This window comes from Oryzias latipes, chromosome 11 (assembly GCF_053564925.1).
Source record: "Oryzias latipes strain Hd-rR chromosome 11, Olatipes_Hd-rR_3.1".
Lineage (NCBI taxonomy): Eukaryota > Metazoa > Chordata > Actinopteri > Beloniformes > Adrianichthyidae > Oryzias > Oryzias latipes.
The window spans coordinates 26,940,597-27,071,129 of NC_136247.1; the positions used below are offsets into that span (position 1 = coordinate 26,940,597).

The following is a 130,533-nucleotide window of genomic DNA, read 5'->3' on the forward strand; positions in this document are numbered from 1 at the left end:
GTTCAGTGTTTTTTATGCCAATATTCAGCCTCTTCCTGTTTTGTTTTTGATGCTTCTCTTTTTTCTTTTACACTTCTCTAAATGTAGAAGAAGAGTTTCAGCTGCCCTAAAAGGCAGCCAAGAACCACAGTTTTTTCCGTGTGACTCTAGAGTAAAGAAGTAGATTTTATGTCAAAGCACAGAAAGTGAAAAATACATTGTCTTAGCTTTTTTTTTGCAAAATTGTATAATATAATTAAGTTTGGTTTGCCCAAAACAGATCAAAAATATCCATTTCTATGACTGCACACATTTTAAAAGGTTTTTGTTTTCTCTTCACAAGACCTGACTTGATGTTGGAGAAGGGCCTACATTTGATTTTTAATACACATTACATGTGCTGTATTTTTCTCTTTAGTTAAGAAGACACCAGTCCTATTAATAGAAACAGTTCTTATGCACTCATAAAGGTCACGCAATACAAAAGGTTTGGTTTCAAAAACACATTTAGTAAATGAGTTGTTATTTCTTTTAAAAGCATTTTTGCAGTACTTGCCTTTTTTTGCGGCAATTTCTGCTCATTTTGGTCGCACACGTGCACATCCTGCTGAAACAGCAAAATACTTTAAAAGGAATTGCTCTATATGGCAGGAACTCTGTATTAAAATCCAACTCCCTTGTCAAGTAAATACAAAAAATTGAAGTTTAAATTGAATAAGTTTTGCTCTTCAGAAAGGTATTTCTTATGTTTGTGTAATGAGTTATGTGAAAAGGTGTAACCTTTGTTTAGAATAAGGACAAACTAAATTTTCCGAACCGTCATGAACACACCCTCACAGCAAAAAACCAGGAAGAAAACACAGAGAGAGAGAGAGAGAGAGAGAGAGAGAGAGAGAGAGAGAGAGAGAGAGAGAGAGAGAGAGAGAGAGAGAGACGGGACTTTCCTTAGAATCCATTAAAAAAAACAGTGTTGAGAAGACAAACGGACACCTTTTCTTCAAAATGTTCCCCGTCGTTTTTATTCTGTGTTTTGTTACTTTCAGCTCCGTAAACGGCGGTAAGTTACTTGATTAAAACGTTTTTAATGTGATTTAAAAGCCAAAGTGAAAGGGTTAGAATTATTAAGTTATTATTTCAGTTAAAAACAAAAAAAGATAAAGAAATAATTGTTACTATGGATTTGAAGTTCAGGTGCATTGAAACCTTTTACCACAAAGTAGAACTATTGAATTTTACTTGAGTATAAGTTCAGCAAGTCTGAATGTTTCTTCAGACTAAATAATTGGAACTCTTTTACAATTTTAGGCAATAAAAGTAAATATCAATTATACTGCCTCACTTTGAATATAGAGTAATTTTACCTGTAGTTAGCTACATTTAAATAGATTACTTTTTGCTAAGAGAAGTAATGTGAAAGTCTGAACAGAGATATTCCTAACAAAGTGCACTGGTGTGATGGCGGGTTAATGTTTGTACTTTTTGTGTGCTTCTGGGACCTAGTTTTGATTTTTATGAACTAATTAGATCTAGTATTCACTCAAAAATTACAAAAATGCGCTCATCCAATGAATATTTTGTGTAATTAAGTAATGACCATTTTATATTTTATCTAATGAATCTCTTTTAATCTAAAATATTTTTTAGAATTTTTTTAAACTTCAGATCTTTAATTTTACACCACAAAGGGGTCCCCCCCCCCCCAAAAAAAAACATCAGAGTTTTATTTCCTCACATAAAAACAGCAGGATCACTTGTCTGAAAAATACTATAATACATGACAAACAGTAGACTGTTATCTCATCACAACAGCAAGACAGTAAAAATGAGGGATTTTGTAGTTTTCTGTAACCTGTTTGATGAATTTGATCATTTAAAGACTTTACATTAGAAGTAGGAAATGAGACACGAGGAGGTACAGTACCACTGAAGGAATTGAACTGTTTAGACTTTGCTGTTTCAGACCAACTTTTGCTTCATCTGGACTAAGAAAAGCGTTTAAAAGTGAATTTTTCCTCAGAAATGATGCTTTCTTGAGATTTTCATGACGATCACTTTCCTCAGAGGAAAGAAGGAGGTCGGTGTGGGCGCTGGAGCTGTACCATGACAATGCAACAACGCGTTTTATATAGTACACTTCTTGTGAAAAACAATTTAAACTTAAAATTTAACAAGACTGAAGTTTTAATAATTGATTTTATAGTAATTTTTTATCATAAATGACCACGGTGCACGCGGGAAAATGCTCATCAGACCTGAACGGACTTCTCAGAAGCAACTGTCCAACTTGAAAATCAGATAAACGCAATTTAAAAAAAACCAAGAATGTTCTAAAATGTCTATGGTTAATTCATCTTGACTAATGCGATAATTTGACAGTCCTAGTTTTTACTTTGGTGACTTGTTTTTAGATGTTATCTGAGAATAGAACAATGACAAGAGAGAAGCCAAGGTGGTGCATTCATTACTATTAAAAATCTGAGCTTTAGACCAAAATACATAAGAAATACAGGCTGCTGGACAGAAAATGGCAAGGCAAGATGAGTTTGCGTCAGTGTTTAGGGGATGTCCTTAGTAATCTTGATAAAAGCAGTTTCTGTGTTATGATGAGTCTTAAACCTGACTGGAAAACATCAAATGATTTTTTTTATTTAACCCTTTTGCTATCCTAGGCACTTTAACATTGGGAGTTGGGTCATCTAGACCCACTAGACAGTGCTCTGACCCTTTTTTCTCCAATGATTTGTGATCTTCACTGGTGTCCATGGATCACATGAAATCTTTCCACCTTTATCCACCTTTGTCATGGTAGGGAGAACACGTCAATGTAAGGGTGGGGTCATCTAAGATAGAACAAGGGTTAAAGAAAGTCAGTGAACAACTTGGTAAACAACTTTTTCAAGGACTTTTCCTAAAAATGGCACATTGGTTCTGTAATTGTTCAATACTGTGACGTCAATACTGGACCAATACTGTGACGTCAATACTGGACCAACCGTGGGCCGGGTGGGTGGCCGCCTGGAGTGCGGGGCGGGTCTCCCTTGGGGGGTCCTGGCTCGTAACTGGGGTTGGGGCAGGGGGATGCCCAGAACTCCTGGGTGGTGATGGGGTGCTCATCTGGGGCTGTGGGTGCCCTTCTCGGGTGGGGCCCTGCGTTGGGTTCTTCCGGCGCGGCGGGGGGGCTCCTGGTTGGGCTGGGGCGCCGCTCTCTTTCCCCCGTGCTTCCCTGCTATCTGGATCTGGTGGCCTCGTGGCGGTCTTGCTGGTCCTGGCCTGGGTGGCGGATTTGGTCGCCCGGGGGGGGGGGGTCGTCCCATACCTGCTGCCGTGTGGCGTTGGGGGGTTCCGGCTGCCGCTGCTGCTGCGGCGGGGGTCTTGGTGTGGGGGTGGCTGGGCACTCCCCCTCCTTCTTTTCACATTCCACCATCCATTTTAGAAGAATATAAACACTCACCTGAGCACTGGTGTTAGCTCACCTTTTCACTAATAGTTTGCATGATTAAATGAATGAAATATTTCACACTAGTTGGTTTGAAGGCATAGGTATGCGTGTGTGAACACTATCTGTTTTGTGTACATGTGGACATGTGTGTGTGTGTGGACAGGCCCCGCCCTTTTTGTACTACATTTGAACCTTACCGTAATGATAAACAACCAGTAAACTTGCTGCTCTATGCTGCTTCATGGTCTTATCCCCCCCCCCCTAACATCCCTCTCTCTTCTTCCCTCCTTTTCTTTTCCGTTCGGTCCAACACCAAAGATTTTCAAACATGATTGAAATGAATAAGGTTTGGCCTCAATTACAAAAGGGGTTTATTCAGACATCCCTCTGGTTTGTCTGAAGATTAAGAACCCCTATTGTTAAAGTAAAATATGTCCAACACAAGAGGCCCTCAGTTCTCATCTGTCTGCCCAGCTGTTGGACAGGACAAGTCCCGATTGAAGCGACATGTTAACTATTTGAGTAATTGGTGCTGAAAAAATGTTCAGTACAGACTTTAGAAATCTAGTGGAAAACACATCAAGGCTGCATGTTGACGAACTCAGGCAGGTGATGATCTCTTGAACATTGTCAGTTACAGGTGCAAAGTGAGTCAGCTTAGAGTGAATAGGTGTACAACATTGTACATTTCATGATATATCTGCAGTTTTGACTAACGCCACTTCCACTTAGCTCTGCTACACTGCCTTTTCTGTGCCCTTTCTGCTTTTTATCTACTTTTTCTGATTTAAATCTTCTTAGGGGAAATGGCATCCAAAACATCCAAAATGCTAGAAGTAACAGAGTTCACCAATTCATCAACATTAGCACCAGAGGCGTTTTCAAAGTTTAGCATTTCTGCAAACTGTGCCTTTTTTGTTTGTCATTTAATCTTTGAACTTCTTCCATTGGATTCAATGAAAATTAAGTCTTAGGAAAGGAAGGGCAAGGGAACCAGAGTTTGATTTTCCCAATGCAACAAAACCTGAAAAGCAAATATTTAACAGAATAAAGTAAAGACTAAAACTCCAATGTCATAAAAGGACTCCCAATAGTCATAGAAAAGGTAATTAAAACCACAAAAATATTTATATTTGGGGTAAAATCAAACTTTTTAAATTGGGGAGGTAATTGTTTCCTTCTGCAACCTACCTCTAGTTGTCTTTGGAGGAACTGCAACAGTTATTGTGTTTTTTTCCCATTAGGATAAAATATTTAAGTGACTACTAGGAATTTATAAAGGACAACTTGAGGCTCCTGACAGCTGAGCATAAAATGTGTCAAATCAAATGGTTGTTTTTTTCAACAACAACATTTTTAGAGATCTGCTTATGTTCAACTCATTAAATTAAAGCTTTATGTTTTTTGCTCATAAAATTGTAATAACCAGTTAAGTATGTGGCAAAGGATGTGGTTTGAAGTGACAGAATTATTAATATAAGAATAATTTTGCTACTTTCTTGTTTTATTGATATTTGCGATCTTTTGCATTCTTAGACTATAACAACTGTTGTTGATCCTAGCTCTAGAAAAAAAAAGAGAAATTCTGACAGGTGATTTCATTTACATCTAAAGCAGTGCTTCTCAATTATTTTTTGTCAGCCCCCCCCTAGTAAAAAGAAAATGTTTCGCGCCCCCCTCTAAATGATGGATTGTTTATTCATGATCTCATAAAGTGCAGCTGTTTTCCTGCATTACCTGCTGTTTTTATGTCAAATTCTGAAACCAACTAAACCACAGGCAGACAAAGAAAACATTTATGGAAAATAAAGACGTCATCAAAATGTCTACAGTATTTCATAAAGAATGACATTATTAGCATGAGCTGAGTCATCTAAAGGCACACAACAATTTTGGTGTTGCGCTATCCAGGCAGCGCTTGCAGGTCTCCGCATGCCCCGTTTCACCTGGCAGCCTGAGCCCACTAACCCTCCCCTTTCCTTCTCACACACGTGTGACAGGAGACAGGAGCAGCTACAGGGACGGGAATTCAAGGGTTTCAGGCTGTTACAAACTCTATGATTTAACAGACAACAGGAACCGAATAGTAACGCAGATTTTTTTCCAAGCACTGAGCTGCTGTCACCACCACCCCCCGTGTTAAAATTTGCGCCTCGGACAATTGCCCGTATTACCCCCCTGGCACCCCCACTATTTGAGAAGCACTGATGTACAGGGAGGAGTCTTGTTGGAAATATGCTCATGATTTATCTGAGCTCCACAGTTTTGCCAAGAAGGAAGCAGCTAAAAGTTTGTTTTACCAGAATTTAGTGGGAAACCTAATATGGTAAGAAATGTGGTTTGATAATCTCTTGAGTGAAAATTAAATTGCAGAATCTGTAAAAAACTTAAATGTAGCTGGGCCACACACACAAACACACCTTTGGGCAGTTTAGAAAAGGGTGAAGTATATTTTTAGACTGTGAGGAAGTCAGGCACTCCAATTGAAGGAAGTTGGAGTGGATAAACCCCACACATACACGGGGAGAACATGTAAACTTGGTCCAGAAAGGAGCCAGCTGGAATTTGATCACCATGAGGCGAGAGCACAAACCTCTATGCCACTGTGCAGCCTTCCTTTGCTTAATTCTGCACCAAATTATAAAGAAGTCATGTAAGTGGTGTTTTTATCAGTTTATATTAATTGCAGTCTTTCCTGTAGAAAAACATTTGAATGTATTTGCATGATTTGCATGGAACCAAAAAACAAATGTAGATTTGCCTAGTAAAAAAAAGACGGACAGAGAAGCTCAAACAGTTGGACACTTTCTTCAAAATGTTTTCCGTCACTGTTTTTCTCTGCATATTCACTTTTGACACTGCAAAAAGCAGTAAGTTGTCTTATGTAATAATTTTACATTTACAAGTAAAAGTTAAAGGTAACAATTATTACAAAGTTATAAAGCAAAATTCGAATTTTCCTGCTATAAAAATTCAGTGTAACTTGGGTAAGAGATTGTGATACCTTAAGTGTCTTGAAAGGAGCCATATAAAACGTATTGTTATTGCTATTATTGTAATTTTTGTCCAGATCCAAGACCCTGGCTTAAGGTTTCAATCAGGGCTTCACCGTCACTTTGTGTGCTCGGTGACATGAGTGTCATTGATGTAGAAGGAGGATTAGTTGTTATAATTTTTACAACTCTTTGTATTGTAAAAAAAATGTTTTTACTAAATTGGAAAAACAATTTATATTCATTTTGGCCATGTGGTCTTCCGGGCTTGGGTGTGTGTGTGTGTGGGGGGGGGGGGGGGGGGGGGGTTGGGTTGGGTTATTGGGTAGGGGTCTGGCCTGCTGCCTGGCTTCAGGGGGTGGTTTTTTGCCTGCGCGAGGGGGCTGGCGAGGGGCCAAGCTCTGGCTGGGGGTCCGCCTGCGCCGGATTGGCTGCTTATCTACACCTGGGGCTGGGATCACTCCTTCTCTGGTCCTGGGGCGGGGTGGGGAAACCCTCTTGGGGCCTGCGGTTGCTCCGGGTGTCCCCCACCGGGCCGCGGGGTCTGGGGTAGGCGGGTGGGTGGGTGGGTCGGCCCCGTCCTAGAGGTGGCTGCTTGGGGGGAGCGAGTTGGTCCTCTATCAATATGGGGCGCTGGAGGTTTGACGGGTCTGGGTCTCCACTGAGGCAATCAGTGGCTACCCGGCTGGTCGGCTTCCTCGGTCTCATCGACCGGGGCAGTGATTGGGGGCGTGGGCCTGGGCTTGTTACTGGGGTCACCGCTTTCTTCGCTTCTCTCTCCTTATGTGGGGTTGGGGGTTTGGGCGCTTCAGGCGATGGGGCCCCTGGGCTGAGGAGGCCCGCTTGATTCACCACCGGGTCAGTCCTTCAGCCATCCCCGACCCTCTTCCTCATAGAACCATTTATTAGGGTGAGGGTGGTGGGTGTTAGCCTGCGATGCACCTTTGGGGGAGGAGCGACTTGGCAGTGGCCCCCCTCCCTTGGTTGCTGTATGGAACGTGCCCCCCCTCTCGGTTTTAACTGCACTTTAGACAACTAGGACCCTTGGGGGGGGGGGGGGGGGTGCTTGGACATCACTGCCAGCAAGCAGTAGATGTCCTAAGTGCCCTACCCGCCAATTTTAACTGCACTTTGAGGTTCAACTACTGGCTGGACTCTCTTCTCCAATACCGTGGCATAGACCTTCCCAAGAAGGCTGAGGAGTTTGATTCCCTGGTAGTTGGAACACACCCTCTGATCCTCGTCTTAAAAAGGTTTCCTGGTGCCATTGATGGACGGACGGGGTATGACGGTGTCTGTTATGGACAAAATGCCAGTTTGTCTGTCAGTCTGCCCCAGGACAGCTGTGGCTACATTAGTAGCTTACCATCACGTATGAATGAGGAGTGATTGACTAATGGACACATTGTAAGCGCTTTGAGCGTCTGGGCAATTGCAGATATATCCAATCTATTAAAATATGACCACAGAAGTCCAAAAACAAAACGCCAATCAGATTCACATCAGGGACAGCAATCCTTCCAATCACATACTTCCAGGTGCCAATTATGAGGTGCCGTGTAGGACATTATTCAGAATTAGCATTCACATACACATGTGAAATCTCTCACACACACTAGTGAAATGCTTGTATACATACAACTGAAAATGTATTCATTCACATACACATGTGAAATCTCTCACATACACATGTGAAATGCTCTCACACACACTACTGAAAATGCTCTCACATACACATGTGAAATGCTCTCACACACACTACTGAAAATGCTCTCACACACACTACTGAAAATGCTCTCACACACACTACTGAAAATGCTCTCACACACACTACTGAAAATGCTCTCACATACACTACTGAAAATGCTCTCACATACACATGTGAAATGCTCTCACACACACTACTGAAAATGCTCTCACATACACATGTGAAATGCTCTCACACACACTACTGAAAATGCTCTCACACACACTACTGAAAATGCTCTCACACACACTACTGAAAATGCTCTCACATACACATGTGAAATGCTCTCACACACACTACTGAAAATGCTCTCACACACACTACTGAAAATGCTCTCACACACACTACTGAAAATGCTCTCACATACACTACTGAAAATGCTCTCACACACACTACTGAAAATGCTCTCACACACACTACTGAAAATGCTCTCACACACACTACTGAAAATGCTCTCACACACACTACTGAAAATGCTCTCACATACACATGTGAAATGCTCTCACACACACTACTGAAAATGCTCTCACACACACTACTGAAAATGCTCTCACACACACTACTGAAAATGCTCTCACACACACTACTGAAAATGCTCTCACATACACTACTGAAAATGCTCTCACACACACTACTGAAAATGCTCTCACATACACTACTGAAAATGCTCTCACACACACTACTGAAAATGCTCTCACATACACATGTGAAAATCCTCTCACATACACTACTGAAATTTTCGACAGAAACGGAAGGCATTTCAGTAGAAACGGAAGTTGGCTGATTATCGCGAGATAATCATTCGTCTGAATCATTCGAAAATGGCAGCCGGTTGCGCAAGGAAAACCACCGAAACGTGTAAGTATATTAAAAAATATCCAGTATCTGTTGTAAAATATATTTGTAAATACTTAAGATGATGTGTTTAATATGTTATATTCCTCAATCAACAACCTAGATTGTTTTGAAGCTCATCAATTTCAGTAATGCTAACGCGAATTAGCGCCGAAGGCTAAAAACAAACGCTAGATATTACATCAAAAAGCAGTGACTTCTAACCGTAGTCACAAGTTATAAACACATGTTTTAAATGTGTTCATATATGTAGGGACAGACGAGGATGAGGAAAATCCGATCCATTTGCGGATGGAGAAAGATAGCCTGTTTGTTTTCAAGCTAGCTCGTGCCAGATGGGTAGAGACACATGATCAGATTTGACTTCATTTTAATAAACGGTTAATCGTTGTTGTACTGGGTTAAAGGTTTATGTTAAAGACCCAGAAGAGAGAGGAGGAAAGGGCTAGAAGGGAGGAACAGCGACAGGAGAGTCTGTTAAGTTTACTTGAGTTGAAATTATTGTTCTAAAATGTAATGCAGCCATTGTTTTTCCAATTTGTTTAATAAATGTATGAACAAAAATGAATAATTTACATGTATTATTTAAATCTGAGCTATTTTTAACAATCTCAAAAGGATTTTCATATAAATATCAGATGTACATATTTAGAATTTCGTTTTATATGTTAATATTTATTTTTATACATGTTAACAATAATCCTGGTCTTCTAGAGTCATGTGTGTCACAGTTGGAGCTGAAAGGAAAGTAAAGATTTGTCCTTGCAGACGGACGTGACTCTGCTCGTCCTGCATGTTCCTGGTGTTGTCCTGCTGTGGCTCAACATCTGTGGCTAAGCAGTCGCCTTTGCTGATGCACAGAATGTGCAGAATTGAACTGCAGGCAATGATTTTCATTGCAAAGGTTGGTTTTACTTCCAGTGCCCCCAGAAATATTGCTCTCCTCCTCATCTTTATCATGCCAAATGCTCTCTTCACAACAGAGCGTGTTCTGGAGTGGTTCTGGTTGTAACTGCCTCAGTGGCATTCCTCATGGGTTCCCTGTAGGGTGTCAGCAGCATGATGGGATGTGCAATGCAGGGATACCCACCATCACCCAAAAGGATCCTTCAGGTGGGTTTGTTTGATTTACATAAATTGGGCTTTTACGTAGAACCCGTGAATCATGGATTGATCCTGGATTCTCAACAAAAATATTTATAAATTTGGCATTAGAGTCACATACAGCCTGCATTTGAATGGAATAAAAAAGCTTCCTGTTAAAATAACAAGCTGCATTATCTTTTAGGGCCTTTATTCTTATGTGGCAGCCATCAATGCTCCTTGTGACCCTTTGGAAGGAGAAAGACCAAGCGAGCTGCTAAAATCCAGAGGCGACTTATGGTAGTTCATTCCCACTGGGAAGCTGGGTGACCCTGCTCATCAGCTGGAGGATGCGGTCTGCCGTCCTGTGGACAACATCGCTCACGGTGGGCCGTGTCATGTCAAAGACTCTGGCTACCACACTGTAAGATGTGCCACACGCCAGCCAGAAAAGAAAAACCAGGACGTCAGTCTCCTGTGACCCCCCAGAGTGTGAGGAACCCGAAGCTGATGCTTCAGGACCATCGACCCAGATGCCCGATGGTCCTGCGGGTCAACCGAAAATCCAGTCTTGTGTCGGACTGACAGTCAGCGTAAAGGGCCAGGACAGACACCTTTGTGTTGGTAAAGCAGTAGAGACGTGGAAGACCCTGGAAAATGCAACATTAATTATTTCATTGAGGAAATTAAATCACATTTTTTTAATGTTTCTATTTATTTTGATGTCTTACATTTTAGATTATGAAGTATTTATTAATTCTGGAAAATCTCGTGGTTTTTATTTGGCTGGGTTTTTTGATTTTCATTTAAACTTTTAAAAATGAAAGTTTTTGTTTTGTTTTTGTTTAAAACAAGTGATATGGTTTGACTCTGAATAAAAAATTCTAAACTTTGAACTCACAAGTGTTTCATGTAATTGGACTACACAACTCACTTGAAAAAGAATGTTAAACTCTTACCCAGCAGACTGTGTAACCTTGAGCATGATTAGTAACAAAGTTTATGTTAAAGTTTAGGTTTAACTAAAAAAAAAGCTTTAAGTTTAACTCACAAGTTATTCTGTCTGGTCAGGGCATCCAGAGGAAATCTTCTGAGATGTCTGCTTGTCCTTGCCGTCCTGTGATGCTGCATATCTGCTCGTTTTCAGTTTGATCTCACGAAAAACGGTTGAATTATTGCCAGGAACACGGACAGATTCATTTTCAAAGCCATTTTCAGTAAGGTGTAAGAAAACTACAGAAAAAAATGCCTCCTTGCAAGAGCCCGTTAATCGTTCAGCGGCACAAAAACAAAATAAATATTGGCATGAAAAAATAACTTGGGGGTTTATTTATGAACAAATACATTAAATCAACACCAAAGTGTTTGTAATTTAATTATTTATAAATCAGTCACGTTTTCCATGATCAGAACACAGCAGATTCATAAATAGTCTTTGTAAAATGTTCATATTTATTATGTTTTTACTCTGACAAATAAGTGTCATTCTCCGCGTTAAATAGGAGTAGTTCGCCTCCAGACCAGGTGGTGGCGGTAATGCGCCACTTTGTTTCCGTGTCAAGCGCGTTATGAACAACACCCAAAAGAAAAAAGTACTGAGCACGGGTGTCTGAATTGCTTTTAAATTCAGAGAACTATATAGAACTATATAGTTCTGCACTATATAGGGTTTTAGTAGTTAGGGATCAGGGCAGGAATTCGGACACAGGTTCATTTCCACTGAAATGCCTTCAGTCGAGCAACTTCGTTTCTAACAATAAAGTAAAAAAAAAACGTTGTTTCTACTGAAATACCTTCCGTTTCTATTGAAATTTTCACATGTGTATGTGAGAGCATTTTCACATGTGTATGTGAGAGCATTTTCAGTAGTGTGTGTGAGAGCATTTTCAGTAGTGTGTGTGAGAGCATTTTCAGTAGTGTGTGTGAGAGCATTTTCACATGTGTATGTGAGAGCATTTTCAGTAGTGTGTGTGAGAGCATTTTCAGTAGTGTGTGTGAGAGCATTTTCAGTAGTGTGTGTGAGAGCATTTTCAGTAGTGTGTGTGAGAGCATTTTCAGTAGTGTGTGTGAGAGCATTTTCAGTAGTGTGTGTGAGAGCATTTTCAGTAGTGTGTGTGAGAGCATTTTCAGTAGTGTGTGTGAGAGCATTTTCACATGTGTATGTGAGAGCATTTTCAGTAGTGTGTGTGAGAGCATTTTCAGTAGTGTGTGTGAGAGCATTTTCAGTAGTGTGTGTGAGAGCATTTTCAGTAGTGTGTGTGAGAGCATTTTCAGTAGTGTGTGTGAGAGCATTTTCACATGTGTATGTGAGAGCATTTTCAGTAGTGTGTGTGAGAGCATTTTCAGTAGTGTGTGTGAGAGCATTTTCACATGTGTATGTGAGAGCATTTTCAGTAGTGTGTGTGAGAGCATTTTCAGTAGTGTGTGTGAGAGCATTTCACATGTGTATGTGAGAGATTTCACATGTGTATGTGAATGAATACATTTTCAGTTGTATGTATACAAGCATTTCACTAGTGTGTGTGAGAGATTTCACATGTGTATGTGAATGCTAATTCTGAATAATGTCCTACACGGCACCTCATAGCCAATGTCATTGAAGTCCCCTAAAAGGACAGCAGAGTCCACCATTGAGGCGCTTTCCAGGACCCCTCCGAGAGACAACAGGAAGACCGGGTACTCTGAACTATTGGTTGGCCTGTAGGCTGAATCACAGTCATACAATTTAAACAACAATTTATAATTGATGCAGATTGTTTTTCTGTTGGGTTAAGCTGCAAAAAATCTATTTAGAAATGTGTTAAATATTTTATGTTTATTTTTGTAGTAGGGTCACACTATATGAGGAAAACTTGCAATATGGGAAATTAGTGATCAATATTGCGATGACGATATAACTTGCGATGCATGAACAAATGGCAAAAACAACAAAAGCATTTCCATTTCACTGCAAAAGTTTAATTTAAATAAGAGTCAAAATACCTTAAATTATTCTCCAAATGATCCTCGTCCAATTAGGAGGGCAACATCTAACATAAAAGCTCCATCCGATTGGTCAACAACGTAAAGGGCTCCATCTGATTGGTCAAATGGATAACGGGACTTATTCAATTCATTAAATAGTTCAAGATGCCATAAGATTGGTTTAGCAAATTTAAGGTTTAACATTTATTGCGATTTTCGCAGATTTTTGCGATATGGATTTTGCACAGCTTGAAATTGCGATAACGATAAATTTGCGATTTATTGTGCAGTCCTAGTTTGCAGGAGACATAAAATCCTTACAAACTTTTTTTTTGTAATATAAATTAATATGATATTTTCCTATTGTTTGCATCTACAGGTAATGATACTGTAACTCCTCCTTAATGTTTTAAGCAAATGCACACAAAAGTCCAAAAAAGCTTTTCAGTTAAACAACTGACTAAAATAAACATCTATTAAAAGTAGGACAACAGGTGTACACATTTATTTTAAAACTTTGATCTGTAAAAACATTTTGGACACAGAAAATATGTTTCTTTTTAATTAATTTAACTTTAATTTTCCTTATCTTAATTGTAGTTCTACTTGGGATTTAATAAGTGAATTCACTTTATAGAGAAATATATTCACAACCAAATCCCTAAATATGTGATAAAGTGTGATTTTTTTTTTTTGTCCAGCTTTTCTGCTCACATCTCTTCACATTTTCTCTTTCCAGGCTCTCCTGACGTTTCCCTGTTTGCATCAGAAGCTAAAGAAAAGGCAAACGTTGTTCTGACGTGCCTCGCCACTGGCTTTTACCCCAAAGACATCACTATGAACATCAGAAGGGATGGCCGCATTCTCACTAAAGATGACGGCGTGGTGACCTCTGGAGTTCAACCAAATGAAAACAACACCCATCAGAGGAGAGACCATGTGGAGATTCCCAGGGCTGACGTCGCCACATACACCTGTGAAATCATCCATCCTGGTTCCAACATGCATGTTGAGAAGCCATGGGGTGAGAAACCTCTTAAAGATTACCTTATTTTTCAGAGCACAAGCCATGGTTTCTTTTGCACAGTTTAACCAGGGGTGAATCTTATCTTCAGGTGTGACTTCTCTGATTTTTTGTAACCCTTGTGCTATCGTAGGCACTTTTTTTCTTCAATGATTTGTGATCTTCACTGGTGTCCATGGATTACATGAAATCTTTCCACCTTTATCCACCTTTGTCATGGTAGGGAGAACACGTCAATGGAAGGGTTGGGTCATCTAGACCCACTAGACAGTGCCCTAAACTTTTTTTCTTCAATGATTTGTGATCTTCACTGGTGTCCATGGATAACATGAAATCCCCTTCACCTTTATCCACCTTTGTCATGGTAGGGAGAACACGTCAATGTAAGGATCGGGTCTTTTGGACCCCATCGGATAGCAGAGATTAGGACATAAGAACCTGTAGGCTCATAGGTTTGTTATTTTCCCAACAACAACCCCTAGAGCAGTGTTTTTCAACCAGTTTTTCAACTAGCGTGCGGTGGGAAATTGCCCTATTTAATGATCTAACAACATTTTCCATCTCCATGATTTCAGCTCTGTGTTCATCCAAACAGACCCTGATAAAACACAGAGAAGTTAGGAAAATGAAAGATCGTAAAATAATTTTTGGATGCTGGGTTGCCCCGGGACTTTTGTCAAGTTTAGAGTGTGCCGTGGCTCAAAAAATGTTGAAAAACACTGCCCTAGAGCAGTGGTCCCCAACCCTTTTAACGCCAGAAACCCCAATTCATGCAAAGATATCCCAATAAATACTTGAAATTTATTAAACAATGGGCCCTGAATCTATTTTCTATGAAATTATTTCTACCAGCACATGCTAAAGCTCTTTAAAAAGTATTGTCAAGTCCCCTTTGAATTCCCAGTTTAAGTCTGGAAAAGTGAATGAAAAAATAGATTAAGAATTCTACAACCTCAAACTACTGAAAGTTATTCAAAATATTGGGAAATATTGAATTTTGATTTTTTTGTAACCCTTGTGCTATCCTAGGAACTTTTACATTGGGAGTTGGGTCATCTAGACCCACTAGACAGAGCTCTGAACCTTTTTTCTTCAATGATTTGTGATCCTCACTGGTGTCCATGGATTACATGAAATCTTTCCACCTTTATCCACCTTTGTCATGGTAGGGAGAACACGTCAATGTAAGGTTGGGGTCATCTAAGATAGCACAAGGGTTAATGATGATGGTCATCGTTAACAATTAAATGATGGTCACTTTGTTCCGTTCATGAGCCAATAGCTTACAAGATATCCTTTGCTGATTCAGCATGGCTCTATGCATGACATTAAAAAACTGTTTTAGTTTTTGTTTCTCTACTTATTTTAGTTGAACTTCTTACAGAGAGCAAGAATAAAAGTGTGAATATGTTTTTGAATGTGGACCCTTGAACTTGTGTATTCCTCGGGTTCCTGGGTTCTTGTTTCTGTCATAAAGGGGGTAGATTGGATTCTTAATAAAGATCACTTTTCACCACGTATTGATGTTTTTGTGTACAGCTAAAACTAAAGCCTATACAAGAACCAATAGTGAACTGTTAAGTAATAATACAGCAAAGTGAAGATATTTTAATAAAAAAATCCCCCAAGAGTCATTTTAATTATAAAAAAAATGAAGGTCTTTATGTCAGACGAGTGTATTTTAAAGAATTCTGTCATTATTTTTACGCAAATAATTTGTTGTGTTTTTAGTTTTAGTTTAGTTTATACTATCTTTTGATAGGACTTTCTTTTAGCCCCCAAAGCAGCTCTGAGAAGATAAAATGGATAAAAAAGTGATCTTGATGGTTGTCACATTATATGTTGAGGCAACAGAGTTCAGTGTTTTTTATATCAACATTTCAGCCTCTTCCTGTTTTGTTTGTGATGCTTCTCTTTTTTCTTTTACACTTCTCTAAATGTAGAAGAAGAGTTTCAGCTGCCCTCTAAGGCAGCTAAGAACCACAGTTCTTTCCGTGTGACTCTAGAGCAGGGGTCTCAAACTCACGGCCCGCGGGCTATTTGCGGCCCCCAAGATATTATTTTGGGGCCCCCGCCTTAATTTGAAACTTTAAAGTTAATGCGTCCCGCTAATTTGTATGAATTACACTTTTTCAGTGTTGCACGCACTGACCACATTAAGGAGTTCCTGACTTTCCTTTTTAGAACGTATTTATTCGCTCATAACTTTCTAAATACATGCAGTTTTCTCTGGGCCGCACAAAGCCAGAGGAGGGTTAAGGTTATGGTTAGGCGCGTGGCGGCGTATCAACCCTGACCAAACAGTAGCCTTTTTTTAAATCAATTGGTATTTTATTACATTTCCAGATGCGTTTGCTCAGGTTGGGGCCTTGCTTCCGCCCCTTTCTGGTGATACTTTTGTGATGATTGACAGGAGACGCTGGAGCAAAAGCAAAAACATACGTCACACACCAGGTGATCTGCGCAGCGTTGCGTCCACTGGGTGATCTCAAACACCCTTATTGTGCTTTTTGGCTGCACCTAGTATTTGGTGTCGCCAACATGAATTTCCATGCGTTTTTTTATAAAAATATAGGAGTGGCTGACCGGCTGCTCTACAATAACTTGTGACCGGGGTTTAAACGTGCAAAAAGTCATAAGAAAGAAAATCCAAAAATGATTAATGAATTTTGTTTCTCCTTTAGTGATTTGTGGTTTAAAGAGTAAACTTTAAAAAAAAAACATTCAACACAGACTCAAAATTGGGAGCACATCCTCTGACTTCTCCACCTTAAATTTCAATAAGTCCAAGTACAGTTCAGATTTACTGACAATCATCTTCAAGCCATACTGAGGTTCTCAGCTGTTTGGGAGGAAGTGCTGCCAAGTGTCCAGCAGTAAGAAGAAGACAAGAGAAGCCGTGTTCAGAAAAACCATTGATGGAGGTTACAGAACTGTAGAATTGGAGTCTTCTTTAGTGTTTAATAGTTATAATTCAACAGTGTTAACCAAACTGTGTTAATAAGGACATTTAAATTAGAAAACAGTAGATATAGAAGACTAAATAAACAGAAATGTGTTACTGATTTATTTACTTATTGATTTTTTTATTTACGTATTTTATTTGAATGAAGGTTTCATGAGTACATTTTGTACAGAAAACAGTTAATAATAGAGAATAGTAATAGTATAGTATATGTTCCATACAAATTTATTGGCTCTCAAACACTCACAAGTTGCGTGTGCATTGAAGTTGCGGCCCTGCCTCGGCTAGACCCTGCCTTCAGTGGCCCCCAGGTATGACTGCACACATTTTAAAATGATTTTCACAAAGTATTTTCCAACTCTGTTACCAGCCTTTAAAGAATTACTGCTTAAAATGGCCAATCTTCCTTCTTTTTTTTTAACAATTCAAAATCCACCGTTTTGAATGAGCTGACTATAACTGTAAAGTTCTTTAACATCTAATGTGTTACCAGAGATCTACTTTTATTTGACTAAAGTTGTTTATTTACTTATTTGGTTGGAAAAATGCAAGTTCAACTTTTACGTACTTACTTGTAGATGTAATGGATGCAAACATTTCTTTTAGCATTTTTTCTTTTCTTTCTTGTCGTTGTTAGTGGGTTCGAGGTTGTGTAACTTGTGTTTTTGTGCAGATGCTTTCATGTTTACAGACCAGCACATGTTTAATCTCACATGGCATCGGAAAGCTCCAAACCTGTTGGTCAGGTTTTTGTTCACAAGACCTGACTTGATGGTGAAAGAAGGGCCTACATTTGATTTTTAATACGCATTACATTTGCTATGTTTTTCTCTTTAGTTTAGAAGACACCAGTCCTATTAATAGAGACAGTTCTTATGCACCCAATAAAGGTCACCCAATACAAAATGGTTGGTTTCAAAGACATATTTACTGCAGGAGTTGGTTATTTCTTTTAAAAGCATTTTTGCAGTACTTGCCTTTCTCTTACAGCACTTTCTGCACATTTTGGTCGCACACGTGCACATCCTGCTGAAACATCAAAATACTTTAAAAGGAATATATATATAAATTGCTCCATAGGGCAGGAACACTGTATTAAAATCCAACTCTCTTGTCAAGTAAATAAAATTGATAAAGTTTTGCTCTTCAGAAAGGTATTTTTTATGTTTAAGTAAAGAGTTATGTTAAAAGGTGTAACATTTGTAGAAAACAAGAAAAAACTCAATTTTCCGAACTGTCATGAACACACCCTCGCAGTAAAGAACCAGGAAGAAAAACACAGACAGAGACGGGACTTTCCTTTGAAGCCATAACAAAACAGAGAGAAGACTAACGGACACCTTTTCTTCAAAATGTTGCCCATCGCTTTTATTAGGGTTAGAATTATTAAATAATAATTTCAGTTAAAAACAAAATAAGATATAAAGAAATAAGTGTTACTATGAATTTGAAGTTTCGGTCTATTGAAACCTTTTACCGCAAAGTAGAACTATTGAATTTTACCTAAGTTTACTTGAGTATAAGTTTAGCAAGTGTGAATGTTTCTTCAGACTAAATAATTGGAACTCTTTTACAATTTAGACAATAAAAGTAAATATAAATTATACTGCCTCACTTTGAGTATAGAGTAAGTATACCTGTAGTTAGATACATTTAAATAGATTACTTTTTTCTAAGGGAACTAATGAGAAAGTCTGAACAGAGATATTCCTAACAAAGGGCACTGGTGTGATGGCGGGTTAATGAGCGTACTTTTTGTGTGCTTGTAGGTCCTAGTTTTAATATTTTGAACTTATTAGAAATAATATTCACTTAAACATTACAAATCATATTTACTGTTTTCACTAATGCTCTCATTCAATGAATATTTTTGTGTAATTAAGTAATGACCTTTTCATATTTAATCTAATGAATCTATTTTAATATAAAATATTTTTAGCCCAACAGCTGCTGTGAAAAGCCTAATTTTGAGCTATTTTAATGGAAATTTGTGATATTATGGTTCAGTGAAAGATCAAAATACAATTTTAAAAAAGTGACTTTATGAAGTTTTTTTAGTATAACAAACTTCCAACCTTTACTTTTACACCACCAAAGGGTATTTTTTTCCCATCTGAAACCATTAAGAAAAAGAAAACATCAGAGTTCTATTTTTCTCACATAAAAACAGTAGGATCACTTTTCTAAACAATCCAAACAAATATTGAAAACAAACTTCTTATTAATACTATAATACATGACAGGCAGTAGACTGTTATTTTATCACAACAGCAAGACAGTAGAAATGAGTGATTTTATAGTTTTCTGTAACCTGTTTGATGAATTTGATCCTTTTAAAGACTGTAGAGAACATTAGAAGTAGGAAATGAGACACGAGGAGGTACCACTGAAGGAATTGAACTATTTAGACTTTGCTGTTTTCAGACAAACTTTTGCTTCATCTGGACTAAGACAAGCGTTTAGAGGTGAATTTTTCCTCAGAAATGATGCGATGATGCATCAACAATAGAGATCTGCTAATGTTCAACTCATTAAATCAAAGCTTTATGTTTTTTGCCTATACCGTAATTTCCGGGTTGTAGAGCGCACCCGATTACAAGCCGCACCCACCCATTTCCATGTGTTTAACTTCTTCTGTACATACACAAGTCGCGTCAAAGTACAAGCAGCACGTATTAGTCAACGTGGTCAGCCTGACATCAAGTCCTCAGTCCCAGATTGTGCACAAGTCATTAGCACACTGTGGGAGGAGTCAGCCTTGCATTACGCTCAAGTATTTGGAGTGTTTGAATATACCCACATCTGCCAAACAGCATGGACCTCTATTCTGTTCACAAGTTCCTCAGTTATGGTTTATTTTTTTATATTTTTTTTATTTTTTTTTAATTATTGACAATCTAAGTATCATATATATAATTACAAACAGTAACCATATAATCAACATTACATCCCTCAGTTATGATGAGAAAATTTACATCCGCGATTCCCCATTTCCCATGAGTCTTAGGGGCTAAAGGCGGGTCTAACCACCGGCTCGCCACACTGTTGTACGTGTTTAAGAATGAGCAGCAGTGGATGGAGGGGCTAACGGAAGAGCATCTCTCCTTCCGCTTGTGTCGCGGCAGCGTTATGGGAGTAACAGGGCTGGTTAAAAAAACACACCAGTAAAATAAAGCAGCGGCGACCGAAAAGCGCGCGCCTCAGCGCCATACGCGCGCCTCAGCGCGGCGCGTGCGTCAGAAGTTTCCTTCCAGAACAAACACTGTTGCTCCGTGGACGCCTCTGAACTCCACGCTCTCCCCTTCCTTTCTTCTCCGACACCTCTGGCCAGGGCGGCTCCAGGGAAGAGCACTTCGTCCCCATTGCGCCGGTGGACCGAGCGAATCGTGTCTGTGCAGAGCAATCGGACTTAATACTGAACGTTTTGTGGATGAGGGGCGGATGCGTTGTTACGTGTGGGAGCCTTCAGACTGCCATCGGCCCCGCAGCTCTATGTGATCGAGCAGCAGGAGAACATGTCTCCAGCTCACACGGAGGCTGTGAGCTTTTCAATGCAAAATTACGTTCAGTCCTTAGAAACCGTTAAAACGACCACGTCAATTTGTGTTTCCAGTCGTGTCCCGACAAAATAAAGGCTGATGTTATTCCCACATATTTACGTGCAGCCAAGTTGCAGATTGCAGCTTTTCCCGCATCGACTCATGTTCATCCAGGCTAAATGTTGTTAGTGCATGTTAGCCTTCACCTAACCGTACGTTCTGCTACAAAAAGCACTGACCACACAGATTAAAAATAAAATGATGAGCAAACAGGCGCTTCATGATAACCATAACATGACAATAATAAACGTATGTTTAAAAGATCATCTCTTATATTACGGAGCTGCTAATAGATGGACTAGTGTCACTGTGACTCAGAGGTAAATTCACTCCGGAGCATGCGCTGTTCTCTCCGTCACGCAGCTGACCGGCTTTTCCAAACCCGTTGGTGATGGTGGATTTTTTCACGCTGCTTTTAACGATTGCTTTTAACTTGAAAGCTTCATCATATTGTAGCGGCGATCACGTGCACGTTGGGTCTAATGGCACCAAATGATTCTGGGATGCGGCCGGGCATGCATGTTTCTTTTTGTTGAACCATGACTGAAGTGTCTAAGACCTGAAGTCAAGTCCATGCTGTTTGGCTGCCAAGAGGTGTGTTTTAAAAAAATGACTTGTTGCGTGGAGTTGGATAGCGTATTCAACTCATGCGCTGAGTCTGAACGTACGTAGATGGCGGCCGCCAATTAAATCTATAAATTAGCCGCGTCACTGAATAAGCCGCAGGGCTGTAAGCGCAGGAAAAAAGTAGCGGCTTGTAGTCCGGAAATTACGGTAATTGGTCAATAATTGGTTGAATTGTTGGTAGTTTTTCACGTGTTTTACAGCTTTTTGAAATCCAGTTGTGTTTCTCACCTGTTTCATTTCCAGAGAAGCATTCTCTGACGTACATCTACACGGCCTTCTCCCATCCTGTGAAGCTCCCAGGCATCCATGAATTTACTGCTATGGGTCTGCTGGACAACAGAATGATCGACTACTATGACAGCTCTGTGCAAAAGAAAATTCCCAAACAGGACTGGATGAAGGAGCGACTCCAACAGGAATACTGGGAAAAAGGCACGCAGTCCCGGCAGAGCAAGCAGCAGTGGTTCAAGGTTAACATTGACATCCTGATCAACCGAATGAGACAAACGTCTAATGGTGAGATTTGAAGAGATGGGTCATGTATGTTCTGTCCTCTTGATGCTTTTTGTGTTTTAGTCAGTATAGTTTGATTTAATTCACATTTTTTTTCCTCAGACACTCATGTTCTTCAGTGGATGCATGGATGTGAAGGTGTAGAAGATGGACATGGCAACCTCCAGTTTATGAGTGGTGTGGACATGTACAACTATGATGGAGATGACTTCCTGGCTTTTGATGATGAACATCAAATTTGGGTGGCTACATTGGATGCAGCAGTCCCTACCAAGAGGAAGTGGGATGAAGTCACAGCTCTGAAAGACTACACCAAGGGATACCTGGAGAAGGAGTGCATGGAATGGATGAATACCTTTCTGAGTTATTCAAAGCAGCAGCTCAAAAGTGCCTGTATGTATGATCTAAAACCTTTAGCTGCCTTAAGGCCCGTACACACCGGGACGAATATTCGCCAGGCGTTATTCGCCAGCGTTTTTCGCCACGTTTTTTGTGTTCACACCCAGGCGATTTTCGCTGACGATGAGCCGAGCGAACATGCAATTTCATTCCCTGACATTAGATGGCGCTTAATGTAAAACAGAAATACTCCTGTACACAAGGTGGCGCTGCGCAACTTTACGCTTCTTAAAGTCGCTTTTCCCTCAGAAGAAGAGAGCAAGTATTTACATGCTTGTCAGAATCAAACAAAGAAAACATGAATATTTCAAGCACCAGTAGCTCCAACTGGCGCTTGGTTCGGGGATATTTTAGAATGTCCGTCATTATTGCTTCGCGGCTGTGTGTAGACGCTACTTGGCGTCTATCTTCTTCGCTGGTATGTGTGCTCAGCAAGGCAGTTTTGTGTTTGAGCGCCCCCAAGTTGTGTTTTACTGTAACTTCAGAAGCTCCAGACACGTGAGCAAAAGCGCCATTCTCATTGGTCGAGTAGATTTCGACGCGACGCGTCGAAAAAAAAAACGAACCCGAGGCGTTTTTTTTTTTGACGCTTTAACGCGTGGCGTTTTTTCGCGTCGGTGTGCACACTCTCGTTGGTGCCCTTTGTTTAGTCACGAGGCGTTAAACGTCGGCGAAAATCGCCGGCGAAATTCGTCCCGGTGTGAACAGGCCTTTACGCTTGCCAATAGATTGCAAACGTTAATTTTTGAATGACTTTATAGAAACCTAATCAACCAAGGGAAGTCTTCTTGGCTTAAATTTACAATTGTACAGATTGTCAAATGACTATCCTGCTAACGAAACTTTGTTTTTAATATTAATATTAAGATTATGTTTGTCTGTGCCAAAACAAAAAATGTAAATGCTAATAGAATGAAGGGAGAGTTGCTGATATTTCAGAGTGGAAACAAAGATTCATAAGAGATTATGACTATCAAAATATGACATAATAATGCACACACGTAACCAATTTAAACATCTATAAAAATGTGGCCAGAAGTTTAGGATTTATTAAAATGTGCACACTTTTTATTGTAATTTATTTTTATTAGGTTTTTAGGAAACTTTAGATTACTGTTAGAAATGACAAAGATAGTTTTGCTGGTGTAGGTACCATAACCATTCGGCCTGCAACAACCATTCGGGGTCCTTTGACTATTACTGTCGTCACATTATGTGATTGACTGTCCGTTGGTCCGATGATGTGTCAGATAGTGATTGGTTTGGACAAATTACAATACTACCATGGAAGAAGATATTATGTGGTCCGTTGTAAACAAACAGAGCTCCGACATAGAGCGAGATTATCTTTTAAACGTGCCTTTATTGTTTCATGATTATTATTAAGTGCATTCCTGCGAACGGACTGCGGTCCGAACCCTTCTCCGGACCGAACACTGCAACATAGCATCTTCCCCTTCCTGCGAACACGAAGCTAAGAGACTCCAGCTGCTCTGATCAGAGACACGGTTCTCTAGCCTGAAGCAGCAGGTTCATTCTAACTGCCACAGATCTTTTTACAAATGGGTTGTGGCAAAATCTCTATAAACACTAAAAAGAATAATTTCAGACAAAACTCAGAGGGAAAAGAACTTTAGGTTACAAAAGGAAACGTGAAATGAAAATAGGTAGAGCCCGAGCAGATCTCCACGCTACGAAGTTTGTCCAAGTAGGGCTACCGTAGTGGGACGTTATCCTCAGTCGAAAAGACTCCAATCGGTTATTACAGGCCGAATTGTTATGGTACCTACAGCGGCCGAGTGTGAAGCGGCTCGGATGAGGGTCAGCACCTCTAAATCTGAGGCCATGGTTCTCAAATCTGGTTCTCAAATCTGAGGCCATGGTTCTCAAGCCACCCTGGGGAGCTTCCTCCCCAGGGTGGCTGGGCACTCCCATAGAGATGGGGTGAGAAGCTCGGTCACCCGCAGAGTGCTTGGAGTAGAACCGCTTCTCCTCCACATCGAAAGGACCCAGTTGAGGTGGCTCGGGCATCTAGTCCGGATGTCTCCTGGACATTCCGGGCATATCCCACTGGGCGGAGGCCCCGGGGAAGACCCAGGACACGCTGGAGAGACTACATCTCTAGGCTGACTATACAAAGTCAGATACCAATAGTCTAATGTATTGTAGACATGCTTTCCAAATAGAATTACATTAATCAGGTTTTCAACTGGAGTGAAGATGTCAGTTTGTCCATATCAAAGATGGCGAGCATCACCTTAACCCTTTTTTCCACTTTAGGACTAACCCGCTTGGTCATCTTCTGGTAATCGCCATTTTACGGTCCAACAACATAATAGTTATCAACCTTTTTTAGATTTAGTTAAAATATAGCATTCACTAGATTCACAACTCATTTTTTCGCAGGTACATATTCTCAAAATGTGTCACTCTTTCTGAATGACAATCTGCAAAAACATTTTGACACAGAAAATGCATTTAAATAATTTTGCTTTTATTTCCTTATCTTAATTGTAGTTCTTCTTAGTATTAAATAAGTGATTCCATTGTATAGAGAAATATATTTAGAACCAAATCCCTAAATATGTGATAAAGTGTGATTTTACATCTAGCTTTTCTGCTCACATCTCTTCACATTTTCTCTTTCCAGCTTCACCTGACGTTTTCCTGTTTGCATCAGAAGCTAAAGAAAAGGCAAACGTTGTTCTGACGTGCCTCGCCACTGGCTTTTACCCCAAAGACATCACTATGAACATCAGAAGGGATGGCCGCATTCTCACTAAAGATGACGGCGTGGTGAGCTCTGGTGTTCGACCAAATCAAGACGACACCCATCAGAGGAGAGACCATGTGGAGATTCTCAGGACTGATGTCGCCTCTTACACCTGTGAAATCATCCATCCTGGTTCCAACATGCATGTTGAGAAGCCATGGGGTGAGAAACCTCTCATAATTTCTTTACACAGTGTTTGTGATGCTCGAAAGACATCATATTTTCATCATTATCAGAGTTATTACCTCACCTTGACTTCTCCTTAGATTGTGTTTTTCCTTTGTAAATATGCCAAATGAGCAGTGATTGCTTTAAATCTGTGTATTTAAGGCCCTCATGAAGTAGATGAAGTAGTAAATTACAAGTTAATCTGTCTTTAGTAGTATGCATAACAGATTGAAGTTCTGTTGAAAAAAATTGGGCAAATCAATATTTAAAAAATAAATCAATGTTGTTTTTGTTTTAGATCATCGTCTTCCAACTGAAGAAAATTTCCCCATTGCTCCCACTGCTGCCATTGCTGTTATTTTGGTCCTGATTGGCATAATTCTGTTTGTGTTGTATAAAAGAGGAATTATAGGTAAGTCGTCTGTATCATATTTCTTTTCATCTGCAGAAAGTTGAAATTGCTCTAAATAAAGTTTAATTTTTAAAGTTTTATAACTTTGACTGTAATCTGAAGGCATGTCAATTTGGCTGTTAGAACTTGTCTTGCATTTATTTTGTACAACATATAAATTTATTTTCTTTTTGTTTTTACTTTCTCTAAACTGTTTTTCCTCTTTTGAACCAAAAAGGGAAAAACAGAGAAAATTGTCTCTATAACTATTTTCCATCCTTTCGTGTAGGTTGGTACGGTCTCTCCAGGCCCGTTAGGAACCTTTTCAAAGAGGTCCTGCCATGATTTGGGGCGATCAAGTGCACAGACATAACAAATTTAAATCAGACCTAACTAAAGAAATGGAAGCCTGTTGAATTAAAACAAAGTTAATTCTATTCTGATGTGTTCACTTTTGCCTTTCTCCCAGGTAGAAGAAGCCAGGCTGATCCTGTCTCTGTCGGTTGGTAACAATTTTACTTTAAAAGCAAAACTAAAAGGAATTCATGCTTCATGCAAAATTTAATCTAAAATTAAATTTTGATTCTTCTTTCTATGTTTGCAGAAACGAATGGGGAGAAGTTGCATTTCATTGGTGGTTGGTATTTTCCATAGATGTGTTATGCAGCATTTCTTAATACCGTACTTCTCTGGGAAGTAAAATCACTGTTTGATTATAAATTAAATTCCTTTGACTGGAGGAATTTTTGCAATTTTTCACAATTTCCAATTCAAAAGTAACACTTGGCTTGAATTAAATCATGTTTTACTTCTATATATAGAAATTACTATCATTTTAACTAAATAACCTGATGTTTAAAAAAATGTCAAACAAAAGTTAAAAGAGTAGAACAATGTTAAATCATGAAAAGATCTGAGGATAAAAATATGTATTCTTCAGAACAGACATCCGTATGAAATCATCTTTACAGATACTTTTATGTTTTTATGTGAAAACTATTTAAACACGAAAAAAATGTATGCAGCAAAGTTCTATAAATGTTTTAAAGAAAGGGATGATTCAAAACTATAAATCAGTTTGAACATAACACAAAGACTCAGCTGTTGGTAAGTCTACTTTTAGTTCTCTGTTAATTTAACACTGGGTGCTGCTTTAACAGGAAATGGAAATTGATTATGTACAGACAATCCTTCAAAATGTTTGAAATATCTTTATAATAATTAGAATCTGTCATTATGAGAATGAATAAATACTACTGTTTACATCTACAGGTGGTGATGCAGGCTCCTCCTCTTCCTCCTCCTCCTCTGGTATCATCTTTACTTTAAGAACTTGTGAAAATAAATATAATTGTTGCAAAGTTGTGATCCTTTTTACTCATTTGGTTTGGTGTTGGGATAAGCTACAGGGAAATTGTAAATGTGTCAGTTTAAATGTAGAAAAGTGTCAAAAGTCTCAATTTTGTTTACTTCAATAAGAAATTGTTAATTTTTAAAAGCCTAAAAAGGGTCTTTAACCCTTGTGCTGTCTTAGATGACTCCACCCTTACATTGAAGTGTTCTCCCTACCATGACAAAGGTGGATAAAGGTGGAAAGATTTCATGTAATCCATGGACACCAGTGAAGATCACAAATCATTGAAGAAAAAAGGTTCAGAGCACTGTCTAGTGGGTCTAGATGACCCAACTCCCAATGTTAAAGTGCCTAGGATAGCACAAGGGTTAAAATAAATACAATGTTTGATACTTTTGAGTTTGAGTGCTGGTGTAAAACTGGTGAAAAAACCCAAATAACTTAAAATACACCAAGACTTAATGCAAATATAAAGCAGATTTTTCTTCCATAGGTTCCAATGAGTCAATCAGCAAAGACTCTGCTGTTGGTAAGTTTACTTTGAATTCTCTGTTCACTTAATACTGGATGCTGCTTTAATAGGAAATGGAAATTATTTTTTTTTTTAAATTCTTCAAAATGTTTGAAATATTTTTGCTGGCCCCTCTTCCTCCTCCTCCTCTGGTATCATGTTTACTTTAAAAACTTGTGAAAAGAAGTATAATAGTTTCAAAGTTGTGATCCCTTTTACTCATTTGGTTTGGTGTTGGGATAAGCTGCAGGGAAACTGTAAATGTAGAAAAGTGTCAAAAGTCTCAATTTTATATTTCTGTTTGCAAGTAAAAACTTCACATGCTGCTAAAGAAATAGTAATATGCATATAAATACTGCATAACAATACTCACACTTATCATACAGCAATTGAGGCACAAAAATAGTTTGATTTTTTGCAAAAAAAATTATTTATTAAAAATGACAGTTCTTCAGTCTGTAACTAATTTTTGGCTTTGGCTCCTCTACACTCGGTTGGTATCTTCCTTATAATAAAGAAATTGGAGCCTGTTGAATTACATTAAAGTAATTCTCTGCTGGTTGGTATCAATTTTACTTTCAGAGCAAAACTAAGGAATTTACGGATTTCGTGCTTCTGATAAAAAAAATCTAAAATTGAGTTTAAATTCTTCTTTCTATGTTTGCAGGAAGGGATGACGAGGGCGAGCCTCTCATTGGTGGTTGGTATTTTCCATATGAGTGTTATGCAGCATTTCTTCATACTTTTCTTGCGAAGGAAAAAAACACTGATTATGAAAAAAAAACTTTGGGCAATTTTACAATTTCCAATTCAAAAGTATCACTTGACTTGAATTAAATCCTGTTTTACTTTTACTTGTTTTTTCGTTCTTGTTTAAAAAATGTCAACAACAAAAAAAGAAGAAAAAAAATAGAAAAGTGTTCAATCGTGACAAGATCTGAGGATAAAAATATGTATTCCTCACTACAGACATCCATATAAATGAAGTCATCTTTACAAATATTTAAACACAAAGCATTTTTATGCAGCAAAGTTCTATCAATGTTTTAAAGAAACTATAAATCAGTTTGAACATAACATGATTCAGATTAAAAATGATAATAGTTTTGAAAGGACATGATGTGATACTAACTTGCAGTGATGGTTGGTATTTTCCATATTATTAATGATATACAATCTTTTCTCATCACTTCTTGGGAAGCTGCAGAAGTGAATTCATTAATTTTTCTGCTAAGCCTGCTGTTTAAATGATGGTGGAATATTATTATTTGTTCAGAGAGATGTCCCTAATAGAGAGACTGTCAATCATGTGTAGCTATAGATTGTTTTTTTTGTTTACCGTACATGTAATACATGAATATGTTTTAACATATTTTACATTTAAACTAAAATATCTCTACTTTTACAGTTCACATTTCTGAAGATGGGAAACAAATGGAAAGAAAAAGTAAGAGTTTTTATCCTTTCAGAGATTTTTTTATTGAATGCAGATGTGGTTGATAAATTTAAATCGTAATAGAAATGAGGAACTCTAAAAGAAGAACTAAAGTTAAGTAAAGAAAACATCTTGCATGATGTTTTTGAATTTAGGTCTTTTGAAAATGATGTTCAGAGAGATCAGCTATAAGCTTCTGCTTATTCATCTTAGTGAAATTGGTTTTAGGTTTGCACAATGACATCACCCATAGGATTTAGAGCATTTATGAAATCCTCCCACCTGTCAATCAAAACTGCTGACCATAAAAATGTTTCAGATCTAAAGAAAATCAACAAACACTATAGATGCATTTATATTTGATGTAGATTTGGTCCATTTAGGGGTCAATGGTAAATTCTTGCTTTTTAAAAGCAATATTATGTCAACATTTTCCTCTGAGAAATGTTTTGTGTAAAACTAGCGGAACCCCCCCCCCCCCCCCCACAACACTTAATGCATATGTGAAAATACACCAAGACTTAATGCAAATATAAAGCAGATTTTTCTTCCATAGGTTCCAATGAGTCAATCAGCAAAGACTCTGCTGTTGGTAAGTCTACTTTGAATTCCCTGTTCACCTAATACTGGAAATGGAAATTAATTTTTTAAAGAAAATCCTTCAAAATGTTTGAAATATTTTCATAATAATCTGGATCTGTCATTATGAGAATGAATAAATACTACAGTACTGTTTACATCTACAGGTGGTGATGCTGGGCCCTCCTCCTCCTCCTCCTCCTCCTCCTCCTCTGGTATCATGTTTACTTTAAAAACTTGTTAAAATAAGTGTAAAGTTGTTATCCTTTGTACTCATTTGGTTTAGTGTTGGAATAAGCTGCAGGGATATTGTAAATGTAGAAACGTGTCAGAAGGCTCAAGTTTTTTACTTCAATGGGAAATTGTTAATTTTAAAAGCCTAAAAAAATGTCTTTAAACTTAAGGAAATACAATGTTTGATACTTTTGAGTTTGAGTGCTGGTGTAAAACTGGTCAAATAACCCAAATAACTTCAAATACACAAATACTTAATGCAAATATAAAGCAGATTTTTCTTCCATAGGTTCCAATGAGTCAATCAGCAAAGACTCTGCTGTTGGTAAGTCTACTTTGAATTCTCTGTTAATGAAATAGTGAAGACTACTTTTATAAGAAAAAAGGAAATGGAAATGAAAAAAGTTAAATGTTTTATATATTTTTGTAAAGGTTTTCATGTCATTTTGAACATGAACAGAAACTACTGTTTACATCTACAGGTGGTGACTCTGGCTCCAATTCTGCTTGAGTCAACTGTGAATACGTTTCCTGAAGCAAATGCACCGAAAAACAGGATAGAAAACCGAAAAAAGATGCAACACTACTTTGAAGCTTTGTGTCCTTTTAGTCTGTTTGTTGATGCAAACATTGGTCTATAGTCAGTCATTTGCAATGTTTTATGTTTTGATAACATTAAAAACAATTTGTTTTATTTTGGTGACATTAACAAAATATATATATTTTAGCACTTTTTTTACTTTTAGATTTCTATCAGAATATTTAAGTCAACCATGTTAGTCTAAAAACTCTTGGATATTAACATTGTAATATTTGAACAAACAAAAAAATGCCCCAAAAACAAATTGAATCTAAAACCTTTTCAAAAGCATCTAGTTACAGCCTTTTGCCAAATTTTGCACAATGGGTATCTACGAGAAAAGGAAAAAAACAGCTTCAGGTCAAACTTTCCTTTTCTGACAGTGACCTGCCCTGTAAAATGGGTTTTAAGCTTTTATTTTTTGTTATTATCAACATTTTACTTTTAAACTGTACTTTTTCTATGAGGTGTAAATATCTGCAGTCTCTCAATCTTTTTATGCTATTGTTTGCTCTTCTGTATATTTTGTTTGTATCAATCAACTTGATCACACATTTGTGTAACTCTGAAAACTGGAATGAATAAAGATTCATGACATTCTATTCATCTCATGGCGTTTTTATGTGATTTTTAAAGTTGATATCACAGATTTCTTTTTTTTTTTTAAATCACAGATTTCCACCATTGGCAGAAGCCAAAATCCCATAGACGTCACAAACATTATCAGAAAATAAACATGTTTTCATAATACGATTTATTTATGTTTTTTTTTATTATAGTACAAGTTATTCAAGTTCTAAACTTGACAATCAGATGTCCAACCATGTCCAACAATCAAAACATCTGATAGATGTCAGATCAGCCACTGTTACTAACATGTTTGTATTACGAGAAAATGGCGGCTGAATTTTCTGTGGGTTGCATCGCACTCACTTCATCCATTTCTCATTTATAGTCAGACACCTGCTGAGTTGTTTTAGTCTGGAACTCTGTTGATGCTGAAAACTCAACATTCTGGTTCAGCAGCTCTGAGTTTCTCTTAGACTTTGCTTTCATACTAGCAGCTGTAAAAACTACGACTTCTTTTAGCAAACGTGAAAATCTGTTTTACCACAAAGTATTAGGCACTCCAGTTTTATTCTGGAAAAAGAAAATGATGGAATAATAAATTAGAAAATACTTTTTAAAACTGATAATTATTAAAAATGTTGGGAAATATTGAACATTGTTTTTTTTTCAGTGAACAAATGTGCTATAAAAGAACCTCTAAATCGCAGAGTGGTGTTGGGGTTAGAGAATTACAAAGAAACAAATTACTGTAATTCTATTACTTCTGTCCGTAGCAGAGTACAGTCATTTAATGAATTACAGTTCACATTTTGTTGATTAAATTACAATAACTAGACTGCAGAAATCCTGATTTCTTATTCTGTTTATAGTTGACTAATAAAACAAATTCACTCATGTAAACGGTTATTGGCTCTGATGTTGTCTCTTGGTTAAATAAAACAAAACAAATACCGATTAAAAAATGCATTGTAATGGTAATGGTCTGGACTGCCTGTGGGGGGGCGGCGCTTTCTGGCTCCTCTCTCTCTCTCTGTGGGGTGGGTGGTGTGGCGCCTGGGGGGGTCTGCGCTTCAGGGGATGGGACCCCTGGGCTGAGGGGACCTGTGCCCTATGCTGGGGGGGCTGGGGGATGGCTGTTTGACCACCTGGGGACAGTCTACCAGCTGTCCCCGACTTACCTCCTTCCTCATATAATGTTATATTAGGGTGAGGGGGAGGGGGGTTTAGCCTGCGATGCACCTTGGGGGGAAGAGCTACTTGGCAGTGGTCCCCCCCCCCATGGTTGCCGTATGGAGTGGGCGCCCCCTCTTTCGGTTTTATTTGCACCTTAAGGCCTGTTCACACCGGGAAGAATTTCGTTTAACGCCTCGTGACTAAACAAAGGGCACCAATGTGAGTGTGCACACCGACGCGGAAAAACGCCACGCGCCAAAGCATCAAAAAAAAAAAACGCCTCAGGTTCGGTTTTTTTTTCGACGCGTCGCGTCGAAATCTATTCGACCAATGAGAATGGCGCTTTTGCACACGTGTCTGGAGCTTCTGAAGTTACAGTAAAACACAACTTGGGGGCGCTCAAACACAAAACTGCCTTGCTGAGCACACATACCAGCGAAGAAGATAGACGCCTAGTAGCGTCTACACTGCCGCGAAGAAATAATGACGGACATTCTAAAACATCCCCGAACCAAGCACCAGTTGGAGCTACTGATGCTTGAAATATTCACGTTTTCTTTGTATGATTCTGAAAAGAGCGTAAATACTTGCTCTCTTCTTCTGAGTGAAAAGCGACTTTAAGAATCGTAAAGCTGCGCAGCGCCACCTTGTGTACAGGAGTATTTCTGTTTACATTAAGCGCCATCTAATGTCAGGGAATGAAATTGCATGTTCGCTCGGCTCATCGTCAGCGAAAATCGCCTGGGTGTGAACACAAAAAACGTGGCGAAAAACGCTGGCGAATAAAGGCCTGTTCACACCGGGACGAATTTCGCCGGCGATTTTCGCCGACGTTTAACGCCTCGTGACTAAACAAAGGGCACCAATGAGAGTGTGCACACCGACGCGAAAAAACGCCACGCGTTAAAGCGTCAAAAAAAAAAAACGCCTCGGGTTCGTTTTTTTTTTTCGACGCGTCGCGTCGAAATATTTTCGACCGATGAGAATGGCGCTTTTGCACACGTGTCTGGAGCTTCTGAAGTTACAGTAAAACACAACTTGGGGGCGCTCAAACACAAAACTGCCTTGCTGAGCACACATACCAGCGAAGAAGATAGACGCCAAGTAGCGTCTACACTGCCGCGAAGAAATAATGACGGACATTCTAAAATATCCCCTTACCAAGTACCAGTTGGAGCTACTGATGCTTGAAATATTCATGTTTTATTTGTATTATTCTGACAAGCGCGTAAATACTTGCTCTCTTCTTCTGAGTGAAAAGCGACTTTAAGAATCGTAAAGTTGCGCAGCGCCACCTTGTGTACAGGAGTATTTCTGTTTACATTAAGCGCCATCTAATGTCAGGGAATGAAATTGCATGTTCGCTCGGCTCATCGTCAGCGAAAATCGCCTGGGTGTGAACACAAAAAACGTGGCGAAAAACGCCTGGCGAATATTCGTCCCGGTGTGTACGGGCCTTTAGACATGTAAGGGCCCTTGGTAGGGGGGGGGGGGGGTGCTTGGGCAGTGATGATTTGGTGGTGATGATTGTGGTGATTTTCATCAGGCATATCGCCCTGATGAAAATCACCTGTGCAGGTCAGAGAGGAGAGGCGTGCCCTCTAATCAGAGTGTCATCAGCTGTGGAAAAAGGGGATATAAAAAGACAAAGGCAGAGGTTCTGGGAGGTGAGGAGTCAGAGAAAGGAGGAAGCTGAAAGATGTTGCAACGCTCAACCCTGCATGCTTCCACAACCTGAAAGACTGACATCTTCCCAGAGGAAAACCTGATCAAATACAGCAGAACTTTTTCCAGACAGTTTGCTGCACCGGGCCTCATCCTGTACTACCATTATCCACAAGACCTCTGCTTAAAACCTGGATTAAAGTTGCAACCGGACCAAGAAACCCTTCAAAGAAAACACGGTATTGCTCATGTAAAACAAAGACGGTGGAAAAACCTGGACCGGATCCCCTCCACAAAGGACTAGATACAGAGAACAACCTCCTAGGAACCCGGAACGGATTTCGAAGGACTACTGGACTAAACAGGAGAACAAAAGGTGTGGTATTATACATGTTGGGGGTAACACCCTAGTGGGGGAGACGTCATGAGAGGCGGGCCCACTAGGTGGCGCAGTATCCAGAGTTGAGGACTGTATGTTTGTTTCCGGTGGTTCTTTTTCGACAGCAGATCCCGCAAAACTTTGTCTTTCTCTGCCAGATTTGGTATGAACCGCCCCAACTGGTTCACCATGCCTAGGAAACTCCTCAGTTCACTGACATTGGTGGGTGCACTCATCTCCTGAACTGCACTTGTCTTTTCTGGGTCTGGCTGGACCCCTGCTGCTGAGATCACATGACCCAAAAATCTGACTGTGTGGCATGTGAACTCACATTTATCGATGTTTAGTGTGATGCCTGCCTTTTGTGCGTTCTCCAGCAACGCATGCAGCCGCACATCGTGCTCTTCCTGGGTCTTGCCCCAAACCAGAATGTCGTCCATGTGACACAGCACACCTGCTAGGCCGCTGGTCACCTCAGTCACCATCATTTTCTGAAAATGTTCTGGGGCTGATGCAATGCCAAATGGTAGCACCCAAAAGGTGTTATGAAAGTGGTGTACTTAGCAGACTCCTCCGTCAATGGCACCTGCCAGAAGCCCATGTTGGCATCCAGTTTGCTAAAAACTGTTGCACCTGCTAGCATCCCTAACGTGTGCTCAACGGAAGGCAGGATACATTTTTCTCTGCAAACTGCTTGGTTCATGTTTGTGAAGTCCACACAGATACGTACTGCACCTGATTTCTTAGGGACCACTACCATCCCTGCACACCATTCAGTGGGATCTTCAACTTTGGTGATGACGCCCATTTTTTCCATGCGGTCTATCTCCTCCTTCACTTTGCCCATGAGAGGTAGTGGGACCCTGCGTGGAGTCTGCAGAGAGACGGGCACAGCATCTGGTTGCAGTTTGATTGAATATGGCCTCTGCACAAGGCCTAGACCGCTACACAGTCGGGGATATAACTGTTTCACCATCTCCATGGTGATGTTGTTAATTCTGGACACAAGCTGAAGCTGTTTTATAGCTGGTAACCCCAGCAGGGCAGTATGAAGAGCCTCCACTACATAAATGTCCTCTGAGGCTGTCATTTTGCCGCTGCGCAGTGTTTCTTTTGCAACCCTCAGGACGTGAAGCACGTTGCCACCTGGTCCAAACAGCAGACGCTTTGGCTTCACCAGATGCTTTGCAGCTTCTCCTGTTATTTCCCGATAGACATCGGCGGGTAGGGCAGTAACATCAGCGCCAGTGTCTATTTTGAAGCACACTTTCTTGTGTCTTACTTGAAGCTGCACCGACCATGGGTCTGCACCAGCATCAACAGTTCCTAGAAAAAAGCCTTCTTCCTCTGCAGTTACTGCATTCACAGACTTAATATTGCTTCTGCAAACTTTGCTGTAATGTCCTTTTTTCCCACACGTGTGACATGCAGCTTCTTTTGCAGGACATTCTGATTTTGCATGTGAGGGCACCTTCCCACATCTTTTGCAGGTTAGCTTTTGTGCATGAGGTGGGCGTGCATTTTGTTTGAACTTGGTCTGCATTTGTGACTGTGCTTGAGCCTTAGCGGGAAATCTGGGCTTTCTGTAGTTCTTAGCTTGAACAGCATCGACATTTGAGCACTTAACACTGCTGCTTTCTCCTCTTAAGTCTGACCACTGTCGCCTAACTTCTTCAGATTGCCTAGCTTTTATGATGGCAGTGTCCAGGGTTAGTCTGTCATCTAGCTGTAGCTTTTCAGACAGGGCTATGTTTCTCAGGCCAACCACTAACCTGTCGCGGATCAGTTCGTCACGTAGCTGTCCATAGTCACAGTGTTCGGCTAGCCCATAAAGCGCCGTTATGAAGGAATCCACAGTTTCTTCCGGCTGCTGCACACGCCGATTAAACTTGGCTCTTTCATAAATGACGTTCTTCTTGGGCACAAAGAACGACGCTAGCCCGGCTTTTACCGCTGTATACTCTTTCCTTTCATCCTCCGTTAGCGTTAGCCCTCTCAGCACGTCTTCTGCTTCGTCCCCCATGCAGTAAACCAACGTGTTTACCTGGTTTTCTTCCGACGTCGCGCTTAGGTTGCTTGCGAGCCGAAAGCGCTCAAAACGTCTTATCCATTGCTCCCATTCTTGTGGTTTTGTGAAGTCAAATGACTCAGGAGGTTGTATGGTAAACGTAGCACACGGGGTAGCTCGCGGCGCTGCCATTTCGTCCTCCGACATGCCTTGAAGTTGCCGTGCTCCGCCGCTCTCTTTTTTTTTTCTTCTTTAACCTTTTTTTTTTTTTCAGTCAGTCCAACAGCATCCCACTTCTGTCACCATGTCGTGTCGAAAAAGAACCACTGGTACTGGGGGCCAGAGCAGCAGACAGCTTTTGAAAGACTAAAAAAAGAACTTTCATCAACACCAGTGCTCACACTGTATGACCCAAACAGTGAGCTGAAAATCTCCGCTGATGCATCCTCTTTAGGACTGGGAGCGGTTCTGCTGCAGAAAAGCAAGGCTGAGTGGGCGCCTGTGGCGTATGCATCCAGAGCGATGACAGTGACTGAGCAGCGATATGCTCAGGTGGAGAAAGAGGCGCTGGCTGCAACATGGGCGTGTGAGAGGTTCAGCTGCTTCGTTCTGGGCCGATCATTTGAGTTGGAAACTGACCATAAGCCTTTGGTGAGTCTGCTGGGTGGCAAAGCGCTAGACGACCTTCCACCTAGGATCCAAAGATTTAGAATGAGGCTCATGCGCTACAAATACAAAATCACACATGTTGCTGGCAAAAATTTATGGACAGCAGACACCCTGTCACGCGCCCCCCTCAGAGCGTCAGGAGCACACGCAGGTGCAAGCCTGCTAGAGGACACTAACATCTATGTGGACTCTGTCATCAGCAACCTTCCTGTCAGTGGAGACTATCTGAGCAACCTTCGTGATCATCTGAAAGCAGACAGTGCATGTGCTGCACTGATGGAGTTCTGCAGAGATGGGTGGCCCGATAAAAACAGACTGCAGGGGGTGTTGAAACAGTACTGGGCTGAAAGAGCGGAACTTACAGTGCACGATGGACTGCTGCTGCGGGGCACAAGGCTGGTCATCCCATCGGCTTTGCGTAATGATGTGTTAGAGAAATTGCACGAAGGACACATGGGCGTGACAAAGTGCAGGGAAAGGGCCAAACAAACAGTATGGTGGCCGGGGCTCAGTAATCAGTTAAGTGACATGGTGTTAAGATGCAGAACTTGCATCCAAGAGAGAACCAATGTTAAAGAGCCACTGATGCCAAGTCAGATGCCGGACAGGCCTTGGCAAAGACTCGGAGCTGACCTGTTCACACTGGACAGCAAAGAATATCTGCTCGTTGTGGATTATTTTTCCCGTTTTGTGGAAATTGCACAGCTCTCATATACACGGTCCATGGATGTAGTGGTGCACCTGAAGTCAATTTTTGCACGTCATGGCATTCCTCAGGTTCTTGTGACAGATAACGGGCCGCAGTTCTCAGGTAGCCATTTTCAGGCTTTTGCAGCATGTTACGGCTTTGAACATGTGACAAGCAGCCCCAACAAAGTAATGGAGAGGCCGAACGCGCTGTACAGACTGTTAAGAGACTGCTGAAAAAGTCATCTGATCCGTACCGTGCTTTGCTTGCGTACAGGGCAACACCTCTACAAAACGGCTACAGTCCAGCTGAGCTGTTAATCGGGCGTCGACTTCGCACTACTGTTCCTGCTCTTCCGTCCCTGTTAGATCCAGCTCTGCCTGACTACAACGCGTTGGGAGCCAAAGAAAGGGAGAAGAGGTGGACAGATGCAAGAACCTTTGACAAGCGACACAAAGCAACAAACCTTGAACCACTGGTTCCTGGGCAAGAGGTCTGGATCACAGATGCAAGAACTCAAGGTACAGTGATTTCTGCACATGAGGCTCCTCGCTCGTATCGCATCAAAGTGCCCCAGGGCACACTGAGAAGAAACCGACACCACCTAGTGTCAATGCAGACCGACGGTGAGGGAATCGAACCTGTTGATGATCCTGTGGGAGAAGATACACCTACTCCAGTTCCAACAGACCAGACACCACACAGCGGAGAAAACATCACAGAGACTGTCCGTACAAGGTCGGGAAGAGTGGTCAGAAAACCAGATAGACTTAACTTGTAAATTTAAAAAAAACAAAAAAAACAAAGAGAGTAAATAAGGATGTTTGAGTTTATTAGAATGGGATGGTTTGGAAAGAAAAGAATGTCATTGATTTTGTTTATATAAGTAAAGATGTATAAATGCCCTTTGTTTTGTTTTAAGAAAGGGAGATGTGGTATTATACATGTTGGGGGTAACACCCTAGTGGGGGAGACGTCATGAGAGGCGGGCCCACTAAGTGGCGCAGTAGCGAGAGTTGAAGACTGTATGTTTGTTTCCGGTGGTTGAATAAACAGTCTACAGCACGTCCCGTCCCGGAGCCTTCTTGAAAAGCAACATCACGACAAAAGGTACTCAGAAGAACTAAACTGTGTGGCCTGCTTTCTAACTTCATTTCACCAATACCCTCCTAAAGTAACAGAGACGATAAAAGACTTTAAACGAACTTTGGGCTTTTGTGTGTGTGAAGAGCAGAGGGTGTGGTTAGCATCCTTTGTGACAGTGGATTTTCTTTTGTATCTTATTTGTCAGGAGAGAGACCTGACTGGCACTTCAGAGAAAAATCATCCACAAACTGTCACAGCATGAATATGCATCCCTGTCACTTTCCTTTTTTTGAATTGTAATTTGACAGATAAACGAGTAGCTACTCCTCCTTACAGTCATTCAGAAACCTCTAAGCTTTTGCAGTAAAAAAAAAAAAATCCTGGAGCTGCCCCAGACTCATCTCTGTATAAAAAAAAAGGAATTTATTTTCTTACCGACTATAATACTTGTTTGAAAGTAATTTTTTACTTTAATATAAATACATTTTCATTTCATTAATTTTACATTGGTTTGATTCCCCAATAACTCAAATCACTATCATGTCACCCACATATGATAATGTGAACTATCTTATGCATTAGACTGTTGTGCTGTTGCTCAGTACACTTTTCTGTAATTGCTCGTAGATTTGATGGGAGAAATTGCGGTTTCCTCGTATCTGACCAAACCTTGAACCACATCACCAGCATCATGCAAGTGATAGCAACTCCTGGTGGGGATGAACATGAAACTCTTGGAGAAATACAGCAACGGATCCTTTGCAGTGAGAATCAGCAGAAGAGGACTCTTTAAAATGTTGGCACAGGTATTCGCCTTTGGTAATCTTGATGTTGAGGAAGATGGGAAGTGAAGGCATGGCAGAGGACTGATTCCAGCAGGAGGAACACGTGGCACACCTGCAGCAAACATTAACACCTCCTCCAAGGTCACGGCGCTGTCATCTTCTAAAGTAAAAAAATTCAAATTTAGGATGCTTTTAGAAGGATTTTTACCGTGTTTCACGCTTTTGATACTGTTTCACATTTTCACAAATAAGATGAAGGTTTCACAAATCAGAAACTGTGGTTTAATGCTTTTTTTACAATCTAAATAATAATTTAATCCAGGTTTGAGCAGTCAAGGCCCTGTGGTTTTTTAAATTTATAAAACTTTGCGTAGGATTTGCGTCAGAAGTGGCGTACGGATGAAACATAGGACGTGCGTACGCACAGAAATATTCTGATTTATTCAAGATTCAAAGGGTTTATTGTCATGTGCACAGTAAAGAAACGGGTTTCCCTGCACAATGAAATTATTTCTTTGCTGTCTGCTCCAAATGCCAAAAGTATAGAGGAAACAAAACAATTCACTCGCATCATACACACAAAACACAAGATGTCGAGTGGCAGTTCTAAAAGTGCAAATGTGCAAAAGTGACAATGACAGTAGCAACAATGAGGATGAGCAAAGGTGCAGTTTGTTGTTCCTGCTTCCTGTCAGCTGTTAGAGTCTGATGGCAGAGGGAAAGAAAGAGTTCCTAAATCTGGTGGTCCTGCATTTCACACTCCTGTATCTCCGTCCTGAGGGGAGGAGAGTGAACAGTCCTCGTTGTGGGTGGGTGGGGTCCTTGATGATGGAGGCAGCGCTCCTGCAGACCCTGAGTTTGTAGATGCTCTGCAGCGAGGGAAGAGGAGTCCTGGTGATCTTGGACGCAGTCTTCACTACTCTCTGCAGGCGTTTGCGGTCGTTATAAAACCGTGCGCACGCACATCCTACGCATCTTTCCCTTAATAAATCACAACCGTTTCTAAATGCAGCGCAGCTTTTGCGGCTACATGACACGCCCATAGTTGCCCATAAATAGTCCGTGAAACGCCCACAAATTAATATTCATGGCTTGCTAAATCTTGGCAAACACAGAGAGGAAATCAAAAAAACGTAACTTCACTCAATGTGAAGTAGAAGTTATCGTTGGCGAGGTGGAAAAGAGGAGAAAAATGTTGTTTGGAGGGCACAGTGTGGGCAGTACTAATGCCAAAAAGGCACTTGAGTGGCGAACGGTGGCAGACGCCGTAAATGCTGTAGCCTCACAACCTCGGACCGTGGCCGAAATAAAAAAGAAATGGTCGGACATCAAAGTCGAGGCAAAAAAACGTCTAGCGCTCCATCGCCAGAGTGTGTCTGCCACGGGGGGGACACCGGAGCTGACCCCTCTTTATGAGAGACTGGTGGCTATTATTGTGAAGGACCGCACATTTTCCTGTCAAGTTTGCCTTTTATAAATATCAACTATTGCGTACGCCTTCTTTTGTGCGTACGCAACGTTTATAAATGAGGCCCCTGGTCTGCGGTGGACTCAGTTCATGAAATGCAATAAAATCCTATTTCACATCTTCACAAATAAGAAAAAAGTTTCACAAATCAAAAACTGTGTTTGATGTATTCTTTAGCATCAATATGCATAATTTAATCCAGGTTTGAGCAGACCAGGTCCTGTGGTCTTTATACAGGATCCAGTTTTAGCTGATCTTAGTGCAAAAAATGCAGTGGAATGTTCCTTTAGTGCCCTCGCGAATCGGAAGCCAACTTCAGTGTCATTCCATTATGTAGCCATCAGGCTAAAACCATTAGCTGAAGAAAAAATTTGCCAGCAAATGGCTTTCGGCGTGAACGCAGCTTGATTAACGGTGTTTCTGTACACTGGACTGGGTGACTGCACATTAGCGGAAGCTAACAACAACCAGAATAAAACCTGGGGCTACCTCTGGCCAAACCAAATAACATCACAAGTACACATAGTAACATTAAAAAACAACATTTTCACTTTCTCGTTCGTTTTCCGATTCATACTCCTGTATTCCTCTTTCTTTTTCGCAGCGACGTGTATAACAAAAGCCAATTCAATTCTGGTGTACCTTCGGCAAACTGATCCCCGATCTGTTGTGGTGTCACTTCCGTGGCGATGTCACTTTCGTTGTGTTTGCATGTCTTTTTTTTTGCATCGCTTTTTCTTCTGTGATGGCGATTATTATTTGCAGCATTTATTTTTTATTTGCATTTCCTCTTTTAAATGTCATTAGATTTTTTTTTGTTTGCAGTTGCTGTTCTTTTTTTGGTCCTTTTTTTTTTTTTTTTTTTTTTTGCTGCAGTGGCTGTTCTCGGCCACTGTAAATTTTTATTCATATTGTGGTTAATTAGGTATGACGTAGTTTTATATGGAGTCCTATACTGTTCATAATTAAATAAATAAATATTTAATTCAATAAATAAATATGACCCCATGCAAATATATTTCAATATATTTCATTTTGCTTTAAAAACATGTTCATTATTTTAAAACAGCATTTTAAAAATATTCATTTTAATCATGTGGAATATATTATAATTTTACGTCTTTTTTCAGAACCTCGGATTTCAAAATCAATATTTTCCAAAGTAGCTTTGTTTTTATTTCATGTTGCTGTTCTTCACAATGGCTGATTTATTTCATGAAGAGCTTTTTCAGGATTAAAAATGAATATTTTAAAATGCTGTTTTAAAATAATGAACAGGTTTTTAAAGCAAAATGAAATATATTGAATAATACAATGGCTAATTTAAAATCAGTGTGCTGGTTTTTCACAATTTCATGATCTTTTTATATATTTATAAGAGATTTATTGGTTGATTGTGTATTTGCATGGGGTCATATTTATTTATTGAATTAAATATTTATTTATTTAATTATGAACAGTATAGGACTCCATAGATTTTAGGGCCACCAAAAAAGTAAAATTACGAGATTTTATCTCGTAAATTTAGGACTTAAAATCTCATAAATTTACGAGAAAAAAGTCAAAAATTAACAAGTAGAAAACACCGAAGTTGTCAGTTTATCGGACTGCGGTGAAGTTAGTTTTACGTTGGATATTCGACAGACATTCAGCGCGGATCTCCACTGAGGACTCTTAGGGACCGTCAACAAATTCACCAGTGCATGAGCTGGAGAAGATTGTAACTTGCAAAAATGAATAAATTATCATTAAAAAATGTTCATTTTCTGTCTTCTGTCTTAATAAATTTTTTTCTTATTTTTGCAGTTTGTGTCTTAATAATTTAGTTCTTTTGCAAATCTTACATTACTTTTTGTATTAAAATTACAGCTGTTCACATAAAATGTAATTGTTTCTTCAATAGCTCCCAAAACGCCTCACCCAAAGATATATAACCTATGCCGTATGTTTGTACTGACATCCCAACATCAGACACACCTCTTTGTTTTGTAATCAAAGATGTGAAATATTTTATATGAATTTTTACTTTACTTTTATCAGTACTACAATTCGGCATGGGTTTCATATTTTTGGGTCAGGTGGTTTGGGAGCTATTGAAAAAAATGACCAACTTTCATATGCAAAATATGGATTTTTGATATAAAAATTTATATAAAATATAAAACAACTCTGATTACAAAACAAAGAAGTATGTCTGATGTTGGGAGGTCAGTACTACAATTCGGCATGGGTTTCATATTTTTGGATTGTACGGTATGGGAACTATTGAAAAAAATGACCAACTTGCATATGCCAACTATGGGATTTTTATATAAAAATTCATATAAAATATTTCACATCTTTGATTACAAAACAAAGAGGTGTGTCTGATGTTGGGATGTCAGTACAAACATACGGCATAGGTTATATATCTTTGGGTGAGGCGTTTTGGGAGCTATTGAAGAAACAATTACATTTTATGTGAACAGCTGTAATTTTAATACAAAAAGTAATGTAAGATTTGCAAAAGAACTAAATTATTAAGACACAAACTGCAAAAATAAGAAAAAAATTTATTAAGACAGAAGACAGAAAATGAACATTTTTTAATGATAATTTATTCATTTTTGCAAGTTACAATCTTCTCCAGCTCATGCACTGGTGAATTTGTTGACGGTCCCTAAGAGTCCTCAGTGGAGATCCGCGCTGAATGTCTGTCGAATATCCAACGTAAAACTAACTTCACCGCAGTTTTATACGAGCCAAGTTTGAAGATGAAATATGTGGAGGCTTTTGTGAAGCTTTTTTTCTGGATTATAGGTTTAAAAAACAAATAGATTCTGAACCTTTTGGCGACTCAAAATCAGATTATTATCAGTGGATCGGCTTTCCGGGGTTCAGTGTCAGTAAAGCGGAGTTTCATGTGAAATGAGGAGCTCCGAGACACATTTGGGTGCAGAGGACCGCTGCAGCAATGATGAGGAACAATGAAGAGGAATGAAAATAGTCTGTAATATTAGCATTAGAACCTTGAAAATGCCAAAAAGTGCTCCTCCTCAGACGGAAGCGTCACACAAACGTAGAGATCTGGTCTTTAATGGTGGAAGAAAGGATTGAAGTGGACAGCTGCAGGAATACCGACGATGGCTTCATCAGGCTGCAGAGATCCTGCAAACCAACCATTGATAAATAAAACTTTAATAAATTGTAAATCAAACAAATGAGCTTCCAGCTATTTGGAACATTATCAATAAACATTCAGCTCACCTGTTCCAGTTTAGTCGGTCTGCTGCTGCGCGGCGTTCACCTGCTGCTCTGCATGCTCACTTCCACTTAATATCGTAAATTTACGAGTTTTTTCCTCATAAATTTACGAGTTTTTTCCTCATAAATTCACGAGTTGTTCCTCATAAATTTATGAGTTTTTTCTCATAAATTTACGAGATAAAATCTCGCGGATCACAAACTCCCTGCTCCGTTCCATCCTGATGCATCCACTTGTGGACGAGTAGATTCATGGACGTCTCTGTTTTTCTCCTCTGAGCTGGGCCCAAACCTGTACAATTGGATAGCTGCAATACTGCTCCCCATTTTTGTTGCCCAAGTAATGTGAGGTGGGGGGTGGTTGATGGGCTGTAAGCTAGTGGGAGATTGTGTAAACAGAGAGCTCTCATTTCTCATTTCTATTGAACCTCTGCAGAAAATACGTCCTAGAAAAAACTTTATTTATTTTTGGCTAAAAACGGCATAATCATAATTAAAAAAGCACTGAGAACGCTTTCAAGGTAGACCAAAAGATGATCAGAGCTGGATTTTTTTTTTTTAGCAAAAGATAATTGCATACAATGGAAAAAGTCACCACACAAAATACAATCATGTAAAGTTTATTTTCGATGCACTTTGAGACATTGCATACAGATCTTTAAGATTTTTATTTTCTCTCTCAAATAGTATTTTTATCAGATATAAAAGGAGAAATCTGCTTCCAAATATATTCTGACATTTGTGTTTGCAAACGAAATGTATCCAGGAAAAATGCAGTGGTTTTTAAAAGAGATATGAAAAAAAAGAGATCAAATAAATAAAACTTCATTTTCTTTATTTTTATTTTTATTTTTATCTGATTAGATTTAATCCGCTATTTGCAGGTTTAAAAAAATGTTACACTTTTCTTTCAAAATAGAAAAGATCCAATCAAATGAAAACAAGATTATTTACAGCAGTTCATTAAGCATTTCCATGTAATCAATTAAGCCGAAATACTCCAAAACAACCACATACAGGCACATCCTAAACATTTCAATCATATTAGTCATAGCTCGTGTATCCGTCTTTATTGCTACATCAAGGTACCAGAGCCAGTTTAGCTCGTGCTGGTTTGCGGCGCCTTCCGTCCGTGAAACCCGGGTTCGACTCCGGGCTGCTCCCTGTTCCCTTCTCTACCTCTGCCGGTTCCAAGCCCGGTTTGAGAAGGTTGCGTCAGGAAGGGCATCCGGCGTAAAACATTGCCAAATTTACCATGCGACTTGTTCGCTGTGGCGACCCCTGATGGGAGAAGCCGAAAGTGGAAGACTTCACGTCAAGGTACCACCAGAACTTAATAAATCTGTTGAACATTCATTTCATCGTGTTGTAGAATAACTTCTTTGTGCTCTTCATAGTGGTTTGAGTTTCTAAGCAGAGGACAGAGATCCACTAGAACCCGATTGGTTGTTGGAGTCAGGAACTGTTAAAACAAACAGCAATCTTATTTTATGTTCTATCACAAAAGCCACCAGTCCCTGCAAATAAGCTGGGTTTATATACATTTCATTTATCATTAAAGGACTAGAAATAAAGATACTTACTGACAACAGCAGAGTCTCCACTGAGAGACGGATCAGAACCTGGGAGAGAAGGAAGCAGATTTATATCAAAATTGATATGATAACAAGATGCTTAGAAGAAATAACCAATTTTTTCATGTTTGGGAATTCCACAGTGCTCTGTTAAAGGTGTCCAATTTCAGCTGCAGGGATGTCAAAGGCAAAGGAAAGTGAAGACGTGAGGGAAATAGGAAGGTTATAACTTTTGCTCTGCAGGTCATCAGCTCCAAATATTAGAGCTCAACACCAAACTGCAGCGTTTAGTTGCACTAATGCAGCATCAATGCGTGGCTTCTACGTATAGAGAAACTTTTACCTTTGGATGCTCCAATAAGAGGACCAGTCTCAGTTGGAGTCCCGCTGCCATTACTTCCACCTGAGAACACAAAAAGAAACCATAAAGCAAAATGTCTCAACCTAAAATATTAAAATCCTTTCAAAACAAATAAAAAAAACGACATTTTAATTAGAATTATGTGTGTAAAACTGTAGTTTTTAGCATAAATGCCTGTGTGTGCAGTAATCAAGAATAATAATAATAATATATCTTATTTAGAAAGAATGCACTCTACATTTTGAAGAAAAATCTCAAAGTGCTGAGAAAAGTAATCAAAAGTAAGAGGTTCTGTACACATAATTTTATGTGTATAAAAAACAAAAATTGTAAACTGAATAAGACTGAATTGTTGTTTTTTCCATTCATTGCTTTGAAAACTAAAATGTAGTCAAACACTGCAAACAATCACAGCAGTGTAGTTAGGAATCAGCTCCAAATATCAGAGCTCAACACCAAACTGTAGCGTTTAGTTGCTCTAATGCAGCATCAATGTGTGGCTTATTGGTATCGGGAAACCTTTACCATTAGTTGCTGCAATAGGAGTTGTAGTCTTATCCACATGGTCTCTTGGGTTGGTTGTTGGCTGATTATCTACAAAGACACACAAAAGGATCATTATTAATTTGGATAAACTATTCCTGTGTGTTCACCAATACATAGGAAATGTGGTAAAATTCATACTCTTGACTTGAGATGTAGTCACACTGCCACCACTTTCACCTGAGAACACAAGAAGAAATCGTAATACAAAATGTCTAAACCTAAACATTTAAAAGCCTTTTAAAACAAATATAAAAAAATGCATTTTAGTTAGAATTATTTGTGCATAGCAGTAGTTTTTAGAATAAATGTCTGTGTGCAGCAATACAGAAAGTTAATCAAAAGGAAGCTCTGTACACATAATTATTGTGTGTAGAAACAAAACAGAACTCCAGTCAGAAAGGTTTTGCTTAATCACAGTTCAGATCATAGAAATTTAAACACAGACATTTCTTAATGTTGCGTTGACTTTTCCCCAAAACATGTGAATCTTTATGGATCATGGAAGCTTTAGATCTGTCTTTCATAGAAAATCACTGATGTTCTGCGTGTGCTATGACAGAACTCTCTCTGCTGCCCGGCATGGCGTTCTCCTCTGACAGAGATCACTATGCCGCTACGGCGGCAGGTCCATCCAGCCGCCCGGAGTAGCTAACCCCTCGCCATAGTCAATGGAAACATCAATGATGCAATGGCAAAATATATTATATTATTTAAACTAGTTATCTTATTTAAAATAAAGATGCAACCAGAAGCAATTGAGTTTATTTCCAGTTAAAAAAAACGGAGTGTGTAAAGGTCACAATTATTTTGTGGGAACTAAATACCGATAGTTGTTTTTGTTTTTTTTACCCGTGTCAGGTCACGGGCTCCACACGATTCATACAGATCATGAAGATTTTGATTTTCTCTCACAAATTGTATTTTTGTCAGATTTTAAAAGGAGAAATCTGTTCCAAAATATTCTGACTATTTTATGAAGGACACAAAATGTTTGCAAACGGAATATATCCAGAAAAAATCTGAACTTCTGTCTGACAATCATGTGTTTTATGATCAGCATTGGCCTTTAAAAGAGATATTTAAAAAACAAAGACATAACAAAAGAAATTAAACTAAATAATCTTAATTTTCTTGGTTTTTTTGTTGTTGTTGATTTAGTTTTGCAGGTTTTCATAAAAATGTTACACTTTTCTTTCAAAATAAAAAAATCTAATCTAGCGACAAGATTATTTACAGCAGTTCCTTAAGCCAATTCCATCTAATCGATGTAGCCGAAATACTCCCAAAACAACCACATACAGGCACATCCTAAACATTTCAATCATATTAGTCATAGCTCGTGTGTCATTCTTTATTGCCACATTACTTCAACCAAATAAGCTTGGTTTATATACATTTCATTTATCATTAAAGGACTAGAAATAAACATACTTACTGACAACAGCAGAGTCTCCACTGAGAGACGGATCAGAACCTGGAAGAGAAGCAAGCAGATTTATATCAAAATTGATATGATAACAAGATGCTTAGAAGAAATAACCAATTTTTTCATGTTTGGGAATTCCACAGTGCTCTGTTAAAGGTGTCCAATTTCAGCTGCAGGTATGTCAAAGGCAAAGGAAAGTGAAGACGTGAGGGAAATAGGAAGGTTATAACTTTTGCTCTGCAGGTCCCCACAAAGCTAAAGATTTCCAAAAGTGAGATAAACAGCCAAACTGGTGTGTCTTCATTTAAAATGTTATGGGGAAAGTTATTTGGATTTTAACAAACCTAGATTTAATGCAAGTGATTTGTTGTTTTTTTAATTCTCTGCCTTAAAAACTACAATGAACACTTTAACAAAACTAAAAACACCAAACTGCAGCGTTTAGTTGCACTAATGCAGCATCAATGCGTGGCTTCTACGTATAGAGAAACTTTTACCTTTGGATGCTGCAATAAGAGGACCAGTCTCAGTTGGAGTCCCGCTGCCATTACTTCCACCTGAGAACACAAAAAGAAACCATAAAGCAAAATGTCTCAATTTAAACAATTAAAAACTTTTCAAAAAAAAAATAAAAAAACGACATTTTAATTAGAATTATGTGTGTAAAACTGTAGTTTTTAGCATAAATGCCTGTGTGTGCAGTAATCAAGAATAATAATAATAATATATCTTATTTAGAAAGAATGCACTCTACATTTTGAAGAAAAATCTCAAAGTGCTGAGAAAAGTAATCAAAAGTAAGAGGTTCTGTACACATAATTTTATGTGTATAAAAAACAAAAATTGTAAACTGAATAAGACTGAATTGTTGTTTTTTCCATTCATTGCTTTGAAAACTAAAATGTAGTCAAACACTGCAAACAATCACAGCAGTGTAGTTAGGAATCAGCTCCAAATATCAGAGCTCAACACCAAACTGTAGCGTTTAGTTGCTCTAATGCAGCATCAATGTGTGGCTTATTGGTATCGGGAAACCTTTACCATTAGTTGCTGCAATAGGAGTTGTAGTCTTATCCACATGGTCTCTTGGGTTGGTTGTTGGCTGATTATCTACAAAGACACACAAAAGGATCATTATTAATTTGGATAAACTATTCCTGTGTGTTCACCAATACATAGGAAATGTGGTAAAATTCATACTCTTGACTTGAGATGTAGTCACACTGCCACCACTTTCACCTGAGAACACAAGAAGAAATCGTAATACAAAATGTCTCAACCTAAACATTTAAAAGCCTTTTAAAACAAATATAAAAAAATGCATTTTAGTTAGAATTATTTGTGCATAGCAGTAGTTTTTAGAATAAATGTCTGTGTGCAGCAATACAGAAAGTTAATCAAAAGGAAGCTCTGTACACATAATTATTGTGTGTAGAAACAAAACAGAACTCCAGTCAGAAAGGTTTTGCTTAATCACAGTTCAGATCATAGAAATTTAAACACAGACATTTCTTAATGTTGCGTTGACTTTTCCCCAAAACATGTGAATCTTTATGGATCATGGAAGCTTTATATCTGTCTTTCATAGAAAAACACTGATGTTCTGCGTGTGCTATGACAGAACTCTCTCTGCTGCCCAGCATGGCGTTCTCCTCTGACAGAGATCACTATGCCGCTACGGCGGCAGGTCCATCCAGCCGCCCGGAGTAGCTAACCCCTCGCCATAGTCAATGGAAACATCAATGATGCAATGGCAAAATACATTATATTATTTCTTTAAACTAGTTATCTTATTTAAAATAAAGATGCAACCAGAAGCAAATGAGTTTATTTCCAGTTAAAAAAAACGGAGTGTGTAAAGGTCACAATTATTTTGTGGGAACTAAATACCGATAGTTGTTTTTGTTTTTTTTACCCGTGTCAGGTCACGGGCTCCACACGATTCATACAGATCATGAAGATTTGGATTTTCTCTCACAAATTGTATTTTTGTCAGATTTTAAAAGGAGAAATCTGTTCCAAAATATTCTGACTATTTTATGAAGGACACAAAATGTTTGCAAACGGAATATATCCAGAAAAAATCTGAACTTCTGTCTGACAATCATGTATTTTATGATCAGCATTGGCCTTTAAAAGAGATATTTAAAAAACAAAGACATAACAAAAGAAATTAAACTAAATAATCTTAATTTTCTTGTTTTTTTTTGTTGTTGTTGATTTAGTTTTGCAGGTTTTCATAAAAATGTTACACTTTTCTTTCAAAATAAAAAAATCTAATCCAGTGTTTTTCAACCTTTTTTGAGCCACGGCACACTTTAACCTAGACAAAAATCCCGCGGCACACCAGCATCCAAAAAAAAAAAAAAAGCAGAAATTCATGGTCTGTATTGATCGACAGCCCCCCCCCCCCCCCCCCCCCCGCAATCTCACGTAGATTTTTGTGATAATTGTGGCAGAAAAACTAGGAAGTTGCAGCTGTTTTTTTCTAAGAGATGAAATAAAAGTTACATTAGAGACATTTAGAAACTGTTTGTTGTGGTTTCAAGACATTTCACAAGGACGACTCATTGTGCGCTGTCCCTTTAAGCCAATGCATCATGGGAGATGTGGTGTGAAAACTGCCGAAAAAGGGCAGAAAGACTCGCGTCTCTGAGCTTCATTGTATTGTCCACTTGTTCCACGGTCTGATACCGGATTCTGTGGCAAGCTACACCACTAAAGACGAGCTTTAGCTGGTATTTCTGTTGGAACTGAGAGACTTTATCAGCAGAATTAAGAACAAGGAAGTGAAGACTTTAAGCACTTCTGATTGGTCAGACTGATGACATGTGATTAAGCCTTCAAGAATGATTGGCGGAGACAGTTAAGGGGGGGGACTTTTCCTTACACAGTTATAGCTGCAGCTAAATCGCGGTACCGTCATTTTTATCAAAATGTGTTTAATAGAATTAAATAAACACAAAGAAAAAGTAATTTTAAGATCTATTATATTCCTAACTACTCAGTGTTTTATCAGGGCCTGTTTGGATGAACACAGAGCTGATTTCCCGGAGATGGAAAATGTTTTTAGATCAGTGAATGAGGGCAATTTCCCACGGCGCACTTGACCATCTCCCACGGCACACTAGTGTGCCGCGGCACACTGGTTGAAAAACACTGATCTAATCTAGCGACAAGGTTATTTACAGCAGTTCCTTAAGCCAATTCCATGTAATCGATGTAGCCGAAATACTCCCAAAACAACCACATACAGGCACATCCTAAACATTTCAATCATATTAGTCATAGCTCGTGTGTCATTCTTTATTGCCACATTACTTTTTACCAAATAAGCTTGGTTTATATACATTTAATTTATCATTAAAGCACTAGTAATTAAGATACTTACTGTCAATAGCAGAGTCTCCACTGCTGAGAGATTGATCAGAACCTGGAAGAGGAGGAAGCGGGTTTATATCAAAATAAGGCATTTAAATGTCAAGAAATTTTCACTAGTTTGTCTATAAAGATTTCATCAAAAAAGCAGCAACTATTTGAGGAGCAAGAACCTAAGTTTACAACGTTAAAAAGTAGTTTTCATATAATGTATTCATATTAAATTGAACTGAAGAAGCTTAAAACCTCAACAATTTTTCAACAAATAAAGATTGCCGTATTTTACATGTCTTTGTGTCCAGACTAAAGGACATACTGTAAAGGGGAAAAAATAGACTAAAGTAAAAGCAGCTTTTGGTCAAGAGTTGTTCCAAAAATACTTCTTAGTTTAGACAGAAAAAAAACTTCTGAGTGTGTTCACCAATAAATAGGAAATACGGTAAAATTCAGACCATTGATTAAAGATGCAGTCACACTGCCATCACTGCCACATAAGGACACAAAACCATAAATAATACAAAATGTCTCAACCTAAACAATTAAAAACCTTTAAAAACAAATAAAAAATATTTTAATTAGAATTATGTGTGTCGCTGTAGTTTTAGAAAAAATGTCTGCAGCAATCAAGTAAGCTCATCAAAAGGAAGTGAGCGATTCTGTAAACATATTTATATGTATAGAAAATAAACTGAACTACAGAGCAACTTACCTTTGGTTTTTGCATTAAGAGGGCAAGTCTCATCCTCAGTTGCAATTACGCTGCCCTCACTTTTACCTGAGAACACAAAAAGAAATCATAAAGCAAAATGTCTCAACCTAAACAATTAAAAACCTTTCAAAACAAATAGAAAAGAAATAACATTTTAAGTAGATTTATGTGTGTATAGTTTATCATGAGAAGATCTGTACACATAATTATGTGTTTAGAAAGAAAAAAAAACAGAACTCCAGTCAGAAAGGTTTTGCTTAATCCCAGTTCAGATCATAGAAATGTAAACACAGACATTTCTTAATGTTGCGTTGACTTTTCCCCAAAACATGTGAATCTTTATGGATCATGGAAGCTTTATATCTGTCTTTCATAGAAAAACACTGATGTTCTGCGTGTGCTATCACTGAACTCTCTCTGCTGCCCGGCATGGCGATCTCCTCTGACAGAGATCACTATGCCGCTACGGCGGCAGGTCCATCCAGCCGCCCGGAGTAGCTAACCCCTCGCCATAGTCAATGGAAACATCAATGATGCAATGGCAAAATATATTATATTATTTAAACTAGTTATCTTATTTAAAATAAAGAGGCAACCTTAAGCAAATGAGTTAATTTCCGGTTGAAAATACGGAGTGTGTAAAGGTCACAATTAGGCCTGCACAATATACCGCAAATTTATCGTTATCGCGACATCAAGCTGTGCAATATACATACCGCAAAAGATGGCAAAAATCGCAATAAATGATTACCTTAAATGTGCTAAAACAAACTCATGGCAGCTTGAAATATAACAAATGAAATAAATCCCTTTATGCATTTAACCAATCGGAAGGACCCGTTTACATTTTTGATCAATCAGATGAGCCCTTTTATGTTTGATGTTTGCCTCCTACGTCGACAAGGGTCATTTGGAGTATAATTTTTAAACTGTTGCAGTGAAATGGAAATGATGGTTTTTTTTTTTTGCTATTTGTTTATATACCGCAAATTATATCGTTATCGCAATATTAATTACCAATATCGCATATCGCGAGTTTTCCTCATATCGTTCAGCCCTAGTCACAATTATTTCGTGGGAACTAAATACCGATAGTTGTTTTTGTTTTTTTTACCCGTGTCAGGTCACAGGCTGCACACGATTCATACAGATCATGAAGATTTGGATTTTCTCTCACAAATTGTATTTTTTCAGATTTTAAAAGGAGAAATCTGTTCCAAAATATTCTGACTATTTTATGAAGGACACAAAATGTTTGCAAACTGAATATATCCAGGAAAAATCTAAACTTCTGTCTGACAATCATGTGTTTTATGATCAGCATTGGCCTTTAAAAGAGATATTTAAAAAACAAAGACATAACAAAAGAAATTAAACTAAATAATCTTAATTTTCTTGTTTTTTTGTTGTTGTTGATTTAGTTTAGCAGGTTTTCATAAAAATGTTACACTTTTCTTTCAAAATAAAAAAATCTAATCTAGCGACAAGATTATTTACAGCAATTCCTTAAGCCAATTCCATCTAATCGATGTAGCCGAAATACTCCCAAAACAACCACACACAGGCACATCCTAAACATTTCAATTATATTAGTCATAGCTCGTGTGTCATTCTTTATTGCCACATTACTTCCACCAAATAAGCTTTGTTTATATACATTTCATTTGATTAAAGGACTAGAAATAAAGATACTTACTGTCAATAGCAGAGTCTCCACTGCTGAGAGATTGATCAGAACCTGGGAGAGGAGGAAGCAGGTTTATATCCAAATTAAGCATTTAAATGTGCAGGAATCTTCATTATTTTGTCTATAAAGATTTCACCAAAAGGCAATAACTGTATGAGCAGCAGGAACCTCAGTTTACAAAGTGAAAATGTTGTTTTCATGTAATTGATTGATATTAAATTGGACTGAAAAGCTTAAATCCTCAAGAATTAAAAATTTTTCTAAAGACATTTTTCAACAAATAAAGATGGACACATTTAACATGTTTTTGTGCCCAATCTAAAGGACATAATGTAAAAGGGAAACAGTAGACTAAGTAAAAGCGACTTTTGGTCAAGAGTTGCAGAAAATTCAAATATAAAACACTTCGTTAAAGGAAAAAAATGTCGTCTATGAACACTAATTATAGTTTTATATTACAGCAGTGCTTCTCAAATAGTGGGGCGCGCCCCCAGGGGGGGGCACGAAGCGATGCCAGGGGGGGCGCGCGGTGGTGGCGGTTTTAGGCACAGGTTTGTCCGGTGCGCAAATTTAACGTGGGGGCAGCGGTGACAGCGGCTCAGTGCTTGGAAAATAATCTGGTCCACTATTCGGTTCCTATTGTCTGTTCTGTCTGTCCGCGGCTGCGCGAGTGAGAACGAAAGGGGAGGGGTGGTGTGGGCCCTGTCTGCCAGGGGAATCGGGGCACGCGGACCACTGCTACCGCTGCCTGTTGCCCAAGATCACCGCTGCCCTTAGATTCCTAAGCTCATGCTAACAATGTCATTCTTTATGAACTATTGTAGACATTTTGATGACGTGTCTTTATTTTCCATCCATGTTTTCTTTGTCTGCCTGTGGTTTAGTTGGTGTCAGACAGACATAAAGACAGCAGGTAATGCAGGAAAACAGCTGCACTTTTATGAGATCAGAAATAAACAATCCGTCATTTAGAAAAAAAAAATCAGCACGTTTTTACCTATTTCTTCAGACTAAAAACGTTAAATATATTGGTGCTGCTGTGTTAATGTTTCAGATCAATTTAGATTTAATATTATTTATTGATTGAATTATTTTTTTCAGCATCAAATGGTTCAGTTGGTCAAAATGTTTCTAGTTTAAATAAGGAATGACAGATTTTTTTTATTTCAGGTACTTTCAGCTTCTTTTTTGTTTTAGACTAGAACAGGGTTTCTGTGGCTAAATAAAGTTAATATTTGTTGAAAGTGGATTTATTTTGCTTTTTTCTTTTGTTAGTGTTAAAAGATACAATTTTAGGTATACAAATTTTATAGATACTGACCTGATGTATTGTCACCGCGCGAGTGTGTCTGTGTGTGTGTGGGGGGGGGGGGGTCAGGGGGGGCGCGAAACATTTTCTTTTCCTAGGGGGGGCCTGGCAAAAAATAATTGAGAAGCACTGTATTACAGGAACAGTTTCCTAAAAATAATGAAGTACATTATTTCTAAACAACAGGATTTAGAAATGTAAATATATCAGATTCTATCATAAAACATTTTGCAAACTTAATTATTATATTTTGTTGGAGATGGAAAAGGCAGGAACATAGGTTTGAGAATAGGGACTCTTAACGTTGGCACAATGACAGGGAAAGGCAGAGAGCTGGCAGACATGATGGAGAGAAGGAAGGTAGATGTACTGTGTGTGCAGGAGACAAGGTGGAAGGGCAGCAAGGCACGTAGTATTGGAGGAGGATACAAACTGTTCTATCATGGTGTTGATAGGAAGAGAAACGGGGTAGGAGTGATTCTGAAGGGGGAGTTTGTAAACGCTTCTAGAGGTGAAAAGAGTCTCAGACAGGATGATGAGCCTAAAGTTGGAAATTGAAGGGGTGATGGTGAATGTAGTCAGTGGGTATGCGCCACAGGTTGGCTGTGAGTTAGAAGTGAAGGAGAGATTCTGGAGTGAGTTGGATGAGGTCATAGAGAGTTTCCCCAGAGGAGAGAGAGTTGTTATTGGAGCAGACTTTAATGGGCATGTTGGTGAGGGCAACAGAGGTGATGAGGAGGTGATGGGCAGGTTTGGTGTGAAGGAAAGGAATCTGGAGGGACAGATGGTGGTGGACTTTGCGAAGAGGATGGAAATGGCTGTAGTCAACACTTACTTCCAGAAGAGAGAGGAACATAGAGTGACATACAGAAGTGGAGGTAGGAGTACTCAGGTGGACTACATCCCTATGTAGACGAGGTCATTTGAGAGAGGTTAATGACTGCAAAGTGGTAGTAGGAGAGAGTGTAGCCAGACAGCACTGCATGGTGGTGTGTAAGATGACTCTGGAGGTCAGGAAGAAGAAGAGAGGGAAAACAGAAAAGAAGACCAAGTGGTGGAAGCTACAGAATGAAGAAACTTGTGAGGAATTTAGGCAGAAGTTGAGGCAGGTCCTGGGTGGTCAGGATGAGCTTCCAGATGACTGGGAAACTACAGCAGAGATTATCAGGGAAACAGGTAGGAAGGTGCTAGGTGTGTCATCTGGAAAGAGGAAAGACGGTAAAGAGACTTGGTGGTGGAATGAGGAAGTACAGGAATGCGTCCAGAGGAAGAGGTTGGCTAAAAAGAAGTGGGATGTAGAAAGGACTGAGGAAGGTAGACAGGAGTACAAGGAAGCGCAGCGTAGAGTGAAGAGAGAGGTGGCAAAGGCCAAACAGAAAGCTTACGATGAGCTATATGACAGGTTAGACACAAAGGAAGGAGAGAAGGACTTGTACAGGCTAGCCAGACAGAGAGACAGAGATGGGAAGGACGCGCAACAGATAAGGGTGATTAAGGACAGAGATGGAAAGGTGCTAACAACCCAGGAGAGTGTACAGAAAAGATGGAAGGAGTATTTTGAGGAGCTGATGAACGAGGAAAATGACAGGGAAAGAAGGGAGGAAGATGTGGTTGTTGTGGAGCAGGAAGTAGCAGAGATTGGAAAGGATGAGGTTAGGAAGGCTCTGAAAAGGATAAAGAGCTGAAAGGCAGTTGGTCCTGATGACGTACCTGTGAAGGTATGGAAGTGCCTAGGAGAGACAGCAGTGGAATTTCTAACAAGGTTGTTCAATAGGATTTTAGAGAGTGAGAAGATGCCTGAGGAATGGAGGAGAAGCGTTCTGGTCCCGATCTTTAAGAACAAGGGTGACACGCAGAACTGCAGCAACTATAGAGGAATAAAGTTGATGAGCCACACAATGAAGCTGTGGGAAAGAGTAGTGGAAGCCAGGCTTAGGAAGAAGGTGGAGATTTGTGAGCAGCAGTATGGTTTCATGCCCCGTAAGAGCACCACTGATGCCATTTTTGCTTTGAGAATGTTGATGGAAAAGTACAGAGATGGTCAGAAGGAGCTGCATTGTGTGTTCGTAGATTTAGAGAAGGCGTATGACAGGGTGCCGAGGGAGGAGCTGTGGTACTGTATGAGGTCGTCTGGAGTGGCAGAGAAGTATGTCAGAGTAGTTCAGGACATGTATGAGAGAAGTATGACGGTGGTGAGATGTGCTGTAGGTCAGACAGAGGAGTTCAAGGTGGAGGTGGGACTACACCAAGGATCAGCTTTGAGTCCTTTTTTGTTTGCTATGCTGATGGACAGGCTGACAGACGAGGTAAGACAGGAATCTCCCTGGACAATGATGTTTGCGGATGACATTGTAATTTGCAGTGAGAGTAGAGAGCAGGTGGAGGAACAGCTAGAGAGGTGGAGGTTTGCTCTGGAAAGAAGAGGCATGAAGGTCAGTCGTAGTAAGACAGAATACATGTGTCTGAACGAGAGGGATCAAGGTAGAAGCGTTAGGTTACAGGGGACTGAGGTGAAGAAGGTGCAGGAGTTTAAGTACTTGGGGTCAACAGTTCAGTGTGATGGGGATTGTGGAAAAGAGTTGAAGAGGCGAGTGCAGGCAGGTTGGAGCGGTTGGAGGAAAGTGTCAGGAGTGTTGTGTGACAAAAGAGTGCCAGCAAGACTCAAAGGAAAGGTGTACAAGACAGTGGTGAGACCAGCTCTGCTCTATGGGTTAGAGACGGTAGCAGTGAGACAGAGACAAGAGGCTGAGATGGAGGTAGCAGAGATGAAGATGTTGAGGTTCTCCTTAGGAGTGACCAGGTTAGACAGGATAAGGAACGAGTACATCAGAGGGACGGCTCATGTTGCCTGTGTTAGCGACAAAGTCAGAGAAGCCAGACTGAGATGGTTTGGACATGTTCAGAGGAGGGATAGTGGATATATTGGTAGAAGGATGTTGGAGATGGAGCTGCCTGGCAGGAGGGCAAGAGGACGGCCAAAGAGGAGATACATGGATGTCTTAACAGAGGACATGAAGTTGGCTAACGTTAGGGTAGAAGATGTTCATGATAGAGTGAGGTGGAAAAGGATGATTCGCTGTGGCGACCCCTGATGGGAAAAGCCGAAAGAGAAAGAAGAAGAAGTTTGAGATGGATTTTGGAATATTATCCAGGGAGCTACCAAGATGCTTATTGGATGAAATAACACATTTTTTATGTTTGGGAGTTCATCAGTGCTCTGGTGAAGGTGTCTAATTTCAGCTGCAGGGATGTCAAGAAGTCATGAAGACGTGAGGGAAATAGGAAAGTTATAACCTCAACTCTACAGGTCCCACAAAGCTAAAGATTTCCAAATGTGAAATAAACAGCCAAACTGGTGTGTCTTCATGAAAAAGTGATTTTGATCTTGACAAACCTAAACTTAATGCAACTGATTTTTTATTTTATTTTTACATTCTTTGCTTTAAAAACTAAAATCTAGCAGAGTCAAAAGCTGCAAACAATCACAGCTGTGTAGTTATGAATCAGCTACAAATATCAGTACTTAATACCAAACTGCAGCGTTTAGTTGCACTGGTGCAGCATCAATGAGTTGTTTCTACGTAGGGAAACTTTTACCTTTGGTTGCTGCATTAAGAGGACGAGTCTCATCCCCAGTTGCAGTCATGCTGCTATTACGTCCACCTGAGAACACAAAAAGAAATCATAGAGCAATATGTCTTAACCTGAACAATTAAAAACCTTTCAAAACAAATACGAAAAAAATACATTTTAATTAGAATAATGTGTGTGTTATGTGTGTATACACAAAATTATTATGTGTACAGAAAAAAAAAGCAGAACTCCAGTCAGAAAAGTTTTGCTTAATCCCAGTGTGGATCGTAGAAATTTGGACACAGACATGAATTAATATTGTGTCGACTTTTCTTCAAAACGTGTGAAAACCTTTTCAACAAAATGTAACCATTGTGTGAAGCTTGAAAGTTACATTTTTATTCCGTTGTTTGCAGAAATTATTTGATAAATCTGTGTCCAAAATTTAAAGAAATACTAACACAAAATGTTAATTCTCGTTGCATTATTTACAACTGAATAACTATATATTTTTAAGTACAAGATACAGATTTTTATTGTAAATGACTAACATTCACATTCATGAACACTTTTTAACAGTAATGTATCAAAAGAAAACTGTTCTTACTTGAGATAGAATCCTGATGCTTTCCAGCGGATGAACAACAACATGAAACTATAAAACAGAATCATCAAAGTTTGTTTGTTAAAACCGATGTGAAAATGTAAAACCGGAAACACTTTAGCTCTGCATCGACCTTCAAAACTAATATCTTAAAATATTTGTTTAAATCAGACCTTATTTAAACTAAAAGCTTGGGACTCGTAAAATCTGATTGGTTTAACAAACGCATCACATAATCAAGCAGACTTGATTTAAACATTATACATAAACAGTAACTTCAGCACAGTTCAATGCAATGAGAGAAAACAAAGAATTACCTCTGCAGTGACAATTTACGTTTTTAAAACCTGTAAAAACACAATATGAGTCATAAATGATCAAGGTTGATTTTGTTTATAGTAAGTATTTAACATTATGCAAACATCTTTAATCTTTAGTTCAAAGCAACATTTAAAAAAACATTATGCATACCTGCTACACTGAGGTATCCTAAAATTATACAATCTTTAAGTTAATTTAATTAACTTCAAACCTAAGCCAAAACATTAATAAACTGCGACTATTAGCTTTTGACACAAAGCTGCAACAAATATAACAATTTAAAAAACGTTTCTGTAAATTATTTAAGTCCAGTTAAAAGAAACGTTTGCATGTTATAAATATGATACAAATAAATCATCTAGAAGGGACTTTTTACGCAAAATATATATATATATAACTTGACTAGGAAGCATTGTGATCAAACTGTAAACTTACAAGTTATATTAAATTTATAAATATTCTAAAACACCACAAAAAAACTATTTTTAAAAAGGACAATTTATATTGTCATTGTTTTTCTTTTACAGGAAAATAAAAGATATTGTACTTACAAAGCATTTTTTTCTTGTACAAGACCCGTATCACCACAATGGCCAGGACTCCACCAATACCACAAACAAGACCAAGAACCAGACCAATATCAGATCCCGGTGAACCTTCTGGAGGACGATGATCTAAAAGGCAAAAATATTAACTCTTTGTTACTTTTGAACATACAGTAAATTATTTTCTTACTTTTCTTCAATGGAAAGTAAACAGAGAAAATCCCCCAAAGACTGCATGGCCTTCATGTTTATTTAGAAGAGAATATTCATTTCTGACTTCCTGTTCTTTGCAGATTGAAAAGCTAAAGTAACTGGATCATGAAATGACTTGTTAAGCTGTCAAGTCGGTTAGTTAACCCTTTAATACTAGAAATGTCGTTGGCCACACATAAATAACACAACCCCTTTATATGATGACTCTTCGGTCATTTACATGATCAACGTGGTTCTGGTGATTCTGACATGGAGAAAAATGGCTTTGCATGTCGGCTTTGCACCAACATGCAACTCTTTAGTGTTGCATGTTGGCACAAAGAGGATTTTCTCTGTGATAGAATCAGCTGATTGGGTAAACACTTCACTACTCTAAAGTGTTGTATAGCAGCAAAAAACATTAGCATTACATTAAGTGCATACATTTCCGATTATGACATTAAGTGCATAATTTTCCAAATTTCCGATTTGGCATAATTGGCCAAATCGGAAATTTGGCCAATTATGCTTCATTTCCATCTTGACATAAATAGTATGGACATGTTGACAAATTGTGCTCATTTCTTGACAAAGATGAAGGTTCTTTCTTACATCCGAACATCACTGCGGAATTTATGTAAACAGCAGCACAGGGAGTAAAAACAGTGAAGCAGCTCTACTTGTTATTTCTAAGTCTGAAAAGTAGAACCCAAGTCTGATTTTTGAATCATTTGGGGGAGACAGATTAGTAAAGATGGAGACTGTCTGTACAAAATGTAAAATAATGAATTCATTCAAGCCGTAGTCACATCCATCTGTAACCCCTTAAGGGTTGACCCCTACGGCTGCTGTGAGATTTTGGGTTGTATAGAGTAGACGAGGCATCTTCAGGGAGCGCAGGTGTCTCCTGCATTTTCTTGACCTCAAGGGACGTCAAGAAAATGTGTACAACTGTTGTACATGTGGTAAATGTATCTCTTAAGAGGTGTGAGTACTGGCCCCTTAATGGCTAAGTGCAAATACCACAAGCACGGGGTGACCAGGTGCCCGTATACGATGCTCACACAAACAATGCTCTGATTGTCTATTTTCATGTTCCTTGCTGGATGCAAGGAATTCACAGGTCCCTTGCACAGTGTACAGGATTTGGAGGGGGCCATAAAATCCATATGACACTCCCGTGTCTCACCTATGTCACCCTTATTACATGTTGTTTAAGTGTTCACTACGATTTGTCGCACGCAACATACCTGTAGAAACAAATGTGCATGAACATTGACACTGTACAGACTCTACGACCTTGAGATATTGTACAGACCACCTGCAGGGTAGTTATAGATAAACCTTCATACTAAACACGTCAAATCCACTCATTTAATGATTATATAATGATTACAAATGTTTTCCAAAATGTATCTAAGTCTGTTCTCCACTTATTTTATAACTACTTTTTCTTTTTTTTTTTAATCTAGTTTATTTTTTTTTTAATTTCCTTAGTTTTCATATTTGGGATATTGGCAGAAATTTAGAGGGACACAGTTCCTAAAAAGTGAATGGATGTGTCTTACCCCATGTTTTCACAACCCACACATTGGAAGCTGGATGAATGATTTCACAGGTGTAGGTAGCAGAGTCACTCCTCAAAATCTCCACATAATCTTTTCTTTGGAAGGTTTCATCGTGATTCGGACGAACTCCAGAACTCATCACTCCATCGTCTTTAGTGAGGACACGCCCATCTCTTCTGATGTTTAGGGTGATGTCTTTAGGATAAAAGCCTGTGGCGAGGCACGTCAGCACAACGTTGGAGGACTCTTTGGCTTTTTTAAAGAACATGTAAACGTCAGGACGAGCTGAAAGGAGAAAATAAAACGTCAATCTTTACTTTGAACAGATTTTCATTTGCTTTGTTTCTCTGCACCTTCATCAGGAGGTGTTTAGCAAATATACAAACTAACTAGAATGTGTTCAGGAATGGTTCCAGAAGTGAAAGTTGATTTCTGAAGGTAATAAATCTGATCAGCAGTCGTCTTATCAGCTTGGATGATGGACGAGGACTCTGGATGGTCACAACTTGGACTTTGGTTTTATGAGCTTCATAGGTAACTATCTTGTTTCTCAAATAGACTGTAGAGAAGTTGTGACTCAGAAAATACTAGATGTACTTTTTAGTAACTCCCACATTTGGATTTAACAGCTAATACTAAAGGAAGAGCTTTCAGGATGCCTTCAGACCAGGACAGTCCTCCAAACTTGGACTAAACTGGCTAAAAATGGAAAATTAAATGTTCAGATCTTTGTGTAGTTTTCTATTCTTCCATGTTGAGAAACAAAACCACCTGGAAACGTCAAGCAGTTACAACTGCTGTTTACCTAGTGTTGGCGCTGATGTCTGAAACCTAAAGATAACTAAAACTATAAAATGATATATGGATTGGAGTACACATATTTATTACTACATATTAAAAAATGCATACAGGCATTTCTTAGCTGCTGCGTTGAATAACTCAGAAAGGTTTTCATCCATTCCATGCACTCCTTCTCCAGGTAACCCTTGGTGTAGTCTTTCAGCGCTGTGACTTCATCCCACTTCCTCTTGGTGGGGACTGCTGCATCTGCTGCAGCCACCCAAACTTGACGTTCATCATCAAAAGCCAGGAAGTCATCTCCGTCATAGTTGTACATGTCCATGCCACGCTTAAACTGGAGGTTTCCATGTTCGTCTTCTACACCTTCACATCCATGCATCCACTGAAGAACATGAGTGTCTGAAGGAAAAGAAATGTGAATTAAATCAAACTATACTGACTAAAACACAAAAAGCATCAAGTGGACAGAACACACATGACCCATCCCTTCAAATCTCACCATTAGACGTTTGTCTCATTCGGTTGATCAGGATGTCGATGTTAACCTTGAACCACTGCTGCTTGCTCTGCCGGGACTGTGTGCCTTTATCCCAGTATTCCTGCTGGAGTCGCTCCTTCATCCAGTCCTGTTTGGGAATTTTCTTTTGCACAGAGCTGTCATAGTAGTCGATCATTCTGTTGTCCAGCAGACCCATAGCAGTGAATTCATGGATGCCTGGGAGCTTCACAGGATGGGAGAAGGCCGTGTAGATGTACGTCAGCGAGTGCTTCTCTAGAAATGAAACAGGTGAGATAGCACAAGTTCATTGGAAATGATGGTTACCAAATGCCTTTGTTTTAGTTTGAAATAAGTGATCTACAAGCTGCAACCAATTTGGCTTCCGAGCCGGTTAAAGAATGTTTAAAAACGATCCAGGTGCAGTACGTAATTTAACCACTGGGAGCTTGTCCCAGAATTGATTCACTCATATTAAATTGTCGAACTTGAGCATAAAAGAAGAAAAACACTTTTAGTTATACAAATCTATTTTGCCAGTCATAACGACAATAGTCAGGATGCGTTTCTATTCATTTACCTCAACATTTCACATTATTTATAACCCTACAGTTGACATTTAAGGAACCACAGGTTTTATTGCAACCAGTCTTAAGACAGAAGTTCAAAGGTTGCCTTTCTCTTTATTCTATGTTCTAAAACTTGCTGTAGGATATTTACTTTAAAAAAAACACATTATCAGTCTTTGCCCTTAACAACATTTTGGCTGACATGTATTTTCAACAAAAATAATGTTTTTTTTATTTGCTTGTGAAGGTTAAAAACCTTTACAAGCTCCAATACAGCTACCTAAATAATTCAATATACCTTTACTGGACAGGACAAAATTATTTTAATTTCACTTTTTGCCTCTACCTAACCCATTAACATGACAAAATGTTCAATTTTACCGCAGTTCACGAGCAGTCCACTCCCCAAAAGGACCAAGACTGAGGTGATCAACATTTTGAACCCAGTTCAGGTCCGGCCGTTCGACCAAAAACTGGTTTAATCCGACCGTTTTGTTCCGTGTGCGTCCACCAGAATCCAATCTCTTTTGTTTTTTACAGCTCCATGTCGTTTCCCTGTACACTGTAGTTTCATTTAACACCATGTTAATAATTAACCTGTCTATAAATGTTTTATTACGGTGCATTCACTTAACCACCTTATTTTGAAAGTTTAAAAATCTAAATAGAAGTAGACAATAGGAATTTGAATCTAGACTGTAATACTTGTAATTAAATTAATGTGGATTTAGATTTATCAATTTTTGATGTAATATTTGTTTGTTTTTTTAATTAAGGTAAGTTAAAGCAAAGCCAGCAATATTTGCATAAAAAATGTTCATACCGGAAATTTAAATTGTGTTGCAGACTGAATGAAAGGTTTAAACAAAACATTTAAATTATAAAATAAAAAATTAGGAGAAGAAAAAAAGAATAAACCAGTAAAAAAAAAGGTGTGCCAAACAAAGACGCTATTAAAGTTTTATTTTAGTTTTTTCATTTTGATTATAAAAAGATATCATGTTTTCATCCTATAGATCAGTGCTTTCTGAGGCTATGATCCTTCCGGTTCCTGACTGTTGTTTGAGAACATGACGGGAAGAGGCGTTCAAGGACAACACGACGTCGTTGTTTCGAGTGAGGGGCGCAGACCTTTAGGAGGACGTTACTTCGTGAAAGAAATTTGCCCTGGGGAAATTCTAAATGCCCCACCGAATCCATCCATATTACTGGGTGGCTATTTATTACTTATTTTAGACTTTTGGACGTCTTTGTGCTGATCACGAAAATAATTGTAACCTGTGTCGCATTCAAATGATCTTAGGAAAGACAAACACATTTCCGCGTTATTGGGGAAATGAGTCGCGAAGTGGGCCAGCTATAGAAACTCTCACTTTGTTGCTTTTTAAATACATACTGTACAATATATTGTATTAAAAAATCATAAAAGTTCTTGAATTTAAGTTTCGGCCCGAGCATTCAGGGCTGTTTGACAGAATGTCGTTAATTTCATACTAAACGCGTTTGTCATCACGGTGCCGCACGTCTAGATTCACCTGAGGCTCCACGCCCATTTGAGACACACCTGTCGACCGGCCAAATTCCATAAAGCTGATGAGTCCCGTTGGCATCACGTACGTTGCAGAAACCTTGATGTGTTTCGATTAAACATTTCAAATTGAGTTTTAATAAACAATATCGCGAAAAGAACCCAAGATGTCTTTAAAATCCAAGCTACCCTTAATGCGTCATTCAAGCGCGTTTCCGTGTTGAGGCAGACGCTGTGTTTGTCGCGTGCGGAAGACGAGGAAGAGGAAAGATTTTAAAACTAAACTTTGAATTCGAATAAAGTAGAGTTTAAAAAATGTTCATTTTATCATTCTGTGTCCTTTTTTGGACATTCGTGGCAATAAATGGCGGTGAGTTATCGTGTTCAGACACGTTAACTTTGGTCCGGTTGAAATCGAAAGTAAAAATTTAAGGTTGTGACGTCGTTTAAAATTCACATTTCTTTGAGTAATTTCTGTGTGATTTACGAACTTAAACTTCATTTACTTCGAAAACTTGCAATGTTAACATGTTCTTTAAGGAGTCAGACATTACAAAAAAACATTTTCAAAAAATAATAGATCTCTTCCCTGCTTTGTGTAATGCTAGCATGCTAGCTTAAAACATAGCTTCTGTAGCGCAACTTTAACATTTGCTATAATTGTTGTAGCCGTTCTATTACAAATAGAAGTTTATGTGACACAGTTCTCTGATTTCATTTTTTAAGCACATGTCACTTTTGTAGAACACTGAATGAAATAAATTTCCCCGTGGGAGAAAAGCTAGTTCCTGTTAGAAAAACGAACCAACATCACGGAAATGATTAGCATAGTGGCTTCCTTCTGTTGTCCTTGTATGAAATGCAGTACTTCAGCAGTCCCTGACATGTTAGATGTTTACATCTAGTCATTTATTTCATGACTTGGATTGTAAATTGACCTTGACAGAACACCACATAAATGAAAAACCCTTAGTGTAAGCCAGCCAGTCCACAAAAAACAAAAAAAAATCTCTTTTTTACCCTTTTTGTTTATTTCACTCTGTTTTTCAGAGAAGCACTCCCTCACGTACATCTACACGGCCTTTTCCCATCCTGTGAAGCTCCCAGGCATCCATGAATTCACTGCTATGGGTCTGCTGGATAACAGAATGATCGACTACTATGACAGCTCTGTGCAAAAGAAAATTCCCAAACAGGACTGGATGAAGGAGCGACTCCAGCAGGAATACTGGGATAAAGGCACACAGTCCCGGCAGAGCAAGCAGCAGTGGTTCAAGGTTAACATCGACATCCTGATCAACCGAATGAGACAAACGTCTAATGGTGAGATTTGAAGAGATGGGTCATGTGTGCAGGGCTCCAGACTAACTTTTTTCACTAGGAGCACAGTGGCCCCCAACTGAAAATTTAAGGGGCACAACCAGAAAATTTAGGGACGCATACCGTAAATCAACATTCTAACCAAATCTACTAATTTCCACTGTATTACTAATAAATACTTTAATAATAGATGCAGAAATTACAATGTGCTGTTCCAAATTCAGTGTCACATTTTATTCTGGACTTTTGAAGATGCAAAAAGAAAGTAAACTGACAGCAGCATTGCTGTCATGACAGTACAAATAGTAAACAAAATACCATACATAAAAAAAGTTTTTAGTGACAAAGTGATTACCGTATTAACCTTTCGGTCATTTCACAGTTACAAACAATACTTAAATGTATGTAAACATTAGGGGATGGAAATTCATGTTGGCGACACCAAATAGGTGCAGCCAAGATGCACAATAAGCGTGTTTGAGATCGCCCAGATGGATGAAACGCGGCAACATATCAACTGGTGTGTGACGTATATTTTTGTTTTTGCTCCAACATCACCTGTCAATCAAAAAGAAATATCACGAGAAAGGGGCGGAAGCAAGACCCCAACCAGAGCGAACGCAGCTGGAAATTTAGTACTGACACAAATCACAGATCATTCTAAGAGGAAGAGGCATATTAAAAGTAAATTGAATGTTAAGGACAACAACTTCCTGTTCTCCTTCAGTCTCGCTGCAGCTTCGCCTTCATTCCCCCCCCGGGGGGCCCAGGCGCGGCGTTGGTTCATCTTAAACACGTCTATCGTTGCATTTTCCCCACGTGTTTTAAATGTGTCTAAGACTAAATCCTGTTGTTGCTCACACGTGTTTAATGTTAGAGCCCCGTTAGCTGTCACGCATGTCGGTGTGGGACATTTATTCTCCTCAGCTGACCATCTGACGCGGGAGCGGTGTGCTGCCGTGACAGCCGTGCATGAGAGCCGTGGTTTGGTTCGCGAGTTTGAGACCCCTGCTGTACACTCTGGCTCTGGTACACTAGCTGCAGGTCGGAAGAACGAATCAATAGTTCGCTTGCTCATAGCTCAGACGCACATGTCAGGTTGATATTTGTCTCCGTTTCCTTCCCACAGATGTTTATGCGCGCTCGATAATCTCTAGGCCCCTCCCCCTCCACGCATTTAGCCACTTACAGTGACTTTCCCTATTCTTCTCACACGCAGTGGCCGCCTCACAGACGGGCATCACGTGATTGTGTGCTCGCGTTTGATGAGTATGTATGCGAGTGTGTTTGCGTGCGTGTGCGCTCGCGTCTCATTGCTCATTTCATTGATCATTGACGTGCCCCTTCCATGTTTAATGTATAAAAAATACGGAGGGTGGGGGAGGCAAATTTACTGGTCGCACATGTGCGACTGGATGTAAAATTCAGTCGCGCACTCTCAAATTTTGGTCGCAAAATGCGACCAATTGGTTGCAGTCTGGAGCCCTGGTGTGTTCTGTCCACTTGATGCTTTTTGTGTTTTAGTCAGTATAGTTTGATATAATTCACATTTATTTTCCTCAGACACTCACGTTCTTCAGTGGATGCATGGATGTGAAGGTGAAGAAGATGAACAAGGCAACCTCCAGTTTAAGCGTGGCATGGACATGTACAACTATGATGGAGATGACTTCCTGGCTTTTGATGATAAACATCAAGTTTGGGTGGCTGCAGCAGATGCAGCATTCCCCACCAAGAGGAAGTGGGATGATGTCACAGCTCTGAAAGACTACACCAAGGGTTACCTGGAGAAGGAGTGCATGGAATGGATGAAAACCTTTCTGAGTTATTCAAAGCAGCAGCTAAGAAATGCCTGTATGCATTTTTAGAATATTTTTAAACAATTCCAAATGTAGTTTTAGCAATAAATAGTTAGTCTAGTAACCGAAAAATAATCTCCTACATTTATTATTCAAATACATATATTATTTTTCATTATAGTATAAGGTATTTAGTTATCTTTAGGTTTCAGACATCAGCACCATCACTAGGTAAACAGCAGTTGTAACTGCTTGACGTTTCCAGATGGTTTTGTTCTCAACATGGAAGAATAGAAAACTACACAAAGATCTGAACATTTAATTTTCCATGTTTAGACAGTTTAGTCCAAGTTTGGAGGACTGTCCTGGTCTGAAGGCATCCTGAAAGCTCTTCCTTTAGTATTAGCTGTTAAATCCAAATGTGTCAGTTACTAAAAAGTACATCTAGTATTTTCTGAGTCACAACGTCTCTACAGTCTATTTGAGAAACAAGATAGTTGCCTATGAAGCTCATAAAACCAAAGTCCAAGTTGTGACCATCCAGAGTCCTCGTCCATCATCCAAGCTGATAAGACGACTGCTGATCAGATTTATTACCTTCAGAAATCAACTTTCACTTCTGGAACCATTCCTGAACACATTCTAGTTAGTTTGTATATTTGCTAAACACCTCCTGATGAAGGTGCAGAGAAACAAAGCAAATGAAAATCTGTTCAAAGTAAAGATTGACTTTTTATTTTCTCCTTTCAGCTCCTCCTGACGTTTACATATTCGCTAAAAAAGCCAAAGAGTCCTCCAACATTGTGCTGACGTGCCTCGCCACAGGCTTTTATCCAAAAGACATCACCCTAAACATCAGAAGAGATGGGCGTGTCCTCACTAAAGACGATGGAGTGATGAGTTCTGGAGTTCGTCCGAATCACGATGAAACCTTCCAAAGAACAGATTATGTGGAGATTTTAAGGAGTGACTCTGCTAACTACACCTGTGAAATCATTCATCCAGCTTCTGACATGCATGTTGTGAAAACATGGGGTAAGACCCTCTTTGTTGCTTTTTATCCATTAGTTGTTTTTTCACATCTCTAGAAATCTCAAAGTTTTAGATTTTGTTGTTTACATGTTTTAAGTTGGAAAATTACTTCCAGTTTACACAATGTCTAACTTACAGTGAGAGAATGTAAAGAACATGAATCTGTGTTTTTCTGTTCTAGATCACCACCTTCCTCCTGTTGATAAAAATAACCTTGGTCTTTATGTTGGCATCGTCATTGGTCTGCTCGTTTTGATTTTGGGCTCAATTATCGTGTTTCTTGTCAAAAATCCGGGAATCTTCAGTAAGTTCAATGTGTTTAAGATGCGTCTTCTTAGAAACATAAAAAAAAAAATCTGAATAATGTAAACTATGTTAAAATAATAATTTTAATATCTTATAAATTATTGACATATTTTATTTTTCTTTGACAGAAATGTTTGAAATTAGTAAAAGCAAATGCACTCAAATTGATGCCATTCTAAAACCGTATCAGGTTAAAGCGTCAAATCCAAATTCATTCATTAAGCTCTTTTTATACTGAAGTAACACAAGGTTGTTATCTACAAATCCCTTCAGGGCTCGCCACAGCCAATCAGCTTTTCTCTGATTTGCACTGAGACTTTTATCACGGATCCCCTCCCTGACTCTATTTTATCTGCGCTGGGGGCCGACACAGGGAGACCCAGACCCCCCCTGGGAATTGAACCCTGATCTCAAAGGCCAGTCCTACAAACAGCCAACAGAGCCATCCAGCCGCTACTAGAATAACACAATGTGCTTTACAAAATTAAAATATCTTATAAAAAAGAAATGAAGGTTACATTTGATCTACTTTGATCAGGACAGATTAAAATATTAATTTCCAAGATTATCAATCAGAGTTTATTAGATGCTGCATCATCCATGATTTCTAATGGAATCTGTTTTTACAGGACTTAAATATCAGCCAACCAAGAATAAAGGTAACACTCTTCTTTCTATATTTTAGTTTTAGTTCAACTTCAAGGCCTTTCTACAAATGAAAACACGTACCTGAGGTGTGCATTTTAAACAACTACTGGTTGTTTTTAATTTTTTATTGTGACAGAATCCCTTTTCTTTAGTCTTTAAAAGTGAAACAAATAGAAGTCAAAGTTTTATTCTTTGTAATGAAATATGAGTAAAATCCTAAATTTTCCTCATGACTCAATAAAACAAACTTATTCAAATGAAGCAAAGAAAAGCAGGACATTCATTTCTGGTCTGCTTCTGTTTGTTTTTCTTAAAGAAATATTGAAAGTTTTTATTTTCAAGATAATTTAACTTTAAAAAATTGCTATTTAATTCAAAGCAAACCATAAAACAGATCTTTGCTTTAAACTTCTTTTTTTTTATTTTTTATAAATTGATAGTTTTATTTTCTTGAACATTTGACCACATTAATATGAAACCAGATAAAAACACGACTGAAAATCCTTTTTGTTAAGACAGAAAAAATGAAATGTATTCATGTTTTAATTTTTTTATTATTATTCTTTAAATACAGATCCAGAAGACGTGAATTCAGGTCCTAAGTTTGAAATCCCTCTCACCAAGGAAGACAAAAGTAAGAGTTTTCTGAGTAGAGATCGAACAATATCCTTTGTTTGTTTTTTGTTGGTAGTCCAGAAGACAGATAATAAATATTTGGATCCAATTTTCATTTGCAGTAGAGGTGAAAATATCGGCATCAATGATAAAAATAAATCTAAAATAAATATTTTTGTTTTTAAATGGGTCAGATATATAAAATAGTCGACCCTGTTTCTGAGTAAATGTTCAGGTTCCGCTGTGTTGAAACATGTTTGTGATGCAGTAACGGTCTATAAAATAGAAAATTTCCTAGAATTATTCCCCAAAACAGAAATCATGTCAATGTTTTTCATTGCTGAAGATTTGTATTTAATTTTAAGATGAAAACAACCAATTTATCTGCAAAGTTTCAGCCAAACAAAAACCAAAATAAAGCTTGAATCACTTCCAGATTCAAATCTACATTTCACAGTATTTTCTAATCATAACCAGTTTCATTAGAAGGGAATAATTTGACGATCTTACTATAAGTTGTCTTTATGCATTTAGAAATGATCTCTACTTTTGTTGTAGAAGTCAGTTAGTTTTGATTTGTTTCTTGTTTTTCTAACAAACATTAACATCTATTGGTCCTATTGTGCGAGTATTTCTTGGTCTGCTGGAAGTTTCAGGGTTTTGGTTTAACTTCCTTTATGTTTTCAATTTTTACGTCTTTGGAGGAAACTTTAAAATAACATTCTTAACCAGATCTTTCCTTCACAGACTCGGGTTCATCTCTTAACAGCAACGACTCTGCTATCGGTGGTAAGTATCTTTTATCTTTATATACATAAAGTGGTCTGTAGAAGGACAGAGACGTCAGTGGGGAGTGTCTTCCATCCATTACAGCCAATATGGATGATATAATGAACAAGACCACCTTAGCACCATGAACCAGAAGGCTGTTAGAGGAGTTAAAGTGAGTCAGGAAGAAGGTCAAGCCACAAAAAGACAGACAGATTCCAACCGTAAAGGATTTTCTCTTAGATCTGAGATTTTGTTTCAATACAGACTCTATCCCAACTTTGCTAGAAGTCAGTTTAAAGTCTGTGGAGGTGATATGATGCAAGCGTTAAAGATGTAGAGCAGTTGGTTAACATAAGACAGCAGCTTGTAGATGGCATAACTAGCACAGATGCATCTGGTCTTTCAGGTGAACTGAAACTGATGTTTCTACCACTAGACCAGAGAACATGGAGAGAATCATGAGTGTTATAGGAAAGCAGCTCAGTGTCCCACAATGCTTCAGGAGTGTGGCTTTGTATGATAGGAGGAGGCTGGAGCTCCTGGTGACTTAGAGAAGAATTTAAAGACTGGAGACGACCATCACAGAATGATGGTGCAGAATATCTGCAGCTGGTGAGAGAAGCTGCTGTAGATGACATTGAAAACACACTAAAGTACTTTATCAGGTGACTCAAGGTGAGATGGGAAGGTTTAGGGCAGGGGTCGGGAACCTTTTTTGCCGAGAGAGCCATAAATGCCACATATTTTTAAATGTAATTTTGAAAGAGCCATACATTTATGTAGTGTCCCTTTCCCACACTGAGGCACGGAGACTCAACCTCTTTTAAGGTTCTTTATTCTGGTTAGTGCAGACCGCAACAAACGCCGAACAATTAATTCAGCAACTCCTGAATCTCTCCCGCCGAGACGAGAGCGCTTCTCCCAACTTTATATTCCCCTGCTCCCGCTGCAGCCCTCCCATTTCCCTTATTCGGCCCATAGCTGAACCCCATTGGTCCAAACTACCTAACAACAGGCTGAGCGACAGAACTGAGAGCCAATCAGATCTCTGCTTGATGCGTTTAATGAACTCCAGAACTTTTAACGCGGCCCAACAGCCAAGTTAAACTCAGTCCGCGACAATATGTTTAAAACTAAATATACAAATGAATGTGTTCATTTGATGTAATTTCAACATTTTTAAAGTACAATAAGTCTGTGGATTCTTTTGAATAACGTTGTTATGCTGTTGCTGATAAATGATGAGTATTTCCCGTGGTAGTTTTGCTGATGGTCTAGTCAGGTTGATACGTGGTGAGTTTCTGCTTCATGCAGGCATTGAGACTTTAAACGTGATTGTAGGTCTGAATGTTCTGTAGATGTGAAAAAGACTGATCACATGCAGACACGGAGTTTAACACACACTCACACGCTGCAGTGAGTGACAGGCAGCGGGTTTTACGTTTTTACAATCCCTGCGCGATTCACCTGCTGCCGGTCCCCACAACCCCCCCACCCTCTGCTTTCTTCCTCTATCATCCCGTGGCCGCAACTGCGCGCTCTTTCTCAGAGACGGGAGCCCGCAGTTGTAGGCACGTCAATTCAAAGGTTTCCAGCTGGTACAAACTCTGTGAAATAATAGATAATAGTAATTGATAGCGCTGGCGCTGATTTCTCTCTCCAAGCACTGCAACTACTCCGCGCCTCTGGCATCGCATCGCGCCCGAGAAGGACTGGTCTAATGAAAAAAAAAAAGTACAATTAAAGATTTGTCTGCGAGCCACATGTGACCATAAAAAGAGCCATATATGGCTCGCGAGCCATAGGTTCCCGACCCCTGGTTTAGGGCAAGGGGGTATTCCAGGAAACATGTTTAAACTAGCCTGACTTTAAGGTGACCTAACAAAAAAATGATTTATCTTAACTGAAGCAAATAATTAAGTTAGATCAAAGTAAAAAAGTTTCTCTTTCCAACATCCATATGTGGTCTTATCACCCTCTCATGGCGGAAAAAGTATTATCTGAGCTTCTTCATCCACTAAATCATCTTCAAATGGACACGCCATGCTGCTTCACCTCTCTGTAAACAAACTAACCTTCAACTAAACCTGCTCCAGACCAGGTTATGTTCAGAGCATGAGTTGCCATGGCAACTTGACCTACCCTGAAACATACCTCTGTTTCTGGAACCGAAAGCTGAGGTTATGGTGGTTCATCTCCGCGGTGATGAAAAATTCGACACCGTCACAGCTTTACGTGTGTGTGATGTAAGGATAACGAGAGTGAATTCCTACCACAAGCTTGAACTAACCATCATGCATTCTGCTAACTATACATGTTTAGGACTACATTATTAGAGATTCATATAGATAGGAAAGGTTCCAGACATGTATAACTATGAATTCATTATATTCTTGATACTAGAAAAGTCAATAGCTGTAACTATTATGAAACCCACACTAGAAATAATCATCTTGTCATTTTTACAAAAATAATAATAATAATACCGTATTTTCCGGACTATAAGTCGCACCGGAGTATAAGTCGCACCAGCCCAAAAATGCATTATAAAGTAGAAAAAAACACAGATAAGTCGCACTGGACTATAAGTCGCATTTTAACTTTCACAACCTTATATGACACAATCATAGCAGACTGTTTATCTCATAATTTCACAGTAATTTTTTCTCAAACTTATTTATTTATTCCTTTCATGAAGCATCATTGGCTAACTAATACTCTGTTTTCATCCTGTATTTGTAGAAACAGTTTTCACTTTTATTGCATTTCTGAATCTATGAAATCATTGGAAAATAGAATATTATGTTTTTAGCCTTCAAGATCTTACTGTAGAAAAAGTTTGCTGATTCTCTGAGTCACTTAACATACTCTTAACACTTAACATACCTCATACATCAAATTGACCCAGGAACATCATCTCTGTTCCTCACAAATGAACATAACAGGAGGGTTAACAATGTATTTATTTCAATTTATTTCTAATATAAGTCGCTGCGGAGTATAAGTCGCACCCCTTGCCAAACTATGAAAAAAAGTGCGACTTATAGTCCGGAAAATACGGTAAATAAAAAGTTAAAATAAATATAAAATATTCAGAGTAATTACCCATGACTTTTAGAAACCTGCAAATGAGATGAATTGGTTATTGTAGAGAGAAAAAGGCGGGGAGACAACACCCCATAGAGGCCAAGACGGTCACGTATTTAGTTCTCAGATGAAAATTAATGTTCATTTAGGAACTCAATGAGTGCTGACCATACAGATAGTGGTTCAGTCGTGTCGTTGGAAGAAGGTACTGAATTGGCTAAAGAAATGTATTCAAGAAACAGGTTTTTCATATAGACAGGTTTATGGTGTTCTTTGATTTCCAGCCCATGAAGATGTTTTTTTTTTTGTACCAATTGTTATTGCTACAAGAATATATTTATTCTTAGACGGGTCAAGATACAAATTTGATTGTTCTGAAAGGTCTTCTAATAGACACAGTGAAGGTGTACATTATCTTAAAGTCCCACTCCAATCATCTTTTGGTCTATTTTCCAAATTCCCAGTGGTCTTTTAATTATGATGATTCTGTTTTTTAGCCACAATAAGAAAAGAAATGTCCTTTTCTAGGACATAGTTTCTGCAGAACGACAGCAGTTGATCAGGAATTCACCCCTGAGTTGTCGGTGGGACTGTTGGTACGAAGCAACCCCCCTTTGTTTGAACAAAAATTGTTTTTATCTCTTCAGGTTGTAACTGAAAAATCAAGCTCGTCTTCTTGGAACAGGGGGGGTCAGTGAGCCTGCATGTTTTCCAGACATCCCCCCCCTACTCCCATCTTCTGACCTGGATCAGACGAGCCTCACCAGAGAAGGAGGGTATGTTGGAGCACAAGCCGGAAGCAGCTCTCTGTCCAGAACGTCCCATTACAAAGATTGTAACAATTACAAAAAACAAAACCTCTCAACCACATTATATTCCCCAAATGTTTAAAGTGCCTTGTCGTCTGGACAGATAATTTCTGTGATTAAACTGTTTTAGCTTTGGTTTAGAAAAAGGATATGGTCATAATTCTGAGATGTCTTCATTGTGAAAAATATCTGGAGTCAGGTTAGTTTCCCCAAAAAATAAATCATATAAACTAAATCAGTTATATCCTAATTATAAAATAAAAGTACAATTAGAATCAAGCAAGGAAAACAAAAGAGACTAAATGCCTTTGCTTCACACTGGATTATTATATTCAATTATCTCTTATATGTATAAATATCCAGAAATGTTTGCTTGGCTGTAAAATAACAGCACTATGCAAGAGAATGAGTTATTTAGAAACATGTGACCCATTTCTGCCTTGATTCTTTGTTTTACACAGTTTTCATTTAGTAAAAAAAAGACATTTTTACTGTAGTTTCAACATTTCAGATGCTATGAATCAGGTTGGAAAGTAATTTGTAAAATTAAAAAATAAATCACTCAAAGCACTTTTAAAATATAAGGATATGATCAAAGGATTTGGTCAACCACTTAATTTTTTAATTTTATTGAATGTTTTAAAGGATTTTTTTATGTTTTAAGGTTTAAAAAAAAAAGCCAAAAATATGTGAGGGTAAATGGCCGAGAAAGTTTGCATTATCAGAATTAACACACGCTGTGGAGGCCTGAACCGTCTGATGCAAAGAGAACGTACATAAAATGTACTATGTGATAATGCACATAGGTATCCATTAACCCGTTTATACCATGGTCACTTATAGTAGAAATAAGTATTCAATCAATTCTTACTACTTTATTCTTGCTTTTTTTTTGGTTTAGATCTTTTTTTTAAATAAAAAATGTAAATTTTGTTACGTGATGCCTTGTTGTCACGGTAACATGACAACACGCCGCTGCAGTCGGCCCCGACCTCGACTGTAGCAGCAAAGGAAAGAGATGTAAACGCTGATGGTTACGATGAGTCAAAGCATCAGTTCAGACAGAAAGTTCAGCTGTTAGCTTGTTTTTGTCCGGATGATGAAGATAAAGGTTGTTTTATAGAAGCCAGCGCAGTGATACAGAACATTTAAGCTATGTGACCAGAACTACTTTTTAGGCGTGGACTGTCCCTGTCCGTTATCACTTTTTAATGCACAGCCAGCAGCCAATCAGAAGGAAGTATTCACTCAGACCAGGGTAGAATCATTTAAGAACGTTATTCAATGAATGCTACGCTTCCGTTTTAGCTCAAACTTTTAGTTATTTGTTGATGTTGTTTTCTTTTGCTCATTTATGTTGATTTGACTTGTTACATTTCTGTTCTGAACAGTTTTCATAATTTTACTTTATGTTACAGCTTCTAAGATATTTTGAAGTGTTACTCAATAAGTGCAGCTTTTGTCTAATTTCTGAGCAACACATTTCATGAAGCCATAGTAGTATTAAATGTTACACAGACTGAGATGTCTGCTTTCTTTCTAAATTATATTTGGAAACAAATCCGTTATTATTTTAGAGACTGTTAGAGATGAGATTAACATCACACTATGGAAGACTATTGCATTCAATAAAACAAGTTATTTTATTTAAAAAAAGTCCCCAGAAGTGACCTTTGTAGTTCTTTAAAGTAATAGAACGGAAATGACGGAAGAAAATCTGAACAAACAGACTGAGCACTTATCTGCTCATGAAAACTATAAGATGGGCTGCCGTCATAAGTGTCATAGGTGTGATGTTTTTGGTTTATGTTCTCGTCACGATCTTTCCGGTCTGTTTTGTTCTACCTGTTAACTTTGTTGACAAACATTACAGAGCAGAACGTTGGAAATATTAAATATTGACCAAAATGAACTGCTTATCTTGTTTGTCAGTCGATCCCGACGACGATATCGAGCACAAACCCGTGACGTCTGTGGCCTGCTGGACGCTCACGTTATAGTGCGGTTAACTTTTTGTCTCGCAGTCAAGAATTTTCTTTTCTATGTTTTTTTGTGTTTTTCCACTTTTTGCAAAAAAAAATCTGATTTTTATACATATTTTTTTACGTTCTCAAAAATATTTAAATGAAAATCACAGTAAAAAATTAGAATGAATATCCTCCTTTTTTATTTTATTGAATGCAATATGCTTCCATGCGACACACTGACTGTACGATAATAAATTCAGGCTGCATTTAAGCCAAGTTTCACTGAACTGTAGTAGCTAAAGATGAGCCCTAGAGGGCGTTCAATGGTCAATTTGATTTGTTACTTGTACCTGTGTTGTCTCTAAAAATAAATAAATAAAAACAAAATTCTTCTGAAGCTCATTTGTTTCTATTTTGTGGACTGTTTTAAGAATAAAACATCACATTTGCACCAAGATTCATTTTTATTTCCAATAAATAAAAATATAAGTTAACATTGTTATTTATGTTGATCTATTACTTTATTAAATACAACTTAACAGAAAAGGTCATTTAATCTTAGAAGTTTCACCAATTCTTTTGACTTGAATCAGAATCAGAATACTTTATTTTTGCCGGGGGGGGGGAATTACATTTACAGCAGAGCTCCTATCTCCACATTTCTACACAGTCAGAATAAAGAGAGAAAAGTTACTTACAATACAGTCTAGTGCAAATGTTCAGTGTTCAGATGAACAGTGTGTAGCATGAAATGTATAGAACTGTTGTGTTGCTTTCTAAGGTAGATGCTTCTTATTGAAGAGTTGTACAGTTTAATTGCCACAGGAAGGAAAAACCTTTGGTGATCAGTTCTTCTTAAGGGGGGGTCTTGGTTTTGCTGACCGTGAGCTCCTGTATTGATCCAGGAAGTGGTGGAGAGGACAGTTGGAGGTATCCAGGATGCTTTGCAGATTTTAAGTATCTTCCTGTCAATCACAGGCTGTAAGGAGACCAACTTTACTCCCACCACGTCTCCAGCCTTCCAGATCAGTTTGTTTTATCTGTTTGAGTCTGCAGCCTTCAGTCTGCTGCCCCAGTACACCAAAGCAAACAAGACTGCGCTAGGGACCATGGACTCCTAAAACATCCTCATCATGGCTTTGCAGATGTTGAATGACCTGAACCTCCTCAGGAAGTAGAATCTGACCCTTTTTACTGAGCATCTGTGTTCTGACCCCGGTCCAGTTCATCAGTGAAGACTCCCAGGTACTTGTAGTCCTCTACTGTGTCCACATTGGATGGAAACGGGTCACTGGAGACTTGGTCTTCTTCAGGTTCACCACCAGTTCCTTAGTTTTGGTGATGTTAAACTGCAGGTGGTTCCTCTCACACCATGAGACAAAGTCATCGTCCTGTACTCGGATTCCTCTCATCCGCCGATGCCACCAACTGAGCACTAGAGGGCGTTCAATTGTCAATTTCATTTGTAACTTGTACCTTTGTTGTCTGTAAATAAATAAATACATACCAAATTCTTCTGAAGCTCGTTTGTTTCTATTTTTGTGGCTTGTTTAAGAATAACGCATCACATTTGCACCAAAATATATTTTTATTTCCACTAAATTAAAAAATAGATTAACATTGTTATTTGTGTTGTTTTATTACTTTATTAAATACAACTTAACAGAAAAGTTTATTTAATCTTAGTAGTTTCACCAATTCTTGGCCTCGCTGACCGGGAGCTCCTGTATTGATCCAGGAGCTGGAGGAGGCATGGGTGGAGGTATCCCGGATGCTTTGAAGATTTTAAGCATCCTCCTGTCCATCTGTACTCCCACCAATTCCCCCGGCCTTGTAGATCCGTTTGTTTAATCTGTTTGTGTCTGCAACCTTCAGTCTGCTGCCCCAGCACGCCAACGCAAACGGACTCTGACCCTTTTCACAGAGGATCCGTGTTCAGACTAATTTTTTTTTTTTTTTTTACTTGTACCTGGTCGGCCATCTTGGTTTTGAACTCATTCATTGGTTTTTCTCCCTTGATTAAATGCTAATGCTGATTAAAAAGTGCACTTTATGTTTTGAACATTTTTCAAACACATTGAAACCCATTGATTTATAGGCCTGAAAATTGAAAGTAGGTTCCTTCAACCCTGTTAGGAACTCATAGCTCATTTGACATTTACTTTTAAAATTATGACATACAGTTGATTACTGTTCTTAATGTAAATAGTGTGTGTCTTAAATAGTGTGTTGTAAATGGTTTTGTCTAATCTATCTTCTGTTTTGACCTTGTTTAGGTCAGTTTTTTCCCCCCTCGTCTTCTATCCGTTATTGGAACTACTTTTGATCTGCACCATTCAGCTCCCTAAATGGTTCATGGTAAACTACCCATGAACGTTTAACTGTCTCAGCTAATTGTTTTATTTGTTTCTTCATGCTTTAGCCAATTGATTACTTTATTCCTGTGTTGTGTTTTCTATCCACACACTCTGGACTCATTGAGTTGAACATTTATATCTTCTGTACGTCAGCGCACGCTAAGCAAGCGTTACATTAGTGATGGACACGATAAAGCATCAGTTCAGAGAGAAAGTCCACCTCTTGCTGCTTGTTTTTGTCCAGATGATGAAGCAAGAGGTTGTTTTAAAGATGCCAGCGCAGTGATACAGAACATTTACGCTATGTGACCGGAACTTCTTTTTTAGGCATGGATTATCACTTTTTAATCCACACACAGCAGTCATTTAGAATCCAGTATTCACCCGGACCATGGTATAAGAAAATGGAAAAAGCCAAATTTCCTTTGTTTTAAAAAGTAAGTCAGACTGTATTATCCTCAGTGAAATGAATTCAGAACTCAAATCCTTTTATTGATGACATTTGTAAGCCTCCTACAGAATGGCTACTGATCTAGGGTCCAGATTTGTCAATTGCCTTCAAATGTAATTAATACTAAAAGACATTTATTTTCTTTTATTTATTTATTTATTTATTATTGGAAAGCTGTACCTTGCATCATTGTGTGGTTTTGTCTGCAAGAGTTTGTAAAGATTATATTTCAATTAAAAAAACACTGTTTAGGGTCCTTTTTAATGATGACGTCACACTACGGTAACCCCACTTGGACAAACTACGTAGCGTAGAGATCCGCTGCAAGGTTGACTCTCAAGCCCGCTTGCACGTTTTATAAATTACAAATCAGATTCACAATTTCAGATGAAATTTGAACATAGCCTACACGAAAAAAATATAAGATCAAACTTAAAATTGGCAATTAATCTAATTATAATATTTGGTAAATTTCATATTCACAAATCAAAGTTTTCTTTATCACAACTTTTTTTCCCTTTATTAATTAAAGAATTAGAATCTTATTTACATACTGTTTCTAATAGTTAAAACAAAAAGGCCATACATATTTATGAAAACTGTCTGTCTTTGAGTATTTTCAATGCATAGTATCTGTAATCTTTTTGTAATACATGTACCATCCCCTGACGTTGTTGTTATGACTATTGTTCCTGTCATACATATTTGTTCTATTTGTGTTGAACAATAAAGTAAAAAAAAAAAAAGACTCTTAAGCCCGCTGTTGTGGCAGGGACTTCTGCCGGAAGCGCGCTGTGCACAACCGGTCCCTACCAAAAATCATGGAACCAAGATAAAATATTTTAAAACCAAACCTCGAATTTAATCAAAATAACATGGAAAATGACATTTTTGCCTTTTTGTGTCTTTTTTGCGACATTTAGGACCATAACCGCCGGCGGTAGGTTATCGCATAAATTCTAACTTTGATCCATTTGAAGAATTTGAAAACGAAAGTGAAACTAAGTTGTCGTGAAGTCGTTTAAGTCACTTTAATGAGACATTTTTTCTCCATCAATTACAAAGTTCAGCTGCGCTTATTTCATAACGTGACGTGTTATTTAAGGAGTCAGGAAAAACACGAAACCAAATTTATAACACGACGCTGAAGTTGGCTTCCGTTTCGCGAGGGCTCTGAGTGACTAAGGCTACGTTCACACTGCAGGCTGAAACGACCCAATTCCGAATTTTTTGCCTCTAAGCGGCCCAATTCCGATCTTTTCATGACAGTCTGAATGACACAGATCCGATCTTTTCAATTGCGACCCAGGCCCCGTGGGTTTGCCGTCCTGATTCCGAATTGTAGCCGTTCTTTTCAATTGTGACCGACGTCTGACCGACCAGGCGACTTGATTCCGAACTGTACGTCATCGACACGCAACAAACGTCATCATTTTGCGTTGAAGTAGGCGGCAACGAGAACGTAAACATTAACCATGGTGGACGATGCTGCTGAGATCAGTCAGTGGAAGGGAAGCGAGATCCCCGATTGGATTAATATTTGGGCTGATCGCTCTTTTCAGGCCAAACTCCAGGGCTCTTATCGCAACTGGGCGGTTTTTGAAAAAAATTCCAGATAAATGGCAGAGCGTGGTGTTGAACCTTTACCGCGATAACTTTTTTTTCTTTCTCCCCTTTCCACCGTGCTCAGAAGCGCGGGGGACCCGAGGCGATCCTCCTCCTCCCTGTTCTGATCCTTAGATTCTCCAGAGCGGGTTAATAAAGAGTCCATAGCATTTATTTTGGGGGAAACCTTCTTTTATTACCGTCCTCCGTAACACACAACATGAATGCGCGCCCACACTGCCCCCCCCCTATTCTCTATCGCGGCACGCGCTTGCACACACACACGCGGGCGCGCGGCCCCAGCACATACACATTCCTCTTCCACTACAGTGGGTACAGACGATCCCGACTCCAATGCCCGCATGCGCAGAAGCCAGAAGAATACTCAACGGTGAACGACGTCACTTGTTGTTTGAGGAGCAAACGTTAACAATGGATGTCAACAACAGTGTTGTCAAAAGCGGAGCTCTTTTTGTAATATTAAATTTATTTTCACGAAGGAGCAGCACAATTACAATCTCCTCATTTTAAGAAGGCATTGGAGTCGGGATCGTCTGTACCCACTTTTGTGGAATGGAAATGTGCATGTGTTGGGGCCGCGCGCCTGCGTGTGTGTGTGTGTAAGCGCGTGCCGCGATAGAGAATAGGGGGGGGGGGGGGCAGTGTGTGCGCGCATTCATGTTGTGTGTTACGGAGGACGGTAATAGAAGGTTTCCCCCAGAATAAATGCTATGGACTCTTTATTAACCCTTTCTGGAGAATCTAGGGATCAGAACAGGGAGGAGGAGGAGGATCGCCTCGGGTCCCCTGCGCTTCTGAGCACGGTCGGAAAGGCCGGGGAGAAAGTCATCGCGGGAAAGGTTCAACACCACGCTCGGCCATTTAGGTGGAATCTTTTTCAAAAACCGCTCAGTTGCGATAAGAGCCCTGGAGTTTGGCTTGAAATGAGCGATTACCCCAAATATTAATCCAATCGGGGATCTCGCTTCCCTTCCACTGACTGATCTCAGCAGCATCGTCCACCATGGTTGATGTTTACGTTCTCGTTCCCGCCTACTTCAACGCAAAATGATGACGTTTGTTGCGTGTCGATGACGTACAGTTCGGAATCAAGTCGCCTGGTTGGTCAGACGTCGGTCACAATTGAAAAGAACGGCTACAATTCGGAATCAGGCCGGCAAACCCACGGGGCCTGCGTCGCAATTGAAAAGATCGGATCTGTGTCATTCAGACTGTCATGAAAAGATCGGAATTGGGCCGCTTAGGGGCAAAAAATTCGGAATTGGGTCGTTTCAGCCTGCAGTGTGAACGTAGCCTAAGAAACATTCTGCCGCATTGTTCGCACTAAGATCACACCTAGAATCAGGTGCTGTTCAAAAACCACAGGAACTACCGCTGTCAAGTGAGCTGACATCTGTGGAAGTGCGGTCTTGTTAGCCGACGCAGACTTTTTGCATACGCGTTTATCAATGAGAGCTTTTGCAAGCCCTATATTGTTGTTTGATATAAAAATGTAATCATTTATATTGCATGTCTGTCTATTCCATAATAAACTACCAGAAATAACGTGTTATGTTTGCAATATAATCAGACAGATTCTATAATAAGTGAGCTTTAACACTGACAATAGTGTTTTGTGGGTTGCTGAGCATGACATGAAATGGAATCAAACAGAAATGAAGATACGCCACGTAAAATATGGAGTCCTATGCTGTTCATAATTAAATAAATATTTAATTCAATAAATAAATGTGACCTCATGCAAATACACAATCAACCAATAAATCTCTCATAAATATATAAAAAGTTCATGAAATTAAGAAAGACCTGCACACCGATTTTAAATTAGCCATTATAACATTCAATATATATCTTTTTGCTTTATAAACCTGTTCATTATTTTAAAACAGCATTTTAAAATATTCATTTTAATCATGTTGAATATTATTATAATTCTACGTCTTTTTTCAGAACCTCGGATTTCAAAATCAATATTTTCCAAAGTAGCTTTGTTTTTATTTCATGTTGCTGTTTTTCAGAATGGCGTATTTATTTCATGAAGAGCTTTTTCGGGAGAATGTCTCAGGAGTTTGTCAATCAAACCAGACAAGGCGGAGACACTTTTGTGATTGGCTATTCCTTTACTCAGACATGAGCAGCAGCACCCTGACTACATCGATCGAAGATGCGTCAGCGAACGTGACGGCGCAATGCACACTCCTCAACACTAGGGGGAGTATGCACCTCAACACATCCAGTGTTACCAGAAATTAGGCAGTTTTGGTTCTAAATATGCGGATAAAAGTGGCTTTTGACGAGTGTGCATAAATCAGGTGATTCTGTGGTCAGTTCGGCTGTTTTCATCTTCTTATGAACGTATAGTAGTGGTCTAAGTTAGGCTGGGTGGCTGTTGGAGTTCCACAAAACTATGAACTGGAGTTCCATGAACGCACCATTCCGCATGTGTGAGGAGCTACCAGCTAATGTTTTTAGCCTGATAGCCATATGTGGAGTGGTGTCTGTGATTATCTCACTTACAATGCATGGCTGCACAATGCAGACGGAGAGTGTTAAAAGGTCAGGTTTATTTATTTTGAATAGTTCTACATTAGGCCTGCACAATATACCGCAAATTTATCGTTATCGCAACATCAAGCTGTGCAATATGCATACCGCAAAAGATGTCAAAAATCGCAATAAATGATTACCTTAAATTTGCTAAAACAAACTCATGGCAGCTTGAAATATTGAACAAATGAAATAAATCCCTTTATGCATTTAACCAATCGGAAGGACCCGTTTACGTTGTTGATCAGTCAGATGAGCCCTTTTATGTTTGATGTTTGCCTCCTACGTCGACAAGGGTCATTTGGAGTATAATTTTTAAACTGTTGCAGTGAAATGGAAATTATGTTTTTGGTTTTTTTGCTATTTGTTTATATACCGCAAATTATATCGTTATCGCAATATTAATCATCAATATCGCATATTGCGAGTTTTCCTCATATCGTGCAGCCCTATTCTACATGATAACAATGTTTCCATGTTTGAGTTCATGAGATCATCCCAGAGAGAGGCTCTGCTTCAACTCCTGCAGTCAAACTACGTCTTAAATTGTAAATCAGAGCGCCCAGCGCAAGAGAGTGTATGTGAGCGCAAGTTAAGGGTCTGTTGTTCAGTTCGCCGGAAAAGTAATAGTAAAAAAAGGTTTCCTCCAAAGTACAGTGCCTGATTCTTTTATTAATCCGCTGTTGAGGGTCAGAACGGGGAAGTGAACCCCAAATCAAACCCCGGATCTCTGCTGCATTTTCCAACCACGGTCAGAAACGTCATCGCAGGAAAGTTTCAACATTTTCCCAGAGAGGGAAAACTAAAACCAGAGGACCTGATTTATAATCATTGTCTCAATGAAAATAGAAAAATATCATAAGGTTCAGGAGGCCCGAGCAGGCTTGTTCCGCTATCCGCTGCTGCCTGGTCTGACTCTGTCGGTCCGCCAGCTCGCCTCCTGTGTAAGGTGTAAGGCCACAGTGTAAGGCTCCGTGGTTTGGTCCACACAAACCCTCAAACTACAAAAACATAGTCGTCCATGTCTGCATCTTCTAGAGCAGACAGATTGTTTGTCTCCATTTGATCTCTAATGTCAGCAAAGCTGACTGTGGGCTGCACGGTGGCGCAGTGGTTAGCGCTCTTGCCTCACAGCAAGAAGGCCCCCGGTTCAAGTCCCGGCTGGGGGACATGAAAAACACAACATCAATGGGGCACCTTTCTGTGTGGAGTTTGCATGTTCTCCCCGTGTATGCGTGGGTTTCCTCCGGGATCTCCGGCTTCCTCCCACCGTCCAAAAACATGCTACATAGGTTGATTGGCAACTCTAAATTCTCCATAGGTGTGAGTGTGAGAGTGAATGGATGTGTGATTGAGGATATTCCACCCTGCGACAGACTGGCGTACAGTCCAGGGTATCCCTTGCCTATGCCCAAGTGCGCGGGATAGGCTCCGGCAACCCCGTGACCCCGAAAGGGAATAAACGGTTAAGAAGATGAATGTCAGCAAAGCCGTACAGATATAGCTGAAATGTGTCATCTCTCTGACTGGTACACCGCTGAGTGGGTATCCAGGAATATGAGTCGATTTCCATGGATGAGCCAATGAGCGTTTAGATCCCACCCACTTTCACTGATTGACAGACAGACCCATTCTCCCGGAAAAGCCCTTCATGAAATAAATAAGTCATTCTGGAAAACAGCAACATGAAATAAAAACAAAGCTACTTTGGAAAATATTGATTTTGAAATACGAGGTTCTGATAAAAGACGTAGAATTATAATAATATCCAACATGATTCAAAAGGAATATTTAAAAATGCTGTTTTAATCATCCCCTACCATCTCTGGTAGGGGATACTGGGCCCTTGGCAACGGCGAAGGTGTTCCCTGGGAGCTGGCTTCCTGGATCCGGCCCTCACTCCAGGCGTGGAGATGGATCCCTGAGCTTTCTCGTAAGACCAGGGGCCGGGGATCACATCACATCTGATACCCTGTGGTATGGGTTCTGATCCTTGTCCCTGAGCGCTGGGCCTTGCTAAATTCCATCTATGGGTGAGCCTGTCCGGCCATGGTAACAACACTCGTTGTGGACCGCCACCTCTCTTGGGTGTCTTCCTCCTGGGCCGGGGCAGCTGGCCCCTGCCTTGCTCTCACCTGGACCAACCGTGGACGGGTGGGTAGCTACCTGGAGCATGGGGCGTTTCTCCCTTGGGGGACCCGTGCCTGGGATCAGGGCGGAGGGATGCCCAGAACTCCTGGGTGGTGGTGGGTTGCTTGTCTGGGGCGGGGCCCTGTGTTGGGGCAGCGGGGGGGCTGCTCCCCTGGTTGGGCTAGAACTGCACTCTCTGTCCCCCCGATGCCTCCCTGCTCTCTGGCTCTGGGGGCCCCCGTGGTGGTCCTGCTGGCCCTAGCCTGGGTGGCAGATGTGATTGCCTGGCGGGCAGTTGTTCTCTATCTACTGCCACTTAAGTGTATTTTTTTGGGTGGTGGGATGGTGTCTTTGATATCTTGACTCCGTCTCTGTCTTTTATATTCCATCATTCACTCTCTAGAGCACAGGTGCTACCTCACCTCTGAATAAATCGTTTGAGTGAATGAATGAAATATTTCACGAGTTGTTCCGAATGCATAAGTATACGTGTGTCAATACATCAGTTCTATTGTTTAAATGTTGACATGTTTTTTTATTTTTTTTGGAGCCATCAGGTATGTTTGTGGTATTTGGGTGGGTGTCTGGGAACAAGCCCCGCCCCCTTTTAGATTTGTTTTCCTAAACTTGACTATATATTTTAAACATCCAGCAACTTGTTTCTTTATGCTGCTTCACGATTCTACCCCCCCTCTTCTTTTATCACCCCCAACATCCCTCCCTCTTCTTCCCTCCTTTTCTTTTCCGTCCGGTCTAACAAAATCTGTTACAAATATAAGTAAGATATGCAGCCCGGGATCTGACATAGGTGAATGATAAATATTTCGTTCCCACAAAATAAATAATTTGTGCGAATGAAATAATTATTCACATGATTAGTTATTCATTAACACGGATGTGAGCAATACTTGGATTTACAGCAGATACCTTCACATTTCTGTCTGTGTGTGTCTCATTACACTGCATGGAAGACACGAAGGATGTTTAGAGATTACATTTATTTATTTTAAAACGCTCCACAAAAGCATCAGTAATCATGTCTGCGTTCATTTACATCCCGGTACGGTCTCCATCCTTCTGCAAAAGCCGCTTTCCACCACTACTTCCGTATCTCTGTGACCCACATTCGTTCAAGAGGGGAAAAATAAAAACAAGAATGATCAATTTTTATTTATTTTATTATTTTTTACTTATATATATTTTTCTAACTTGTCCTGTCCAACAGCTGGGCAGACAGATGAGAGCTGAAAGTCTCTTTTGTTGGACAAATTTTACTGTTACTGTTCTGGGTTTTGAATCTTTTGACACACTAGGTGTATATTTGAATAAACCCCTTTTGTTATTTAGGCTAAACTTTATTCATCTTACTCATATCTGTAACAGTCTTGTTGGACTGGATGGAAAAGAAAAGGAGGGAAGAAGAGAGAGGGATGCGGGGGTAGGAGGGTGATTAAGGAAGAGGCGGTAAAATGGTAAAGCAGCTTAAAGCAACACGTTACTGGCTGTACAGTCAGGTTCATAAGTAATACACATCTAAAATGGGCGGGGCCTAACACTCAAATGTTATAGGCATGACGGCCGGTGGACGGACATTCATATTAGGTCTCCGTCTGTTTATGTGGGTTTTTTTCCCTAGAAATATTGACAGTTTTTATTTTCAAGATATTTTGACTTTTAAAAACAATAACAATTTCATACAAAGCAGCTCATATTACAGTAAACAGACCATTGCTTTTAACTTCATGTTTTCATGTTTTAATAAATTGATAGTTTTATCATCTTGAACATTTACCACATTAATATGAAACCAGATAAAATCACAACTGAAAATCCTTTTTGTAAGACAGAGAAAATTAAATGTATTCATGTTATAATTTTTTTTATTGTTATTCTTTAAATACAGATCCAGAAGACACTAATTCCACGCCTGTTGGGGGAGGCCCTCCTAACAAGTTAAACATAGGTAAGAGTTTTCTTTCTGAGTAGAGATTGACCAAAATGCTTTGTTTTTGTTTTTCAGGGCCCCTCATAATTAAATACACAAAAAAAATACACAAAAACAAACATAAATAAAAGAGAAATTATAATATAAAGCTAAAGAAGAGAAATAATAAATAAGAGTTAAAATATTAAAAACAGCTAAAAGATGAAAATGTAAATTAAAATAAGGTAATGTATAAAAAATATAAACGCCTAGATTATAATTAAATACGTTAAGAAGTTAAAAGTACGCTATGACTAAAAACGTATAAACAAATAAATATGTGATAATTTATAATATACAATATAAGAGTAAAATACTAGATCTAACTAAAAGCTAAATTAAATAGATATGTCCTTAATTTCTTTTTTTTAAAACCTCCACAGTAGATGAGGCCCTCACATCCTCAGGTAGGCTGTTCCACAGACGAAACCCGTAGTTTTTTAAGTGAGGCCTCGCCGTGGACTTTAGTTCTGACTCTCGAGACCTTCTCGCACTTCACTGATGAAGGAGGAAGCACAGACTCCTGGTTTTAAGGCAGAGAGAGACAGAGAGACACTTCTAATGTGTGTTATAAAGTATCCTACAGAACTGCTCTGAATAAATATTAAAATAAACTCTTTGCAAAATCAAAGTTTTACAAAGCATCAGAAATGTTTCAGAAAGCGTTTTTGATGAGTGAGGATCGGTAACGGACATTCTTCAGCCATGGCCCTGGGAGGGGGATTCTCCGTTTAACGGTTTCTGCGTATTGATGAGTGTCTCTGGTCCCTAATCGAATACTTAGGGTATTCTGTATATATACTATATATATGCTTTGGCACACTAAAGAAGGATTTTTATTTAATGAATTAGTTCTTGACCGGGGAAAGGTAGTTTGCCATCTCTCGGTGGGTGGAGTATCCCTGCCCCAGTTGGAGGAGTTTAAATATCTGGGGGTCTTTTTCACGAGTGAGGGAAGACCGGAGCGCAAGATTGACAGGTGGATCAGAGCGGCGTCCGTAGTTATGCGGTCGCTCTATCAGTCCGTTCTGGTGAAGAGAGAGCTTAGCTAAAAAGCAAAGCTCTCAATTTACCGGTCGATCTTCGTTCCAATACTCACCTATGGTCATGAGCTCTGGGTCATGACCGAAAGAACGAGGTCCCGAATACAAGCGGCTGAAATGAGCTTCCTCCGTAGGGTTGCTGGGTTCTCCCTTAGAGATAGGGTGAGAAGCTCGGTCACCCGCAGAGAGCTCGGAGTAGAACCGCTTCTCCTCCACATCGAAAGGAGCCAGTTGAGGTGGCTCGGGCATCTAGTCCGGATGCCTCCTGGGCGCCTCCCTGGAGAGGTGTTCCGGGCATATCCCACTCGGCGGAGGCCCCGGGGAAGACCCAGGACACTCTAGAGAGACTACGTCTCCCGACTGGCCTGGGAACGCCTCGGGGTCCCCCCAGAGGAGCTGGAGGAAGTGGCTGGGGCGAAGGAAGTCTGGGCATCTCTGCTTAGACTGCTGCCCCCGCGACCCGGTCCCGGATAAGTGGAGGAAGATGGATGGATGGATGGATGGATGGATGGATGGATGGATGGATGGAAGGAATTAGTTATATTCGCATCCTACCTGCGTTTCTCCCACGAAAGCAAACAACTGATCTTTTGCAAGGATGGATGTGCATTTTGTGCAGATAAGTATAGCTGATCACCACTAATTCCACAGAGAAAGTGCTTTATATTTAATTCATAGTTTTAATGCCTTCAGTGTGAATCTACAGTTTTCATAGTCATGAAAATAAAGAAAACTCTTTGAATGAATAGGTGTGTCTAAACTTTTGGTCTGTACTGTACAATTTCGAAATCGAGTGACCTAGAAATCTCCCAGAAATCTCTGCGAAAAACCAGTGTGCTTTGTATATTTGAACATTTGATTTAAAGTTTCATTTTATGTCTACAGCTGGACTCCATGGTAATGATGCTGATGCTGATGAAGCAGCCCCCATCCGGGATAGAAGCCGGGAACGTTTTCATAATGAAATGGAGTCTCCTCCCTTTTAACTTTAACAGTAAAAACATCTTTTAACACCTTTTTTTTTTAATTGAGACGGTTTGCCTTTTAAAGCCTTTACCGTTAAAGTTAAGTGAGTAGAGTAATACATTTTATGGTTGTTACAAAAAAGCATTACTTATATGTATATGAAAGACATATTGTCAGATTTATGAGTAATTATCAAAGTCTGTTTGTTTTGATAATTGAATAGGTATAAAGTTCTGTATTTAACATCTGGCATGATCGATCACAGGTCAATGTGACGATGTGAGAGCAGACCAAATAGCAGAACCACGTCTCCAAATGGTTCTGCTTCAGTGTTTGGTTTGCTCATGAGAGCAAAGTGTTAAAAGAGCAAAAAAACAAAGAAACTTAACAAACCTGGTCAGCTTTAAAACTGGTCACCAACCCCGAGAAAAAAAAACATTTTTTCTATTTTATTTTATTTTACCTGATTCTGAAGAAGAAAAAACAAATGCTTTCTCTCCAGCACATCTGGCACATTTTGACACGTTTCAAGTCGCTCAGTCACATTTCAAAAATACATCCGCTGTTTTCTTAAAGCGGCTTTGTCGACCGCTAAATTGAAAGCATTTTGTTACCATGTCTTTTTGAGCTCAGTCATTTTTTTATAATTGAAATTTTTTGATTACTATAACTAAGTTCTCTCAGGGCTAGAATTGCTTCCTGTTTTAAAGTTCCCACCAGTGTTTTTGTCTTTAACCATATTTTAGTACAATTTATTTATCTTATACCAGTAGACTCTGGTATCAGTGTGAAAAACAAATCTACTCTAAATCATTTAAGTATCAGAAGATTTTAAACAGCACTCCTGTTGGACATTTTAATGTTAAATGTTTGTTTACAGACAAACCTTAAGATGTTAGTTTACCACTTTCCATCAAGGAGCTCTGGTCAGCATTAGAAGGAAACAGCTGACAATAGGAGCTTTTCTGTGTTAACCTGCAGAGTTTTAATGCACTTTCACACTATTCCAAAGCTCCTTTTAGCAATAGAACTAACTAAATAAATGTAAGAAAAGCTGAAACATCTCCATAATGTATTAAATAAATGGATCTGTCCTTTTGAATACATAAGTTTACTGTTTTTGGAATTCTGACATTTTTATATTTTACAAAATAAAATAACAATCTGCTGAACTGTACTCTGGTGGTTTTGTTTTATTTATTTTTTGCCAGTTTACGACATTTTAACAATTGATGTCATACTTCTAAAATTGTGAGATACATTTCACAATGAATTTTGTCAAGAAAGATAAACCTTCTCTTAATACGAAAGGTGCTTGCAGATGTTGTGCTGTGCTAACAGTGTGATCCAAGCAAAGAAATAAACGGCTTCTAGCCTGTTCCAGAGCAAAGGTGTCCCGCTTGATTAGTTACCGTTTGCGTCCCGACCGGGACCGGGCCGGAAGTAACGAAGCCTGAGGCTGAAAGATAACACGCTGATGGGGCTCCAGCTGTCCTCCAACAGCAACATCAGCGCACATCTTTCTATGTATTTAATAATTGTTTTTTTTTCAACCTTTTTGAACACATGAAAAGGTTTAGATGACTGGAGTTGATACCTTGACAACTGTAAACGGTTTTTAGAACAATTAAGTGAAGTGACTCATTTCTCATGGCACGTGTGATCATCTATCACTGCACACTGGTAGAAAAACACTAAATGTCAATGATAGAATCTTATTCTACCATTAAATCCTTAATTAATATTAAATAGAACACATGACCTCATCCAATGTTAGATTTTTCTGTTAAACAATAAAAGAATAATAGTATAACAGCTCAAACCTGTATTGTATGACACTTTTTACTTTAAAATGAAAGCAAAAACACTTTAATAAATCTTTTTATCCATCTGTGAAATTTTTTCTGGACATTTGTATCAAAGCCATGACACTTTGACCACCTAGAGACTTTAATTTACTCCTTTTTGTTTTATTTTCAACCCTATATTTACCTTTTTTTTAATTTAAAAAATGGAACCACAAAGATTTCTGTTTATTAGAAAAGTGTTGTATTTAAATTTTTAAACCATATTGAAGTGCTTTATTTCTAACATAGTAAATTTTCTAAAAAATTCAATTTTTTCACTTTCTTTAATTTTTAGTTTTGTACATAAATATCCTGCATTATGAAGCTCCACGTAAAAACATATAAAAAAAACGTTTCGTCATGTTGCCGCTAGAGGGAGCCAGAGCTGCTGTCTAAAGCTGCTGATCTTATCTTATCAATGCGCCATGTGGCCACTAGAGGGAGCCAGAGCTGCTCTCTGATGCGGCGCGTCAGTCATCTTATCAAGTTCTCGTCTGGGTGTGTTCACCAAGTTCCCCTCGGCCTCCAGAGACGCAGCAGTGGGGAGTCCATCTCCTCCAAACCGCCGTGAGCACTCATGAAGGTGCTTGTGGTGGCGTTCACACCTCAGTCATGTTTACTTTTAAACAATAGGCGTTAGTATTGAACCATCCGCCGTCACCATGGCAACGCATCGCGGCAGAAAGGAAACGGCCCGGAGCAAAGCGCAGCCAAAGCGGCAGCACAAACCGGCCAAGGGCTCCAAGAAGCGACCGCCGGCCAAGGCTCGGAGCAAAACCAGCAATGTGATGCGGGCGAAGAAGCGGGGACCGACGAAAGTGAGTCTCACTGTGACACCATCAGATCACCAGCGTTTCTTCCCACTACACCTGCTAAAAGCGCACGAGCCTCTCCACCAATCATTAGTTGTTGTTTTTTCAGCTTTATTGATCCATCAATCATGAGTTTACAGCTAAGTTATTTGTGCAAATGTTGGTGGAAAAAAAAACTGGATAAAAGTCAAAGGATCACATAACAAAGTGTTATAAAACAAAGAGAGAAGAAAATGAAAGCAAACAGCAACTATTTTATTCAAATATTGGATTTTATTTTGTCGTTAAATACTGTTTTTGTTCAGCTGCCATTTTACTTTCTCCAAGCCTTACATCTAACACAAAATATGCTAATTAAACTGTTTTATTAGGGTTTGTTATTCTTTTTTATATTTATCTAATTTTTTTTTTCAAACTGTCTTCCACTACAGTTTATTTTAAATCTTTACTAACATATTTACCACAGTCAGTGATTTCCCCTAAAACAGCTAAAAGAATTCTAAAAAATAAATAAATGTTTATTTACCAAAATGAATTCAATTCTTTGTAATATTATTGTCTGAAAATTTAACCTTAAATCAAAAATTGCTACCATGTTTTGGTTTTGTTGCTGGAAAACATCTGAAGGTGAGTTTATAACTATTTATTTACATTTCTCTGTAAGGCTTATTTGATATTACACCAATAGAAAAACTTTAAAAAGTGTAAAATGCAACTTAAACTGAACAGTACAAATAAACTGTCTAAAATGTTTTAAAAACGAAACAAAAAAAGTTTTGTCTAACCGTCAGTAATTTGACAAATATAAAAAAGTAGAACATAATCGATCCCAACATCCTTTTGATGAATTATTTTTAGTAAGTTTCTGTTATATCAGAAAAAGTAAAAAATGAAATGCTTTTGTCTGATGAGATTCTGATGGTTTATCATATTGACAGATACCTTAACGTCTCTAATTCAGTTGTTTAAAAAACAGATTTTAAACCAAGAACTTTAAAAGGAAATGAATGGTAAAAGAAAATTGAAATAGAAAATAATCACTTTAAAACATCTTGTTTTTAATTTCTTAAATAAACATACGTGTTTGGTAGATTCTGTCAGTGTTTCTATGTTTCTAAGGATTTCTTCTATTTCTATTTCTATTCTGTTCACTTTATGTTGTAGATTTTTTATTAATTCTTGTTCAGAAACTAACATTTGAACTCCTCTTTAGGGAATTCGTGCTGAGCCTAAAAAGAAGAGACGCACATTTTCAAAGCAAACCAGAGCTGTCACCAGGTCAGGAATGGAAAATAAAGCTCATTTATGCATAAAAAAATGTTTATTTACATCCTCACAGCCTAAACAATCCTTCTTGTGTCCGTGTTTGTCTTCTTTTAAATGCATAAATATAATGGAGGATACAAACAAACAGAAAAATATCTTCCATTTCTGGCAGACTGAGAACTTTATTATTATTTTATTTTTTACTAATTTTATTTTAGCATCAGGCTGCAAATTTAGTTTATTTATTCACTTAACTGCACTTAATAGAAATGAATATAGGTGACAAGAAATCAAAGATAACTGTCTTAATTATTAGTTTAAATATAAATCCTATTTAGCAGCTTTTAACAGTTTTGTGAAGTAATTTGTTTTTTTTTTCAGGAGAAAATCTCTGAGGCTGAAGAAACCCGCAGGTGAGAGCAGCAAAAATGATCAAAGTAAAAGAAGACATTAGAAAAACAATAAATACCAGTTTTATTAGAGTTGTAGAAGACTCCATACGATGTAAAACTGCTGTGATTCTGTTTAAGAGCCTGAAAAATGTTAACGTTTTTTAAGTTTCATCAGCTCTATAGGTGTCATTTGGATCTGACTTTAGGTTTTAAAACAGACGATGCTCTACTTTGTGTCTGCAGGGGTCAGGCGGAGCGGACAGAAGGCGAGCAGTAACCCCCCCAAACCTGCAGGCAGACGGGACGCCTCCAAGAAGACGAGCGGCGTCCGCAGAAAGTAAAAAACCTGCAGAAAAATCAGATTCATTTGATCCAAATGAAACAGTTTGACAGTTTAAAAGTGATGTTTTTTTATTTTTTTAATCTTTTTTAAGGTGTTAAAGTCTCTTATCTACCCCAGTTAAAGCTATTTAATGCATAAAAGTCAAGTCTTATTCCCAGTGTGCAGTCAGTTTATACAATCCCTCTGGTGTCAGGTTGGTCCAGAAGAAGAAGATGGACAAAATCAAGTCCAAGAAGCTCGTCAAGACCGACCAAAGCAGAGTGAGTCACACTGTAGACCAGGACTAAAGCTTGAAATGGGGGACGTTTTGGTCAAAAGGTGCAAAAAAATGAATCTGAAGAAAAATGTTTAAAGAAAAATCATCTTATCAACAGCAAAATAACCTCAGTTTGAGGAAAACATGTCAGCATGTTTTTCTTAAAATAAGAATTCTTGGTAAGACCTTTTTTTTGTTTTTACCCCATATTTGTTTTTTCTTATTTAAAGAAATTATCCAATGGGGTAAAAATTCTGGACTTCCATGTAAGAGGGTTGTTGTTGTTGCAGTTTGGGTTCCTGTAGCCTCAACACAACAACACAAACTGATGATGCTCTGGTACTGATTATATTGTGATGGACGGCGGTGCGGAGGAAAGCTAAACAGAAACAAACTGATGAAGTTTCAGTGAAACCAAACGCTCTAATGATCCACAGGGATTATTGCATTGAAGCGAGAAAACTTTAGATGGTTTGAAACTGGAGCCTTTGTGACCAGAGGAGCCAAAAACCTGAAACCAGACGATGAACATGAACTCTGAGCTCAAACAAACCAAATGATCCTCAGAGTCTGACATGGAGGCTCCAGATTGTTGGAAATGATGATGGGACCAAAAATGTTTGAATTATTAGATGCTCAGTGAAGCCAAACTTTCATTTAAATGTCCTTAAAGAATAATTTTCCAGGATTTCTGCTCACTTTTTCGATTTAAGCAGAACAAATGTCGCTTAGACAGCAGCGTACACTTATGAGAAAAACAAAAGATGCTCTGGAAAGGAGCAAACATTTCTGAAAATCCCTCATAATTGATCCAAAATATTTGATTTCCTTTTATTTTTACACACGAAATAAGAAGTTAGATAAACAGAAGAGTGCCGAAAACAGAGGTGGGTAGAAGTAAATTGGATTATTCCCCCCCTCCAATCTTATGATATTTTATGCCAAACCTCAGCACAATAGTTGAATAGGAAGGTAGTACTTAAACTAATATACATAGTATTCTGATTGAGAAAAATATCTCTATACTTGTGGTATTTTTAGCAACATTTGTATGTGCTGTACGTACTACACATTCAAATCAAAGGAAATATTTCAAATGTTTTAAATTAAATGTGGAGTCATCTGTTCAGTCTGAACAGAGTGAAGTCGTGTCACAGTCACTACGTACAATCTGCACATTTTTCACGTATGCAAACTTTGTCTTTTGTGATTCACATGTGATAAATGTCATTCTTTAGTGCTGATGTGCGCAGATGTCCTCGAGGGTTTCGGGTCTTTACATCACTTCAGTTTTTCTAAATCTTTGGTCGATTGAGAAATACACAGTTTATGCAAATTTGACATGGCTGATACACAAAATTGTGTAAATCTTACGCAATGTGCGTGAATTTTGCGAGATACACAAGTTTGTGTCTTTTCACGACTGTTCCACGGATGTTTAACGGACTTTTCGTGCATGACCACCCATGGATAACTTGTTTTACATCGAGTATACGGCGCTAATATCATGTTAAAATGACATAATTGACGCCTGAATCACTCATAAATTGCATATAAAAAGTGCAATAATCTCGCACAATTCACGTTCTACGTTGGTTGTTCTACGTAGAACGTAGAACGTTGTCCTTTGCGTGGTTTATTCATCCATCTTGGGTCCATTTAACGTGTTTCATTCGTGATACATCTATGAAACTCACAACGTTTCCCTTTTTTCCACCTATGTTTACACATGAACCGTTTCCATCCGTGCAATATGCTCAACATGAACCTGGTGTCTGCGTGACGCGGCTGATCTGACGGTGTTTACGTTCAGCAGCAGCTCACACGCTGTGGGTGGGCACCGCGTGTCTTATCAGCCCCCTGTGGGGCACTCGGCTGCATCCTGCCCCACTCCTGCACCCGGAGCACATGGGGAGGGGCTGCAGCTCTATCAGCTGCCCCCACATTGGAGAGCCTGAGAATCAGCTGCAGGGGCTCCTGAAGATCAGCTCCTTTTAGTGTTTTTACGTGACGTAAGCAGTTTTATCGTATTTAGGAGGATTTTAGACTATTTTTAGGGTGTTAGTGAGTTTTTTTTACAAACTACAATAAAAAAGTAAAGAGTCAAAACATTTCTAACAAATTCTAATTTATTGAAAAAGTCTTTTCTTATTCTGAAAATCTTTCTCCTGTCTTTCTAACCTGAAAGAAAGAATAAAATTTAATAATTTAGAAACTTGATCTAAATTGATTAATTTTAGGTTCTGAAGTTTTCACTTGTAAAAGTGTCATTCATGTTAAAATGAGCAGCTTGTTGTTTCTGCAGCAGGTGATCTACTCAGCTGCCGTCACGGATGAGGACAGCGGTCTGGGGATGACGGCGGATGACGACAGCAACGGCAGCGTCTGCGACGCCATACTGAGCCGGGACCGCCACAGTGGTCAGGGCTGCACCGCTTCACCCAGCATGCAGGACAGAATCTCACACGTTAAACACAAACTAATCCTGTCTGTTTCAGGAGACGTCATATCAGACTATAGTCAGCAGAAATCTGAATAGTTTCTATTTTAGAAAGCCAAAATGAGCCGCCTCTAGTGACAGATTGAAAACTTTTACAGCTTCATTTGTTTTTTTTCTTAGAAAAAATATTTTGTAATCATTTATTAATGTACGTTCCACATTTTTTCACTTTAAATCAGCAGTAAAACAGGTTTTTGTGACAAGAATGAACATTAATTTCATTCTATTTAGAAACTAATTCAAATCAAGCTTTTTTGTTGCCACTAGATGATCTTGAAAACGATCCTTTTCTCTCTGTTGCTCAGAGTTCCTGAGAGGATCTTTCCCGATCAGCAGTTCAGGTCCAGACGCGACCCGCAGAACCCCCTTCAGGTTAAGGACGGACACTTTCTTATATTAACTCTATTTTTTTACATCACATTTAAATTGACATTAAAATGCCATTTTATGGCAATCCCATAATTGATGTTTTTCTTTCTTTCTATGAACTTGTATGAATAAATTAACTTCACATGGCTGAACTAAAACATTTAAGTTTGCTTTTTTTTTAAAGTTCTGAAGAAAAAAGCATTTTAGTAATCGTCTTAGTTTAGTTAAACTACAATTTCTAGCTAAAAGGTCTGACCATCTCACGATCTTCACTTTTTAACAAAGACACATTGAATATCTGAACGATGATGTTTGTTAAATTTACATTATGTGGCTAAAAAATCCCAAACAGAAGCCAAATATTCAACATTTGAGAACAAATATTACAAATATCCTATGGCTGCTGTGTCCTGCATCCATGTGTTCAGTGTTTTTATGCCGTCTGGTTTCTCTCTGTTGGATCTTCACGCAGCACGTGGTCTAATCAGTCCATGGAGGAAGACTCTGATGATGAAGATGAAAGGGCCTCCAACAGGTTTGCAGGTCCTCAGTCCTCACTGAGGGTCGTTTTTGGTCTTTAGATGAGCCGTCTCAGATTCTAAAACATGAAGCTGCAGAGGGAAAAGGCTGGCAGTCTAACAAAACGGCTTCAAACATGAAAACCTGCCGTTGACTGCTTTGTTCTTTGTGTGTCGCATTCATTTAGTCAGGAAATGTTTGCAGAGCTGTGAACAAAACCACACATTTAGTGAACACAACACACATTCCTCACTGTGGTTCACCTTCAGCCAATTGTAATTGACCTGACCTGGTAGAAGCAAGCTTGTGATTGGACGTCCATTTGTTTATATCACATGTACATAAACAGCTAAAGACAGTAGAGACACAACAGGAAAAGAAACTGATTATTTACTTAATGATCTGTGTTTTAGCTTTTTGTTCATAGTTGTGGTTTTTGACCGATATTCTTGCTACTCCCAGTGCTATATTGATTTTTGGATAAATTCTCTGTATCTCTAGAAAAAGCAGCTGCTTTCTTTTCAATAATTTTCCCAAATAGTCTCCAGTAAAGCAGTAACTGCAGCAAATTTTCTGAATTTCTCTTGTTTTTTTAGCTCCAGTAAATGATAATTTTTCAAATTATGGTTTTGTGTAAAGCGTCACCTTTAGCTGTCTGTGCTGTGTGACAGCCGGCGGGCGCTCAGCCTGCAGACGGAGGAGCTTCTTGGAACTCGCAGGAAAAGGTTGGCTGGAGGAGCAGGTCTGGCAGACATTGATCCTATGGCCGTCGACGGGTCTGTGAGTCCCAGCAGCTCATGGGGTGATGCTGTGGGCTGCCTGCAGCTCTGTGCTTTATGTTTAGATCTACATGCTCGCTGTCTCTCCTCAGGTGGGGTTTGACAGCATAGGAGGCTTATCCGGTCACATCTCCGCTCTAAAGGAAATGGTCATCTTCCCTCTTCTGTACCCAGAAGTCTTCGACAACTTCAAGATCCAGCCTCCTAGGTGAGACATCAGCATCATCCATCCCACCTCCGTCATGCCTTCACTCTGTGACCAAATGCTCATGGCAAAGCAACAGCATTTTGGTGAAACTCGCGTTGCGTTTTTCCAGAGGGTGCCTCTTTTACGGCCCCCCCGGAACGGGGAAGACGTTGGTTGCCCGGGCGCTGGCCAACGAGTGTAGCCATGGCAACAGGAAGGTGGCCTTCTTCATGAGGAAAGGAGCCGACTGCCTCAGCAAGTGGGTCGGAGAGTCCGAGCGGCAGCTGCGGCTGCTCTTTGAACAGGTGACCCCCCCCCGTAGAAACCAGATGTAGCTCCAGGATTCTGACAAACATGAACATCACACGACTGAGCTGTGTTTCCCTCTCTGCGTCCACCAGGCCTACCTGAAGCGCCCGTCCATCATCTTCTTTGATGAGATCGATGGCTTGGCTCCAGTGCGGTCCAGCAGACAGGATCAGATCCACAGGTCCGTCTCTCCACCTCCAGTCCTCTAGGCTTGTGTCTGCAGAACATCTGACCTCCGTACTGTCCGTCCCTCCAGTTCCATCGTGTCGACGCTGCTCGCTCTGATGGATGGGCTGGAAAACCGAGGGGAGGTTGTGGTGATCGGCGCCACGAATCGCCTGGACTTCATCGATCCGGCCCTGCGGCGCCCCGGACGCTTCGACAGGGAGTTCCTGTTCGGTTTGCCCGACATAGAGGTGAATTTTATCCACCCAACGTACAGTCAGGAACATTGAAGACACCAATACTGCCATTTAAAAAGCGTCTATTATTTATGATTATGATGTTTTAAAAATGAATTGCTGAGAGCTCAGAGGAGGGGGCTGGTGGCCCCCCCAGTGTATTTTCCCAAATAATCTATTTTTCAAGCAGCATTGTTCTGTCTTCTCCTGATTAAAAAGACTCAGGAATGCAATTTTGAGCTCCAATTTCTGTAGATATGTCCTCTATTGTCAGAAAAATAAACACCAAAAACACCATTTTCATCTGAGTGGGTCTTTAAGGTTTAGTTGCTCACAGTCCAAAATTATTCACGATTCTTCATCACTTCTGTGGAAAAGCCTTCTTATATGATGGCATTTATCCAATTACCAGTAATTTGTGACCTAAATATTAATTGTAGATGGTAAGAACTGGACAGACATGTTCATCCGTGTTATTTTGTGTTTCAGTCACGCAAAGAGATCCTAAAAATTCACACCCGGCAGTGGAATCCTCCCCCCTCTGAGGATTTCCTGAGTGAACTGGCAGAGAAATGTGTCGGTAAGACAGACAGCAGATGGATGAGCTTCAGTCTGTTGCAGTGCCTTTTATTGTGCCTGCCTCCGTTGTCCAGGTTACTGCGGCGCCGACATCAGGGCGGTGTGCACGGAGGCGGCGCTCTGCGCTCTGCGCCGCCGCTACCCGCAGATCTACAGCACCTCCCAGAAGCTCCTGCTGGACGTCTCCTCCATCTCTGTCAGCAGCTGCGACTTTGTGGCGGCCATGAGGAAAATGTCCCCCGCCTCCCACCGCTCTGCCGCCTTCCCCGCCAAACCCCTGTCACCCGTGGTCCAGCCCCTGCTCGGTGGCGCCCTGCTCCACGTCATGGAGGTCCTGCGGCGACTGTTTCCGCACGCAGAGCAGGGCACGAAGAGGAAACGGGAGCCGGGTGAGTCCCGGCTGGAATCTCCACCGGCAGCTGCTTTGCTGGCGTTGACGTCTGTTTGTGCGCAGACCTGACGTCGGGCGTCGTCGATGACGGCCTGATGGGCGGAGTGGATGAGAACGCTGAGACCTCCAACATCTCTGGACCTTCTCCAAGCAAGAACTTCCTGCACTTTGCCAGGTCCAACTCACAGGATTCCTTCACATTTCTCTCAGCAGATATTCTACAAACGTTGTTTGGTTGAGTTCTGGCCACATGAGTCCCTTCACATCCGTCTCTACTCGCCGGTTCCTGCAGGAGCGCGGTCAAGCAGCCGACCTCTCACCGCCCCCGCATGCTCCTCGTGGGCCGCCCCGGTTCTGGTCAGACGTCCCATTTGGCCCCCGCAGTCCTGCATGCGCTGGAGCGATACGCCATCCACAGCCTGGACTCTGCAGTTCTGTTTGGAGTCAGCAGCGTCTCTCCAGAGGAGGCGTGTGCGCAGGTGACCCCTGTTGAGACATGAACTCCATGCTGGCTCGGTTTCTGCATTTAGGATCCTGCTGTAAAGTAAAAGTTTTTAAATCTGCCTAAAAAACGCAATATGTAAAAAAGATATACTGTATATGTCACAAGCTGTTGTCCCTAATTACTAATATTTTTGTTAATAATGCTTTACAACACTGTAAAAGATGCATTTATTTTCAAATTGTTGCAAAAATGTGATCATAAATTGTTTACTTTCAACAAAAAAATTAAAGTAAGTTCCCTAAATCATGAACAGAATTTAAATTTTTGAGTCCAAACACAGATTTGACATTTCTAACTTGGAGCAGCAGCTCAGCAGTTTTTAATCATATAGGAATAATGCACCTTATTGGTTTTTTTTAAATATATGAACAAATATAATTGATACTACACAATTTATTCTATTTTGCATTAATATTTCCTTTCTTGAAGTCAGTGATTTAAATAGCTTAATTGGATTAAGCTTGATTAACCTGATTTAGAAAGCTTGTTAGGATGTTTTTTCCAGTCTGCAAAGTGATATAAATGTGAAATATTTTGTTTTAGTAAACAGAAATAGAATACAAAACATGTATGTGCATTTCTGTCATCCACATATACTTTTACGTTAAGCCTACTGCTTAAAAATGTCTTCCTGTGTCTTTTTTTGTCTTTCTGATTCAACTGATTTCATAAGATCAATAAAATATGTTTGGAATTAGCTCATTTTCCAGGAGGCTCATCTGCGATTTCTTCCCATATCAGGTGTTCTGCGAGGCCAAGCGGACGTCTCCCAGCATCCTCTACATGCCCCACGTCCAGCAGTGGTGGGACACGGCGGGGCCGGCCCTGAGGGCCTCCTTCCTCAGCCTGCTGGACAGCATCCCGTCCTTCTCGCCCATCCTCCTGCTGGCCACATGCAGCCTCCCCCATCAGGAGCTGGACCCGGACGTGAGGCCTTGAAAAACGTTGCCTTCCGTTTCAGTTTTTAACAGTACTTACATTTTTATGATGTTGTCAGATTCAGTTTCTTTTCCGTGAGGAGTACGGGGAAGTTTACACCCTCAAAGTTCCCACCAAGCAGGAGAGAACGGCGTTCTTTCAGGACCTCCTTCTCAACCAGGCGGCTGAGGCTGCAGCCTCCAGGAGGAAATCCCGTATGTGCCTCCCATGCATTATTGATACATAAAAGTGTGGGAAGTTATAACCTTAACATCACCGCCACCTTCAGGGAACCAGGATCTGGAGATTCTTCCTCTGGCTCCTCTGCCCCCCCCACGGCAGCTGTGGGAGCAGGAGGAGGACGTCCTGAGAGATCTGCGCCTCTTCCTGCGCGGCGTTACCGAGAGCCTGATGGTGGAGCGCCGCTTCAAGATCTTCAGCAAACCTGTTGACATAGAAGAGGTGAACTTTTTTCCAGTCCATGTCTCCCAGTCTAACCACAAAGCATCGTGGGAAGTTATGTCTGGACTTCTTCAGGTTCCAGACTACCTGATGGTGATCAAGAAGCCCATGGACCTCTCCACGCTGCTGACTAACATTGACGAGCACAAGTACACGACCGTCGGCGAGTTCCTGGAGGATGCAGAGCTCATCTGGAAAAACGCTCTGGAGTACAACCCGGACAGTGACCCTCTGGGTAGGTTTCAGCTTCTTCTTCTGTCATTTAGGTGAATGTTCAGCGTCTGCTGTTGGTTACCATGGATCCTGAAAGGCTGTTTTTGTGGCATTTCTTTGAAGGCGGAGGATGTATATAAAGAAACTTAAGCTTGTAATTGGATTGTTCAGTTTTTCTTTATTCAAATCTTTGAGAATCACAGCAGACAAAAAAAACAACCCTGTCTGACAAAGATTGTTAGGTAGAAAAAAAGTTTTCCTTGTCCGAGTTGGCGGCTGCAAAACCGTACGGCTGGGTGGCTCCAATGCTGCTCGCCATTTTTGTTGCACCGCTAATGTTAGGTTGGGGTTGTGATGGGCTGTAAGCTAGTGGGAGAGAGAGTAAACAGATGGGTGATGGGAAATGAGGGTGGGTTTACTCCCCCCCTCAGAGGCGATTTTCTGATGAACTACTGCCACTCTGCAGAAACTACGTCCTAGAAAACGACTTTCTTTTCCATAGATTTGGCTAAAAACAGCATTGTTATAATTAAACAGGAATTTTTATTATGTTATTTTAAAAATGGTTACTTCACAGAAAAAAACGTAGATCTTTTCAAATATTGACGGGTTCGTGTGATTGCTTTCTTTTGATGTGCGTTAGACCGCCACATCCGACACCGCGCGTGCGCCCTGAAGGACGGGATCCAGACCTTCATCAGGGACCGACTGGACAGAGACTTTGCAAAACTCTGCGAGGAGATCAAAGAGACCCGCATTCAGAGAGGTGACGTCGCATCACGCTCACGGGGTCAGGAGGGCGGAGCCTCTGCATCACACACTCACACTCGGCCTCTGTGTGCAGCGATGTCGCGTGGAGTCCAGATGGGGGGGCCGGAGAGGGGCTTCAGCAGCTCTGCGTTTTCCCGAAAAAGTGCTGGACTTGAAGGTCAGTTTGAGATGGAGCTAAAAACCACGTTATTACGGTCAAGCATGAGGTCAGAGTAGTGTCAAAACAGTGGAAATGAAGTCAAACTGTAGGGAAGGAGGGCAATGATGTCTGAAATGAGGAGAAACGTTAAGAAGACGAGGCTCCTGATGGAATCAAAGAATCTAAAGAGGATGAGGAGGTCCTGTGTCTTCATCGGCGCCCCCTGTCTCCCTGCTTGGTAACAGCACCCATGTGTTCTTGGTTTTGTCGTAATTTCTGAATTTTTCCGCAGCACGTAACAAAAAGCCTTTTAGACGTCCTCGAAAATCTAAATGGAGCTCTGGTGTCATTAAGAAGCCCCAGAAAAGGAAGTCCCCTGCCTCCTCCTCCTCCTCCTCCTCTTCCTCTTCCTCCTCGTCCAGTAAAGCCAGCCGTGACTCGAGTGCAGAGGAAGGCCAGCCTGCTGCTTCCAGAGGTCTGAACGGCTCTTCCAGCTGGTCTGAGAGCAGCGACGGAGAAACCGCCGACATTTATGGCAGCCTGAACGGTGTCACCAAGGCCCCAGCGGCCCCCACGAGCAAGCGCCGCTACCACGAAAAGCTTGACCTCTACCTCGCCGGCCGCGCCCACCGCCAGAGGATGAACCTGCGACGTCGGAACGGGCCCTCAACGACCGCCGGGGCCCCACAAAAGATGCTGAATGGAGTTTGGTTAAACCAATACGGTCAGTACATCAAAACAAGGATGTGGAGCCTGAGCTTGACCCTAACAGCAGAGCTTTACTGACCGCGCCGGAGCATCAAGGGTGAAACGTCAGCGCCGCTTCTGCTGGATGAGCTTCAACAGGCTGCACACTCACACATGAGACACAAGCAACAGCTTTTTGAACGTCACCTTTCAAAGAAAGAAAGAAAAGAAAGAGCAATAGAGTTCCTAGAGGACGCTGCTTATTCTGATCATCCTCATCCTCGTCTTCTCCACAGAGCAGAGAAAACACGAGACGCGAGCCAACAATGCTGCTCTGGATCAAGTGCAGCAGTTCAACAAGGACAGGTCTGCCGAGGTGGATAAACACCCCCCGCCTGCCGTCAACCGCAACAAACTGAAGGTCGGTCATTCAGCTGGATTTCAGGGACGCTGGTGTGTGTAGAGTAACACACCGTTTCAGCCGCTGGAGCTTCTTATGGCTGAACAGTGGCATGTAGTTAAAGAAAATCCTAAAAGCTAGAAATAAAAAACATACAAGTTAAAGACTCTGTCCGATGAAAATGGGTGTTCTTAACGTGTTCTTGTAGAATTTTTCTGATGATGGAACACATATATTAAGAAAATGGAGTATTTCTCTATTGAAATTGATGTGAAACAGGAGCAGATGAAAAATGCTGTTGAGATGGAGCTTTTTTTTGACGTAGTAAATACGCAGGGTGGGCCACCAGCTCCCTGCTCTGAGCTCTTAGCAACAGGAAAGGGAAGGGGGGCGGGGTTGCTCCGCGCCAACGATCCCGCCCACACCTCAAGACGCAAATTTCTAATGAACTATTGCCGCTCTGCAGAAAACGACAGAGCTTGGCTAAAATCAGCACAATAATAATGAAAAGACCACTTGGAACGTTTTTGAAGGACCTCAGAAGATCATCAGATGGGAATTTAAAAGAAAAACGTTTGTTGGCTGTAATTTTAGAAAGTAACGGAGATTTCCGATTAGTTTTTGTGTGTTCATTAGATTTAAACAAATGAACTTATATGAAAATGAAAGAAGCAGAGATTTAATCAAGTATCTTATTCTCTTGTGTTTTTCAGCTGCTTCTGGACAGCGCCGTGGCTCAAACGGACGGCGTGGAGGTGGAGCCTCTGGAGAAGCTTTACGCTCTGCTGGCTCAGTGCATCTACAGACACCGGGACAGCAACAACAAGGCGGAGCTCATCGAGGTCTGACGACAACACCAGACTAAACGCAATGGCAGGAAATGACACAGAAAGCACCAGTTTAATGTCATTTCTGACCTTTTTTAACTTCAAATTTACTGCTAAAGGTGTAATCATCATGAATTAGAAAAGTTGATGGTTAAAATATATTTGAAGAAAAAAACATTTTCTGTCTGACAGCAAATACAAACCTGCCCTCTTTTTGTGTTTTCTAGGAAATGAAGGCAGAAATCGACAACTTCTCCTGAACCGTTTTAATAAAACCTCCATTCATTTAAGTTTAAAACTTCTTTGTTAACTTTTTTTTTTTTTTGCTTATGAATGCTTGTACAGATAAACAAAGTGCATTTATTTCAGACACTCTGGCATAACTCAGGACTTTTTTTGTTTAAAATACAGATTAAATCTGAACATTTCTGTGATCGTTTGTGCTTAAAAAGTCACTTCAATGTCAGTTAATGATTTTTAAAAATCCTAAATACCTCAATATTTATTCTAACAGACAGTATTTATCATGCATTTGTCCTTGTTATCATATATTTACAATTTTATCGTCCAGGTGTATTTTTAAAAAGATTTTCAGGTGCTATTTGTTAAGAAAACAGTAAATATTTAAGATAAGATGGCCAAAATACTGCCGTTCATTTATTGATTTTATCTTCACTCAATAATAATAGTGTTATAAATGCTATTATAAACTACAAGCATAGTTATTGCAGGTTTTTTTGTAAATTAGATTATGCTCAGAAAGTTATTTTGCTTCAAGTTGGGAAATAAAATGTATTAACATTCCAGAATTGTTAGTAAAACTTCTTTACATGTTTGCAGCTGATAAGAATTGTTCACGTTTTACAATTGTGAGTTTATGTTCATTATTTAAAAAAAAAAAACTTAAAAAAAAGGAAAAAAAGGAAGTTTTGTCTTTTTTGTAGTTAAACTCTTGCGCTGCACAATAGTTTTCCTTCCAGCTCATTTGAAAACACTTTTGTTGACGCTGGAGTGTGTTGCATAACTCCTTCAGCACGTGTTGTGTTGCCCTACTTCCACTCTGTACTACACAACTGCTGCAGGATGCGTCCGCCTGACGCACCGACGCTCAAGGACCTTCTGCCCCCACGCAGATGTAGGGGGGAGGACGGGGGCGAATGGAGAGGGCAATCGACCTTGTCACAAAGCTGTCATTTCCGCCTGACGAGGCGGATTTCAAAATAAAAGACACTTCTTTCATTCTTTTTCTTGCATAGTGCTAGAATTTTATGGATACATTTAGGTGGGAAAACATTTACCTTGATGGCTGTACTTTTGTGTATTTAATCCTATTTAGGATAAACATTTATAAAGATTGTAACTTTTATTTTTACATGTTAACAAATTACAATGTGCAATTGTACAATTGTCCTTAAAACAATTGTTGTTCCAGATTGTAGAAAAAAACATTAAATTCGACTCAAAGACACCAAATATTACAAATTTGTATAACAGCAATAAAATACTTCACAAACAAACAAGAATCATCTCTGCTATGTATATTACCTTCTACACATAGAAGTACCACCTTTGTTTTTAATTAGGTAATAATTGAAAATAGATTTAATAAGGAAACAAAAATAGTTTGGTAATTAAATTGGAGGAAAATAATATGTTTTTCAAACCATGTGAACTTATACATAGAATAGAAAACCAATAGATACTAAATTTAAAAATTAATCTTTTTTTCCCCCATCTTGCAGTGTTCTCTTTAAATTAAGTCCAGCTCTTTATTTTGAAATACCCAAACCGGATGTACTTGAGAACCATTGGCTAATTCTCAGCACTGCACAGAAAAATGGCTATCTTTGCACTCGCTGAACTACCAGTCCGTTTTTTTTAATTAAAACGTCTTCATATTAGACCGGGTAACAAAGACAACCATGCGAGCGGAAGTGTGTGGGATAGAAGTAGAAGCGGACGTCCGTGCCAGGCCGTGAATGTCTCCGCGTGCGGCTAAATCAGATGGGGTCCGCTGTGAAATCGGCTAAAAAAGGCGGAAGACTGCGTATCAACAGACCGACCTGGTGATGCTACACCGCTAGCCAGCTACCCGTTTTCTCCAACATGCAGGTACACATGAGCCGAACGAGCGGGTGAAGCGGAGCGGGAGACTTCTAGCGGTGTTTGTACTCACTAAATGCCCGCTTCGACCCGGCCCCGTTTAAGCAGAACCGAGCTAGCTAACGCGGCAGCTAGCTAGCTAGCTAGGAAGATGCTGCCGTTCCTCATTGGTGTTTCCGAGACAACAAGCGGTCTGAGAGGCACGAGACGATGAGTCACTTTGACACGTTCGGGCTTTTTGTGGGTGTAAGGACATCAACAAAACGCCAAAAAAGGAAACACAGAGCTGTTAGCCTGTTGTGATGGATATAGCATCATCACAGCTGATGGAAACTAGTTATTTGGAGCATTTCCGTCTCCATTAATGCCTGGAGCCCCTCTTCTTTGAAGGGTGAACAGATGTTGGTTGAAGTTTTTAGTGGGGAAAAATATATATTTTTATAAATCAAGAGGGCTAACAGTGTCTGACAGGACTTCTCAGGATTCATAGACTAATTAATTTATTTTAAAATACAATATTTATTGTAATGTGTGTAGATTCTGATTTAGGTTAATTATATCAAATTAATTTAACTTGTTGCTAAAGATGTTTCACATTTCCCACCAATTCTATTTAAAATGGTTAAATATTTTGGAAAATCTCCAATTATTATTATTGTTTCAGTTTAGTGAAAATTAAACATTCCTGCAGAAAAATGATCAAGAAGTCTTCTTGTGGTAAAACACCACAACATTTAATTCAAAGTAATAGGTGTTCTAAATGTGACAAACCTTCAGAATAAAAGCATGCATTCTAGTCTATTGTTTATGTTTAACACCTGATTATCATTACGTTTCACAATTTCACTTTAAGTGGTTTTCTGAACATGTTTTTAATCGCGAGGTTTAAAGGTGTTTCACAGTAAATAAATAAAAACTTAAATTGAAATGTTGATGGAAAATTAGGTTAAAAAATATCAGGCAAAATATAATCTTTATAGAACAGACACATTTCATTTCTGCTTATTTTGGTATAAACAGAGTTTTTAAGAAAAAGGTGCTTTAAAGCGAGATATAAATATTTACTGTAATTTTGTTCTTAGGAATTGAGGACAACGGATGAAACGTTTTGACTGACGGCACCTTTATGGAACCGTGGCGGTACCGTTCGGATTAACTTCACAGCACTGCTAGTTCACCTAAACTCAGAATGTCGAGCAGGAGGAAGTCCACGACCCCCTGCATGGTTCCTCCTCGGGAAGCGATGGAATCGGACCTGGAGTCGGAGGACATCATGGATGAGTCGGATCCGGAGGGCAGAAACGGACTGGAGGCGTTTTCCTCCGAGGTTCCCGTTCTGATGGAGGACCAGGACGAGGACTTCAGACAGGACGTGGTGTCGGACCCCTATTTGGACTTGAACACGGCAGAAGGAGGCTACGAGTGCAAGTACTGTAGCTTCCAGACGTCAGAGCTGAACCAGTTCACCATGCATGTGGACGCCGAGCATCCCGACGTGGTCCTGAACACCTCGTATGTCTGCATGGAGTGTGACTACCACACCAAAAGGTACGCCGCTCACACGTCTCCCTCCATCAGAACTGAAACTCCACTTTATGTGGTGATTTCCTGTAGAACATCCTGGTTTGCACTAAAATTTAGTATTAAGATCCAAGTTTTTGTGTACATTTTTTTTGTTTTAGTTTTTGAAAATTAAAATTTTGCTGTTTATTATTGCTAACAAATCACATTTACCTTATATTTATGAAGCTATTTATTGAATTATACTCTGATTTGTGAAAACAGCAGGACATTTAGGATTGTTCTAATGGTTTCCTGCATTTATGTATGCTTTATAAAGGCTACATGCATCATGTTATTTATCATTTTTATTTTTCTGAAGTTATGACACCCTCCTGGCTCACAACGCCCGCTTCCACCCGGGTGAGGACAACTTCACACGGACCATGGTGAAGCGGAACAACGAGACCGTCTTCCAGCAGACGGTCAACGACCTCACCTTCGACGGGAGCTTCATCAAGGACGAGGAAGACGAGCAGGAGGACACGTCTCGCAAAGCCATCCCCCTCAGCAAGACCCCCATCATGAGGATCAGGAGCAGAGCGGAGCCCAAAAAGTTTGCCGCGACACAAAAGACGCCTTTAGGCGATGTCATTAAAGTAGAGAGCGACGATGAGGAGGACGGGGACAGAGAGCCGCCGGCGCTGTCTCCGGCGCCGATGAACCTCTCCGCGGCCGTCACGCCTCGCCTGGTTCCCGTCACCACGCCGTTGCAGCTGCAGGCCGTGCCGCAGAGCATCGTGGTCAACGCCCCCAACATGCTGCAGATCAAAGGCGGCTCCGGTGGGGGGGGCGCCGTGCTGCCACCGGAGACCTTGGCCCAGGTTCTGTCGGCCCTGCAGAACCAACACAACAGCTCGCAGACGCAGCTCCTGATCCCCATCAGCAGCATCCCCACCTACAACACGGCCATGGACAACAACGTTCTGCTGATCGGCGCCTACAACAGGTAACGCCGCCTGCTGCATCTCTGCGGCGCCGCTTCACCTGCTCCACTCGTCATCCACAAAGAATTCTCAAACATTCTTAATTAACACTCTGCTCTTCTCTACGGAGCCATTAAAAATATAAAATATATCTCCTTCCCATAGATTACCTTGTTCGCACAAAATAATATTCTGTTCCCACAAATTAATTAACTCGTGGGAACAAAGTAATTATTTACGTCATTCATAAACACGGATTGCTGCTTCGCCTACCAGACTTAGCTCCATAAACACTGATGTTAGTGATAGTTGGATTTACAGCAGAAACCGTCACATTTCTGTCTGTGTGTGCAAGCTCGGGCATCCTAAATCTTAGGATATTTTTCTTATATTCATCGAGACAATAATAAATTGACCATTCTTGTTTTTATTTTTCCTTTCTTGAATGAATGTGAGTCACAGAGACACGGAAGTTACAGCTGAAAGCAGCTTTTGCGGCCGGACGGAGAGCATGTCCGAGTTTATGAATGACTCGTGACGTGAAGAATTATTTCATTCGCACAAATTATTTATTTCTAGGGAACAAAATAGTATTTCTTGCAAACAAGATATGAATTTGTGGGAATGAGATAAATTTTATTTTTTGATGTCAGGACTCAGACTCAGTACTTCTCTTTACTTCACGTAGTGTTTGTTTCTGCACCATGTCTGTGGTTATTCTACCGCTTATTCGCGTTTAAATGTTCTTGTTGTCACGTATTCACATATTTTTTACGTTTTATTATTTCAGTCACGGTTTTCCTCCGGTTCATCACAAAAGCTCAGAAACTGAGAAACGTAGTGTTCTTCTCAAAGACCCAACCCCCTGAAAATTGTGTTTCATTTGTTTTTAACAAGTTCTTTTGGCATTTTTCTGATGATTTAATAAGAAAATAAGTATTTCTTTATTGGAATCAGGAGCACATGACAAAGGGCTCATTTGAGATGTAGAAAATATGCTGGGGGGGCCACAAGCTCCCTGTTCTGAGCTCCCGTTAACATGGAGGGGAAGGGGGGCGGGGTTGCTCCTCCCCAACGATCCTGCCGGCAACTAAGAGGCAAATTTCTAATGAACTACTGCTGCTCTGCAGTAACTACGTCTTAGAAATCGACAGGTTTTTGAATTTTGGCTAAAAACTGCGTAATCGCATTGGAAATAGATTTCAAATCTTTTGTGATCACAAACCTGATTTCACATTTAAAACCACGTGTATCAATGTGTGGGTCTGAAATTTTGTCGCAAAAGTCAACAAACACAAAGCCAGCTAAGGAACAGAAATGTCCGACATTTGTACATATATGCACATCCTTTAGCATCTTTTTCATTGACGTTTCCACCAAAATTAAAGTTTACGTGGCTAAAATCAAAGCCTCATAAACAGGATTTCCTCTCATTGACAAGATTTCTCTTTTTCTCAGCTTCCTGGCTCTAATTAATGTACTTTCAGCTTCAATTAAAAAAAAAAAACCTTAAAGTTTTATCAGTTAAAAGGAGCTTTAAGTTAACAGAAGTGGTTTGTTTTCCTCTCTGCAGGTTTCCGTATCCATCCGTCTCAGAGATCACAGGTCTGTCCTCCCAGACGAAGTTCAGCGAGGAGCAGATTAAAGTCTGGTTTTCAGCTCAGAGGCTGAAGCATGGAGTCAGCTGGACGCCCGAGGAGGTCAGCCGTGTGACCTCACCAACACTTCCTGTTCTGTTTTTCACTCGCTGCTCGGAAAAAAACCCAAACTGATCCCGCTGGGAGGAAGGAAGATAGTTTTTCATTCAACTCCACAAACAGCAGTGTTACATTAATGTCACATCCTGACATTTTACTACATTTAAAAAGAAAAAAATGGACATTCAAAGACACAAGTACATGTTCTGCACTGTATTAGTAAGTTATAAAGACATTTATCATTTGAAAGCGTCGGAGCAAAGGACAAAGTTTGTCTTAATTGTTGGACGAATGCGCCATCTTGTGATTGGGGCTGAATAAAGCGCAACCGGAGGACGGACGATGAAATTTAGTCTCAGAGGGACTCTGAGTTTAGGACAGACTGGAGGCTTTTATCATCAGTTCTGGTTTCTAGAATAAATGAGTTCTGTTGTTTCTCACTGCTACCAAACTGGCTGAAACAACAGAACTATCCATTGAAATGCTTTATTTATAAATATGCAACCGTTTTCAAATTATTATTCAAAAAGAAACGAGGAAATAAGCAGCTGTGAATCAGGGATTTGTTCATTTATATCATTTGGATATTTTCTAACGGGACTTTTTGATCTAATGTGAAAGTCTGTTCATTATGATTTAGTCCTTTTTGGCCAAAACTGACTAAATCAATGTATTTTTATGGGAGAGTTTCTGCAGAGCGGCAGGAGTTCATGAGAGATTCACCTTTGAGTTCCAGTTAGTGAAAGCTCTCTGTTTATTCGCTTAGAGCCCCTCAACCCCCCAGCCTTAACGGTGCAACAAGCAATATTGGAGCTCTATGATCTGTTTGTCCTTTAACAGAAAAACGCTTAAAGAACAGGCGTCAAAAACCCGATTTTCCTCGGAGTGGGTCTTTAACGCTGTCCTCTTTAGGAAGGTTTCCCCACTTTTGCTGTCTGCAGTGGGAAATTAATTCATCTACAGATAATTATGTCTGATTAAACGTCAGTTATTGCTGCTGCATTAAGACTTTCCATCAAATTTGCAGGTAGAAGAGGCGAGGAGGAAAAAGTTTAACGGAACGGTCCAGTCCGTCCCTCAGACCATCACCGTCATCCCGGCCAACATCGCCGCGGCCTCCAACGGCCTGCAGTCCATCTTCCAGACGTGTCAGATCGTGGGCCAGCCGGGCCTCGTCCTCACGCAGGTGGCTGGGAACAGCAGCGGCGTGCCCGTGGCGTCTCCGGTCACGCTAACCGTCGCAGGCGTGCCGGGAAAACAGCCAAAAGCCGCCGAGCCGTCGGCGTCCGAAGCCAGCACGGAGATGCTGGCCTCGCCGAACAGCGGCGCTCTCGGCGTAGATGCTTCAGGGTCGAAACCCAAGAAGTCCAAAGAGCAGCTGGCGGAGCTGAAGGCGAGCTACAGCCGGAGGCAGTTCGCCACGGAGGCGGAGATCTCCAGACTCATGCAAGTCACCAAATTATCTAAGCGAGCCATAAAGAAGTGGTTCAGTGACACGCGCTACAACCAGAGGAACTCCAAGGAGCACCACAGCCTGCTCCTGGGCGAGCCTTTGCCCGGCAGAGCCGGCGCGGGCCGGGGAGGGCGGGGCAGCAGCCATGGCGAGAACGTCGGCGGCGACCACACCGCCACCATCGTGATCGACTCGAGTGACGATGCCAGCGACGCCTCCCCAACGTCAAACAACGCCCAGGGCTCGTCCGGATCCACCAGCAGCCCGCGGGCCAAGTTCCGCAACGCCCTTCCAGACTTCACCCCGCAGAAGTTCAAGGAGAAAACTCCGGAGCAGCTGCTGGTTCTGGAGGCCAGCTTCCAGAGTTCAGACCGGCCTTCGGACGAGGAGCTGAGCCGTCTGCGCGCCGAGACGAAGCTGACGAGGCGGGAGGTGGACGCCTGGTTCACAGAGAGACGAAAGCTGCCTCTGCTGAGCGAGAAGCTCAGAGCGGGTCGCACGCCGCCGTCCTCCGCCCACGAGCAGCAGAGCGCTCCACCGCTCAGCAGGAAGGCCATCAAGAAGACGCCGGAACAGATCAACGTCCTGAAGAGGGCCTTCGTCCGCACACAGTGGCCGACGCCGGAGGAGTACGACAAGATGGCGGAGGAGAGCGGCCTGCCGCGGTCCTACATCGTCACGTGGTTCGGAGACGCGCGCTACGCCTGCAAAAACAACAACCTGAAGTGGTACTACCTCTACCAGAGCGGAAAGGTGCCCACCGCCGTTTTTACCTTCACTCTGTGTCACCTCCTGCATTTTCAATGCAAACGTGCTGCTTCCTTACAATGTCGCATCTCTTGAAGGTGGAAGAGGCGTTCAACGGCGGCACAAGAAGCCCCAAAAAGCCCCGGAAGCGGTTTCGCCTGGGGTCCAGGAGGTCGCGCCGGCCCTATGCTTGCAAACGCTCGCCACAGGGGGGCGCTGGCGTCATCAAGGTCTGTGTGGGACAATGCATGAAATCACAGAAAAGTGAGCTTTAATATTCATATGATGGTAGTGATATGGGTGTAATAATAAGTCCTTGACTACATTATTTTGAAAGACGGCAGAAGGTAATGGAATGGCATCCAGTAGGGGGGCAATTCTTTCTATTTACACATCAACACATTATTTTCTCCACTCCTGCAGGTCAAATCTGGTAAGGAGTTCCTGAAGGACTACTACCTCAAACACAGAGCTCTGAGCGAGAAGGACCTGGACGACCTGGTCACCAAGTCCAGCATGAGCTACGAGCAGGTGAGGGACTGGTTCTCCCAGACCGCCAGGAGGGTGGAGGCGGGCAAGGAGCCTTTCAGCAACGAGGAGGAGGAAGGCGAAGAGGAGGAGGAAGAGGAGACGCCAGCGGAGGCAGCGGGAAGCGAAGGGGAGATGGAGGTGAAGGAGCAAGGCGAGGAGGCAAAGGCCGACGGCTCGGTGAAGGGCGAGAGTGAGGACGGCTGTGAAATGGAGGAGGAGCACAAGCTGCCAGGAGGCGAAGGCGTCAGCCAATCCCAGCCGCCGGCAGAGGAGCAGACATGAGCGGGTATGTGAGCCACCTTCAGAAAAAAAACAACCGCTTCTGTGGCCGGAAGATGTTTATGGTTCCAACTTCTACCTAATGGAAAACTACAGTGGAGAGACTGTTTTCCTGTTTAGTTCTTTAGAGTTTAGTCGTCACTCACTCTTTACTTTGAAAATAAAGATTTTAAAATATAAAAGGTTAAAAAATAGCAATTCGTGAACAAATCTGGCACAAAAAAAGCAACTAGTCAAATGTTTTGTGTTTTATTTCCATCATTTCCAAAGCAGAAGGATTGAATATTTCCCCTTGAAATCCAAACTTTTATCCTGTAAAACACAGCAAAGGTTAGCTGCACGTTTATACCTTATGTTCCGAAAGTCAAACATTTTTGTTGAATAAAAGAATCATTGCGGTTATTACAGGTAGAAGTTTCCACATCATGTGGATGAGATCCTCGTCTACGCTGGAAAAGCAGTCGTCATGATGCGTCTATGTGCAGAAATAAAGCTACATGCTAGAAAAAGCTGCAGGGAAACCAACCACACTGCAGTTGTTGTTGGACTCTCTCCAGATGAGCAGGTTTCTCTCTGGTCTTTGATTCATTTCTGCTCTTCGGCTCTCTCTTTGATTGACAGCGAGGCGGTTATCCGACAGGAAGTTGAAGGTTTTGCTGCTGCACAAAGACAGAGCGGACTTTTCCTCATCGACTGAGGGGAACGTCTGCAGTTCCTCACTGGGTTATAGAGACATTTGATGTCCAACGAACATCATTTAAGAGTTTTTAACCTACACACATTAAAAAACAAATCAAAACAAAGTATTTCTCCCACCTTTTTTATGCCAGTTTATATATAGGTTCATGTTTTGAGCTTCCACTTTCTGGAAAATCTTTTTTTCTAATTCAAATGCTCCTCTATGGCAGTGTTTTTCAACCTTTTTTGAGCCACGGCACACTTTAACCTTGACAAAACACCCTGCGGCACACCAGCACCCAAAAACTAAAATAAAGTAGAAGCTCATAGTCTGTATTGATCTACAGTCCCACCACAATCTCACATGCATTTTTGTGATAATTGTGGGAGAAAAAGCTGAAAGTTGCAGCTGGTTTTTCTAAAAGATGTAATAAAAGTTAAGTTAGAAGATTTGAAAACTGTTTGTGTGTTCGTTGTGGTTTCAAGATGTTAAGAGGAGAGACTCATTGTGCGCTGAGACGCTGTCACTTTAACCCAATGCATCATGGGAGATGTAGTGATGGCAGACAGACTCTCGTCTCTGAGCTTCATTGATTTGTTCACTTGTTCCACGGTCTGACACCGGATTCTGTGGAAAGCTACACCGCTAAAGACGAGCTTTAGCTGGTATTTTCTACATATAATGATAATAATAATAATCACATGTAAATTTACAGTGAATGCAGCGTATTTCTAACAGTAGAGTCGGTCACCAAACATGCACATGCTTGATGTGTGACAATAAATCTACATTTCAAGTAAAACTCATGTTGCATCCAGATTGTTGAAGTCGAGGCTTTTCTTTGGCGTCTTTACTGGCTACTTTCTCCCCAAAGACGTTGGTTTTTTGATCATTTGTTAGCTGAAGGGGCTCTTCAGCGCTTGGATCCTCCGATTTAGGAAGGGGGGGCGGATGTTTTTAAGACACGTGACCGAGCAGAACAACTCGTGTCAAAAGTGAGGAATACGCTGGAAAGAATCCAGTCGTTTTCCAAAACAGAACTTTTACTGGCTTAGTTTTCGGTTATGAAGCGACCCACAGACCGGTACCGGTCAATCAAACCCCTTTAATAGAGCAGTTCAACGTATTCAAACTCTACTTCTGCCATCGGTGTTGGTCTTTCTGTTCTTCCATTTTCCCCCTCTTTTTTCCATCAAACAGGTCCGGATCTCCCTGACCTGCAGTGGAAACATGGAAGATGACGAACGCCAGCTTTCCTTCTCATCTCCTGAGTCCGGACCAGCAGACAGACGGCTGCAGGAAACTAGCGATGCTGAACAACGCGCTTGTGCCTTTTAGTAGAAACCGTGGTGCAGCTGTGGATGACGGGGGCGTCAGAGCGGAGGCGACACGGCAGAAGCTTCTCCATTCGGTTTGGCGGACGGACGGACGGACTGTAGGGACCAACCGCAGAACCAAACCAAATGTCACCTCTGTACAGATCAAATGCCTTTGTTTGGAAGAGAACGCTGGCCTTTTCTGTGCATTTTCATAGAAAAACCGCATGGAAAGGTGTTTTTGTAAACGCCAGGCCCCGCCTCCTTTCCTTTCCCCCAGAACCAGTCGGACATTTTTCCTAAAGGAATGTCCTCAAACCCAACTGTAAAACATGAAGTTGTGAATGAAAAGGTTTTCTGTGAATAGACACTTCAGATTAGTGCCATTCTTTTTTTAACTTTCTTTAAAAAAAAAAGAAAAAAATCTGCTAGAAAGAATTCTTCCTTCAGTCTCTGAACGTTCTGCTTCTCTTTCGTTTTCCCAAAGCTGGAATCTTTACGAACACATGACTTCTTCTTATCGTAACTGAATTCCCTTCAGTTAAGGGGTGACTCCATTTTACTGTTACTGTGGTATTAAGATTTCATTTTTCATGCAAACCTTTTGGGTCCGTTTCATTGCAGCGGCTTCAGTTCAGCAGAAAAACCGATTTGAGACCAGCAGAGCTTCAGAGATCAGACGGCTGACAAAGGGAAACCACCGAATAAAAGAGGTTCTGCCGTCGTGAAGCCATGAAAACCTGTAGTCAAAGTCAAGCCCTGAAGCAATTCAGAGGGTTTTAAAGCTCAACCAAAACTGTCTTTAAAAAAAAGACACTTTTTTCCTAAAGTATAAATAAGATACAGCTTCACATTTATTATCTGCTGACCTTCACAACGTCTACATTTTAGAATGTAGCTGCCGTTTTGGACCAGTTGGTCATTTCTAGAGATAAACGTCTAATCCAGCCGCCTCTTCAGTTCACATCATAAAACTCTGCTTATTTTCCAGAACCTTCAGCTAAATTTAAGTCGGTTTAACAAACAAACTTGCGTCGGTCCTCTTTTGGGTCAAAGTGGTTTCAAACCACAAGGATGCGGTCAAATCCATCACACGCCCTCAGGTCCAGAATCACCTTTCAGACGGTTCTGATGAAGCAAACGGGGAAATTCAGGGCAAACTTTTACTCAGCAGAAGCTCAGGAATTCCATATTCGATTAAAAAAACTGATCAAACAGATGCAAACAAAGAAAAAAAAAAAGCACTTAGCGGCTGAAATGATTCCATCAGCTGTACATGAACGCACACAAACTCTGCTTGTTGGTGTCCGGGACAAAGAAACGCCTGCTTCTACTTCAGGAACCTGCAACTTTACCTCAGTCAGTTAAGCTACAAACTCAAAAAGCTCAGATTTATTTTCTACAGAACTCAATACTGTACGCGCGGAGACAAGAATCCAGCAGGTTTTTACGTCGGATCTCAACACCAAAGTTGTGTTTCCTTCAGTACGGGTGAATTTGTGAACGGCGTCTTTGGGACGGGTTAGCTCAGAACTTTTTCATATGTGACGGAATCAAGAAGATGGAAATAAGCTTTTGGTTTTTCTCTGCTCTCCTGTGTTTCCAAACCCTGTTGGACTGTAAACATCTGCACACAACCATCAGCTGCAGCGTCAGCCGCTGACTTTGCTTTGTTTCAGCCACCAGCTCCTCCTCTCAGCTCCACACGTTGCCATTCTTTACGTTGCTTTAAAAGCCAACAGTTTCAGTAGGTAATTTATTTATTATACCTGGACTTTTATGTCAATCTGTTTTCTTTTTGTCTGCAAACAGAAAATAAAAAGTTTAAACTACAAGTTTGTTTGCTTCTGGTTTTTCATTCTTGGTACATTTTTAGGATGAATTCTATTCTAGGCTTTACATGAGCGTGACCTATGGAACAGATTACTAAAAGTAATCTAAGTAACAGAGTAATACATTCATTGTTCACTATAAAATAGTTATTCTTGGTTTAAAACCGAACCGCATGTTACGCCATCAAACGTTTACGTTAAAATTGTCAAACACGTATTTTACTACATTTAAAAATGGTTTATTGTTTGTATAGTGAGATATATTTACATTTTTATTATTGTTGTTTTTTTACTACACAAATGATAGATTGAGCCAAAACAAAACACTTTTGGGTTTCAGACAAACTTTTGCATCCCTACTATCATCCAAAGTTAGGCCATAAGATGCTGATTTACTTTCTGTAAAAAGAAACAAGATAAATCAGAATCAGTTTTGTGTTTTTCTTTTACTTAGGAGCTCATAATACTACTTTAGTAAAATACTTGGAATTCCTTTTTGATGAGTACAAATATTCCAAAGATGTGAAGCTTAATTAAAAGAGAGTTGAGGTAAACGAGCTGAATGTTTGTTTTTCTTTTGACAATAACAGAAAAGTCATGCAGACATTTTCTAATGTTTTTGAGGTAAAATGAAAAAATGTTCATTTAAAATTCTGCCTTTATTTTCTAAAATAGGAAATCAAACTAAATACTGATTTTTTTAATAACTGATTTTTTTTGTAGATTTTCAGGGAATTTCAGAATTTAATGGGATGACATATTTGAGAAAATAAAAATTATTATTATTTCATATATTTGTGGGGTAGAATCAGCCTCCTAAATGTAAACATATTTCATAGTCTCAACATATTTAGTCCCTATGATTTGCTTTATGGACATGTAAGTTTTATTCACGCATTTGCAGATGTTTAGCTCCCCTGCTCTGTTTCGGCCCGCCTGAATTATTCATGGTATTTAGTGTAATCATCAGTGCCACAGGAATCAGCAGCACCATAGAAACCAGTCCAACCAGTCCAGGAAACCTGCTGTTGTCCTCTTCATAAACAAGCCTTCTCTCCTCTGCCTCCAACAGACTCTGCTTCCCTTTTTTCTGCTTTGCTAATTCATCTTTGCTTGGGGGTTAGTTTGGGCACAGGGTGGCCAGAGGCATTTCTGGAAGCCATATTGGGGAGTTTTTGGCACGTCTGGTCAAACGAGGCGCCTGTCACACCAGGTGTTTGTGTTTTTCCTCCAGCAGGTGGCAGTGTGGACTCAAACATCCTCCCCTCTACTGTAAATCCTGTAAATCTGGCTGAGGTTAGATAACACACCATTTGCTCACTGATCAGGAATTATCCTGGAAGTTTGGAAGCTTTTTTTTTCTTTTAAATAAATAAATGGGACGGCCGTTGAAAGAGGGGAAACAGCTGATTCATGCTCCTCATCAAAACGTTGGGCACTGCTCCAGTCTGTGGCGTCAGGACTCCCCCCTGGATCACCAGGTACACGCCACAAACCGTCTGGCAGAGGCGGCACAAGCAGGCCTCCACCGTCAAAGCAGACAGTTTTTTTTAGGGATTTTAGGAGGAAAAGCTGACCAGAGGGGTAGTGACTGAAGAGTTAACACGTGCAGGATCCGCCTGAACCAGGCCTGGGACTTGCCCCCCCTCCCTTACTAATCACAGAAGGGGACAAAGGGGGGGAGGGCCGAAGAGGAGAAAATTGGTGTTGACGTGAGTGGCGAGACCAGCCGAACAGAGTCCGAGATCCCATTCACTACTGACCTACTTCCACAGGCACACATGGATCTGCAGAGCTGAACCTGAGCCTAACTCACCTCAAAGCACCCCCCCCCCCCCCCTAAAGACCAGACTGTTGAAACAATCCGGTGTCACGCCTCTGCAGAAATATCACCCCTGTCTGCAGGAATTAACACAAACACATTCGGCATGCCGAGAATTATAAAAGTTATCACATTTTCTAAAAATGGCACCAAGAATCGGTCCTCATGTTTTATCAGGTTCTTGTGGATTTCTGTACAGAAAACTCAGATTTAGGGGGGGGGGGGGGGGGGGGGGGGGGCGGTCGGCCAAATCAATAAAAACACAAAAAATCTGCTTTTATTGACTTTGGCCACCAAATAAGACTGGGGGGGGGGGGGTACAACTAATTTATCTGTAGTAATGATTTATCAGTTTCTTCCTTTTAGCACATTTTTCTTAAAACTTCAGGAAAAGTGGCTTTCAAAGTTTGGACTCCGACATGGAAATTTGCACAAAACTAAAGTTATGAACAAAATCAGACGTGTTTCCAGCTGACATAGTAAGGTCACGTGCAGGTAGGATTCTTCTGCAGGGCTTTGGGGGAAACTTTACTTCCTTTTTTTATTTTTTAAGATTTTTTTAGGAGGCTCAGCCTTTTTACACGAAAAGGCATTTGTGCCACAATTAAGCAGAGGGTGTGTGAAAAGCAACGAGCAAATGAAAAATATTAGACATTTGAATTACAGAGAGGGAAGTTCTAGATATTTTAGTGAAAAAAATAACCTAAACTAAAGAAAAACTGCTGAACAGGAAAAGATTTAACCCCCCCCCCCCAAATGAGTGTGGAACTGTAGTAAAGAAGGATGCTTACTGAGGAGTTAACAGCCATGATTTAGCTTTAAAATGCAAAATTAAAACACATCACAGCTGTAAATCTGCAGAAAAGATTTTGGAGTTTACAAGATTTTTTAACTTACTGAAGTTTTAGAGCCTGTTCATAAAAAAGTGGCTGATATTGATTGATTTTTGAAGTGGGAAGCAGGGGTTCTGGGAACAAATATCAGCAAAACAAAAAACAAAAATCCTTACAAAAAAATCTCAAAAACTTCCTGAGCTCCTCTGGAACAAAGAAAGGTTTGCTTAAAAAAAAAAAAAGCAGCTTTTTAAAAATCCTCATTGGACAGTTTGAGAAAACGACCAAAACGACGTGATTCTACTTCAAACTGAGCAGTGACTCAAAAAGTTTGCAGTAAATCAGTTTAAAAAATTCATGCAACCATATTAAAAGTATGAATAGAATCTAGCCACAGGGGTTGCAAGCCAGTTGCTTCTGTGCCGGTCCCAAGCCCGGATAAATAGAGAGGGTTGCGTCAGGAAGGGCATCCGGCGTAAAAATTGCCAAAATAACCATGCGAATCATCCACAACACTTTTGACATACCGGATCGGTCGAGGCCCGGGTTAACAACGACCGCCACCGATGCTGTTAACCTACAGGGTGTCGGTGGAAATTTGACTACTGTTGGTCGAAGAAAGAGGGGAGGCAGAAGGGTCCGGGGCCAGAGAGAGAAGGGAAAAGGCAGGAACATAGGTTTGAGAATAGGGACTCTTAACGTTGGCACAATGACAGGGAAAGGCAGAGAGCTGGCAGACATGATGGAGAGAAGGAAGGTAGATGTACTGTGTGTGCAGGAGACAAGGTGGAAGGGCAGCAAGGCACGTAGTATTGGAGGAGGATACAAACTGTTCTATCATGGTGTTGATAGGAAGAGAAACGGGGTAGGAGTGATTCTGAAGGGGGAGTTTGTAAACAGTGTTCTAGAGGTGAAAAGAGTCTCAGACAGGATGATGAGCCTAAAGTTAGAAATTGAAGGGGTGATGGTGAATGTAGTCAGTGGGTATGCGCCACAGGTTGGCTGTGAGTTAGAAGTGAAGGAGAGATTCTGGAGTGAGTTGGATGAGGTCATAGAGAGTTTTCCCAGAGGAGAGAGAGTTGTTATTGGAGCAGACTTTAATGGGCATGTTGGTGAGGGCAACAGAGGTGATGAGGAGGTGATGGGCAGGTTTGGTGTGAAGGAAAGGAATCTGGAGGGACAGATGGTGGTGGACTTTGCGAAGAGGATGGAAATGGCTGTAGTCAACACTTACTTCCAGAAGAGAGAGGAACATAGAGTGACATACAGAAGTGGAGGTAGGAGTACTCAGGTGGACTACATCCTATGTAGACGAGGTCATTTGAGAGAGGTTAATGACTGCAAAGTGGTGGTAGGAGAGAGTGTAGCCAAACAGCACCGCATGGTGGTGTGTAAGATGACTCTGGAGGTCAGGAAGAAGAAGAGAGGGAAAACAGAAAAGAAGACCAAGTGGTGGAAGCTACAGAATGAAGAAACTTGTGAGGAATTTAGGCAGAAGTTGAGACAGGTCCTGGGGGGTCAGGATGAGCTTCCAGATGACTGGGAAACTACAGCAGAAATTATCAGGGAAACAGGTAGGAAGGTGCTAGGTGTGTCATCTGGAAAGAGGAAAGACGGTAAAGAGACTTGGTGGTGGAATGAGGAAGTACAGGAATGCGTCCAGAGGAAGAGGTTGGCTAAAAGGAAGAGGGATGTAGAAAGGACTGAGGAAGGTAGACAGGAGTACAAGGAAGCGCAGCGTAGAGTGAAGAGAGAGGTGGCAAAGGCCAAACAGAAAGCTTACGATGAGCTATATGACAGGTTAGACACAAAGGAAGGAGAGAAGGACTTGTACAGGCTAGCCAGACAGAGAGACAGAGATGGGAAGGACGTGCAACAGATAAGGGTGATTAAGGACAGAGATGGAAAGGTGCTAACAACCCAGGAGAGTGTACAGAAAAGATGGAAGGAGTATTTTGAGGAGCTGATGAACGTGGAAAATGACAGGGAAAGAAGGGAGGAAGATGTGGTTGTTGTGGAGCAGGAAGTAGCAGAGATTGGAAAGGATGAGGTTAGGAAGGCTCTGAAAAGGATGAAGAGCGGAAAGGCCGTTGGTCCTGATGACGTACCTGTGGAGGTATGGAAGTGCCTAGGAGAGACAGCAGTGGAATTTCTAACAAGGTTGTTCAATAGGATTTTAGAGAGTGAGAAGATGCCTGAGGAATGGAGGAGAAGCGTTCTGGTCCCGATCTTTAAGAACAAGGGTGACACGCAGAACTGCAGCAACTATAGAGGAATAAAGTTGATGAGCCACACAATGAAGCTGTGGGAAAGAGTAGTGGAAGCCAGGCTTAGGAAGAAGGTGGAGATCTGTGAGCAGCAGTATGGTTTCATGCCCCGTAAGAGCACCACTGATGCCATTTTTGCTTTGAGAATGTTGATGGAAAAGTACAGAGAAGGTCAGAAGGAGCTGCATTGTGTGTTCGTAGATTTAGAGAAGGCGTATGACAGGGTGCCGAGGGAGGAGCTGTGGTACTGTATGAGGTCGTCTGGAGTGGCAGAGAAGTATGTCAGAGTAGTTCAGGACATGTATGAGAGAAGTATGACGGTGGTGAGATGTGCTGTAGGTCAGACAGAGGAGTTCAAGGTGGAGGTGGGACTACACCAAGGATCAGCTTTGAGTCCTTTTTTGTTTGCTATGCTGATGGACAGGCTGACAGACGAGGTAAGACAGGAATCTCCCTGGACAATGATGTTTGCGGATGACATTGTAATTTGCAGTGAGAGTAGAGAGCAGGTGGAGGAACAGCTAGAGAGGTGGAGGTTTGCTCTGGAAAGAAGAGGCATGAAGGTCAGTCGTAGTAAGACAGAATACATGTGTCTGAACGAGAGGGATCAAGGTAGAAGCGTTAGGTTACAGGGGGCTGAGGTGAAGAAGGTGCAGGAGTTTAAGTACTTGGGGTCAACAGTTCAGTGTGATGGGGAGTGTGGAAAAGAGGTGAAGAGGCGAGTGCAGGCAGGTTGGAGCGGGTGGAGGAAAGTGTCAGGAGTGTTGTGTGACAGAAGAGTGCCAGCAAGACTCAAAGGAAAGGTGTACAAGACAGTGGTGAGACCAGCTCTGCTCTATGGGTTAGAGACGGTAGCAGTGAGACAGAGACAAGAGGCTGAGATGGAGGTAGCAGAGATGAAGATGTTGAGGTTCTCCTTAGGAGTGACCAGGTTAGACAGGATAAGGAACGAGTACATCAGAGGGACGGCTCATGTTGCCTGTGTTAGCGACAAAGTCAGAGAAGCCAGACTGAGATGGTTTGGACATGTTCAGAGGAGGGATAGTGGATATATTGGTAGAAGGATGTTGGAGATGGAGCTGCCTGGCAGGAGGGCAAGAGGACGGCCAAAGAGGAGATACATGGATGTCTTAACAGAGGACATGAAGTTGGCTAATGTTAGGGTAGAAGATGTTCATGATAGAGTGAGGTGGAAAAGGATGATTCGCTGTGGCGACCCCTGATGGGAAAAGCCGAAAGAGAAAGAAGATATTAAAAGTATGAATAAAGGAAATGAGCCTCTCTGTGGATCCAAAAATGAATTTCAAAATAAAAGAAATGCATGCCTGGCGTAATGTGAGGTGTAAAGGAGATAATTGGAAATGCCTGCGATCCTCACTGAATCTCGTTGTCTTAAAGTGATAATGTTTTAAAATATACTACAAAATACGCCCCTGATTTAGGCATTATGCAAAATTTGTAAATATGCTGGATTTGGTCAAAAAAAGCAAACTTTTGAATGAATAATTTCTTTTAAGACGGCATAAAAAGAAATCCACATGAAGATGCTGTTCTCCAAAACATTTCACTACTTTAAAAATCAGCTAAAAAGCTGTTATTTTTTGCGAAATAATATTTTAAAACAACTTGGAGAAGAGCCTCCATGGATAGTCTCTTAAAACAAAAACACCTTTTTATTGAACAAAAAAACAGATTAAAAAGATTGAACGCAGGACGGCTGCTGGCGCTGAAAGAATAAAACTATTTCTTGCACGTCTTTGAGTTTATGAGCTTGTTGAACCTCGATAATAATAAAAATCTCAATCAAGGTAACAGAAGTAATTAGAAACTTTTTAATTACAACAAAGGTCTCTGCCTTATCGGGCAAATTTTCTGATTTCTTAAAAAATAAAAAATAAAAAGCTCCGAGTCATAATTTTTATCCAAGGATTTAATAGTTTTTACATATTTAAGAGGATTATCAATATATTATGCACTTTAAGAGGACATCAATGCAAATCCTTTCTAATATTTCCTTAAGAAACGTTCTTATTTCTCATTATTTGCAATTACATTACTCACAATGGAACTGGAAGCCCTCCAACTAGCTTTGCCTTTCAAAGTTTTGTGTTCATTAGCTGGAAATCTCTAAATTAAAGCAAATTAAATCCTGAAACAACTTGTTTTTAATCGTTTCAAATCCATTCCAGACAGTGAATTTTCCTTATTTTTGTCTCATGGAGGATCAGACAGACATTTTTTTTGGTTTGTTTTACATTTTTATCAGTCTTGCATAGCATCTGAGCTGCATGTGGGGTTGCCAGTTCTGTGAGATCAAAGCTGTTTTGTCTGTTTTATTCATTTTTCTTTGATTTCTATACATTTAAAAAGTGCTCTGAAATATTGATGCATGCATTCAGACACTAATAGAATCTGGACACTGCAACACAACAAAAAAAACTCTGGAAACTTTTTCCAGTGGGCCGACCCACCAAAACAAAAGATGTCCTTCGGTTTTTAGTGGCTTCTTGGCTCCGAGTTTTTATGGGAAAACTCTCAGGGATGAAAATAAAAAGCAAGCCGTGTCTTTTTTGTTTGTCTCACTTTTCAATTATTTTTCCAGGCGATTACACAGCAAACAGTGAGTGTGTTGGGGGGGGCACAGAAAGAGTGCTGGGGATGGTGGTGGTGGTGGGGTGGGGGCTGTCTGCCACTGGTGCGGGTCATTCAGAGGACATCTCTCCTCACCTCACCCCTCTCCTTCCAACTCGCTTCTTTACCGTCTATACCCTACATTCCCTCTTCCCATCGTATGCCCCTCCCCACACCCCCACCACCCCCACCCACCCACCACGTTGGCAGCCCTTGCCCCAGGCCCCTGCTGGCTCGATGCATCGCCCTACATATCTAAACATCCGAGGGACCGGATGACGGATTGCATGCAAAGCTGACTGCAGCTAACCCCCCCCCCCCCCCCCCCCCCCCGAAGCTCAGTCATCCACTCATTCATGAACTCTTTAATTTTCATTACGAAAAAGAGGGAGAAGGATTTAAACTGTACACGGATATTATAGGAATATTGTTAAAAGATTAATTCCCCCGTGAATAACAGGGCTTAACGCTGACTCACCACAAATCCATACCGTCTGAACCCAAACGTCTCTGCGTCCAAGCAGACAGGACGAGTGGTTGGATATCATGAAGATTTTAACACACTTTTGTGTCTTCTCAAAGTCAAATTTGGCAATCCAAAGGTCCTGAATAAAATAAAATAAAAAAATCTGTCTTTGACCTCTAAGGAACTCTGTGGAATCCTCATCTGTGTTGCACGATATCACCAAAAGATTTAGGGAATCTGGATAAATCTCTGCACACGGGAGACTTCAAAACCAATAATGTATGACCACACACACGTCAGGCTTTTGTCTGGATCTGAATTATTAACAGTTAGTTTGTTTACTGAAACAATTTTCCCTACATTTAAGAATGCAGGTTTATCTCTAAAGTGAAAATATCCCCTTGTGACCATATAAGGTGAGGTGAACAGCTGGATGGTGGGGGTCCCGCAGAAATAAACACACCAGAAGTCTCCATTTACGCTGATAAAAAGCATCATTGTGGAAAGGATGTTCTGCCAGCAGATGTGCAACTCGGGGTCATCAATAAATCAGAAGACTGCGGTTTGATCTGCAGCTCTTTCAGTTTGCATGTCAAAAAGTCCTTCGGCAAGATACCGAGCACTTAATTAACCCGATGTGTTCATCAGCGTCTGAGCACCGAGGAGAACCAGGAGCTCTGAGCGCTCCACTTCACATCTGCACTTCCATGTTAATATCTTAAAAAGTCAGCGGGAAGGCCGAAAGCAGCTGCTGCAAAGACTCCGTTGATAGAACTCTAGATTTAATGAAATTAAAAGTGGGAACTTTATTCAAGAAGGAAGAGCTTTCGGCTCCCAGAAGCAGTGAGAAGCGTTTGCATCCAGAGATATAATCCCCAGAGTGGATGAAACTCCATCTCGTGGTGCTTCCCCTCCTCTGCTCCCCGGTAATCTCTTTAACATGAAAGCATTTGCTGTGTCAATCCAGCTGACCCGCATCCCCCTCCATCCCTCCCTGAATGAACTAATGACCGGCTGTCTTGGATTCCTCAATCCTGGCAGGTTTTTTGTTTCGCCGGACCGCAGTGTCCTCACAGGACCCCTGACACGCTGCGTTTACACTGATGGCCGTCCAGCGAGCAACCGCCGGAAATGTCTCAACTTAAATGGATGATTGTTTGCGTGATGATGGCAGTAAAAGCGAGTGCAGAAAGGAGTCGCTTCCAGAAATGTTGTGAAGAGGTGAACTCTCCGAGCAGAAGATGCATTTAAAACCTCGGCGTTTGTTTTGCTGACATCCCATCCCTATGCATGCAAATATTGACCTTGATTTGACATTAACACCTGGACCAATTACATGACAATCGCCTCAGAAAGAAACACAAATTTATGTGGTAACAAAAGTATGTTATATATCATTGCCATTTTCCTCACAGATGTGCAGCTTTTCCGTGCCGTGTGCACTGACGCGTGTCCATACCATCACGCACGCTGCCCTTTTGAACCCAACGCTGATGAATGGCTGCGATGATTCATTTCCTCCGTAGCCAGGAGAGTGCTGCACGTTCCATTTCCAGGAAGAGTCTCCAACTTTCATTTCAAGAATGGTTAATATACTGGACTTCAATGATTTATGCGTCTACCTCTGTGACATCTTCAGATTCACCCTTTTTAAGTCAATTATTGATTTGGATTTACATTGAATACATAGTTTTGTGACCCTACAGATGAAACAACACATTTTTAATGACAGTCCCATCATTTGTGTCTAATTTGAGTACTTAGCTGACAATCTTATAATCTAACATATATATTTGTAAATGTAAACCTGAATAAATCTGATGGGGAAAAAGCAGATAACAGAAGCAGAAAATGTTCATTTCTTGGCTTACATTAACTGTACTCTAACTTTTGTTGATTAGCTAATGCAAGAAAGGGATTTTGGAAATAACTTCTTAGTCTTTACAAGTGAAGTTGGGATACATTATGGAGCCGTAGAGAGCCAATAATTGATAACGTTCCATAAATCAGAAATCTCCTTTATGTTCTCGAGTCAGTAATTAATCGTGATGTTACTGGTGTGCTTTTGCTGGGGAACAGCGGGTCCTGGCTTTATGAGAACATTCATCTGAATCTGAACACGCAGTTCTATGTGTTTTAAATCACTTGCTTTGGATCCGTGGGGGGTTGTGTGTTTGTCGGCCCTTCTCTGATTTTGAACCCTGGATTTGAACCTCTGCAATGTCCTTAAGGACCCACTGATGAAAAATGGTCTCTGGTGTTTTTTGAGGCACTTTTCTGATGATGGAGACATATATATGAAGAAAACTATGCATAAAACTGCAGTTCTGAGTGTTTGTTTGTTCAAATTTTTGTGTAACAGGAGCAGACATAAAGTACAGAAGAGACACCTTATTGGAGACAAAAGCAAGAATCCAACAGTCTGGGCATTGTGTCCAATTTTATCCATTAAATCTAACAGTCTGGCATTGTATTAATGCCCCACAAATATAATTATGGATCTAAACACATGTCCACACGTAATTTAACCTTTCCAACTTGTCTTGAAACAATTGACTGTATCTGAGAAATGGACTGATTGACCCCTGGCGTTCCAAATTGGAAGTAGGCTACCCACTGGCTCCAAGAAGCCAAAATCTCCCAGAATTCTACTGAGAAATAAACTGCTATTACTCAGTTATTTTATTTGTCAGAATAATCATTCTTGCTCTGATGCATTTTTTTAAACTGACCAATCAGATGCCTCAATAAAACTATGTGGTTTGTTTGAGAGATTCTTCCGAGGCCACTGTCAGCGTTAGGGGTGTGGACCTTCAATAATATCACTTATGACATACGAGAGCGGTCGCCATAGAAATGACTTACACCGAATCGGACTAATCACTGCTCACCGATGACGTCTAACTCCAACTTGGCGGTGTCTGTATC

The 130,533-nt window shown here is 40.2% G+C and overlaps 5 protein-coding genes and 3 long non-coding RNA genes across 22 annotated transcripts; 7 read left to right on the top strand and 1 right to left on the bottom strand.

Annotated features, from left to right (window-relative positions):
• The first annotated feature begins 847 nt into the window (after positions 1–847).
• Positions 848–30,812, top strand: LOC101157592 (class I histocompatibility antigen, F10 alpha chain). 2 transcript variants are annotated; one of them, XM_023960325.2, is made up of 16 exons: positions 848–1,036; positions 13,800–14,084; positions 21,519–21,791; positions 21,891–22,181; positions 24,838–25,122; positions 25,427–25,540; positions 25,989–26,021; positions 26,124–26,156; positions 26,792–26,830; positions 27,367–27,402; positions 28,052–28,084; positions 28,793–28,831; positions 29,376–29,411; positions 29,566–29,613; positions 29,922–29,957; positions 30,115–30,812. In XM_023960325.2, the coding sequence occupies exons 1-16, from the start codon at positions 982–984 to the stop codon at positions 30,141–30,143; spliced, it is 1,665 nt and encodes a 554-aa protein (XP_023816093.1). In that variant the 5' UTR covers positions 848–981; the 3' UTR covers positions 30,144–30,812. The 2 variants fall into 2 exon arrangements, with proteins under 2 accessions (XP_023816093.1, XP_078811224.1); XM_078955098.1 differs by lacking the exon at positions 13,800–14,084 and having other exon boundaries at positions 893–1,036.
• LOC144995407 (uncharacterized) lies at positions 9,778–10,490 on the top strand. The gene is made up of 3 exons (XR_013658947.1): positions 9,778–9,917; positions 9,997–10,126; positions 10,302–10,490. It is a non-coding gene; the product is annotated as an uncharacterized LOC144995407 (long non-coding RNA).
• Positions 30,813–38,364: 7,552 nt separating the features above from the next.
• Positions 38,365–39,510, top strand: LOC105355017 (uncharacterized). Its single transcript, XR_002291124.3, has 2 exons — positions 38,365–38,474; positions 39,078–39,510. It is a non-coding gene; the product is annotated as an uncharacterized LOC105355017 (long non-coding RNA).
• A 5,040-nt stretch (positions 39,511–44,550) lies between these two features.
• LOC101175416 (class I histocompatibility antigen, F10 alpha chain) lies at positions 44,551–64,169 on the bottom strand. Its single transcript, XM_023960321.2, has 20 exons — positions 63,987–64,169; positions 63,040–63,312; positions 62,649–62,939; positions 61,740–62,024; positions 59,986–60,108; positions 59,431–59,460; positions 59,117–59,164; positions 58,534–58,599; positions 53,637–53,678; positions 51,941–52,006; positions 51,245–51,286; positions 49,054–49,092; positions 48,895–48,963; positions 48,351–48,410; positions 47,863–47,901; positions 46,566–46,604; positions 46,407–46,475; positions 45,864–45,923; positions 45,530–45,568; positions 44,551–45,408 (listed from the first exon to the last, which is right to left on the bottom strand). The coding sequence occupies exons 1-20, from the start codon at positions 64,039–64,041 to the stop codon at positions 45,356–45,358; spliced, it is 1,788 nt and encodes a 595-aa protein (XP_023816089.1). The 5' UTR covers positions 64,042–64,169; the 3' UTR covers positions 44,551–45,355.
• A 527-nt stretch (positions 64,170–64,696) lies between these two features.
• On the top strand, positions 64,697–77,874 carry LOC101175175 (H-2 class I histocompatibility antigen, Q10 alpha chain-like). Of its 2 annotated transcripts, none has more exons than XM_078955108.1 (9): positions 64,697–65,218; positions 66,184–66,456; positions 68,017–68,307; positions 69,003–69,287; positions 69,466–69,588; positions 70,220–70,249; positions 70,813–70,872; positions 71,601–71,642; positions 75,359–77,874. In XM_078955108.1, exons 2-9 carry the CDS (start codon positions 66,261–66,263, stop codon positions 75,367–75,369), a joined length of 1,038 nt encoding a protein of 345 aa, XP_078811234.1. In that variant the 5' UTR covers positions 64,697–65,218; positions 66,184–66,260; the 3' UTR covers positions 75,370–77,874. The 2 variants fall into 2 exon arrangements, with proteins under 2 accessions (XP_078811234.1, XP_011478979.2); XM_011480677.4 differs by lacking the exon at positions 64,697–65,218 and adding an exon at positions 65,327–65,503.
• A 3,220-nt stretch (positions 77,875–81,094) lies between these two features.
• On the top strand, positions 81,095–90,648 carry LOC110015864 (uncharacterized). The gene is made up of 3 exons (XR_002291123.3): positions 81,095–81,235; positions 88,502–88,561; positions 90,511–90,648. It is a non-coding gene; the product is annotated as an uncharacterized LOC110015864 (long non-coding RNA).
• Positions 90,649–92,874: 2,226 nt separating this feature from the next.
• LOC101174931 (ATPase family AAA domain-containing protein 2) lies at positions 92,875–107,272 on the top strand. Of its 12 annotated transcripts, none has more exons than XR_013658948.1 (27): positions 92,875–93,256; positions 94,464–94,528; positions 94,898–94,929; positions 95,152–95,245; positions 95,445–95,511; positions 97,813–97,927; positions 98,313–98,379; positions 98,849–98,911; positions 99,567–99,675; positions 99,767–99,882; positions 99,992–100,166; positions 100,263–100,351; positions 100,427–100,586; positions 101,061–101,151; positions 101,225–101,539; positions 101,605–101,716; positions 101,834–102,020; positions 102,788–102,973; positions 103,044–103,179; positions 103,254–103,426; positions 103,502–103,661; positions 104,283–104,405; positions 104,484–104,567; positions 104,972–105,273; positions 105,533–105,657; positions 106,350–106,478; positions 106,691–106,761. XR_013658948.1 is itself a non-coding variant. In XM_023960318.2 (27 exons), the coding sequence occupies exons 1-27, from the start codon at positions 93,101–93,103 to the stop codon at positions 106,721–106,723; spliced, it is 3,594 nt and encodes a 1,197-aa protein (XP_023816086.1). In that variant the 5' UTR covers positions 92,875–93,100; the 3' UTR covers positions 106,724–107,272. The 12 variants fall into 12 exon arrangements, 10 of the variants coding, with proteins under 10 accessions (XP_023816086.1, XP_078811228.1, XP_020562598.1 ...); XM_023960318.2 differs by having other exon boundaries at positions 104,842–105,273; positions 106,691–107,272; XM_078955102.1 differs by having other exon boundaries at positions 103,050–103,179; positions 104,842–105,273; positions 106,691–107,272.
• Positions 107,273–108,257: 985 nt separating this feature from the next.
• LOC101174681 (zinc fingers and homeoboxes protein 1) lies at positions 108,258–119,589 on the top strand. 2 transcript variants are annotated; one of them, XM_004073901.5, is made up of 8 exons: positions 108,258–108,575; positions 109,649–110,114; positions 110,449–111,075; positions 112,626–112,752; positions 113,777–114,955; positions 115,048–115,179; positions 115,373–115,766; positions 117,639–119,589. In XM_004073901.5, exons 2-7 carry the CDS (start codon positions 109,756–109,758, stop codon positions 115,760–115,762), a joined length of 2,814 nt encoding a protein of 937 aa, XP_004073949.1. In that variant the 5' UTR covers positions 108,258–108,575; positions 109,649–109,755; the 3' UTR covers positions 115,763–115,766; positions 117,639–119,589. The 2 variants fall into 2 exon arrangements, with proteins under 2 accessions (XP_004073949.1, XP_078811233.1); XM_078955107.1 differs by having other exon boundaries at positions 108,433–108,571.
• The last annotated feature ends 10,944 nt before the right edge of the window (positions 119,590–130,533 follow it).

What these genes read in the sequence shown, in the direction of transcription:
- LOC101174931 (XM_023960318.2), top strand. Translation starts at nt 93,101, where the DNA reads ATGGCAACGCATCGCGGCAGAAAGGAAACGGCCCGGAGCAAAGCGCAG. An exon ending in TCAAGACCGACCAAAGCAGA is followed by an intron (nt 95,512 to 97,812) that starts GTGAGTCACACT and finishes TTGTTTCTGCAG; the next exon opens with CAGGTGATCTACTCAGCTGC. An exon ending in CCCGGACAGTGACCCTCTGG is followed by an intron (nt 103,662 to 104,282) that starts GTAGGTTTCAGC and finishes GATGTGCGTTAG; the next exon opens with ACCGCCACATCCGACACCGC.
- LOC101175175 (XM_011480677.4), top strand. Translation starts at nt 65,449, where the DNA reads ATGTTCATTTTATCATTCTGTGTCCTTTTTTGGACATTCGTGGCAATA. An exon ending in GCAGCAGCTAAGAAATGCCT is followed by an intron (nt 68,308 to 69,002) that starts GTATGCATTTTT and finishes TTCTCCTTTCAG; the next exon opens with CTCCTCCTGACGTTTACATA. An exon ending in TCAGCCAACCAAGAATAAAG is followed by an intron (nt 70,250 to 70,812) that starts GTAACACTCTTC and finishes CTTTAAATACAG; the next exon opens with ATCCAGAAGACGTGAATTCA.
- LOC101175416 (XM_023960321.2), bottom strand. Translation starts at nt 64,041, where the DNA reads ATGTTGATCACCTCAGTCTTGGTCCTTTTGGGGAGTGGACTGCTCGTG. An exon ending in GTGGGTTGTGAAAACATGGG is followed by an intron (nt 60,109 to 61,739) that starts GTAAGACACATC and finishes TTTGCCTTTTAG; the next exon opens with ATCATCGTCCTCCAGAAGGT. An exon ending in GACTACATCTCAAGTCAAGA is followed by an intron (nt 46,476 to 46,565) that starts GTATGAATTTTA and finishes GTGTCTTTGTAG; the next exon opens with ATAATCAGCCAACAACCAAC.
- LOC101157592 (XM_023960325.2), top strand. Translation starts at nt 982, where the DNA reads ATGTTCCCCGTCGTTTTTATTCTGTGTTTTGTTACTTTCAGCTCCGTA. An exon ending in AATGAGACAAACGTCTAATG is followed by an intron (nt 21,792 to 21,890) that starts GTGAGATTTGAA and finishes TTTTTTCCTCAG; the next exon opens with ACACTCATGTTCTTCAGTGG. An exon ending in GTATAAAAGAGGAATTATAG is followed by an intron (nt 25,541 to 25,988) that starts GTAAGTCGTCTG and finishes CCTTTCTCCCAG; the next exon opens with GTAGAAGAAGCCAGGCTGAT.
- LOC101174681 (XM_004073901.5), top strand. Translation starts at nt 109,756, where the DNA reads ATGTCGAGCAGGAGGAAGTCCACGACCCCCTGCATGGTTCCTCCTCGG. An exon ending in CTGATCGGCGCCTACAACAG is followed by an intron (nt 111,076 to 112,625) that starts GTAACGCCGCCT and finishes TCCTCTCTGCAG; the next exon opens with GTTTCCGTATCCATCCGTCT. An exon ending in ACCTCTACCAGAGCGGAAAG is followed by an intron (nt 114,956 to 115,047) that starts GTGCCCACCGCC and finishes CATCTCTTGAAG; the next exon opens with GTGGAAGAGGCGTTCAACGG.